Source organism: Xenopus tropicalis, chromosome 10 (assembly GCF_000004195.4).
Source record: "Xenopus tropicalis strain Nigerian chromosome 10, UCB_Xtro_10.0, whole genome shotgun sequence".
In the NCBI taxonomy this organism is placed as follows: domain Eukaryota; kingdom Metazoa; phylum Chordata; class Amphibia; order Anura; family Pipidae; genus Xenopus; species Xenopus tropicalis.
Genome location: NC_030686.2, coordinates 38,918,577 through 39,056,278, shown reverse-complemented (window position 1 = coordinate 39,056,278; position 137,702 = coordinate 38,918,577). Strand labels below are relative to the sequence as shown.

Sequence of the window (137,702 nt, the reverse complement as noted above, 5' to 3'; positions counted from 1 at the left end):
AAACCGTGATTCGATATAATTTGGAGGTCTTCGTTGCCTGAGATCTCCATACCTGACAAACAATGACTCCATTGGAGATCAGGATAACACAGAGTGGGATAAAATATCCAATGACCACAACAGAGATTATAAAACAATATGCCTTAAATATCGTATCATGCCATATTGCAACTGTCTCTTCATTAGCACAGCACTCGTTGTCTATACACTGTTCTCGTAAATGCGGAAACCTGATGAATGTTCCATGATCGTCAGTTGCATTCCTATAAGAAAGTATGACGCTTCTCTCCCCATAGCTAAACAAATTTCTTTTTGCTACACTGCTATTATACTCCTGGTCGTCCTGTCCAAGAATTAGCAAAGAACACACTGTTTGATTACCCCCGGTATGTACAGCACTTACAAACACTGCGGGGAGACTAGCCAGAGCTGTTAGTATCCAAATACACGCGCAGGTCCTGTAACAAACAGAACGAGTTATAAACTTGTGATGCCACAATGGTTTGGCCACCGATATGGCACGGTCAACGTTGAGGGCCGCCATGATGAAAATACTTGTGTACATGTTGAATGTTTAACACATATGATAAAGTTTGCACGCATAGGATCCGAAAGGCCAGTTGCCTGTTATCGTGTTAGTCGCATCAAGTGGCAACCACAAAAGAAAAAGGAAATCGGCTACGGCCATGTTGAGGAACCAGATTTTGGATTTCTGCTTCATTTTGAACCCGGTGATGTAGATGACAATGCCATTGCCTAAAAGTCCTATGACACACGTTATAACAAAGATTCCAAAAGTGACATAACTTACAGCTGCTTGGTCACTGCTTTCTTCTGCGCCATTAGCATACATATAGTCCCAAAGAAAAAAACAGAGGTATTCAGAGGCTTTTTTTATGTCCATAATTGATCTGAAAATGTGAAACAAAGAAAGTTACCTATGCCTATTATAATAAGAGACAAATAAAGAATGTTATCAAATTGTTAATGAAATGGCTATAAAATATATATTTTTTATGCAGACCTGTAAAGTACAGTATATGTTCCCTTTAACTGCATTGGACATGTCACATGTAATTGCTCTTTGGATGTAAGAAATAATTGCCTAAGGTAAATTTGCACCATGTAACTTATCAAAACTATATTACAACAGTGCACTGCTTTATCCCGTGGTGCAACTGTAAGTTACTGGGTCCCACAGTAAGAATCTTTTTACCCCCTTAAACTCTAAGAATAAGTCTGGGACAGTTTATAAATTTGTATTGCATTGTTTATCAATCATTGTCCCCACTGGGCCCCCAGTGGTTGCAAAGTATTCTTCCTTAATAGTTACACCCCTGGTTGTGTCTCTTAGGTAAAGCTGTTTGCAATAGAGAACCTTTCATATCTTTGACACACTATTCATCTCTTTAATGGGTTGGAAAAGGATAAAAATTGAACTTTGTATCTTCAGATAATACCCTCCTTCCTGATATCTCTCTGATATCACATAATAAATCTATGGAATCATATAGAAACAAAGGAGACATGTGTCTATGAAGACCTATGGAGTCAAAGACAAAAGGATCTCCATGATGCAGCACCTAAATTCCCATGGTTTAATTGGTAACCCCACCCTTTGTATATTATATGCTTTCTTCACGGCATCTGTAACAATAAGTTATAACTTTACTGCTTTTATTCAAAGTATTAGATGGTAAGCTTCAGTGACTAGAATCCTCCTATGTTTAATGTTATGAGTTGCATTTTAAAATATAAATATCGCAAGTTGTGACAGGTCCTACCTGAATTATTAGTCCCGCTGCTCCTTCTGGCATTCCAAAGTGTTCTCTAATTACGTGTATTACGTTTCTCCATTTATATACGCAAGGTTTTTTTCCTTGCTTTGCATATTTAATCAGTATGACTACTATTTTTTGTTTATATAGTCTTGGATAGTTCTTAACTGGAAAATGGAACATTTCCTTAATTAAATTATGAAAAACTCAAATTCACGAAAACAAGTATAATATAGTGCTAAGTGTTTTTTTTATCACTTTTTATAATAATTTATTAATGCATTTTATTACGCTAGAGTGCAAAGTGCTCTCCAGTTAAAGAAGAACAGAAACCCAGAGATTTTCAAGAACTGAATATTAACTATTGCAGTGTGGGTTCATTTTTTGATAGGTCCGGACTGGGCTTCAAAATAGGCCCTGGCATTCCAAGTACACAGAGGCCCAAACAGCCCCCCAGCCCAATAAATAGTGAGTGTCTATGGCATCTTACAGCAGTCCCTCTGGCATTTGCCTGAACCCACAGATTGCCAGTCTGGGCCTGGGTCCTGGCATTCCAAGTACCCAGAGGCCCAAACAGCCCCCCCAGCCCAATAAATAGTGAGTGTCTATGGCATCTTACAGCAGTCCCTCTGGCATTTGCCTGAACCCACAGATTGCCAGTCTGGGCCTGGGTCCTGGCATTCCAAGTACCCAGAGGCCCAAACAGCCCCCCCAGCCCAATAAATAGTGACTGTCTATGGCATCTTACAGCAGCCCCTCTGGCATTTGCCTGAACCCACAGATTGCCAGTCTGGGCCTGGGTCCTGGCATTCCAAGAACCCAGAGGCCCAAACAGCCCCCCCCCCAGTCCAATAAATAGTGAGTGTCTATGGCATCTTACAGCAGCCCCTCTGGCATTGCCCGAACCCACACATAGTAACATAATAAATTACGTTGAAAAAAGACACACGTCCACCAAATTCAACCATAATGCCTATATATAACCTGCCTAACTGCTAGTTGATCCAGAGGAAGGCAAAAAACCCATCTGAAGCCTCTCTAATTTGCCGCAGAGGGGAAAAATTACTTCCTGACTCCAAGATAGTAATTGGACCAGTCCCTGGATCAACTTGTATTAAGAGCTATCTCCCATAACCCTGTATTCCCTCACTTACTAAAAAGCCACCCAGCCCCTTCTTGAAGCCCTAATCTAATGTATCAGCCAACACGACTGATTCACAACCTCACAGCTCTCACAGTAAAATATCCTTTCCGAATATTTAGACGGAACCTCCTTTCTTCTTACTGGAATGGGTGCCCTCATGTATTATTATATGATCCCCACACATTTGCCAACTGGGCCTGGTTGGGGAAACCCTTATAGCTCAGGTGATTGACCTGCAGGTGCAAAAATGTTTAAATGTTTGCAGTACAAAATAAGTCAGACTGGCCCACCAGGACACCAGGAAAATTCCTGGTGGTCCCGAGTCCTTGTGGACCCTGGCCCCTGCTCTGCCACTTTTCTAATAGTATCTACCTAGGATCATTGTTACCCAGTAACTAGACCAGGCATCATCATGTACACCCATTAGCGATCTCCGTTTATGACTGGAGCAAAATTCTCCTTCCACTTAAATGTGTAGATATACTTTGTTATCACTGTTCAGAACATCTCTCATTTGCTGTACAATTCATGTTTGTGGCCAAGCAACCGAAATAAAAAAAAAATAACCTATAGATTTGATGGTCGGGTCCACATTTGCTTATATTTGTAAACAAACAGCTATAATTGTAGTAATTGAATTTATCTTGCAGTTTTGATCTGTACATAAAACTGTTTACATTTTCCAAGTACAGGTATGGGACTAGGTATCCAGAATGCTCAGGACCTGGGGTTTTCTGGATAAGGGGTCTTGCCATAATTTGGATCTCCATACCTGAAGTCTACTAAAAAAAATATTTAAACATTAATTTAACCCAATAGGATTGTTTTGCCTCAAATAAGGGGTAATTATATCTTAGTTGGGATCAAGTACAGGTACTGTTTTATTATTACAGAGAAAAGGGAATCATTTAACCATTAAATAAACCCAATAGGATTGTTCTGCCCCCAATAAGGGGTAATTATATCTTAGTTGGGATCAAGTACAGGTACTGTTTTATTATTACAGAGAAAAGGGAATCATTTAACCATTAAATAAACCCAATAGGACTGTTCTGCCCCAATAAGGGGTAATTATATCTTAGTTGGGATCAAGTACAGGTACTGTTTTATTATTACAGAGAAAAGGGAATCATTTAACCATGAAATAAACCCAATAGGACTGTTCTGCCCCAATAAGGGGTAATTATATCTTAGTTGGGATCAAGTACAGGTACTGTTTTATTATTACAGAGAAAAGGGAATCATTTAACCATTAAATAAACCCAATAGGGCTGTTCTGCCCCCAATAAGGGGTAATTATATCTTAGTTGGGATCAAGTACAGGTACTGTTTTATTATTACAGAGAAAAGGGAATCATTTAACCATTAAATAAACCCAATAGGACTGTTCTGCCCCAATAAGGGGTAATTATATCTTAGTTGGGATCAAGTACAGGTACTGTTTTATTATTACAGAGAAAAGGGAATCATTTAACCATTAAATAAACCCAATAGGGCTGTTCTGCCCCCAATAAGGGGTAATTATATCTTAGTTGGGATCAAGTACAGGTACTGTTTTATTATTACAGAGAAAAGGGAATCATTTAACCATGAAATAAACCCAATAGGGCTGTTCTGCCCCCAATAAGGGGTAATTATATCTTAGTTGGGCTCAAGTACAGGTACTGTTTTATTATTACAGAGAAAAGGGAATCATTTTTAAAAATTTTAATTAAATGATTAATATGGAGTCTATGAGAGATGGCCTTCCCATATTTCGGAGCTTTCTCGATTTCTACGGGTTTCTGGATGACGGATCCCATACCTGTTCACACTGCTTTTAAGAATGTGTTTTTTTTTATTCCAGTAACAAGAAAATAAGAACAGCCTGGAATTACTGTAAATAAATATCTCTGTTATAATAATTTATTAATCATACATTAATAATACATTTTTTTAACCAAAGGAATTTACCATTAAAAGCTAAAACACCATTAATGTTTTGTTTTTGTTTTTTTTAAATTAAAAACAGCTTGAACTTTGATGTTTACTTCAAAGTAAAAAAAAGTACTAAGAAACTAAAACCAATTTATCTACAAGAAAGCAATGCTAGTGATTCCTGCATTTGTTATCCCATGGGGATAGGAGATACAGGTATGGGATCCCTTATCCGGAAACCCGATATTCAGAAAGCTCCGAATTACGGAAAGCCTGTCTCCCATAGACCCCATTTTAATCAAATAATTCAGATTTTAAAAATTGATTTCTTATTTCTCTGTAAGAATAAAACAGTGGTTTGTATTTGATCCCAACTAAGATATAATTAATCCTTACTGGATGTAAAATAATCCTATTGGGTTTAATTAATGTTTTATTGATTTCTTAGTAGATTTAAGGTATGAAGATCCAAATTACGGAATGACCCCTTATCCGGAATACCTTTGGCCCCGAGCATTCTGGATAACAGGTCCTATACCTATACTATATATAATGCATACTACCAATTAATAATTTGGCTTGCAGCCTTTTTTTATTTAAGGGCGAAGAAACACGGGACGATTAGTCACTGTGACTTTTTAAAAAGTCTGTCACCGCGACTAATCACAGCGACTTTTCTGCCATAGGCTATAATAGAAATCACAGTGACTAAACGCTTGTGAATTTTCACTGCGCAGATTAGTCGCCACAACTTTTTAAAAAGTCACAGCAACTAATCGCCCCGTGTGTCTTCACCCTAAAATGTCGGCCTTCAGGTTTGGACTGCAAGCAGTGAGGTCACTTGGGGGTGTGCAATGATGTCATGGGTGGCTACCCTATTAATAATTAGCTTTTTTGGGTCACCTTTCCAGATCAGTTTGGATCACCTTTACCGATCAGTTTGGATCACCTTTACCGATCAGTTTGGATCACCTTCACAGATCAGTTTGGGTCACCTTTACAGATCAGTTTGGATCACCTTTACAGATCAGTTTGGATCACCTTTACCGATCAGTTTGGATCCCCTTTCCAGATCAGTTTGGGTCACCTTTACAGATCAGTTTGGGTCACCTTTACAGATCAGTTTGGGTCACCTTTACAGATCAGTTTGGGTCACCTTTACAGATCAGTTTGGATTACCTTTACAGATCAGTTTGGATCACCTTTACAGATCAGTTTGGGTCACCTTTACAGATCAGTTTGGATTACCTTTACAGATCAGTTTGGATCACCTTTACAGACAGTCACAGCCACATAAACGAGGAACAGGAGATACAACTCTCAGTCCCTTTGTTTACTTTGTAGATTGTAAGCTCTTTTGGGCAAGGCTCTCTTCACCTCTTGTATCGGTTATTGATTGCTTTATATGTTACTCTGTATGTCCAACGTATGAAACCCACTTATTGTACAGCGCTGCGGAATATGTTGGCACTTTATAAATAAATAATAATAGTACTCTCCTGCCCCTTGTCACATCTCTCACATTCAGAGCAGCTACACTGGGCTGTGAGCAAATGTTCCTCTGGTAAATTTGGGCAGAAATAAACCTCAAAACATTAAATATTGAAAAGTAAATATCTGTTTTAAAATCTGTAGCACCGGGGGGGCGTGTCCAACCACGCACAGGAGCAGACGCAAGGCTCGGCGCTCCCGGGGTCTGTACCCAAAAAACCCACCTCACAAGCCCCAAGACGCAAGCTGATACCTGCAATACCGAGCAGGAAGGCTCCCCAACAGATCCGCATCGCTCTCCAGCAAAAATCATCTCGCTGGGGGCGATCGCGGTAGAGACCCGACCGCGGCCTAGTAGCGCCGCCGAAGCCGCGGGCTAAATTTTTGCCGCGCCCGCTCGCGACTTCCGGGAGAGCGGAGATCGGCGCAAAAAGACCCGAAATTGGCGCCAAACTTGAGAGACTGCCCTATAACCTTAGGTGAGTGTGCCTGGGACCCCGGGGGCGTCAGGTACTGGCTCCAAACTTCCACACAACCCCATACAGCTCTATACAAGCCACAAACAGCTACACCCTGCCAGCATTGCATACTACTCACACTGGCAGAATCAGTACTGTGTGCTGGAGTTTCAAGCAATCACATAAGCAGCTAGCAACTACAAACAATCCCACGCTTGGCATCTTGTAATTAACCAGAACCTGGACTTACCCCTCAGAATGGAGAATTGAGGGATAATATGTAATACTACCTTCCACAGAGCGCTCTCCTACTGTATATCCTAATATCTAAACCCACAACCAACAACAATATACCTTGTAGAAAACCAGCATCTGAATCATTAAGGCGGGGGTAAAATGGGGAAACATTCACAGAAACAAAAACCAGATGCAGCGGCGAGACTGGAGCGATTTGCACGCACAGAATCGCAGGAATCCCAGCCCACCACAACTGGTGACTCACTTCCACCATCACCCCTTTCGCCAGGACTAGCAGCAGAGACACCACAACCCACGTCAAGTGAGCTCCTGGCAGCTATACTAGAAAGCCGAACAGCCACTACAACACAACTAGAGGAAATCAAGATAGACATTTCTCTCCTGCGCCATGACCTCCAGAACCTTAGAGAGCGCACCACTGAAGCTGAGGCTAGAATTTCCACACTAGAGGACATGGTGACACCACTCCCAAACGATATTGCATCTATCAAACAGCAACTCCAGCAGGCGCTAGATAAATCAGATGACCTGGAAAACAGACTCCGCCGGAACAATGTTCGTATTGTGGGCCTACCAGAAAGGACAGAAGGACAGCACCCTGAGACCTTCATAGAAAGCTGGCTTAAACAAACTCTGGGCAACGAAACCTTCTCTAACGCATTTGTGGTTGAGAGAGCCCATAGGGTCCCCACCAAACCACATCCTCCGGGGGGCCCCCCAAGACCACTCCTCCTGCGCATGCTAAATTACAGAGACCGTGACGCGGCCCTCAAAGCTGCAAGACTCAAAGGCCCTATTAGTCACAACGGCACAATAGTCTCGCTATACCCGGACTTCTCACCAGCTGTGCAAAAACAAAGGGCTACATACACAGCTATCAAGAAACGCCTCAGAGAGGCACAAATCCCCTACAGCATGCTATACCCAGCACGACTTCGGATACAAGACGGAGACAGAATACAGTTTTTTAACACGCCAACCGAAGCCGATCAATGGTTAAACCACAAGAACCACAGAAGGTCACCACCTCGCAACTGAGGGCAGATTCATTGGGCTCCATGACCTACTCCCTCCTCAGCCGGAATATATAAAATACAATATACCAGTCACACCGCAGCAGAGAGGAGGAGGAAAATGGCTAGAAATGGATACCAAAGACCTACCTCTAAAAATACCCTCAACTCCTAACACCCCAGCAGTAACGGATAAATGACTGGCCCATAAAACCAAGCGCAACCACAACCCTGTAATGGCGATTTGGCGCACTAGACACTTTGAACTATTTACTCTACAATTGGAATCTACAAGGGACATGAAACGTTCATCGTACAAGGTTAAAAGAGTGACTATACGTAGCTGCCGGACAAATCCAATATTAACTGGGCCACTAAATCCACACTGAGGATAACGTAACAGTTGAATATACACCTCATGCAAGCCTTCACAACAATATGGGTCTACCCCTAATACAGAGCTCTGAGGCAATGGTAGTTCCTGTTTAGTTTGTTTTAATTTTTATTCACGCTGAAGTTATCTTTATCAACCTGATCTCACTTTAAAATGTTAAGTAAAGTGGTGTAGACACACCCCCTAGAAGCTTCTATAAGCACGACACAGTTCTGGGTAATAGACCCACCTGAGTTGGGAAGGTGGGTAGGGTGGGATAGGGGTTTTTTGTTTGGGATGTTGTATTTTTTGTTTGTTTACAAAATGCTCAGCGGCAACAAGTCACATTGTAATGCATTTACAGTTGGTATGATAAGTAATTTCCAGAATATAGAGACCTACTCACTGGATTGCGACCCCCCAAATTACACCATCCTACGTTTCCTTTACATACCTATAATCAATGACTGACATTACACTTATTTCCTGGAATATCCGGGGTCTAAACGACAAATTTAAGAGAGCCCAAATGTTTAATTACCTTAAGAGGCACCCCCCATCTATACTCATGTTACAAGAAACTCACCTGACAGGACAAAAAATCTTAGCATTAAAGAGACGATGGGTGGGCTATGCCTTTCACTCTACATACTCCACATATTCCAGAGGGGTCTCAATCCTAGTGAAGAGGTCAATTCCGTTTAACCTGATTACACTTAAAACTGACTATTACGGAAGGTTCATCATCGTACATTGCACTATAGCCAATTTTCCTCTAATTATAGTTAACCTATATATACCACCCCCATTTACCACAACCACGCTAGATATTATTAATAAAAAATTAGCTGACCTCCCTACAGTTCCCACCTGTTATATGGGTGATTTTAATGCCTTAATGAACCCGCAAATAGATAAATTAAATCCTCCCTTTCCCACTGGAAACAAACTAATGTTGTGGGCAAAAACACTAGGACTCACAGATGCATGGAGATGGAAAAATCCTAACCAAAAAGTTTACTCCTGCCACTCCACTACCCATCATTCTCTCACAAGAATCGATTTAGCTTTAGTAACACCTGAACTCCTACCCAGGATAACAAAGACACAATACCTCCCTCGAGCCTTGTCCGACCACTCTCCCCTCTCCCTCACTCTAAACATAATAGGTACCCCTCAAACTAATCTCTGGAGACTCAGTCCAATTTGGCTCAAGAACAACACAGTGCTAGAAAATGCAACCACAGCTGTAACTGAATATTGGGAGACAAATGAAGGATCAGCCTCTCCACAGATGGTATGGGATGCATCAAAGGCATATATGAGAGGACAACTCACTAGTGCAATTAAAAAAGCCAGAATAGAATCCAAAGCTCAAGTGGTAGAGGCCGAAAAAGACCAGGAAGAGGCAGAATCAGCATACGCAGCCAATCCAAACCCAACCAACTACAGCAAAATGGTAAACTCCCACCATACCCTAGCTAGGGAACAAACTCTCCTCACACGTAAAGCTCAACTATATACACACCAACACATATTTGAAACTGGGGACAGGAGTGGCAGGACACTAGCCTATCTAGCCAAATTACAAGCTCCCTCAACTGCAATTCCTCTGATAGTAGACTCAGATGGCACCCACCACTCTACACCTCAAGAAATAACAGAAGTTTTTGCAACATACTTTAAAACATTATATACTACCAGAGCCACCTATAACGAGGCAGAAATACAGCAACACCTTAGCAACATTCCCATACCCGCATTAACAGCAACCCAAAGAGGCACTCTAGACTCCCCCATTACCAAACAAGAACTCCAACAGGCTATTAATGGCTTAGCTCCCGGTAAGACTCCTGGTCCTGATGGCCTACCAGCAGACCTATATAAGAGTCTTACTGATGAAATAACCCCTCACTTGCTAAACACACTCACAGTAGCGACTCAAAACTTCTCTCTCCCACCTTCCTTTATGGAAGCCATTATTGTGTTGATACTGAAACCACAAAAAGACCCACACACCTGTAATTCCTATAGGCCAATCTCCCTACTTAATACGGATGCTAAGATACTAGCCAAGATTCTTGCAAATAGACTAGCCCAGGTCATGCCAGACCTCATTCACCCTGACCAAACTGGGTTCATGACTGGCAAGACAACAGATATCAACCTAAGGAGATTATTCTTTAATTTACAAACGATACATGACAATGCAGGCTCACGGGTAGTACTCTCACTAGACTCTGCCAAGGCGTTCGACTCGGTAGAGTGGACCTACCTATGGGCTGTGCTTTCCAAATTTGGCTTTGGGCCCAATTTTATAAAATGGATCCGCATGCTATATCAGAAACCCACAGCTAAGGTCAAGGCAAATGGAATAACATCAAACCCCTTTCCACTCACACGAGGCACTAGACAGGGATGTCCACTCTCCCCCCTATTGTTCGCCCTGGCTATTGAACCCCTGGCCATCCTAATTAGACAAACCACAGCACTGGAGGGTTGGCGATTGGGACCATTAGAAGAAAGAGTCTCCTTATATGCAGACGACCTGCTGGTCTACTTGGCAGACGCAGGCCCCTCATTAAATACACTGGCCAATATCATAACACATTTTGGGAAACTCTCTGGCTTGCAAGTCAATTGGGATAAATCCGCCTTGATGCGTGTAGACCCGACCCCCCTCCCTGCTCTACCACAAGATATCCCCGTAATGACAGTAGATTCATTTAAGTACTTGGGAATCCAAGTCCACCTAGACCTAAACACCTATACGACAAGAAACCTAGACCCAATCATATCCTCCCTAAATAATATCCTACCCATGTGGTCCAAACTTCCCTTAACACTTTGGGGGAAAATTAACATTTTTAAGATGATTTACCTGCCACGCTTTCTATATACCTTCCACAATTCTCCTATTCATATCCCAAAAAGCTTCTTTAAAGCCGTTAACCAGACCTTAATACATTTCATATGGGGAGGAAAAACCCCTAGAATTGCTTGGAAAAAACTAACCCCCCCCACCAAAGAAGGGGGATTGGGATTACCAGATCTGTACCTCTACTACCTAGCTAGTCAGTTGCACTATATTAAATGGTGGTTCGACCCTGACCCATACAACCCAAATATGAATCTGCAAGCAGTAACAGTAGGGTCAGTGGAGGGCCTTAGACATCTCCCATATAGAGCAACCACAGACCACAAAAACCTTCCAGCAGTAATGGCAACTCCGAGGACAGCCTGGAACCTAGCACTCAAGATATATCCACAACACTCCCCAACTTTAACACCCAATATACCCCTATGGGCAAACTCTCGACTCCCCCACTTCTATAAGTTCCCTGATTTCTTGTACTGGCCTCGTAAACAGATCAGGCGTCTGCAAGACACACTTGATGGCTCTACACTGGGAACATATGAGTTCTTTAAAGAGAAGCTTGCAGAACCCACTCTCTCCCAATTCCGATACTTCCAATTTAGGCAGGTATTTCAAGCACAGTTTGGGGGAGTCGACATACAAACCTCCCAACCACAGTTTGAAACTGTACTCTGGTCCCCCACTTTAACCAAACCTACATCGACACTGTATAAAACTCTACTACAAACAACTCCATCCCCATTCAAAACAGCACACCGCAAATGGTTGGTCAACGTTCCAGACCTTACAGAGGAAGACTGGGAAGAAGCAACAGACAGAGGGTATTATTACTTATTTTCAGTAAGAGATAAACTTGTCCAATTTAAATGGCTGCACCAATTTTATCTCACACCTATACGACTGAGGTCCATGGGACGTAACCCCGGTGCACGATGCCATAGATGTGGAATGGAGGAGGCAAATTTCCTACACATGGCCTGGTTGTGCCCACATGTAGCCAAATTTTGGTCTGAAGTTATGTGCATCTTAGCAGACAAACTAGAATTCCCCAAAATTCTGACGCCCCAGGTATGTATACTGGGAATCCTGGACGAATTTATAACGACCAACCATGCTAGAACTAGATACAGAACACTCTTATACTACGCAAGGAAAATTATTGCAATGGCTTGGATGGGACCTGAACCTCCTACAGTTCAAAACTGGATTACCCTGGTAAATCAAGTTTTGCCCCTTATTAAACTCACTTTACTAGCCAGAGGTTCCCAAAAGAAATTTGAGAAAATTTGGAATCCATGGTGGGAGGCAGGCTTAGGTGGACAAGGAACCTTGACGTAAAATGCAATACCCAAATTTGCACATACAGATTACCTTAATTTCCTAGCTAGTCTCTCCAGGTAACAGTCACCTTAAAACGTCCACACTATATGCAAGACCTAGTATAATATGATTGAATGGACCAGCGCTGTACAATTGAGAATTTTGTCATACCTACCAAACCTATTTTATAATATTGCTATTGCCATATCAGAACTGAAACATGTTTAATATGTTACCGCAATACTGTATATAACCTCTCGTCCTATTTTCTTTTTTTTTTTTTTTTTTCTCTCCCCTTCTTGTTTTGTTTTTATGTTTATGTATGTTATATAAAACAATAAAAGGTTAAACTATAAAAAAAAAAAATCTGTAGCACCAAGCAGTTTGTTTTTGTGGTAAAGCAGAGCAGCTGCAGCAAAACCAGTCAGCCCAGAATGATTCCACTTCCTCATTCATGTTTACTTCCTTGTTGGGCTGTCACGCTGCCTTGGCTGCAAGTACATATAGAATGAGCTTTAGGCACACTGAAAACTCTTCTTATTAGCGTGCGCCACAAGTATTACACGCCGCAGGCATGGACTTTGCCTACAGATTAACCTTTTGGTTTTCCATGACTGCCTGGGTGGGGGCAGCAGATGCTGGGAACCCAGGGTTTGTGGTGAGACTCACACAGAAAGGACTGGACTATGGTAGGTTTAATACTCCCCCAAAGAGAAAATCCTATTTTCCTGACTGTATCTATTATCCCTTATTAATACGGTGGCAGCATGTTGAATAAAGCTTTACACACAGACTCCTTGCACATAGTGCCAAGGTTGAGACTGAAGTTATGGTGCTGCTCCTGTTCCTTATAGAAATATGGGATCCCTTATTCAGAAAGCTCTAAATTACACGATGATCATTTCCCATAGAGTCCATCAGTAAAAATAATTTAATTTTTTAATAATGACTTTTGTTTCTGTGTAATAATAAAATAGAAGCTTGTACTATTATACTACAAGAATCCATATTGGAAGCGAGGCAATCCTATTTGGGTTTATTCATGGTTGAACTGTGCCGACAGCTCAGCATTAAAAACATGGTGGGCCCCTTTCCTTGTGGGCTCTGCCGATCCAGGCCTGCTATTGGTTCCCTGCGAGGAACTAGAGAGGAAGTAGAAGCTACACAGCATGCTCAGGGGGTGGAAGAGTTTGTAACTAGGGTTGGGGACCAATGAGGTTGCAGCCCCAGTGGGTCTCGTACACCCCAGTCCTACACTGGTTTTATATCATGTTTAAATGATTTCTAGCAGGCTTAATGTACAGAGTTCCAAATTACAGAAAGATCCCTTATCTGCAAGCCCCCAGGTCCCAATTATTCCACATAATTGATCTTATGCCTGTACTTAGGGCCTTAATTATAACATTGTGTAAATGTAATTTTGTAGGTAAGTAAAATATACGTTCTTACACAGTTTTACTTATGCAGTTTGACTAATTATTCTGCTTCCAAGACTTGTGCCAGTTTAATCCCATGCATTTTGGATGCTATGGTCCACTACACCAGAGCTGTGTTCATCAGCTTTGTGAATGAGCATTTCCAAAATGTATTTCAAACTACTTGCAGTCCTGGGTTTCTATGAACAGAAAGTCAGCTTTAATTTTGACTCCCTTCATTTTTCTTATAGCACTTTTTATTTCCCCTTTACTTTGGTGCTGCCCTTTGACCTGCACGATCCTGGTATTGATTGTTATTGCTTTATAAACAGTTTTTGTGGCTTAATTTGTTGGCTTTTTACCTCTTAGCTTCACAGAACAAGGGGCCTTTTCATGTTTTATAACTAAGAGAATAGAAATCATTGCATGAATACTGCCTAGTGTCTGAGTAGGTTTATATTTCATTTAGAACTTGTCCAAAATGTTTGGCATTGTACCAGTGTAGCAATTAATCAAAATTAAACAGCACTGTATGCTATGATTAAATTCTTGTTTAAAAACAACACTTAGTGCCAACATTTCCAACTGCACAGTAAAGTAAGCAGCAGAATAATGACAAATGGATCACTCATATAATTAATTCATTATCTCCCCTACAGCCCTTCAAGAAGGTATGATTGTACTGCAGCAGCAACTATCCCAGATCCAACTGCCAGATTTCTCAGGTACCTATGATGTTGGGTTCCTGGGAAAAGTGGAATACAAATTTACTAGGTGAGTGCAAGAAGTTTTAGGTTTTCAAATACAGGGGCCTAACTACAGAGGAAGCGGATATTGCTGTTGCGGGTGGGGGGGGGCAGGAGTGTAGGGGACAAATAAGGCTATTTGTAGGGGACAAATAAGGCTCTAATTAAAGTACATTTCAATATATCTTAGTAGAATGTGTCAACTTTAGGGGCCCTAAACTGAATCATCTGTAGAGCCCAGTGTTCAAGTATATGTCAGGACTCCATGCATGACCAAGGTAACAAATCTCTTATTGGTTAACAGTACCGACCTAACCCAACTTAATACACATATTTGTTTATAACAGGGCAGTCTGCCAGGAATTCTATTAACTGATTATTATTATGATAATACCATGGAAGTATTTGTTGATGGTGAAGAAAAGGAAATCCTTAATTTTTGGATCTGTCCATAACGTGCCTTGAATGAGCATTTGCCCCTTTTTTAAAGCATACAGGGCATACAGTATCTTTAATTTAAAGTTATTGACTATTGCTATTTACATTCCAGTTTTTACTAAAAATTGTTTTTCAAAACCTTTTTACTAGTTCTTCTGAAATTGTTTCTTTGCAGCATGGCTATAAGCAGTGTCCAGTTGCCCAGTTTCCAAGTCAGTCCCGTTCCAGATATGGGTCTGAAGCTCTCTATCTCTGGGGCTTTTATTCAAGTTGATGGAAGATGGGATGTTCGCTATCAATTTATGTAAGAACTGTATTTCTATAAAAAAAAGCTGCATAATGCATTTTATTTAAATGTTATTACCCTAGTGGGAGCCTGCTAGAAACCTTGACTTTCAATTCAATGGGACTTCTGAAAAGGCAATACTATGTTATATAGAAGCAGGTTAATGGCTGTAGAGCTCTAGAAATATACTCTCACTATATATAATACAGTATAATCTGTAGAAGTTGTACTATAAATGCAGACAATGTAGAACAGTGATCCCCAACCAGTGGCTCGTGAGTAACATGTTGCTCCCCAACCCCTTGGATGTTGCTCCCAGTGGCCCCATGGATTAAATAAAATTTGATACTTTTTTTATCTATACTTCAAGCTGCTTCTTGATAACATTTTTTGATACTGAAAAGGAGTTCCAGAAGTGCCTGCCTGCTGTTGTTTTGTATATTATGTATGACTCCCCAAGCTGAAGGTCTGGGGCATGAGCACCTGGACCCATCTGTACAGGGGGTAAGATTTCATTTATTACAGCAAGATGTTAGTCTGTGTTATTTTTGAAAGAGTTTATTCCCAGTGGCCTTCTTGACTTGAAGGCAAGTTTTGGTTGCATAAAAATCCAATATAATGCCAAACAGAGCCTTCTGTAGGCTGCCAGTCCATATATAATTATAGCTCTTATTGGCACCACCAGGAACCTTTTTCATACTTGTGTTGCTCTCCAACACTTTTTCCATTTAAATGTGGCTCACGGGTATAAAAGGTTGGGGATCCCTGATGTAGAAATATACTCTCACTATATATAATATAGTATAATCTGTAGAAGTTGTACTATAAATGCAGATATTGAATGTAGGGATGCACCGAACCCGTTTTTTTGGGTTTGGCCGAACCCCCGAATCCATCGTAAGGGATTCAGGCCAATACCGAACCCTAATTAGAATTTGGAAGGGTTAAATCTCGCCGTGCGCTTTGCGTGTGGCAAAAAATATTTCACTTCCGTGTTCACGGGACGACATTAACCCTTCCATATCCTAATTAGTATATGCTAAATCAGATTCGGTTTGGCCAGGACCGTGGATTCGGCCGAATCCAAAAAGGCCGAATCCTGGCTGAATACCGAACCGAATCCTGGATTGAATGATTAAATTAGTTTATAATAAAACAGGTTTTTAGAAGTTTGCTAATACAATAACCATAATTACTGACAGTGTATACCACCCTACACAGATCTTATTTGTTCCCGCTAAGTATAACTTACTGATATATGACATTCTGTGATTTTACATGCCGTTTTAGGCTAGGGATGTCATATATCATAATGGCCTGGGGTGGCATAAAATAAAATGGACTAAAGTCAACAGAACAGGCACCTACTTAAACTTCCATGCATGGTTTATACAGGCTAATTCTGATTGGTATGGCAACTTTGCGACCAAACAGTCATAAAATATATGAGCCTTTGCTCATACTCTCTATAACGTTCTGTATTCTCATGCCTGTTCTACCAACATTTGCTGTTCAGTACTAGAATGTCTTTGAAAAGGATGTGTACCACAGAATGTTTCTTTATTTTTATTGGTAGACATGAAGACGGCAGTTTTAACGTCAAAGTTATGGGGCTCAGCATTTCTGTTGGACTCAAACTGGGCAATGATGAATCTGGTAGACCAACAATTGCCCCAACAGACTGCAGCTGCCATATTTCCAATGTTGAGGTGCACATGTCTGGAACTATAGGGTAAGTCCTATAAGGTATTTGAGAGGTTGCCAGCCACTTTATATATTGATTTGAGTAAAACTAGGGTGTGACTCCATTCAAACTGTGGTGTTAAATATTTAGATCATTTTATGTCACAAAGGGCAGAGATTCCTAACACACTGATCAGCAGTTAACAAAATATGTCATTTACTATATGCTTGACTATTCTGGATAACTGTTTTGGTTTCTGAAGGTTTATATTGAATAGTTGGACAGTAGGAAATAGGGCACAGAACCCAATGTGGATCAGCTGGGATTGTTCACATAAGTCCCTATCCCTGAGGAGCTATTATACTCACACAAATACTATGGCCAGTTTAACCAGGATCCAATTAACCTACCTATTTTTTATGTGGGAGAGCTTTCAGACTCCTTCCACATAGTGCCCTGGTGATGCAAAGCAGCACTGCCAGCCAGAGTCTTTGTGGGAAGCAGTCTTGTTTAGGTTTCATGTATAAAGTAAACTTGTGGTATCTGTAAACAAACAGCTTGTTTTTATTATATTGCAGTTGGTTGGTTGACCTTTTCCATAACAACGTTGAATCAGAATTGAGACAATCTATGGAGGACCAGGTACCTGTAGCTTAGAAACTGCAATATAGCATTTGATCCTTTTTGTCCAAGGGTTAAATCAGGTAGCAAGGCTTTAAACAGCTTTTTTAATCTTTAAAGGTCGTGGTTTACTAAACATTAGGTTGGTTAGGTGTCCAGTGTTACAGTAGTTATTTTATTTCCTTTAGTATAGTGCTTTGCCTTCGAAATCAGATATAAGATATTTTCTAGTCTAGTCAGAATGATTAAAGCACGTGCCTGATTGGTTGCTATGGGTTATTGTAATGGTCCCAGCTTTTACTACATACGGCACAACCATTTTGCTTTCTCCAAAATCTGGCTTCTTAAAGGAATACTGTCATGGGAAAACACATTTTTTTCAAAACCCATCAGTTAATAGAGCTTCTCCAGCAATAGCCTGCATTGTAATCTGTGTTTAAAAACACAAACAGATTTTTTTTATATTTTATTTTGAAATTTCACATGGGGTTAGCCACATTTTACTGCTGCGCTGCAAGTTGGAGTGATATGACCCCCCTCCCAGCAGCCGATCAGCAGAACAATGGGAAGGGAGCAAGATAGCAGCTCCCAGTAGGTATCAGAATAGCACTCAATAGTAAGAAATCCAAGTCCGGCTTGGGACTCCTCCAGTTACATGGGAGTAGGAGAAACAATAGGTTAGCTGAAAGCAGTTCTAATGTGTAGCGCTGGCTCCTTCTGAAAGCTCAGACTCAGGCACAATGCACCTACACACAAATATTATAGCTAAAAATACATTTGTTGGTTCCAGAATAAAATTATAAATGGGAGTGAATTATTTTCTATGTAAACAGTGTAATTTAGAAATAATAATAAAAAGTACCCCATAAAAATCATGACAGTAAACCATCTCTTCTTTTTCCCTTCTAGATCTGCCCAGAGGTTACTCAGTCTATTACTTCAAAACTGTTACCGCTTCTCCAGACTTTACCAGGTAATCAATTACGTATGCACAATGGTGTGACAAAAGACTGTATTTTCTGGAAATATGACCATACTACTAAGAAGTTTTTGTTATGGGCTACAAATGCAGTAGTGAGAAACATTTTGAAGGGGATTTTTTTGTAAAAATATAGCATGTATTATATAAAAAAAAGCAAAACAAAAAAATCAGCATGTGGTGCTCTCTGCTGTTTGATCAAATTGCTTTATTGTTGTTTTAATGTTCCTGTTTTACAGTGACTGCAAAAATTGACCAGATATCTGCTATTGATTACTCTCTGACGGGACCTCCATCTGTGATGGCAAATTGGGTTGATGTGTCGTTAAAGGTATAGTTTCAAATAAGGTTGAATATACTCATATGGTAATAGAACAGTGAGAATATATTGCCATACTTAATTATAACTAATAAATATTACCCAGGTCCCCTGGTTTGATAAAGAGGTATAGGATCTACTATCTGGAAACCTGTTTACCAGAAAGTTCCGAACTAGTAGAAGACCATCCCCCGTAGACCATTTTAATCAAATAGCTGAAATTTTAAAAAAATAATTCCCCTTTTCTCTGTATTAATAAGACAGTACCTGTACTTGGTCCCAACTATGGTATGATTTATCCTTATTGGGAGCGGAACAGCCCTATTGGGTTTATTTAATGGTTAAATGGTTCCCTTTTCTCTGTAATAATAAAACTGTACCTGTACTTGATCCCAACTAAGATATAATTACCCCTTATTGGGGGCAGAACAGTCCTATTGGGTTTATTTAATGGTTACATGATTCCCTTTTCTCTGTAATAATAAAACAGTACCTGTACTTGATCCCAACTAAGATGTAATTACCCCTTATTGGGGGCAGAACAGCCCTATTGGGTTTATTTAATGGTTAAATGATTCCCTTTTCTCTGTAATAATAAAACAGTACCTGTACTTGATCCCAACTAAGATATTATTACCCCTTATTGGAGGCAGAACAGCCCTATTTGGTTTATTTAATGTTTGAAAGATTTTTTAAGTAGACTTAAGGTATAGGGTTCCAAATTATAGAAAGATCTCTCTCTCCAGAAAACCACAGGTCCCGAGCATTCTGGATGACAGGTCCCATACCTGTGTTATTCATTATTCCTGCACTGATATTGACTTTATTCTCATATAGTATAGTCTATAACAACTGTCTCTTTTCACAGGGGGAATTCTTTGATATCTCACACCGTACTGCTCCGCCCTTCGCACCCCCGCTGCTGTCTTTGCCTCCAGAACAGGATCTCATGGTTTACTTTGCTGTCTCGGAATACTTGTTCAACACGGCTGGTTTAGTTTATCAGAGCGCTGGGGCTCTCGTCTTTAATTTGACTGATGATATGGTAAAAAAGTAGACATTCACCTGGCATGTCTGATTTCTGTAAATATATTGTATTAATGTTATCTATTTTCTGTTTATGGGGTATTGCTCTCTGTAAACTGCTTTCAGTCTCTCTGAATGTATTTACCATCAGTGCATATTCTTTTCTCTGCCTTAAATTGTACTTTCTGTATACACTGTATATTGTCAAGAGAAAGTAAGTGCCTTAAAGGAACAATGTAATGGGAAAACATGTTTTTTGCACAACCCATCAGTTAATAGAGCTTCTCCAACAGAATCCTGCATTGAAATTCATTTTTCAAAATCACAAACAGATTTGTTTTCATTTAATTTTGAAATTTGACATGGGGCTAGCCATATTCTTCATTTCCCAGGGTGCCACAGCCATGTGACACATGATAAATGATGATACATTTCAGTTACATGGGAGTAGGAGAAACAATAGGTTACGTGAAAGCAGCTCTAATGTGTAGCGCTGGCTCCTTCTTACATAGCAAAAAGTCACTCTATTGTAAAATTGTATTCTTGAACCAAGAAATGTATTTATAGCTGTAATATTGGTGTGTAGGCGCCATCTCAGTGCATTGTGCCTGAGTCTGAGCTTTCAGAAGGAGCCAGCGTTACACATTAGAACTGCTTTCAGATAACCTATTGTTTCTCCTACTCCCATGTAACTGGGGGAGTCCCAAGCCAGACTTGGATTTCTTACTATTGAGTGCTATTCTGATACCTACTGGGAGCTGCTATCTTGCTCCCTTCCCATTGTTCTGCTGATCGGCTGCTGGGGGCGATATCACTCCAACTGGCAGCTCAGCAGTGCAAGACTCGATGTACCCTAAGGACATGGTTATTATTATTATTAACATGGTCGACATGGTTTTATTTTGCTGTAAGGAAAGAAGGCATGCTATTGCATATGAGATAAGTGATTATTTATTTGTTTATATTTAACAGTCCTGATATTGGCATTTTGTGGTGGGAAGAGCTCCACTCATTTTAATTTGTGTAATATATTATGCAATAGTTTTTTAGATAAATAAAGCAGTTGGATTTTAGTGTGAGTGTCCATGTGTTTAGCCTGATAGGACACAGGGGATGGATTTTTTGCTGTTTGCCAAACTTATTAAATAGTTTAAATAGTGTTCTTCTTTTTTTGCTCTAGATCCCTAAGGAATCCAGCGTACACCTGAACACTTCTTCATTTGGATTACTAATACCCTCGGTACTCTAAGCATCTTCATTGCCATTTGAAATGATATCTATTTCACGACTCTGTTCTAAGTATATGATATATGAATCTATAGGTTTCCAAGATGTACCCCAATATGCTCATGAAGCTGGAGATATCAGCTGCCTCAGCACCGGCTCTGAATATTAACCCAGGGAACCTGACCCTTTCGCCTGTGGGAAACATCCAGGCTTATGCCATTCTGCCCAACTCTTCCCTGGCTCCACTATTTCTCCTTCAGATGGTGGGTCTTCTACTTTTTCCAGAATGTAAAAATGTGTTGTAACCTTTATGTTAAGTTTAAGAATGCTATAGAATGTACTATTCCTAGTAACTTTTCAATAGGTCTTCATTATTTATCTTCAACTAACACTTTCCAACTTTGAAATGGGTATCACTGCCCCCAGTTGAGGTTGAGGCTACAATTTTATAGTTATTGTTACTTTTTATTCCTTATCTCTCTATTCAGGTCCTCTCCTATTCATATACCAGTCTCTCATTCAAACCACACCCTGGTTGCTAAGGTAATTTGGACCCTAGCAACCAGATAGCTGCTGAAACTCAAAACTGGAGAGCTGCTGAACAAAAAGTAAAATAACGAAAAAACTACAAATAATAAAAAATGAAGACCAAAATGCAGATTGTTTTTGAATAGCACTCTGTACATCATACCTAAATGATACCTTTTATAGGGGAAACAGAGGGGAGATACCTTATGAATGACTTGTGAGATGCAAAGCTTACACTTTCACTATTGCAATAATCTATCTTACTTCATTCAGCTGATGTCTGGGAACTATTAACATGACTCACTATGTTCTCACTGTTATCAATCCAAAACAGTTTGCTGAGCAATAACATTTGCAGATTGTTGTAGAGGACTATACAGTGGTGTGAAAAACTATTTGCCCCCTTCCTGATTTCTTATTCTTTTGCATGTTTGTCACACTTAAATGTTTCTGCTCATCAAAAACCATTAACTATTAGTCAAAGATAACATAATTGAACACAAAATGCAGTTTTTAAATGAAGGTTTACGTTATTAAGGGAGAAAAAAAACTCCAAATCTACATGGCCCTGTGTGAAAAAGTGATTGTCCCCCTTGTTAAAAAATAACTTAACTGTGGTTTATGAATTTCAATTTTCAATTTCAATATCAATTTCTGTAGTCACCCCCAGGCCTGATTACTGCTTCACCTGTTTCAATCAAGAAATCACTTAAATAGCAGCTACCTGACACAGAGAAGTAGCCCAAAAGCACCTCAAAAGCTAGACATCATGCCAAGATCCAAAGAAATTGAGGAACAAATGAGAACAAAAGTAATTGAGATCTATCAGTCTGGTAAAGGTTATAAAGCCATTTCTAAAGCTTTGGGACTCCAGCGAACCACAGTGAGAGCCATTATCCACAAATGGCAAAAACATGGAACAGTGGTGAACCTTCCCAGGAGTGGCCGGCCGACCAAAATTACCCCAAGAGCGCAGAGACAACTCATCCGAGAGGCCACAAAAGACCCCAGGACAACATCTAAAGAACTGCAGGCCTCACTTGCCTCAATTAAGGTCAGTGTTCACGACTCCACCATAAGAAAGAGACTGGGCAAAAACGGCCTGCATGGCAGATTTCCAAGGCGCAAACCATTTTTAAGCAAAAAGAACATTAAGGCTCGTCTCAATTTTGCTAAAAAACATCTCAATAATTGCCAAGACTTGTGGACCGACGAGACAAAAGTTGAACTTTTTGGAAGGTGCGTGTCCCATTACATCTGGCGTAAAAGTAACACAGCATTTCAGAAAAAGAACATCATACCAACAGTAAAATATGGTGGTGGTAGTGTGATGGTCTGGGGTTGTTTTGCTGCTTCAGGACCTGGAAGGCTTGCTGTGATAGATGGAACCATGAATTCTACTGTCTACCAAAAAATCCTGAAGGAGAATGTCCGGCCATCTGTTCGTCAACTCAAGCTGAAGCGATCTTGGGTGCTGCAGCAGGACAATGACCCAAAACACACCAGCAAATCCACCTCTGTATGGCTGAAGAAAAACAAAATGAAGACTTTGGAGTGGCCTAGTCAAAGTCCTGACCTGAATCCTATTGAGATGTTGTGGCATGACCTTAAAAAGGCGGTTCATGCTAGAAAACCCTCAAATAAAGCTGAATTACAACAATTCTGCAAAGATGAGTGGGCCAAAATTCCTCCAGAGCGCTGTAAAAGACTCATTGCAAGTTATCGCAAACGCTGATTGCAGTTATTGCTGCTAAGGGTGGCCGAACCAGTTATTAGGTTCAGGGGGCAATTACTTTTTCACACAGGGCCATGTAGGTTTGGATTTTTTTTCTCCCTAAATAATAAAAACCCTCATTTAAAAACTGCATTTTGTGTTTATTTGTGTTATCTTTGACTAATAGTTAAATGTGTTTGATGATCAGAAACATTTTGTGTGACAAACATGCAAAAGAATAAGAAATCAGGAAGGGGGCAAATAGTTTTTCACACCACTGTAGCTATTAGTCTGATTTATTGGTGTTAAAAGTGTGCTTGGAGTGGTTATTCCCATGCACTCATAGATCAGTCAATTATGTCAATTACAGAGAATGGATTACAGTTATAGCTTCTAATGCTAACAGACTACTACTGCACAAATAGGGCAGACATGTCATAGAGGAGCATGGGGATTGGTTGTGTAATGTTAAAGTATTGGGAAAATACTATTAAGGCAAAACTATAAAGAGCAAGCAAAGACAGTGTTATAACTGTTAATTTCTCTTTAAGCTGTAGATAATAATGAGCTCACATTGTTACTAAACCCTGACTAATACAGCCACGTTTCATCTCTAGAAAATGAATGCCTTGGCAAAGGTGGCAGTGAATTCTGGGAAAATAGTAGGCTCTCTCGAGCTCGGCAAGTAAGTACTTAATCTATTAAATCTACTTTCTTACTGCAGAATTCTTTACCCTTTTCATTGAGCTGTCTTAAAATTTAATTTGGAGCCATGGTAAATACAAGCATGGGATCCATTATCCCGAGACCCATTATCCACAAAGTTCCAAATTATGGCAAAGCGATGTCCCTAGACTCCATTTCATAAAGTAATTCATTTTTTTTTTAAATAAATTCCTTTTACTCTGTAATAAGAAAACAGTACCTTTTATTTGACCCCAGCTAAGACACAAGTAATCCTTATTGGAGGCAAAGCAATTCTATTGGGTTTTAATCAATGTTAAGATGATTATAGTAGACATAAGTTATGGAAACCCAAATTACAGAACAATTCTTCTCCAAGGAAGGCATCCTGAACAACAGGACCCATACCCGTAGTACTGTTTTAGCACATAAGTTTTAATACAATGAGTGAAACACCTGCATCCTTCCCTATATTCTGGCCTAACACTAGGGCAATTAGGTTTACTTTAATTGAAATAACACTTATTTCAGACAATAGGGATCATTTACCATACCAGATCGCTAAGGGGCACAAGGGCTGACAATAAAGATGGAAAAATGCAATTAAAATAAGTACTTTTTAAAGTTCCTATTCACAAATTGCACAGATTTGAAGTAAGGTGATTGACACTGGGGGCTGCAGTTAAATGCCAAACCCCCTTTGTTAGCAGTGCAGCATGGGAATGCACTTAACTTACCCTTTAACTCTCTACCTGTTAATACATGTGCTATAAATGCTCAGCTTAAAGTGCCTGGAAAAGTGTAGTATTATTTTGTCTTTTTATATGGCTTCAGTATAATCATTTTCCCAACCGCTCTATATATTCTGTACCTGTATTTAGCTCCAACTGTCAATATATAAAGTGCATACATCTACACAGCAGTGGTAGTAGATTAGACTGTTCAGACCTCTACAGCTCTTTACTTTGTGCTTTCTATGAGTAAAATGTATTATTATTGTTTTGTTCAGATTAACAAAAACAAAGATAGAACACCCCATTTTACTGTAGGTATGCACAGAGACACAAATTGGGGATGTACTACATCTATTCATTGTTCTCTGGCACAAATCAGCAACCTCCACGTATGTAGGTGAAAGTCACAGAGCTACAAATGAAGGAAAGAACAGATACAACTTATTATGCATTAACAATCATTCAGATCTGCAAAGCACCAATGTCTGGGAACAAATAAGTATCTCTCTATTGCACCCATCACAGGGGTTGTAGTATGATGTAGAGAGTAATATTCTGAGACAATTTGCAATTGGTCTTCATTTTTTATTTGTAGTTGTTTTAGTTATTTTCACTTTTTGTTCAGCTGCTCTGCAGTGTGGAGTTTCAGCAGCTATCTGGTTGCTAGGGTCCAAATTACCCTAGCAACGAGGGAGCAGGGTAAATGAGAGGATGGTAAATGAATAGGAGATAACCTGAATACAATAAAACTGCAGCCTCGCTGAGCAATAGTTTTTTGGCTGCCAGGGTCAGTGACCCCCATATGAACGGTGCAAAGAGTTAGAAGAAGATGGCAAATAGATCAAAAACTATAAGAAATAAATAATGAAGACCAATTGAAAAGTTTCTTAGAATAGGCAGTTCATACTAAAAGTTAACTAAAACCCACAGCCCAGAAAGCCATTGTTGTAACAGGTAATGCCCCATATATATACATATAGAAGTTGCTCCTTACCTAACACAGAATGTAGCTTGTTCGTATTGAAACCACACGTGCCAGTGCAAGTAAATAATGATATCTTTTACTTCAGTATTGGGAGTAGCAAGCCAATGGCCTTAGGGCCTGTCAATATAGGCCCTGCCTTTGTGCGCTTTGTTTAGATTTCCCATTCAATTCTATCTGCAGAGAGCACTGTAACCACAGCTTTGAAGTTCTTTAGTTTTTCCTATAAGGACTGATAAAGCATTGTCCTATCAAAATTCTCACGGTGCTGTTACTGAAAAACCCTTCTCACATGTTATTCTGATTTCTTTTGCTTCTAGGGTGGAAATATCTCTTGTTCACTCTGATGTCGGACTTTTTTCAGTGAGTTCCAGTCTGTGGACCATGAACTGCAATTACATTTCAGCATTAACTTGATACAAATATGATAACATTTTATTTACTATTATTTCTATTTTTATTACTGTTAGAAGCAGATTTATTAAAGTACGATCGGTCCGAATCCGACTTTTTCGTACCTTTGCTAAATTGCGCAACTTTTTCGTACTGTGCGTCAAAAATTACACGACAAAATCGTATTGTCGCGCCGAGTACGAAGGTTTCAGATTCATTCCAGCTTCGGTATGGTGACTTTCCTTGGGCCAGGTTGGAGCTGCAGAGTGCCATTGAGCCCTATGGGAGACTTTCCTTGGGCCAGGTTGGAGCTGCAGAGTGCCATTGAGTCCTATGGGAGACTTTCCTTGGGCCGGGTTGGAGCTGCAGAGTGCCATTGAGCCCTATGGGAGACTTTCCTTGGGCCGGGTTGGAGCTGCAGAGTGCCATTGAGCCCTATGGGAGACTTTCCTTGGGCCAGCTTGGAGCTGCAGAGTGCCATTGAGTCCTATGGGAGACTTTCCTTGGGCCGGGTTGGAGCTGCAGAGTGCCATTGAGCCCTATGGGAGACTTTCCTTGGGCCAGGTTGGAGCTGCAGAGTGCCATTGAGCCCTATGGGAGACTTTCCTTGGGCCGGGTTGGAGCTGCAGAGTGCCATTGAGCCCTATGGGAGACTTTCCTTGGGCCGGGTTGGAGCTGCAGAGTGCCATTGAGCCCTATGGGAGACTTTCCTTGGGCCGGGTTGGAGCTGCAGAGTGCCATTGAGCCCTATGGGAGACTTTCCTTGGGCCGGGTTGGAGCTGCAGAGTGCCATTGAGCCCTATGGGAGACTTTCCTTGGGCCGGGTTGGAGCTGCAGAGTGCCATTGAGCCCTATGGGAGACTTTCCTTGGGCCGGGTTGGAGCTGCAGAGTGCCATTGAGCCCTATGGGAGACTTTCCTTGGGCCGGGTTGAAGCTGCAGAGTGCCATTGAGCCCTATGGGAGACTTTCCTTGGGCCGGGTTGGAGCTGCAGAGTGCCATTGAGCCCTATGGGAGACTTTCCTTGGGCCAGGTTGGTGCTGCAGAGTGCCATTGAGTCCTATGGGAGGCTTCCAAAATCATGCGCCATTTACGATCGTTCGGATACGATAATTTTGTGACTTTCGGATCGCCAATACGATATTATCATGACTAATACAATTTTTTCGTAAGCATTTTTGTGATACTTGCGATCATCAAAAATGATTGTATCCAATACGAATTTTAGCCATTTCGGTACTTAGTACTTCGGTACTGCCCCTTCCCTTCCATTTGAAACACCTTTGCCCAAAACTTTAAAATACTTATTTTATTATAATGAATTAAAATAAGCTGTGTATGGCCTCAAGCTCCTTCTACCGGTCACCCCATGGTTAGTAAGACACTAGAAAGAGTTTTCTAGCCATTTCTATCTCTTTGAATAGACCTGCAGGAACCATGTTGCACAATCATATTGTTTCTGTTGCTTTCTAGGTTTCGGTAATAAGTATGGCCGTGAACTATTATGTCTCAGCAACCCTTCTTCCCCGTGTTAATGGTATGTAGCAAGATGACAGGGCTCATAAGGCAGTGCAGTATACAAGCTGTAAAATTCACACGCAAATCAATGTTTTTTTCCCCTAAAGGAGAAGGAATGGTACAATTACTGGGGGTTGTCAATATGTTAAGCTTACCTTATACCCCCGGTTGGTGCTCCTATTAGAAGAAAACTGCACCAGCCCGGGGTAACTGTGAGAGGGCGATCCTCTTCCTTCTTCTGTCTTTTTCCTGTTTATGCCTAACAATTTGGCACCCTCCAGTGATTTTATATGTGAGCTATTACTACTACTACTACTACTACAGTTAGTATTGATGTTCGTATATATGGTTTACACACAGTGTGTGAGTGTATAGATAGGCCAAGATAGTTTATGTGTGCTGGGGTTCACTTGGAGGAGTTGAACTTGATGGACCTTGGTCATTTTTCTACCCTATGTAACAATGTATGTAACTATCTAAGCTTTCTGCATCATGGGTTGAATGTTATGGAAATACATGTACAAGGGGGTTCATTCTGTCTGCCGTTCAGTCACTTATCCTAAATTTAGCAAAGCTGACGTTTTATAATACAAAAAATATATAAAACATTAGTAAAATAATATCTTGTTTATCATTGTTGGTACTCATGTAGCCAAATGTTGTATTCCTCCAGAGATCTTAAAGAACGGATTCCCCCTGCCCTTGATTGATCATATACAGCTCACTGATTTTGTGATTGAAACATATGAGGTCAGTACCTGTTTTCCTCTCTGCCACACACACAGGAAACCTGGGGGGACAGAACTATTGAACAATATATGAATACAACAAACAGGGGTCATTGCAATAATAGATAAATAAATACAGAGTACGATTATAAAAAGGAAAGTACAGTTGCACTAAGAATTCCACAGAGCTAAGTGTCAAGGAGACGTGGATGGGTGTGCCTGTCCTGTGGAGCTTACAATCGAAATCAGTTCTAGTTTTTTCTGTAGACACAAAGGTTTATTGGGTTCATTGAATATTTGTAGGGCAAGTCTTCCATTTCTTTTCCCCGTGCCAGTACCTAAGTTATGTGTCACCACATACAGAAAAGGGAAAAAATTAAAGAATAGCCCTAGGAATATCTAATGAACCCAATAAACCCTGATGGCTACAGAATATTCTATTGTTAAAATATATTGTTAAATAGTCTAATGTTAAAGACAACAAATATTATCAAATATCAAATAACGTATATACTCGAGTATAAGCCAATCCGAATATAAGCCGAGGTACCTAGTTTTACCTAAGAAAACTGGAAAAACGTATTGACTCGAGTATAAGCCTAGGGTGGGAAATGCAGCAGCTACTGCTAAGTTTCAATAATCAAAATAAATACCAACAGAATTATATTAATTGAGGCATCGGTGGGGTATATGTTTTTAAATATATGTTTCAAAGAAAAACAGTTAAACTAGCTCTGTAAGTGGAGAAGAGGGTCAACAAAAACAATATGAAAAACAATACCCCACGCTCATTGTGCATTGGCAAACTGGCAGCAGACCCAGTTCTGGAGGAGATGTAAGGGGAAATAAGTATGGAAGCGGGCCAGGGCACTGGAGGGTCTGGCTACGGGAGGCCTAATTTGCACACAAAGGACAAAGGGTGCTAGTCTGGAGGGATCCAAGGCACCCGACTCGAGTATAAGCCGAGGGTGACTTTTTCAGCACATTTTGGGTGCTGAAAAACTAGGCTTATACTTGAGTATATACAGTATATCAAATATATCTGTATTATTAAAGAATGTAACACACCTGTCCTCTTAAAACCACCAGATTCAAATTGTTGCAAATTAAGTTATTTTTATTTTTAATTTGGTGAATATCTTTAACTACAATACCTATTTTATTGTTGAACTACTACATGATGTGATATTTTATCTCTACAGCACTACCTCCTGTTTGGGGCAAATGCACATTATGAATAGGAAAGAAGGACAGTCAAGTTGCTGAATGGACATGGGGAAATGGAAAATAAAATATGATTTTCACGTACGTGGACTTAATGACTCTCCTTAACTGGTTTATGCATCCTATGTACTTTATTATTTGTGTTTGTTCACTTTGTAAAAATTCTAGGGTTCTACTTTTAATTAATTTGTAGATGAGGATATTGGTAAATCAAGGTTGAAGCTAAATGTAGCATATCCATGGTACCCTGCCATTCTGTACTATGGCTGTGTGAGGGGGTAATATATTTCCCCTAATCAAGAAAAGTTAAAGTTCTGTCATGTGACTGTGTAACAAAGCAGGGAGGTTGCAGCCTATAAAGAATATTAAAGTTAGTAGGCCTGTTGTATTGGCTTTACCCTGACTTGTGCATGGTGACTTGTTATCTATATCACCATGATATTGATATAAATGAGAAAAAGCCACACGATGGAATAGATCATTTTTATTCAATAAACTTTGGCTAACAGAGCAGGTAGATATTATTTGGAGAGAAAAGACAAGGGCACCACAGTCAAACTGCATACATATAGGTCATACTTAGTTGGACGATGCAGGAGGTTTTGCAATATAATATTATAATATAATATTTCTCCCAAACAGTAGTTGAATTAGGATTACGCATGCAGGTATTCTGAAATAAGCATTTTATGCCCCATACAGAACTCCGTCGATATATTAAAACCAATTTTTTCAAGTGCTTATGGATACTTGGCTTGACTTTGGCTGTGCATTTTTGCATTTGAACATTAACTATTACTGGACACCAGCAAATATTTTACACAAGACTTTCTTTACTAACCCAGATATATTTCTAATCAATTATAGAGAATATCTGTACAGGTATGGGATCCGTTATCCAGAAAGTTCCGAATTACGGGAAGGCCATCTCCTATTGACTCCATTATAAGCAAATAATTCTAATATTTAAAAATGATTTACTTTTTCTCTGTAATAATAAAACAGTACCTTGTACTTCATCCCAACAAAGATATAATTACCCCTTATTGGGGGCAGAACAGCCATATTGGGTTTATTTAATGGTTAAATGATTCCCTTTTCTCTGTAATAATAAAACAGTACCTGTACTTGATCCCAACTAAGATATAATTACCCCTTATTGGGGGCAGAACAGCCCTATTGGGTTTATTTAATGGTTAAATGATTCCCTTTTCTCTGTAATAATAAAACAGTACCTGTACTTGATCCCAACTAAGATATAATTACCCCTACTGGAGGCAAAACGTGCCTATTGGGTTTATTTAATGTTTAAAAAATCTTTTAGTAGACTTCAGGTATGGAGATCCAAATTACGGAAAGATCCCTTATCCAGAAAACCCCAGGTCCCGAGCATTCTGAATAATGGTTCCCATACCTGTACACCTATATTGTTGTTACCCCATCTGATCAAACAGGAGAAACCTCTGCATGTTTCCTTACATATCACTTTGAAAACCTGATGCACGGCGTGCTGTTTAGTATTCAGTCATGCAGTGTGCATCTGGGCTAATCAGAACTGTAGTGTATATAACTGTTTGGCATGTGGTTCTAAAGCAGTATTTATTATTTATTGAGTGATAAAGGAAAACATTCCCATATATATTTACATTAGCACCCCAATTTTACATTCCCGGATTTTATATTTTTCTGGAATTGACTGAAAACTGGCATGTTTTTTCAGATGTTACGTTCTGCGTACTCAGATGTTACATTCTCCTGGGATTTATGGCGTTTTGACACAGTCCCCTGGCAAACATAAAATTGGGGTTCTAGTGTATACACCCCAAAAATAACAATAACCACGGTTTTCCTCGTAACAGGCCACACCCATGTAAAAGTCAAGGTAAACATTTCTTCTTATTAGGCTACTAAACATATTGGGAATAGTGGGTTTTCTGAAACCCACAGTAAAACTACACAAAAACATTCTGTTTAATTACTGTGTAAGTCTGAAGTCCTTGAAAATGTCAGACGGGTGTTGCTCATGAAATCTGAGAGTGCCCCCCTAACCCGTGTCCCAGCCAGCACATATATAATAGGGTTTAGGAAGCAGTTAGTATTAGCGATGCTTATCAACACAGGCATTATCATGTAGACCTTATATACCAGTTCAATGTTCCGTTTGCGTAAAGCAGCTAACAGTATAATCTCAGAGCTCACCACTGGAGTCCAAGTTAAGAAGAAGAATAATATTACAGCAGTTATAATCCTGTATAGTGTTGGGGACCTCATTCCCTGAGATTTGCTTCCTTGCAGAGCAATGGTTACATTTGAGAACACAATCACGACCAATGGGATAAAGTAACCCATAACCAGACAAGGAATTAAAATACATTCTGTTATAAACACTATATCATCAAGGTCAATTTTACACCACCCCAATGGCTTTGGAAGAGGAAAAAAAAATAAGGTTATATTAAAAAGCTGCATGCCTATATCCCCAAAGGGGGTATCCTCTTCTACATTGTGACTCAGCTCCTCTTTATTGTCATGGAGTCTCTTCATGGATTGTTCAACACTGATCATTCTGCATTCTGTTTTGTTGTCATACATCTGTTCATCACTTAAAAATAACACAGGAAGGCTTAATAAAGCTGTCAGTGTCCAAATGAAAGCACAAGTCCAGAAACAAGCACGTTGCGAGAAGAACTTCAAGTGCCATATTGGTTTAGCTATGGATAAAACCCGGTCAATATTTAGGGCCACAATTGTAAAAATACTAGCGTATAAGTTACATGTAGAAGAGTAATTATGTAGTTTGCATAAATGAGATCCAAAGGGCCAGTTCCCTGTCCACAGAGCGACAGCATGTAGTGGCAAGCTCAATGTAAAGGCTAGATCTGCTAAAGCCAGGTTCAGAAACCAAATTTTACATTTATGTTTTTTCATGATGGTTCCTGTGACACCAATGACAATGGCATTACCAACTATACCTATGGCACAGGTGAGGACAGTTAACACAAAGCTAGTGTACTGAACAATCCCCGAAGTTTTATTGAAGTCTGTGGGTAAGTTAGTGTTGCAGTTATCGTCGAAGTCCATTGTTTGAACCTGCAAATGTAGAGAATGGGTTGAAAGTAAGCTGTTTTTCTTATGCATTTAAAACCAAAAGACATGAAGGCAGAAGAACACTAAAGGTGGCCATACACTGATCTGCTCGTTTGGTGAGGTCGCTAAGCAAGCGGATCTTCTCCTGATATGCCCACCTATTGGGGCATTCCCGCATCCCCCTAATTCTGCAGGCAAAGACGCCATTGGTTCGGAGACTGCATCAAAGAGCCAATGTGGTCCCTGATCCGCCGGAAAAATCAAACCTGCCCGATTGAGATCTGGCTGATTTCAGGCCACATGTCGGTCGGGGAGCCCTGGCAGTGGTGCCCATACACAGGCAGATAAGCTGCCAAATCAGTCTAAAGAACCAAAATCAGCAGCTGAAACCTTTAACCCTCAGGTTTCCCTAATGAGATTCTCTTCACACTTTGTGAAGGAAAATAATGTGTGTATTCTTCTTGTTTTATAGCCCAGAACTCTATGAGACTCATCAAATTTCTTGTGTTCTTTGCAGAGCCCTGTGAGGTTGCCCAGTGAGGTTAGTTCTTTGTGCTGGTTACCTACCTTATACTTAAATTGATGCTCTGGTGCAGATGAATGATAAGGTTAGACCCAGTAGCTACTTTAATTTCCTACCCAAAGCACTCCTTATATTTACCACCAGTATCCTTGTCGTGCTGCCAACTTCACATGGGCTTAGCAAATCAGAATATGGTATAGGGTGTGTTTTGATGACAGTTGTAGAGCTGACCCATTCTCACTGACCAGTCAGCATAGGTGGATCCGTGCATACAACACTGAATTATATCAGCTGCATGAAGAGGAAGGTGCAGAGAAAAATAAGTTGCAATGGACATAATGAAGAAGTAATAAAAGTTATATATATTGGGAGAAGCATCAGTTTCTTGGCATGCCAACATAATCACTTATTTGCCCCAGAGTGATAATATCCATTTGTATACATTTTTATTTCTTCAACAACCAAACTCGTGTATTGCATTTTGTGCTTATATTTATTTTGTGATAAATGATATTTAATTTTTGTCTGCACAAAAAAAAGTCTAACCACAAAATTATTTTGTCTGTGGATAATGAAAGTGTTTTTGTGTTTTTGTACCAACAAAAATGAATTTGTGACAAGAATAAAGTTTGTTGATATGCACGCTGCTCCCTAATCTTTTCACTTCTAGCTAAAGCTCCATTTTAAACCCCACCCACATCCCAGCTTAAAAGTCATATTATTATTATTTATATAGCGCCATCAATTTACGCAGCGCTTTACAGAATAGAGGGGTACAAAAGACATAACAGTTAACATGTACATATAAACAATACACAAAAATGGTTTGCAGTTACATTGAATGAGGATCATACCAGTCAGTATGCTCGGTGTATCCAGTACAGCAAATAAACATGTACTTACAGTGTCCCCTTATTATGTCTTTTGCTTTGGTCCCTCGTCTACTGTTTTGGGACCTCCCTAGAGAATCCAGCCCTATAGTTTGGGATCCTTTGCACTTTATTCAGAGTTGACACAAATCTGCCCCCTCTCTGTCCTTTCAGTTTACCTTCAAATCTTCCTTCATAAGGACATTCAACTGATCTATCCAGTATTTATTCCAATCCCGCTACCCTTTTGTATATATGTATATTTGTATTTATCTAGTGCTACTTGTATACACATCACTGCACTCACAATCTTCATCTACTCTCTCCTCATCTTCCCCTACCCTGTCTGAATACCCACAGATCTTGACCTATACTTACTCTTATATAGTATTTTTCTTCATTGACCCTTTATATGCACCCCGAGTATTAAGCCATGCATCTTATCTCTGATATTTATCCAATACCATCCACATGTTCCCTAATATCTTTATCTATCTACATCCTCTACATTTGCTCTTAAGATAGATAATTGCTTTGTTACTTAAGAAACTATGTACCAGGCATTGGTCTCCTAAGATGTAATCACTTACCTGGTAGGTAGCCTAGACTTTCCTGTTCCTTTGTCCTCAGCCAGATGTGATCACCCAAAATCCTGATTCCTCCTCAGTATCAGACTGTACCACTATGTACCACTCCTTCTTCTGTCTTACAAGTAAAAGTGTTTCCCCTGAGTTTTTAGCTAATGGAAATACAACAAACTGACTAATGCTGCATAATTAAGCATTTTCTGTAATCTAACAGATATTTCTCATAATGGAATCGGATTTTTTTGTGAGCCTAGTAACATTAATGAGGATTCAACTAGTATATGTGCTCTTCTTCATTCTACTTAGAATCAATTTGTGGTTTAGGCAAAGAGAATAGCATTGGTGGCATCACATTTCATTTTGATCAAACGGTATAGGCACCTATTTGCTTACTAACTGGAACATATGCACTTTCTTCCAGTTACACCATTTCAGCCAAATCTCCCCTTAAAAGAGATGCTAGAAACTTATTTCTCTAATATAACAATAATGTACCCTGATGATTTTTTGCACATGAAAACTGCAACTCACCGAAATTCACAGACACTTAGTGGCACATTTATCAAAGTACGATTGAGTCTTAATACAAAAAAAATTGTATTTTTTCGAATTTATAAAACTGCATAATTTCTGTGATTTTTTTCGTTAATTTGCGCAACTTTTTTGTACTTTGTGACAAAATGTACACGGCAATCGTATTTGTCGCAACAAGTACGAAAGTTTCGGATTCATTCAAGCTTCGGTATTGTGACTTTCCTTGGGCCAGGTGGGAGCTGCAGAGTGCCATTGAGCCCTATGGGAGACTTTCCTTGGGCCGGGTTGGAGCTGCAGAGTGCCATTGAGCCCTATGGGAGACTTTCCTTGGGCCAGGTTGGAGCTGCAGTGTGCCATTGAGCCCTATGGGAGACTTTCCTTGGGCCAGGTTGGAGCTGCAGAGTGCCATTGAGCCCTATGGGAGACTTTCCTTGGGCCAGGTTGGAGCTGCAGAGTGCCATTGAGCCCTATGGGAGACTTTCCTTGGGCCAGGTTGGAGCTGCAGAGTGCCATTGAGCCCTATGGGAGACTTTCCTTGGGCCAGGTTGGAGCTGCAGAGTGCCATTGAGCCCTATGGGAGACTTTCCTTGGGCCAGGTTGGAGCTGCAGAGTGCCATTGAGCCCTATGGGAGACTTTCCTTGGGCCGGGTTGGAGCTGCAGAGTGCCATTGAGCCCTATGGGAGACTTTCCTTGGGCCAGGTTGGAGCTGCAGTGTGCCATTGAGCCCTATGGGAGACTTTCCTTGGGCCAGGTTGGAGCTGCAGAGTGCCATTGAGCCCTATGGGAGACTTTCCTTGGGCCAGGTTGGAGCTGCAGAGTGCCATTGAGCCCTATGGGAGACTTTCCTTGGGCCAGGTTGGAGCTGCAGAGTGCCATTGAGCCCTATGGGAGACTTTCCTTGGGCCAGGTTGGAGCTGCAGAGTGCCATTGAGCCCTATGGGAGACTTTCCTTGGGCCAGGTTGGAGCTGCAGAGTGCCATTGAGCCCTATGGGAGACTTTCCTTGGGCCGGGTTGGAGCTGCAGAGTGCCATTGAGCCCTATGGGAGACTTTCCTTGGGCCAGGTTGGAGCTGCAGAGTGCCATTGAGCCCTATGGGAGACTTTCCTTGGGCCGGGTTGGAGCTGCAGAGTGCCATTGAGTCCAAAATCATGCACTGAAGGTTCAAAGTCAGAAAGGTTTTCCCGCCGTTTACGATCGTTCAGATACGAAAATTGCGTGACTTTCGGATCGCCATTGCGATATTATCGCAATTATTACGTTTTTTTCGTTAGCATTTTCGTGACATTTCCGATCATCAGAAATTATCGTATTTAATCTGAATTTTACCCATTTCGGGATTCAAACTCATACTTTGATGAATGTGTCCTTTAGTATTAGTTTCCCTTTTTTTGTCTCCATAGGCATCAGGGTTGTGCAAGAATGCAAGAAGAAGCAAGAATGCCTAGTGCTGTAGATAGAAGCCCTGCAGAAGGGGTTCTAATACCTTCTAACTTCTGGGATTATATAAATTCAGCACAAGCTGAATAAGTGAAATCTGCTAGAATAAACACTCGGGGGCAGATGTTTGACTTCTTATTCTTAATTTACCGGCATAAGTATAGCAATTTAAATTTACCAATTCATAGTAACATGGAAAATTATTCCTACCAATGTGGCATGACCCTCAGACCCCAATAAAAATGAACACAATAGTCATACTTTTTTGTAGACCTCTCATATCAGCCTGGTGTTATATTGCAGGGCTGATTCTGAATATTAGAAGTCCCTGACCTATAGAAAAGCTCTCAGCCTTAGGCCTGGTGAGCCGATTATGTGAAATTTCTTGCTTTGTTTGTTTATATTTCTAGCACTTCATTATAATGGGTGTTTTCATTTAAAGTAGACCAACTGCATTAAAGGAACAGTAACACCAAAAAATGAAAGTGTATAAAAGTAACTAAAATATAATGTGCTGCTGCCCTGCACTGGTAAAAGTTGTGTGTTTACTTCAGAAGGTCTACTATAATTTAAATAAATAAGCTGCTATGTAGCCATGGGGGCAGCCATTCAAAGGAGAAAAGGCACAGGCACATAGCAGATAACAGATAAAACACCATTGTATTCTACAGAGCTTTTCCGTTATCTGCTATGTAACCTGTGCCTTTTCTCCTTTTTTCCAGCTTGAATGGCTGCCCCAGAGGCTACACAGCGGGGTATTTATATAAACTATAGTAGGGTTTCTGTAGCAAACACCCCAGCTGTACCAGTGCAGGAACGGCTGCCTCCGGGGCTACACAGCGGGGTATTTATATAAACTATAGTAGGGTTTCTGTAGCAAACACCCCAGCTGTACCAGTGCAGGAATGGCTGCCCCCGGGGCTACACAGCAGGGTATTTATATAAACTATAGGGTTTCTGTAGCAAACACCCCAGCTGTACCAGTGCAGGAATGGCTGCCCCGGGGCTACACAGCGGGGTATTTATATAAACTATAGTAGGGTTTCTGTAGCAAACACCCCAGCTGTACCAGTGCAGGAATGGCTGCCCCCGGGGCTACACAGCGGGGTATTTATATAAACTATAGTAGGGTTTCTGTAGCAAACACCCCAGCTGTACCAGTGCAGGAATGGCTGCCCCCGGGGCTACACAGCAGGGTATTTATATAAACTATAGTAGGGTTTCTGTAGCAAACACCCCAGCTGTACCAGTGCAGGAATGGCTGCCCCCGGGGCTACACAGCGGGGTATTTATATAAACTATAGTAGGGTTTCTGTAGCAAACACCCCAGCTGTACCAGTGCAGGAATGGCTGCCCCCGGGGCTACACAGCAGGGTATTTATATAAACTATAGTAGGGTTTCTGTAGCAAACACCCCAGCTGTACCAGTGCAGGAATGGCTGCCCCCGGGGCTACACAGCGGGGTATTTATATAAACTATAGTAGGGTTTCTGTAGCAAACACCCCAGCTGTACCGGTGCAGGAATGGCTGCCCCGGGGCTACACAGCGGGGTATTTATATAAACTATAGTAGGGTTTCTGTAGCAAACACCCCAGCTGTACCAGTGCAGGAATGGCTGCCCCGGGGCTACACAGCGGGGTATTTATATAAACTATAGTAGGGTTTCTGTAGCAAACACCCCAGCTGTACCAGTGCAGGAACGGCTGCCCCCGGGGCTACACAGCGGGGTATTTATATAAACTATAGTAGGGTTTCTGTAGCAAACACCCCAGCTGTACCAGTGCAGGAATGGCTGCCCCCGGGGCTACACAGCAGGGTATTTATATAAACTATAGTAGGGTTTCTGTAGCAAACACCCCAGCTGTACCAGTGCAGGAACGGCTGCCCCCGGGGCTACACAGCAGGGTATCTATATAAACTATAGTAGGGTTTCTGTAGCAAACACCCCAGCTGTACCAGTGCAGGAATGGCTGCCCCCGGGGCTACACAGCGGGGTATTTATATAAACTATAGTAGGGTTTCTGTAGCAAACACCCCAGCTGTACCAGTGCAGGAACGGCTGCCCCCGGGGCTACACAGCGGGGTATTTATATAAACTATAGTAGGGTTTCTGTAGCAAACACCCCAGCTGTACCAGTGCAGGAACGGCTGCCCCCGGGGCTACACAGCGGGGTATTTATATAAACTATAGTAGGGTTTCTGTAGCAAACACCCCAGCTGTACCAGTGCAGGAACGGCTGCCCCCGGGGCTACACAGCGGGGTATTTATATAAACTATAGTAGGGTTTCTGTAGCAAACACCCCAGCTGTACCAGTGCAGGAATGGCTGCCCCCGGGGCTACACAGCGGGGTATTTATATAAACTATAGTAGGGTTTCTGTAGCAAACACCCCAGCTGTACCAGTGCAGGAATGGCTGCCCCCGGGGCTACACAGCGGGGTATTTATATAAACTATAGTAGGGTTTCTGTAGCAAACACCCCAGCTGTACCAGTGCAGGAATGGCTGCCCCCGGGGCTACACAGCAGGGTATTTATATAAACTATAGTAGGGTTTCTGTAGCAAACACCCCAGCTGTACCAGTGCAGGAACGGCTGCCCCCGGGCTACACAGCAGGGTATCTATATAAACTATAGTAGGGTTTCTGTAGCAAACACCCCAGCTGTACCAGTGCAGGAATGGCTGCCCCCGGGGCTACACAGCAGGGTATTTATATAAACTATAGTAGGGTTTCTGTAGCAAACACCCCAGCTGTACCAGTGTAGGAATGGCTGCCCCCGGGGCTACACAGCGGGTTATTTATATAAACTATAGTAGGGTTTCTGTAGCAAACACCCCAGCTGTACCAGTGCAGGAATGGCTGCCCCGGGGCTACACAGCGGGGTATTTATATAAACTATAGTAGGGTTTCTGTAGCAAACACCCCAGCTGTACCAGTGCAGGAATGGCTGCCCCCGGGGCTACACAGCGGGGTATTTATATAAACTATAGTAGGGTTTCTGTAGCAAACACCCCAGCTGTACCAGTGCAGGAATGGCTGCCCCCGGGGCTACACAGCAGGGTATTTATATAAACTATAGTAGGGTTTCTGTAGCAAACACCCCAGCTGTACCAGTGCAGGAATGGCTGCCCCCGGGGCTACACAGCGGGGTATTTATATAAACTATAGTAGGGTTTCTGTAGCAAACACCCCAGCTGTACCAGTGCAGGAATGGCTGCCCCCGGGGCTACACAGCAGCTTATTATATAAATTATAGTAGTGTTACTGTAGCAAACACACCAGTTTTACCAGTGCAGGGCGACAGTGCATTATATATTTATTAATTTAAAGCTCTTTCATTTTTTGGTGTTACTGTTCCTTTAAACAGATCTTTTATAAATACAGTAAGAATATAAGCCAGTTATGAAATAGCTAATATTAGTGGCATCTCAGTATTTTAGTAGGCCAAGTGCAATAAGGCAAAGATTTTAAAGAGTCAATAACAGCCCGATTTCTAAAAGTAAAAAAATATCACGAAACAAGTTTATGAACGGAATAAAACAAAAGGGTGAATTCATACTTCCCTGGGCAAAATGGAAAAATCAAACAAACACAGAAGAGTCATGAAGAACAATTCCAGAGAAACAGATAAATGAATTTCCTTTTTAAATACTTCATTTATTTTTTTAAACCCTTAGGCGCTCAGGTTTGTAAATGCAAAATACAGAAACGCTCTTGTTGCAGTTGTTTTGTCCCAAAGTCAATCCCTTGGTGTCTTTGTACCTCTCTAGAGAAGGCCATCTCGGTAAAACTGGTTTATATTGATGTAAAGTAAGTCATATTTAACCCATAATAACGTAAAAAAGTAATGTAAAAAAGACAGGCAAATTATGTAGGTTAGATGTATATTTTTATTTATATAGCATGACTTATGTATGCAGCACAGCAGAACAATAGAGTAATAGAACAAACAAGGGGTCATTACAACAAAAAATAACCTAAATATAAAGCAGAGTTACATAAAAGATTAAGGGCTAAGTGGGAGACAGCTTACAATATAAGACAATAGATAATAGAGGGTCCGGTTTCAAATGGGGGTCACTGACCCTGATGGGCAAAAATACTGTTGCCCTGGGGGCTACAATTCTATTGTTATTGTTACATTTTATGATTAATTTGGCTATTCTGGTCCTTTTCTGTTTATATTCCAGTCTTTCACTGAAACCACTGCCTGGCTTCTACATTAAATTAGACTACTGAAATTCCAAATTAACTCCATCATACTAAAAGTTTATATAAAGAAACACTAGCCCCTGGAACTACTCAATCTATCTATCTGGCTGTGCCTCCAGTGATGTTATATCTCAACTTACTCCCTGCTGACTGTTTGCAAGAACTACAATATAGGAGGTCATATGAAAGTTTATAGCCAGTCAGTCCTAACAATGGAGGTTTACGCTAGTCTGAAACAGCATGCAAGTCTGTATATGAGAATAATCATAAATGTTTTCTCTTTATTTTTCCCATCCCTATACTTTAGCCAAAAATGTACAGGTATGGGACCTGTTATCCAGAATGCTCAGGACCTGGGGGTCTTTCTGTAATTTGGATCTCCAAGTCTACTAAAGACCATTTAAACATTAAATAAACCCAATAGGGCTGTTCTGCCCCCAATAAGGGGTAATTATATCTTAGTTGGGATCAAGTACAGGTACTGTTTTATTATTACAGAGAAAAGGGAATCATTTAACCATTAAATAAACCCAATAGGGCTGTTCTGCCCCCAATAAGGGGTAATTATATCTTAGTTGGGATCAAGTACAGGTACTGTTTTATTATTACAGAGAAAAGGGAATCATTTAACCATTAAATAAACCCAATAGGGCTGTTCTGCCCCCAATAAGGGGTAATTATATCTTAGTTGGGATCAAGTACAGGTACTGTTTTATTATTACAGAGAAAAGGGAATCATTTAACCATTAAATAAACCCAATAGGGCTGTTCTGCCCCAATAAGGGGTAATTATATCTTAGTTGGGATCAAGTACAATATACAGAGGGAAAGGAAATATGTTTGAAAATGTTGTGTTATTTGATTAAAGTGGAGTCTGTAGGAGAAACACTTTTCTGGATAATGGGTTTCCAGATAATGGATACCATACCTGTTAAATGAATACTTTATCAGCCTGAAGGCAACAGAAATGTCAGAATATACCCCTTTGTTTAGGGAGCATATATGTTCTTCTTGGGAAAAACAGACATTTTATTATGGGGCAAACAGACATATTATTATGAGGAAAACAGACATATTAGGACATTATACACTATATTATCATGTACCGGTAGAGCTATTTGTATTTGAACAAGTGAGCTCATTTCTCACCCTTTGGTCGACCAACACATAGATTGGGGGACTGAGGCAGCAGTGGGAATCAGATATAATTTCCAGCAGTGGCAGGTAACTACCAATCTTAACAAGCATTGGGAAATCCATGCTGAAAATAGCTTTAACAAAAATAATCAGCCCTATGACATTTGGAGTCCAGGTTAGGAAATAAACCAGGACCACAGTAATTACAATTTTATACAGTCGCGGAGGCTTCATGGTTTGGGATTTACTTATCTGTATGGCAATAATGAGGTTGGAAAACACTATAAAACACAGAGGAATAAAGCAGCCAAATAGGATCAATGGGATAATTACAGACTTTGCTAAAAAGATAAGGTAAATCCATAATTCATTCATCTCTGCACTAGAACAGCAATAGCTTTCTTTACAATGCTCACGCATACGTGGCAGCCACTCATATTCATTATTGGGGTTATAAAACGCTGTGCTGTATTCTCCAGAGGCCATGTCATATTCCTCTTGACTAGTATTTTGCTGGGTGCTTCTAAAATCAAACCATCGGCACTCATTCTTTCCATCTTCAGCAGCAGAGATACTGCTAAATAATAACACAGGAAAGCTAAAGATCACTGTTACTAACCAAATGATTGAGCAGATCCAGAAGCAAATGCGTCGAGAGAAGAACCTCAGGTGCCATATTGGTTTAGCCACGGCCAGAACACGCTCAATATTCAGGGCAGTAATGATGAAAATGCTGGAGTATTTATTGCACGTGTAAAGGAAATGATATGTTTTACAAAGAGCCAACCCAAAGATCCAGTTCCCTGTAAAGTCAGCAACAGCGTCAAGTGGCATGCACAGGAGGAAGGCCACATTGGCAAAGGCCAAGTTCAGAAACCAGATTTTGCATTTATGGGTCTTCACAATAAATCCGATAACATAGATGACTAATGTATTCCCAGCCAAACCAATGACGCAGATTAGAACCGATGCCGCAAACAATCCGTATGATTGGTCACTGCGGTCTTCTTTGTCTTGAAGGTTGTTTTGATCATGATATCGGTCCCAGAAGTAGTAACAGAGATATTCAGAGAGCAGCCTTTCGTCCATTGTGAGAGTCTGAAAACATTAAAATAAGGTTCTGTCACGTCCAAATTAAATCGGTTTCATGGTTTTGGGCAACCAAAGAACGATTGCTCTTTGAGATTATGATTTATTTTCTATTACAGGTATCGGACCCCTTATCTGGAAACCCATTATCCAGAAAGTTCCGAATTACGGAAAGGCCATCTCCCATAGACTCCACTGTAATCAAATAATTCACATTTTTTAAAATGGTTTCCCTTTTTTCTGTAATAATAAAACAGTACCTGTACTTGATCCCAACTAAGATATAATTACCCCTTATTGGGGGCAGAACAGTCCTATTGGATTTATTTAATGGTTAAATGATTCCCTTTTCTCTGTAATAATAAAACAGTACCTGTACTTGATCCCAACTAAGATATAATTACCCCTTATTGGGGGCAGAACAGCCCTATTGGGTTTATTTAATGGTTAAATGATTCCCTTTTCTCTGTAATAATAAAACAGTACCTGTACTTGATCCCAACTAAGATATAATTACCCCTTATTGGGGGCAGAACATGCTTATTGGGTTTATTTAATGGTTAAATGATTCCCTTTTCTCTGTAATAATAAAACAGTACCTGTACTTGATCCCAACTAAGATATAATTACCCCTTATTGGGGGCAGAACAGCCCTATTGGGTTTATTTAATGGTTAAATGATTCCCTTTTCTCTGTAATAATAAAACAGTACCTGTACTTGATCCCAACTAAGATATAATTACCCCTTATTGGGGGCAGAACAGCCCTATTGGGTTTATTTAATGGTTAAATGATTCCCTTTTCTCTGTAATAATAAAACAGTACCTGTACTTGATCCCAACTAAGATATAATTACCCCTTATTGGAGGCAGAACAGCCCTATTGGGTTTATTTAATGGTTAAATGATTCCCTTTTCTCTGTAATAATAAAACAGTACCTGTACTTGATCCCAACTAAGATATAATTACCCCTTATTGGGGGCAGAACAGCCCTATTGGGTTTATTTAATGGTTAAATGATTCCCTTTTCTCTGTAATAATAAAACAGTACCTGTACTTGATCCCAACTAAGATATAATTAATCCTTATTGGATGCAAAACAATCCTATTGGGGTTAATTGCTGTTTAAATATTTCTTTTAGTAGACTTAAGGTAGGAGATCCGAATTACGGAAAGATCCCTTATCCGGAAAACCCCAGGTCCCAAGCATTCTGGATAACGGGTCCCATACCTGTATTCCCCTTCTATTCAGGCCCTCATCTGTTCATCTTCTAGTATTTTGTTCAAACCACTGCCTGGTTACTAGGTCAAACTGTACCCTAGCAACCAAACAGCTGCTGGAAAGATGTTGAACAAAAAGCTAAATAATTCAAAAACCATAAACAATAAAAACCAGTTGCAAATTGTTTTAGAATATGAATGCCTACATCACAAGTTATTTTAAAGGTCAACTACCGCTTTAAACAAAGAAATATGAAGACACTGGGACAGCGTCATTCAAATCTAATGAAGAAGAGGTTCACATTACTTTTTGGTTGGTTGTTCTTGGCATTATTATTATTCAGGGATAGAGAGGGGTGCCATACTTATTCTGGCTCAAAGCCATAAGAGGAACCGGCTGGATGTAACCTAGCACTTCTTCCCTTGGCAACGGGCTGTTCTATTTGCTAAAACACTTGCAAAATGTCTAGTTACTAACAAGCTTGTTTATTTGTCCTAATAAAGTTCCTCTATTTTCTTGGACAATAGAAAAAAAAGCTGTTTGGGTGAAACACCCCCCCCCCAAATAATGAAAAAAAAAAAACCTCTAACTTTAAATATTTTCAGTGGTTTTAGAGTTATTTCTAAATGCAATTATTATGTAAACCAGTATCTGTTTGTTCCTTGCTGTTTCAGAATGGGGAAAGAAAGTAGCAGAATCAGCTCTGCAGAGAAACTCCAGTTCCCATAATGCCTTAAATGTTGTGTGATTAACAGACTGGTAATGAAGCATGGAGAGCATTGTGGGAACTGGAATCCTAACTGGAAGGGAGAGACTTGCTATGTGGTTACAGTGTAGAAGAGAACACTATCAAATTTGTAATGAATATGAGTTGGAAAGTGTTGGGGGTGAGAGGGGTTAAACCTACCTGAAGCCTTTGACAAATGAGCTGCTGGGGGAGGCTTTTTAGAGACCTTGCCTCTGTGCTCTTGTTGCCTGAGCAAACGGGTTTTGTGGCTTCTAATGGGGAGTTGTGGGAAGCTTATTTCCATAGTGTTTGATCTTGGCCTGTCCAACTTTGATTCATGTTGATCCCTGGGTACCTATTTAATCCCTGATACTCTTGTGTATGACTTTACTAGCCAGAGGGGCTGCTGTAAGATGCCACAGACAGTCACTATTTATTGGGCTGGGGGGGCTGTTTGTGCCTCTGGGTACTTGGAATGCCAGGACCCAGGCCCAGACTGGCAATCTGTGGGTTCAGGCAAATGCCAGAGGGGCTGCTGTAAGATGCCATAGACAGTCACTATTTATTGGGCTGGGGGGGGGGCTGTTTGTGCCTCTGGGTACTTGGAATGCCAGGACCCAGGCCCAGACTGGCAATCTGTGGGTTCAGGCAAATGCCAGAGGGGCTGCTGTAAGATGCCATAGACAGTCACTATTTATTGGGCTGGGGGGGCTGTTTGTGCCTCTGGGTACTTGGAATGCCAGGACCCAGGCCCAGACTGGCAATCTGTGGGTTCAGGCAAATGCCAGAGGGGCTGCTGTAAGGTGCCATAGACAGTCACTATTTATTGGGCTGGGGGGGCTGTTTGGGCCTCTGGGTACTTGGAATGCCAGGACCCAGGCCCAGACCGGCAATCTGTGGGTTCAGGCAAATGCCAGAGGGGCTGCTGTAAGATGCCATAGACACTCACTATTTATTGGGCTGGGGGGGCTGTTTGGGTCTCTGGGTACTTGGAATGCCAGGACCCAGGCCCAGACTGGCAATCTGTGGGTTCAGGCAAATGCCACAGGAGTTGCTGTAAGATGCCATAGACAGTCACTATTTGGTTCTGCATCCAGCTATACTCACAAGCAAGGAGCTGGGGCTCACTAATACAATTACTGGCATGTTGTGAGTTATAGTTTTACCTTTCCTTCTCCTTTAAGAGAGTTCATTATATTATGATCTTCATTTACTACCACCTACCCCATATGCCCTAATCACTGCCATGCACACTTCTAACAGTGGCACAAGAACATGAAGAAGCCATTCTGATCCAAATTGTCCTCCATTTTATGGATATTAGGGTGAATGAATCTCTGTATCTCAGGTTAGTGATGGCCATATCCATATTTTCTATCTGGCCTAGTGTATTACTAAGTTAGAATAAGGTCTTGAATTTTGAGAAGGCAATCCACTGGTTTTTCTCCCATACTTATATTCAAATTAGGGTTCAAAGACTTGAATGTTTGCTAATTATTAAGTGCAAAAAAATCTGAAAACTCAAATGTAAAACTTCGGCATCTAAAAGCTTGCGAGTTTATGTAGAGGTGAATAGGAGAAGGCAAAATCCAATACAGGTATGGGATCCCTTATCCGGAAACCTATTATCCAGAAAGTTCAGAATTATGGAAAGGCCATCTCCCATAGACTCCATTATAAGCAAATAATTCCAATTTTTAAAAATGATTTCCCTTTTCTCTGTAATAATAAAACAGTACCTGTACTTGATCCCAACTAAGATATAATTACCCCTTATTGGGGCAGAACAGCCCTATTGGGTTTATTTCATGGTTAAATGATTCCCTTTTCTCTGTAATAATAAAACAGTACCTGTACTTGATCCCAACTAAGATATAATTACCCCTTATTGGGGGCAGAACAGCCCTATTGGGTTTATTTAATGGTTAAATGATTCCCTTTTCTCTGTAATAATAAAACAGTACCTGTACTTGATCCCAACTAAGATATAATTACCCCTTATTGGAGGCAGAACAGCCCTATTGGGTTTATTTCATGGTTAAATGATTCCCTTTTCTCTGTAATAATAAAACAGTACCTGTACTTGAAACCAACTAAGATATAATTACCCCTTATTGGAGGCAGAACAGCCCTATTGGGTTTATTTAATGGTTAAATGATTCCCTTTTCTCTGTAATAATAAAACAGTACCTGTACTTGATCCCAACTAAGATATAATTACCCCTTATTGGGGGCAGAACAGCCCTATTGGGTTTATTTAATGGTTAAATGATTCCCTTTTCTCTGTAATAATAAAACAGTACCTGTACTTGATCCCAACTAAGATATAATTACCCCTTATTGGGGGCAGAACAGCCCTATTGGGTTTATTTAATGGTTAAATGATTCCCTTTTCTCTGTAATAATAAAACAGTACCTGTACTTGATCCCAACTAAGATATAATTACCCCTTATTGGGGGCAGAACAGTCCTATTGGGTTTATTTAATGGTTAAATGATTCCCTTTTCTCTGTAATAATAAAACAGTACCTGTACTTGATCCCAACTAAGATATAATTCATTCTTATTGGAGGTAAAACAAGCCTATTGGGTTTATTCAAAATTTAAATTCTTTTTAGCAGACCTAAATTGTGGAGATCCAAATTACGGAAAGATCCCTTATCCGGAAAACCCCCAGGTCTGGATAACAGATCCCATACCTGAGCATTCTGAATAACAGGTCCCATACCTGTACATATTTTCATTTCCCTTCCTCATCATTCTACACACTACTTTCCTACCTTGCAGTCCACAGAACTTTTCACAGTCACGGCCGAAGTGTGTGCTCACGGGGAGAGAGAGGGTAAAAACACTTTTGGGAAGGAAGGGGGGGTTATTATAAACTTGGCACTGAGCTAATTAGCAAGCCCATTGCATATATATCAGTAGAAGAAAGCGGAACCAAAGTGGAGAATTGAGACCCATGATTTCAGATAAAGGGAAGAAAAATAAGTTGGCTTATTTGCAATATTGTCACTTGAAAGTCATAGAAACTCATTGCTGTATTAATAAAATGTCAGAATAATGCTTGAATTTTTTGAGTCGAAAGTATTGTTAGAATTAGATTTTAAACGGACAATCATTTCCATGAATCCTCTATTTCTCCCAAACAGGAATTGCTCCAGCAGCCATTTTAGGAGCATTGGCGCTCATTCTTGGAAAACAATAATGTGTTTAAGTTTCACTTGAAACTGGGTGAAATAGAAAACACTGATGGGATTAGCTTCCCCTTGAAAACATGTGAAATAGAAAACAAGGGGATTCATTTCCCATTGAAGCTGAGTGAAACTGAAAACAATAAGGGGATTGATTTCTCATTGAAGGTTCCAGGACAGGCTGTCACTGACTATTCTATTCCTCTACTATTCTAAGCCTCCATAGGACTCAATGGTACTTGTCAGATCAAACCTGCCCAATTATTTTTTGACAAAAAAAGTTAACTAAACATTAATAAATCAAACGAATTATGGGAGTTATTTTCGAAAAACTCTAATTTTAAGGGGGAAAAAATCAAGTTCTGGTGGAAAGCCATTCGTAAATTTTGAAATGATCTAGAAGTAAGAAAAAATCCAACTTTATCTCAAAATTGCTTAGTAAATGTGCCCTGTAGTGTTGTGTCTTCCCTGTCTTACAGAATGCTCAGGAAGTTTTTCTGGATAAGGGGTCTCTTTAAACATTAATGAAACCTAATAGGATTGGGCTAATTATGTCTTAGTTGGGATCAAGTGCAATTTATAATTTATAAAAATTGGAATTATTTGATTAAAATAGAGTCTATGGGAGATGGATAATGGGTTTCCAGATAACGGATGCCATACCTCTATAGGGTTAAACTACTGTATGTGCTGTTATCTTATATCTTCCCCGTCTTACAGAATGCTCAGGACCTAAGTTTTTCTGGATAAGGGGTCTTTTTAAACATTAATGAAACCTAATAGGATTGGACTAATTATGTCTTAGTTGGGATCAAGTATAATTTATAAAAATTAGAATTATTTGATTAATATAGGGTCTATGGAAGATGGATAATGGATTTCCAGATAACGGATTCCATACCTCTATAGTGTTAAACTACTGTATGTGCTGTATTTTATAACCAGATGCCAGAAATGTACCTTATATGAGACAGATAAATAAGAAGTAGCCGAGTCAATGAGAGGAGGTGTGGCTCCTGTGTGAACTCATCACTTTTACAAGCCAATGACACGCCAAGGTGGGCAAATAATGCAGGATGGTAAAGTTAAAAGAACAATCTGAGCCAGTAACTCATCATATCTGCTAACAGAAATAATAGCATATGTTTCATATGTCTTAAAACGATGTTTGAATACAAAGGACAGGAATTAATACCAAACCTTCATGTTTAGGGCCATTTATAGAAGTACCGTGCCTTATATATATATATATATATACAAAACCAAAAGAGGAGCACACCCTATAAATAAAGCAAATGCCCTTGGTGCTGGTCAAACAATTTAGTAGACAGACAGAGTACCGCACACAAAGGGACTTTGTAGAAAAAACAAAATTATTTATTGAAAAAAATCCGACGTTTCGAGCACCAAACTGTGCTCTTCCTCAGGGACAAACGTCGGATTTTTTTCAATAAATAATTTTGTTTTTTCTACAAAGTCCCTTTGTGTGCGGTACTCTGTCTGTCTATATATATATATATATATATACAGTGGTGTGAAAAACTATTTGCCCCCTTCCTGATTTCTTATTCTTTTGCATGTTTGTCACACAAAATGTTTCTGATCATCAAACACATTTAACTATTAGTCAAAGATAACACAAGTAAACACAAAATGCAGTTTTTAAATGAGGCTTTTTATTATTTAGGGAGAAAAAAAATCCAAACCTACATGGCCCTGTGTGAAAAAGTAATTGCCCCCTGAACCTAATACCTGGTTGGGCCACCCTTAGCAGCAATAACTGCAATCAAGCGTTTGCGATAACTTGCAACGAGTCTTTTACAGCGCTCTGGAGGAAGTTTGGCCCACTCATCTTTGCAGAATTGTTGTAATTCAGCTTTATTTGAGGGTTTTCTAGCATGAACCGCCTTTTTAAGGTCATGCCACAACATCTCAATAGGATTCAGGTCAGGACTTTGACTAGGCCACTCCAAAGTCTTCATTTTGTTTTTCTTCAGCCATTCAGAGGTGGATTTGCTGGTGTGTTTTGGGTCATTGTCCTGCTGCAGCACCCAAGATCGCTTCAGCTTGAGTTGACGAACAGATGGCCGGACATTCTCCTTCAGGATTTTTTGGTAGACAGTAGAATTCATGGTTCCATCTATCACAGCAAGCCTTCCAGGTCCTGAAGCAGCAAAACAACCCCAGACCATCACACTACCACCGCCATATTTTACTGTTGGTATGATGTTCTTTTTCTGAAATGCTGTGTTACTTTTACACCAGATGTAACGGGACACGCACCTTCCAAAAAGTTCAACTTTTGTCTCGTCGGTCCACAAGGTATTTTCCCAAAAGTCTTGGCAATCATTGAGATGTTTTTTAGCAAAATTGAGACGAGCCATAATGTTCTTTTTGCTTAAAAGTGGTTTGCGCCTTGGAAATCTGCCATGCAGGCCGTTTTTGCCCAGTCTCTTTGTTATGGTGGAGTCGTGAACACTGACCTTAATTGAGGCAAGTGAGGCCTGCAGTTCTTTAGATGTTGTCCTGGGGTCTTTTGTGGCCTCTCGGATGAGTTGTCTCTGCGCTCTTGGGGTAATTTTGGTCGGCCGGCCACTCCTGGGAAGGTTCACCACTGTTCCATGTTTTTGCCATTTGTGGATAATGGCTCTCACTGTGGTTCGCCGGAGTCCCAAAGCTTTAGAAATGGCTTTATAACCTTTACCAGACTGATAGATCTCAATTACTTTTGTTCTCATTTGTTCCTGAATTTCTTTGGATCTTGGCATGATGTCTAGCTTTTGAGGTGCTTTTGGTCTACTTCTCTGTGTCAGGTAGCTCCTATTTAAGTGATTTCTTGATTGAAACAGGTGTGGCAGTAATCAGGCCTGGGGGTGACTACAGAAATTGAACATTGAATTGATAAACCACAGTTAAGTTATTTTTTAACAAGGGGGGCAATCACTTTTTCACACAGGGCCATGTAGATTTGGAGTTTTTTTTCTCCCTTAATAACGTAAACCTTCATTTAAAAACTGCATTTTGTGTTCAATTATGTTATCTTTGACTAATAGTTAACGGTTTTTGATGAGCAGAAACATTTCAGTGTGACAAACATGCAAAAGAATAAGAAATCAGGAAGGGGGCAAATAGTTTTTCACACCACTGTATATATATATATATATATTATAATTTTTTTTTTCTCCCATGGCACCTCCACAGCTGCTCCAATGGTCAATGAATCTTTCTCATTTCTGAAGATCCCCTTTTATATTTGTTTCCTGATGTGCAAATTGCTTTCATTTGATTCATTTTATAGTTACATAATGTGTTTATTATCTCCAAATGATTTATTACTTTTTTCATCTACATCAGTGATCCCCAACCAGTGGCTCAGGGCAACATGTTGCTCCCCAACCCCTTGGGTGTTGCTCTCAGTGCCCCCAAACCAGGGAGTTATGTTTGAATTCCTGACTTGGGGGCAAGTTTTGGTTGAATAAAAACAAGATTTACTGCCAAATAAAGCCCCTGTAAGCTGATAGGGTGCATAGAGGCTGCCTAATAGCCAATCACAACTCTTATTTGGCTCTTCCATGAACTTTTATGGTGCTTGTGTTGCTCTCCAAGTCTTTTTACATTATGCCATTAGATGGACCAATAAACCACTAACTCTGTCTAAAAAGACCACACCAGCAGCTAATGTTGGCCTGTGTCGGTGACCTTTACATGAAGCATTCATAAAATCTCACATATATTTTATGAATTGTAAATACACTTTTCAACCATTTATCAATATGACTGAGTATATGGAATGTTTCCAAATTCCAAATGGGAAAATATTTTTTGGAGCTGCTATGTAATAATAATAATCATCTTCATAAAATAAGCTTTTCATTACTCTTCACCCTCGCACAAGTAAGTACTAGTGATGAGCGAATCTGTCCCGTGTTTTCGCTCATCACTATTAAGCACATATAATAGATTCCCTGCAACTACACAAGAGAATAATTAAAGAGCCATGGTGTTAAGACCACACTTAATGTTGAACTCATGCTTTAATATATATATATATTTCATTCCTAGCTATGACATTAAGAGAAAATCAAAGGCGTTGTCAGTGCAAGACCCAATGTAAAAGAAATACGACTGTTACAAAAAATCTGTACAGCAGTGCGACACACAAGGAGCCGGGATTAAATGGAATTATTTGTTTCATGTCTCTGTGCAGCGCTTTGTTAGCCTGAATGCTAATGCCAAAGGCAATAAAGCAGCAAATAAAATAGAAATATAATCCTTGCATGTCTTGTGATATCAGAGGTAATGACAAAAGTACAACCGCAACAAACAGCCCCCAGCCTAGCTTATTAAATGATTGTATACTCTGTTTAAATGTATTACGCGCACAAAACTGTTTATTTGTACCAAAGCAATAGTAACAGGGCCCCTAAAGTTCTTTCATTCACTTCCACCCTACCTATAGGACATTGGTGCTTATATAAAGGACAGATGTTGTATGAACTGCACAATGCTCTGTGCAATCTGCTAGGGAAGCCATGGAGCTTCATTTAGAGCATAGTGGCCTATGACTTGGTGTAGGGCAGAATGGGTATGGATAAGTTAAGATGGTTATTGAGCAGGTAGTTATTTTACAGAGTGGCACGTGAGAAAATGGACAATATTTCGTTATTACAGTTGTATTCAGAGTGGTGATGGCTTATTCTCTAAGAGTTTAATAAGTAGTTTTATATATTGGTGGTGGCCTAGCATTCCCACTGTGCTGGGGATATTAAGCAGCAGGTGGAATTGGCTTTGCTCATTTCACCAGGAGCCAATAACTTTACTTGGGGGCATTAATGAATTGGGATGATATAAATAGAAAAATATCCTGGTGCCTGCTGTCCGGAAGCATTTTTGGCCTTTTGCCAGTTATGAAGCAATGCACAGCCCATGGGTTCCATGCCAGGCGAAAATCTTTAATGTATCCATAAAGTCTGGCCTTTATACCCTGACAAAAAAGGCTGGATCTTGGCCAAATACCGAACTGAATCCTGGATTCGGTGCATCCCTATTAAATATAGTATAACTCTTTATTATTGTTCTACATAAGATCTGCCAGAGGTTGAACTTTTTGAAAGTGACTTTCTTGTGCTACTCATGAAACCTGAAATTTCTTCTCTAAGCTGGGTACCAACCAGTGCGTATATGAAAGGGTTTATACAGGAGTTAGTATACGCTATGCTGGTCATCAGAGGCATAATCCTGTGTATCTGGGACATGAGTATTAAGTTGCGATTGTTCAGAGAGACCAGCAAAATAATCTGTGCTATAACCACCGGTGTCCATGTCAGAAAGAAAAACAGAATCACCATTATTATAATTCTGTACAGTCTGGGAGACTTCACTGACTTGGAGTCCCTCACTTGCCTAGTGATAATTATATTGGAGAATAGTATGACAAGCAACGGGATGAAGTAACCAACCACTAGGAAAGGAATTAGAATGCTTTTTGTTAAAAAGTAATTTTCTGCAATATCCACGTCACATGATGTTTCGGGGACAGATAAAGTTTCTAGAGAGCTTGAAAACCTTGGCACGTCTCTTTTCCTAATGCCGAGTGTAGTTGAGCTCTTTTCAGCATTTACCAATTTGCACTGCACTTTTTCACCATGAATCACTTCTTCACTTAAAAGGAATACCGGAAGGCTGGACAGAGCCGTTATTACCCAAATCACTGCGCAGGTTGAGTAATAAATACGGCGAGAGGCAAACTTATGGTGCCATATTGGTTTAGCCGTTGCCAAAACTCTGTCGATGGTTAGGGTAGTTATGATAAAAATACTTGCATACATATTACACGTAGAGACATAATTATACACTTTACATGAGTATCGTCCGATTGGCCAGTTGTCTGTAAATAAGGCAACACAATAAAGAGGCAAGCAGAGGACAAAGGCAAAATCTGCCACGGCCAAGTTCAGAAACCAAATCTTGGACCTGTGTTTCTTCATGTGGAATCCGGTTACCCAGATAACAAGAGCATTGCCGACTAAGCCCAGGGCACAGGTGAGGACGGATAGCACAAAACTGGCGTAACGGACCGGCTCTGAGATTTGAGTGAAGTTTGCTTGGAGTTTAATGCTGTCACGGCAAGGGTCTGCTGTAAGACTCTCTGTCTTTGGCATCCAGGGTTCCTCCGTAGTTACCACCAGTCCTTCTGTCTGAAAAAGGGATAAACTGACAGTTACCGGTGTAGCCTAAAATGCTGCCCATTATAAAACTCTTATATAGATGGCACTTAACACCAGGTCGACTCCACCACATCTCAGCAACATATCCCACCACGTGCTGGAGAAGATGTGACCACCAAGGGACTTACACATGTGGTGGCACTGCCCAAGAGTAAGCAACATATGGCAACAAGTCTTTACAATAAAATTACCAAAAACACCAGAAGCAGCACTGATAATGCATTTCCCCGAAACTATCCCTAACCCCCAAAGAAAAACTCCTATTCCACATTTTATATGTGACCCCCACACTCATAGCAAAAGGGTGGAAAACAGGAGGCCCCTTCGAAATTAAACAAATACTACAAAACATGGACGTAAGAGCCTCAATGGAACAAATGGCAGCCTGGAATGACATTAACAAAAAGGAGCAATACAATAAAATATGGGCACAATGGAATGTATACCGTGAAACTACAGTACCCACCCCGCAAGATGGCCAACAATAATAACCAACAAAAAGGGGAAAAATCCTCAACCTAAAATAAAGCAATATGGCTTATAGACAATGGACTTACATGGTATTATCTCCTTATCTCAATTTATTCCCTTACTAATCCCTCTCTTCCCTTTTCCTACCTAACTAAAACCTACCGACAATACCATAGCTATACCTCTAACCTATTCCTATATATCTCTCTTTATCAATAATATATGAATCAAAGACAGCAATATTACATGTTTTTTTTGACTGAAACTATGTAAACTGTCATTACTTATTAGACTTTTTTTTTTAATATAAACATAAAGGATTTTTAACCTGCATGGCTCCAATTGTGGTTTGGGAGTACCGTATTTTCCGGCGTACAAGACGACTGGGCGTATAAGACGACCCCCAACTTTTGCAGTTAAAATATCCTCAATCTCTCCCCCTCAGCATCCTAAAGCTCGTCCTCCCCAACATCATCCAGCTCCCCCTAGCGTCCTCCCCAACATCATCCAGCTCCCCCTAGCGTCCTCCCCAACATCATCCAGCTCCCCCTAGCGTCCTCCCCAACATGCTCCAGCTCCCCCCAACATCCTCCCCCACATACTTCAGCTCCCCCCAACATCCTCCCCCACATACCGGGACCTGGGATTTCCTAGATCAAATGAAATCCCTTTTGATATCTATCTGCATCAGCAAGTGTTTTAGTGTTTTGCCAGCGGTTGCTAAATACTACCATATTTTCCGGCGTATAAGACGACTTTTTAACCCAGAAAAATCTGGGTTAAAGTCGGGGGTCGTCTTATACGCCGGGTACTTGCTTGCAGGGCCCCTCAGCGTCCTCCACCACCCCTCCCGCTTGCCTACTGCTTCCTCCGGCTGCTTAGGTTGCGCCCCGTGCGCGCTGACGTGACGCGTATGCACGAGGCGCAACAAATAAAATTAACCGCTGACCACCAATGAGCCTGTAACGCTTTAAAGGGGTCAGCGATTAATTTTATTGGTTGCGCCCCGTGCATACGCGTCACGTCAGCGCGCACGGGGCGCAACCTAAGCAGCCGGAGGAAGCAGCAGGCAAGCAGGAGGGGTGGTGGATAAAGCCGGATGAATCAGCCGGACGCAGCAGGCGAGCGGGAGGGGTGGTGGAGGACACTGGGGGGCCCTGCAAGCAAGTACCCGGCGTATAAGACGACCCCCGACTTTAACCCAGATTTTTCTGGGTTAAAAAGTCGTCTTATACGCCGGAAAATACGGTAGTATTTAGCAACCGCTGGCAAATCACTAAAACACTTGCTGATGCAGATGCAGATAGATATCAAAAGGGATTTCATTTGATCTAGGAAATCCCAGGTCCCAAGTGTATCATAAATCCCATACCTGCATTACTTTTTGGAAGGTTACGGCTTTCAATGTAAGATATCTTGCTCTTCAAAATATTTTTTTTCATGTGTAAATTATCAGAAGCCAAGAGGGGCTATTAATTGCCCTGTGACTTGGATGCACAAAGCTAGAAGGTGCCAAGAGCTTTACAGCTCAAAGGGACAGTTCTTTAGTTGTGAGTGAATTTGTATGCCTTCTGGGTAGCCTCATAATCATTTCTTAGTTTCTAATATAATATATTGTAACAGCTGGCACATATATGCATGTAATCAAACATTTTTTAATGGAAAACATATAAACATGTCACCAAGCACACAGCACTCAAAAAGTATCTTGTGCAATTTGAAGTGGAATAAGTGTACTTACCAAGGTGTTCATTATTCTGTTGGCAAACAAGTTGTATAACTGCTCTTATCCGAGGCTGTGCTTGTTATTTGATCCTTTTCAGGCCTTAGCTAGTGACCAGTGTTGCTCCTTTGCCTCCTCAAGCTTTTCTAGTATCGGGACATCCAGAGAATTTATATGCATCAAGCAGAGCAAACTGAAGATCCGAGCACTGTTTGCATTCAGTAGAAAAAGGAACCGAGAAAGGATTCCTAGGGGGCATAATAAATGGTATAAAAACCACAAACACGGATGATAATTGCTTCGCATAAAATGTGTTTGTTGATGTCCTGTTGTTTATACAAAAGCCCTAAGGAGCTAATATTGTTCCTAGTCATTTTCTATTGCTGCAAACAGCACCATGTTTGGTATTGTTCTATTTGCCAGTTATCTCCTTCCCATGGCAAAATATCAACAGAGAACATCTTGGCTTTAGATCTTTATTAATGCTTCCAGAAGATAATAACTAGTTGCTCACACGTTTCCATGTAAGGTTCCCTGGCAAAATGCATCATCATCACATGATTACGAAATTAAAGAGGAAAACCCTTTTCCTTGGAAAAGGAATATCCTACACTAAATAAACATTCACTCTTTATATAAAACATTAGTTCTGATTGTTGCTTGGGGCATTATACTTGCTTCAGTTGCCAGAGCCATTGCCCTCTAAATAACACTACAGGGTAAATAAGTGGCACTGGGCAGCATTACAGGTTGGTGACAGGTTTCCCCTGGGGTTTTACTAGGACTCAAAGAGGGGCAATGGCTAGCACTTATTATGGCATATTGAAGAAGCCTTATTCAAGTATCCAGTGTGGTTTCCCCCTTTACACCAGCAGCAGAAGAGAAGGTAACAGAGAGGAGTCCCATAAGGGCATTCGCAGTGCACATAGGAGCACTGGTGACTTTTTTGCCTTTCCCCCTTGGTTCTGGGGGCTATTTCCTGCTTCCATTTGCCTCTATACCAAGTCTTGTATACTCCCAATTCATAGAAGCTTTGTTTAAACCAGTGATCCCCAACCAGCGACTTGTGAGCAACATGAGCTGACCATTCCCATCGATGTTGCTCCAAGTGGCCTCAAAGTAGGTGCCATTTTTACATTTCTGGTTTGGAGTCAAGTTTTGAAAGCACAGAGACACAGTTTTACTTCAAGCAGAGCCTCCTTCAGACTAGCAGTCCATATGGGGCTACCAAATAGCCAATCACAGCCTTTATTTTGCATCTTTTAGGAATTTTTTCTATGCTTGTCAATAATTGCTTGTCAATAATTGTACACAGCATGAATAAGCCCCTTAAACTAACTCTACACTGGAAAGGCAACTTGTTTAGTGAGACTTCCAAATTTGCCCCATTTGATTCCTCAGGCGGTGCACCAAAATGTGTTTTTGTCTTTGGACCAATAGTCCAATCAATTTGGTGCCAGTGCAGACCTGTTGGGAGAGGAATGCATCCATGGGCCAGCATGATACTTCCCTGACACTATTCTTCAGCCACCACTAATGAAATCTGGCTAAACCTTGACCAGGTCTTGGTTCGAGAAGACCAATGTTTTGGCCCCATGCCTGGGTCAGCACGTTGCTAACTCAGAAGTGGCAAAGTTGGCTACTTATATTAAGCCATGTAGGGCCAGCCTACGTTCTTTAGGGATGGAATTGAATACCAGCTATAACTCCCACATAACTGGGTTGATCAAGTTTTTCTAGTAATTACCCCTGTAAGCGTTGAAGAAGCATCCAGATTCTTAGACAAAGGGAGTACCGTATATACTCGAGTATAAGCCGAGTTTTTCAGCCCCAAAAATGTGCTGAAAACGTCACCCTCGGCTTATACTCCAGTATATGGATTTGAAGGATTTCAAGATGTACCTTAACTGGCTGACATCCATTATGCACGCACACCCCCAACGGACATATGCATGCGCAGAGCAGAGGTACCTACAGAACACCCAGAAAACCCGCCGACTCACCTTTGTGCTGCTCCAGCAGAGGGGTCAGATCGTACACCCTGCCCAGGTAGGACACCCACAGGTCGCTGACGATGCAGCGCCAAGACACTTCCCGTGGGGTGTAGAACCAGGGCCGTACGGGACTCATGGCTGAAGCGCTTCGGCTGCTCTGTTGTTACGGCAACCAGACGCGCTGCGCCTTGACTTCCGTGTTTCACTGCCTGTGCGTCGGCCTTCTACTACTGAGTGTCATGCCTCACTTTGAAGTTACGGGGCGTGGCTTGTCTGTAGCGTTCTGCCCTATTGCTAAGACAGGCTGGCTGATGTCACCGGCCTCTCGTTTGTCATTGGCCAGCGGGTATTAAAAGTTGTGCAAGGAGCAATGGGAGTTGTAGTTTTAGTTTCTTTCCATGTGTGATCTGGACTACAAGGACCGGAAGACTATGCGGACTGTGCTATGGCAGCTGTGCTGGAGGAGAATGGCTGTAGCAGGCAGAGCAGCCCCTGGGCTGGGGTAAGTGGCCTCCTTCTGCCCTAACTTGTGGCATATTGCTGTGTGGTGTCTGGTCTCCTTCTTCTACTAATATCTACCTATATATGCACGCGCGTGCGCTCACTTGCGTGTATTTTGTGTGCCCACATGGCGAGTGTTTCTGAGCACCCTGGCTTGGATAAGTGCATGAAGGCAGTAATGATGTGAATAACATGGCTCAAAGCTACTGTGGGTGTTGCTCATGTAACATTATGTGGGGCTCCGTGGACTTATTGCTTTTTAGCTGCCTGTGCGATCAGGATGCTCCTTTATTAAACATACCAGACCTTGAGCCAAACACCCATACATAGTGTGAGAGATACAAGAAGTAGGAATACTGTTTGGGGGTATTTTCCACCATTGTTAAAGGTGTTAAAAATGCCGCAGTAGCTGCTGCATTTCCCACCCTAGGCTTATACTCGAGTCAATACGTTTTTCCAGTTTTTTTCTTAGGTAAAATTAGGTACCTCGGCTTATATTCGGATCGGCTTATACTCGAGTATATACGGTAATTATAAAATACAGCAGATAAATTTAAGGTAGCTTAATGAGTCTTTAATACAGAGGAATATATCTATGAAGATTCTAATTCATCCAGGTCATGATATACAGTATCTAGTAGAGCTTAAAGTCTAAAACAACTGGACTGAGGGATATATGTGATTGTAACAAGAAGCCCCTTGCCCTGGGGCCCTATTACAATACCCTATAACCTATCTCTCTATATAATAAAGATGCTCTGAGTTACATGATAAAGTACCAAACGTTAAAAGAAGTATAAGCTTAAATATCCTCAGTAAGAACCATGATAAAATAAAAGTGCAATACCATACCTGAGTCTACAGTGCAGCTGCCCAGGGTCCTGTCTTTCCACAGTCTCAGAGCTAAATATCCACAAATTCACTGTAAGGGGGGCAATTAAGATCCTAATTCGTTGTTGATGTTGTTGTTTTCCTATCAAATGGAAATGGGAATAACCACAGGAGCTATTAACAGAGGAAATTGATGATTACGTAACCCAACTATATCTTCTGCTGAGGGTGAAGCTCACAGAGTAGATTTTTGAGGGGAAAACAGTTTACAGAGCTTTCCATTTGACCCAAACAGTTTCAGTAGTTGTTTTGCTTAAAGATATACAAGCAATGAAAGTGTTTACCTGTGAGAAGCGTTGGGGAGAAAAGCCTCTTGAAAAGCAATATGTTTCTTTTGCAATTAGCACTTTTAGTCTTGATGATGCTCAACCGCATAAGTGTTTCCAATTTCTCTAGATCATAATAAGTCTGTAACTGTACCGATTTCTTGTTAGACCCCAGTTTGTCATAACGTTTTTGTTATGTGCTTTGTAAGTCGCCGGTGTAATGCTAATGATAGTAAAGGCAACCTAGACACCTCACCATTTTACCAGATATGATATCATTTTCAAGGTTGCCATTTAAGTTGTTCTTTATTAATATTGTGAGAATATTTATCATTTGCCATTCTACAAACTACAGAAATTCCTCACCCAAGGAGCTGTTAGCAAACAAGAAATTCATGAAAACTTCAGGAAAACAGCATTGTTGTTGTATGTCTATGAATATTCTCATTCATCCAGGTCATGATATACAGTATCTAGTAGAATTAAGTCTAATACAACTGGACTTCTCATTTACAGATGAAGTAAAATGCCATGTGACATTGCACTTACCCCCATATGTAATAAAAGGCACTTAGTGTGCCCAGAAGCAGTAACCCATAGTAACCAGTAAGATTTGCTTTTTAACTGGTAACCTGTAAATGCTACCTGCTGATTAGAACAGGCAGCAAATAGTAAGAGCAGGGACTTTAATGATGCAGCCATTTAGTTATGGATTGCCCGGGTGTTACTTTTATGTCCAGGGTTGGACTGGGCCTGATGCTTGATGACCTGATGCCTTTTGCCGCTCCCCCAGGCTGCCGGTGTCCTCCCCTGATGCGTTTCACTTATGCTCGCTATGGGGTGGGTGACTGGAGGGGTCCCCTGCGGGGGTTGGGGGAGTGTGGCGGGGCACGTGGCCGGCAGGGGTACCCTGGGGGGTGCGGGGCCCCTGGGGCGGTAGCCCTGGTGGGCCCCCCAGTCCGATCCTGTTTATGTCTAGGAATAAGAAAAGCAACAAGGACACGTTGAGATAAAGTTTGCTTACTTTTGCTTATGCAGACTGCACTAGATAAGCACCATATGTATGTATGTATGTATATCTTTATTTATAAAGCGCTACTTATGTACGCAGCGCTGTACAGTAGAATACATTAATACAAACAGGGGGTTATTAAGATAATAGATAAATACAAAGTATAACAATACATACAGATAAATACAAGATAAATACAGTTGCAATAAGTTAAGAGTCAAAGACACAAGAGGATGGAGGTCCCTGCCCCGTAGAGCTTACAATCTATATGGGATTCCCAGAATCACTTCCCAGTTCATCTTGGTGACACTCGCCTGGTCCCCACAAGAACAAATGGCTGCTCCTCCATGTTTGGTTTTGCATTTTTGAGCAACAACTGTCTGACCTGACTGTTCAGCTCCAAACTATTGCTAATGATATCAAAAGGATGTGGTAAATTGCTGTTAGAGGGAAAATCTGGTCATCTGACTAAATGGACATTATAAGGCACCATAACCAATAATCTGCTGGGATCTAGGAAAACTGCAGCTACAGTATGTGCAGCTTATATGGGAGGATCACTTGTATTTCTATGTATTTCTCTAGTCCTAGACCCTGTGAAAGAAAGGAAATCGAGCGACCAAATCAAGAATAAAAATGTTGTTTTCTGGCCCAAATAGATTACAGTTTGATATTAATTTTATTCACATATACAACAAGATAGAAGTGTATTAAAAGAAAAGACTGTTCCTTTGGGTTTGGGTCTATTTAAAGATACTCATTTATTTTTTCAACAAAAACCTGATCTGTTTGGGCTGTGAATATAGAGGGGTAACTGTATGTTTTCCAAGGTGCCAGGGCTAAAAAACTGAAGGCAACTAAACAATAAACCCATGGACATCTCTGATATAGTTTTGCATTTCCCCAACCAGACCTGATGCTCCTATACTTTTGCTCACCCTAATGGCTCCTCTCTATCATCTGTCCTAGTTCTCTGCTTGAGATGTACTTGATGATCTACTGATTCTCCTCTTTCTGGACACTGTGCCCCTGATACCCTCAAGATGACGTTTGAGCTTTTTACGTATGGTATGGTCTTTGCACCTTTTGTATTATGTGTGTATGAGATTATCATCAGAACTCACATAGTGGCATTTTGGTGTGTAATTTCCTAAATATGCCTTGGAACCCTCCTTTATCCTGTATGGCATCATCCACAGTTTCTTCACAAAGTATCAGAATGAAACCAAATGAAACCATTTGCTGCATACCTGTAATATCTACAAATGGAGCATGAGTAAATGCCAACCAATATGGCACCCCAACTCCATTCACAATATCTGTAACTACAAACAAACAGGGGAAGACGAGTTTGTGCACAGAATGTTATTCTACCCAACATGGCGCAACATTAGGAGCAGATGGAGGAGTATATTAAGACTGTATCTTATCAGCAACCTTAGCAATAGCAATGGGACATCTGTACATTAGTGAGGCTGTTATGAAATAATAAATTCTAAGTGCATTTTGTTTTTCTGTGACTTTGGTTTGGCTATTGCAGGATTCCTCACCATGTGCAGCAAATTGCCCAATTGTTCCTTATACAGTAGTTAATCAGGTTCCCTTTGTATGTATTACCATTCATAATGCTGTTATGTTATTGGGACATGTAAATATGCTGGGAAATACACAGACAAACAGTTATAAATGCACATATACAAAAACACACACATATATATATATATATAAGAACAAACAGGAGCACACCATCCAAAAGATCAGAGGCCCTGGGTGCAGGCAAAAAACAATAATAAAGAAGCACAGAGCCGCACACACAGGGACTTTGCAAAAAGATAAAGCATTTATTGAAAAAGATCCGACGTTTCGAGCACCAACAGTGCTCTTCTTCAGGGACAAACCATATATGATATAATTACCCCTTATTGGGGCAGAACAGCCCTATTGGGTTTATTTAATGGTTAAATGATTCCCTTTTCTCTGTAAAAATAAAACAGTACCTGTACTTGATCCCAACTAAGATATAATTACCCCTTATTGGGGGCAGAACAGCCCTATTGGGTTTATTTAATGGTTAAATGATTCCCTTTTCTCTGTAATAATAAAACAGTACCTGTACTTGATCCCAACTAAGATGTAAATAATCATTATTGGAGGCAAAACCATCGTATTGTGTTTAATTCATGTTTTATTGATTTTTTCTTAGACTTAAGGTATGGAGATCCAAATAACGGAAAGACCCCTTATCCGGAATACCCTTGGTCCCAAGCATTCTGGCTGTATATATATATATATATGTGTGTATATGTATTTGTTTTTCAAAATGCCACAACATATTTAAAGTTCTCTCTTTATTGTCAACTTTATTGTGTATTTTTGAAAAAACATGCATATATACACATATATATAGAGAGAGAGAGAGAGAGAATATACATTTCAAGTTCAAATTACTTGCTAAATCTTTTAAGAAACGTATTGTGTAAAACCATATTAAAGTAGAATAATTACCTGCAGCTATTTCAGAGATCTCCTAAAAGTTCCTGCGCTTCAGGTCTGACCAAATCCGCTGGAGCAGGTGGAGGTCCATTTCGATGCGAAAGCCCCTGCACAACCCAGCTATTAGGTTGCGCAGGATAGCCCTCTTGCGCTCATGGACCCCTATTGGCCCCAGCGGCAGCCTGTCATACCCTGAGCGCAGGAGGAACTCAATTATATATATTATACCTCCATTAGCAGCTCTGAAACCCCAGGCATGGTGCTCTCAGTGTGGTGACAGCATGACACAAAATGGCCACACATGTCACGAGATTCCAAAATCGCCACAAAATGGCCGCAAGTCGCGCGTGATTACAAAGTCGCGACACATCGCCAACATATACCTAGTAATGTATTTTGTGCGACTAAATATTTACCGCTATATTGTACTGTATATTATCGCGACTAAATTTTTACCACTATTGCACTGTATATTTTGGCGACTAAATTTTTACCACTATTGTACTGTATATTTTGGCGACTAAATTTTTACCGCTATAGTACTGTATATTAGTAGCGAAATTCCATACATGCCAAGACTTTAGTAAAATTGAGTAAAAAGACACATACTTGAATAAATAACACTGTAAGGCCATATTTTATTGCCAAAAACCCATTTACTGTACTTTTCTATAATTTTCGCATAGCCGAATACGATATTTAGCGCGCCTAAGTTATAGTGAATCATGCGATCGTATTCTTTTCATCGCGGAAATTAACGCATGCGGTTGCGCGAAAATTTACGCATGCGATATGGCAACTTAATGCATGCGGTAATGCTGTAGTGAATCGCGCGCTAATTGTTGCGCTAAATTTTATCGCACTTTAGTGAATCGGGCCCATAGTGTTTATTATCTCCAAATGTTTTATTACTTTTTTCATCTACAGCAGTGATCCCCAACCAGTGGCTCAGGGCAACATGTTGCTCCCCAACCCCTTGGGTGTTGCTCTCAGTGCCCCCAAACCAGGGAGTTATTTTTGAATTCCTGACTTGGGGGCAAGTTTTGGTTGAATAAAAACAAGATTTCCTACCAAATAAAGCCCCTGTAAGCTGATAGGGTGCATAGAGGCTGCCTAATAGCCAATCACAGCCCTTATTTGGCTCCTCCATGAACTTTTATGGTGCTTGTGTTGCTCTCCGAGTCTTTACATTAGATGGACTAATAAACCACTAACTCTGTCTGAAAAGACCAAACCAGCAGCTAATGTTGGCCTGTGTCGGTGACCTTTACATGAAGCATTCATAAAATCTCACATATATTTTATGAATTGTTAATACACTTTTCAACCATTTATCAATATGACTGAGTATTTGGAATGTTTCCAAATTCCAAATGGGAAAATATTTTTTGGAGCTGCTGAATTTCCCCATACACTTTTATATAATAATAATAATCATCTTCATATAATAAGCTTTTTATTACTCTTCACCCGGGCCACAAGTAAGCACTAGTGATGAGCGAATCTGTCCCGTGTTTTCGCTCATCACTATTAAGCACATATAATAGATTCCCTTCAACCACACAAGAGAATAATTAAAGAGCCGTGGTGTTAAGACCACACTTAATGTTGAACTCATGCTTTAATATATATATATTTCATTCCTAGCTATGACATTAAGAGAATATCAAAGGCGTTGTCAGTGCAAGACCCAATGTAAAAGAAATACGACTGTTACAAAAAAGCTGTACAGCAGTGCGACACACAAGGAGCCGGGATTAAATGGAATTATTTGTTTCATGTCTCTGTGCAGCGCTTTGTTAGCCTGAATGCTAATGCCAAAGGTACAGCGTAAAGCAGCAAATAAAATAGAAATATAATCCTTGCATGTCTTGTGATATCAGAGGTAATGACAAAAGTACAACTGCAACAAACAGCCCCCAGCCTAGCTTACTAAATGATTGTATACTCTGTTTAAATGTATTACACGCACAAAACTGTTTATTTGTACCAAAGCAATAGTAACAGGGCCCCTAAAGTTCTTGCATTCACTTCCACCCTACCTATAGGACATTGGTGCTTATATAAAGGACAGATGTTGTATGAACTACACAATGCTCTGTGCAATCTGCTAGGGAAGCCATGGAGCTTTATTTAGAGCATAGTGGCCTATGACTTGGTGTAGGGCAGATTGGGTATGGATAAGTTAAGATGGTTATTGAGCAGATTTTTCAGAGTGGCACGTGAGAAAATGGACACTGTATAATAGTTATTACAGTTGTATTCAGAGTGGTGATGGCTTATTCTCTAAGAGTTTAATAAGTAGTTTTATATATTGGTGGTGGCCTAGCATTCCCACTGTGCTGGGGATATTAAGCAGCAGTAGGAATTGGCTTTGCTCATTTCACCAGGAGCCAATAACTTTACTTGGGGGCATTAATGAATTGGGATGATATAAATAGAAAAATATCCTGGTGCCTGCTGTCCCGAAGCATTTTTGGCCTTTTGCCAGTTATGAAGCAATGCACAGCCCATGGGTTCCATGCCAGGCGAAAATCTTTAATGTATCCATAAAGTCTGGCCTTTATACAGGAAAATGATTACCACTACTTTTAAATACATAAAGACCTGGACTGGGATTCAAAATAGTTCCTGGCAATTCAAGTACCCAGAGGCCCAAACAGCCCCCCCAGCCCAATAAATAGTGACTGTCTATGGCATCTTACAGCAGCCCCTCTGGCATTTGCCTGAACCCACAGATTGCCAGTCTGGGCCTGGGCCCTGGCATTCCAAGTACCCAGAGGCCCAAACAGCCCCCCCAGCCCAATAAATAGTGACTGTCTATGGCATCTTACAGCAGCCCCTCTGGCATTTGCCTGAACCCACAGATTGCCAGTCTGGGCCTGGGTCCTGGCATTCCAAGTACCCAGAGGCCCAAACAGCCCCCCCCCCAGCCCAATAAATAGTGACTGTCTATGGCACCTTACAGCAGCCCCTCTGGCATTTGCCTGAACCCACAGATTGCCAGTCTGGGCCTGGGCCCTGGCATTCCAAGTACCCAGAGGCCCAAACAGCCCCCCCCCCAGCCCAATAAATAGTGACTGTCTATGGCATCTTACAGCAGCCCCTCTGGCCAAGGTCAGACTGGGGTATGCAAAGCCCACCGGGGCAGCTACCACAGGTTCCCCGACCCGATCGCTAACCCTCAGCCAGCCCCTCCACCTGCATACCTTATACTTCACCACAATCAGGGGAGGGAGGGCAGTGGGGGAGAGAGGGTCTGGGTCAGCGGGCCCACGAGGGCCAGGACCACTGGGTTTTCTCCTGGTGTCCCGCTAGCTCAGTCCAACCTTGCCACTGGCACTTGCTAGGATCCACAAATTGCCAGTCCGGGCCTGAAAATATATGTAATTAAATATTAGGGATCCACCGAACCCAGTTTTTTTGGGTTCGGCCGAACCCCCAAATCCATCCGTGGGATCTTATGTTGAACAATAATAAAGAGTTATACTATATTTAATAGGAATGCACTGAATCCAGGATTCAGCCTTTTTTGGCAGGGTTCGGATTTGGCCGAACCTAATCCTGATTAGCATAAATTAGCTAATTGCTAATTAGGATCTGGAAGGGTTAATCTTTTTTTTTTTTTTTATCTTTTTTCCCCCCTAACATTCAACCCCTATTTAGAATTAGAATTAGGTTCGGCCAAATCCTGCCAAAAAAGGCTGAATCCTGGCCAAATACCGAACTGAATCCTGGATTCGGTGCGTCCCTATTAAATATAGTATAACTCTTTATTATTGTTCTACATAAGATCTGCCAGAGGTTGAACTTTTTGAAAGTGACTTTCTTGTGCTACTTATGAAACCTGAAATTTCTTCTCTAAGCTGGGTACCAGCCAGTGCGTATATGAAAGGGTTTATACAGGAGTTAGTATACGCTATGCTGGTCATCAGAGGCATAATCCTGTGTATCTGGGACATGAGTATTAAGTTGTGATTGTTCAGAGAGACCAGCAAAATAATCTGTGCTATAACCACCGGTGTCCATGTCAGAAAGAAAAACAGAATCACCACTATTATAATTCTGTACAGTCTGGGAGACTTCACTGATTGGGATTTCCCGGCTTGATGAGCAATAATTATATTGGAGAATAGTATGACAAGCAGTGGGATAAAGTAACCAACCACTAGGAAAGGAATTAGAATGCTTTTTGTTAAAAAGTAATTTTCTGCAATATCCACGTCACATGATGTTTCGGGGACAGATAAAGTTTCTAGAGAGCTTCCAGACTGTGGCTCCTGTCTTTTCCTAATGCCGAGTGTAGCTGAGCTCTTTTCAGCATTTACCAACTTGCACTGCACATTTTCACCATGAATAACTGTCTCACTTAAAAGGAATACCGGAAGGCTGGACAGAGCCGTTATTACCCAAATCACTGCGCAGGTTGAGTAACAAATACGGCGAGAGGCAAACTTATGGTGCCATATTGGTTTAGCCGTTGCCAAAACTCTGTCGATGGTTAGGGTAGTTATGATAAAAATACTTGCATACATATTACACGTAGAGACATAATTATACACTTTACATGAGTATCGTCCGATTGGCCAGTTGTCTGTAAATAAGGCAACACAATAAAGAGGCAAGCAGAGGGCAAAGGCAAAATCTGCCACGGCCAAGTTCAGAAACCAAATCTTGGACCTGTGTTTCTTCATGTGGAATCCAGTTACCCAGATAACAAGAGCATTGCCGACTAAGCCCAAGGCACAGGTGAGGACGGATAACACAAAACTGGCGTAACGGACCGGCTCTGAGATTTGAGTGAAGTTTGCTTGGAGTTTAATGCTGTCACGGCAAGGGTCTGCTGTAAGACTCTCTGCTTTTGGCATCGAGGGTTCCTCCGTCTGAAAAAGGGATAAACTGACAGTTACCGGTGTAGCCTAAAATGCTGCCCATTATAAAACTCTTATATAGATGGCACTTAACACCAGGTCGACTCCACCACATCTCAGCAACATATCCCACCACGTGCTGGAGAAGATGTGACCACCAAGGGACTTACACATGTGGTGGCACTGCCCAAGAGTAAGCAACATATGGCAACAAGTTTTTACAATAAAATTACCAAAAACACCAGAAGCAGCACTGATAATGCATTTCCCCGAAACTATCCCTAACCCCCAAAGAAAAACTCCTATTCCACATTTTATATGTGACCCCCACACTCATAGCAAAAGGGTGGAAAACAGGAGGCCCCTTCGAAATTAAACAAATACTACAAAACATGGACGTAAGAGCCTCAGGGGAACAAATGGCAGCCTGGAATGACATTAACAAAAAGGAGCAATACAATAAAATATGGGCACAATGGAATGTATACCGTGAAACTACAGTACCCACCCCGCAAGATGGCCAACAACAATAACCAACAAAAAGGGAAAAAAAAAAGACCTCATCCTAAAATAAAGCAATATGGCTTATAGACAATGGACTTACCTGGTATTATCTCCTTATCTTAATTTATTCCCTTACTAATCCCTCTCTTCCCTTTTCCTACCTAACTAAAACCTACCTACCAATAAAGACAATACCATACCTATACCTCTAACTTATTCCTATATATCTCTCTTTAGCAACCGCTGGCAAAACACTAAAACACTTGCTGATATCAAAAGGGATTTCATTTGATCTAGGAAATCCCAAAGGAAGGAATTTTTTCCCCTCTGCGGCAAATTAGAGAGGCTTCAGATGGGTTTTTTTGCCTTCCTTTGGATCAACTAGTAGTTAGGCAGGTTATATATAGGCATTATGGTTGAACGTGATGGACGTGTGTCTTTTTTCAACCCAACTTACTATGTTACTATGTTACAAAGGGACAGTTATTTAGTGAGTGAATTCTAATAGAATATATTGTAACAGCTGGCACATATATACATGTAATAAAACATTTTTTTAATGGAAATTATATAAACATGTCACCAAGCACTCACCCAGCACCTGATCTGGGAATCAGCACTTATATTGTAGTGTCACCCACTGTGACCTAGAGCACTTATACTCCATTTTCCTATTTGTGTCTGTAAGTTACCCTCCCATATAGATTGTAAGCTCTACGGGGCAGGGACTTCCATCCTCTTGTGTCTTTGACTCTTAACTTATTGCAACTGTATTTATCTTGTATCTATCTGTATTTATTGTTGTACTTTGTATTTATCTATTATTATCTTAATAACCCCCTGTTTCGATTAATGTATTCTACTGTACAGCGCTGCGTACATAAGTAGCGCTTTATAAATAAAGATATACATACATACAAGCACACAGCATTTAAAAAGTATAAGTGTACTTACCGTGTTCATTATTCTGTTGGCAAACAAGTCGTATAACTGCTCTTATCCGAGGCTGTGCTTGTTATTTGATCCTTTTCAGGCCTTAGCTAGTGACCAGTGTTGCTCCTTTGCCTCCTCAAGCTTTTCTAGTATCGGGACATCCAGAGAATTTATATGCATCAAGCAGAGCAACCTGAAGATCCGAGCACTGTTTGCATTCAGTAGAAAAAGGGACCGAGAAAGGATTCCTAGGGGGCATAATAAATGGTATAAAAACCACAAACACGGGTGATAATTGCTTCACATAAAATGTGTTTGTTGATGTCCTGTTGTTTATACAAAAGCCCTAAGGAGCTTATATTGTTCCTAGTAATTTTCTATTGCTGAAAAAAGCACCATGTTTGGAATTGTTCTGTGTGCCAATTATCTCCTTCCCATGGCAAAATATCGACAGAGAACATCTTGACATTTAGATCTTTATTAATGCTTCCAGAAGATAATAACTAGTTGCTCACACGTTTCCATGTAAGGTTCCCTGGCAAAATGCATCATCATCACATGATAAAGAAATTAAAGAGGAAAACCCTTTTCCTTGGAAAAGGAATATATTGCACTAAATAAACATTCACTCTTAATATAAAACATTAGTTCTGATTGTTGCTTGGGGCATTATACTTGCTTCAGTTGCCAGAGCCATTGCCCTATAAATAACACTACAGGGTAAATAAGTGGCACTGGGCAGCATTACAGGTTGGTGACAGGTTTCCCCTGGGGTACTACTAGGACTCAAAGAGGGGCAATGGCTAGCACTTATGGCATATTGAAGAAGCCTTATTCAAGTATCCAGTGTGGTTTCCCCCTTTACACGAGCAGCAGAAGAGAAGGTAACAGAGAGGAGTCCCATAATAGGCATTTGCAGTGCACAAAGGAGCACTGGTGATTATTTTGGCTTTCCCCCTTGGTTCTGGGGGCTATTTCCTGCTTTCATTTGCGTCTAGACCAAGAATGTATACTCCCAATTCATAGAAGCTTTGTTTAAACCAGTGATCCCCAACCAGCGACTTGTGAGCAACATGAGCTGACCACCCCCATCGATGTTGCTCCGAGTGGCCTCAAAGTAGGTGCCATTTTGGAGACAAGTTTTGAAAGCACAGAGACACTTTTTTACTTCAAGCAGAGCCTCCTTCAGGCCAGCAGTCCATATGGGGCTACCAAATAGCCAATCATAGACCTTATTTTGAATCTTTTAGGAACTTTTTCCAGTTTTTACATCTGAGTGTGGCTCATGAGTAATAAAAGGTTGGGGGATCACTAATTTAAAGTCTTAGGGGGGTTATTAAAACAGAGACCAAATATACCACACATCACCATCCACTCACCAGGTACTGGCATGTAAAAAACAAGCCATAAAAGTTTTTCCTCATGAAATTCCAACATAAAGCAACATATCTTAGGCATTTACTTGCTGCCTACATTTTCCCCAGTGACTTCAGTCGGTTATGGCATAAATATAATGGCATTAAATAACTGCATGATATACAGCGATTAGGTTGCTTAAAAAGCGAACACAGCTTTGCAAAGTTTTCCTGGCGTCAATAATTGTACACAGCATGAATAAGCCCCTTAAACTAACACTACACTGGAAATGCAACTTGTTTAGTGAGACTTCCAAATTTGCCCCATTTGATTGCTCAGACGGTGCACCAAAATGTGTTTTTGTCTTTGGACCAATAGTCCAATCAGTTTGGTGCCAGTGCAGACCTGTTGGGAGAGGAATGCATCCATGGGCCAGCATGATACTTCCCTGACACTATTCTTCAGCCACCACTAATGAAATCTGGCTAAACCTTGACCAGGTCTTGGTTCGAGAAGACCAGTGTTTTGGCCCCATGCCTGGGTCAGCAAGTTGCTAACTCAGAAGTGGCAAAGTTGGCTAGTTATATTAAGCCATATAGGGCTAGCCTACGTTCTTTAGGGATGGAATTGAATACCAGCTAGAACTCCCACATAACTGGGTTGATCAAGTTTTGAAGAAGCATCCAGGGAGTAATTATAAAATACAGCAGATAAATTTAAGGTAGCTTAATGAGTCTTTAATACGGAGGAATATATCTATGAAGATTCTAATTCATCCAGGTCATGATATACAGCAGAGATCCCCAACCTTTTATACTTGTGAGCCACGTTTAAATGGAAAAAGTGTTGGGGAGCAACACAGGCATGAAATAGGTTCCTGGGGGTGCCAATAAGAGCAATAATTGGCTACTTAATAGCCCCTATGTGGACTGGCAGCCTACAGAAGGCTCTGTTTGGCATTATACTTGGCTTTTATTCAACCAAAACTTGCCTCCTTACCAGAAATTCAAGAATAAGCACCTGCTTTGAGGCCACTGGGGCAACATCCAAGGGATTGGGGAGCAACATGTTGCTCACGAGCCACTGGTTGGGGATCACTGATAAACAGTATCTAGTAGAGCCTAAAGTCTAAAACAACTGGACTGAGGGATAGATATGATTGTAACAAGAAGCCCCTTGCCCTGGGGCTCTATTAAAATACCCTATAACCTGTCTTTCCATATAATAAAGATGCTCTGAGTTACATGATAAAGTACCAAACGTTAAAAAAAGTATAAGCTTAAATATCCTCAGTAGGAACCATGATAAAATAAAAGTGCAATACCATACCTGAGTCTACAGTGCAGCTGCCCAGGGTCCTGTCTTTCCACAGTCTCAGAGCTAAATATCCACAAATTCACTGTAAGGGGGGCAATTAAGATCCTAATTCGTTGTTGATGTTGTTGTTTTCCTATCAAATGGAAATGGGAATAACCACAGGAGCTATTAACAGAGGAAATTGATGATTACGTAACCCAACTATATCTTCTGCTGAGGGTGAAGCTCACAGAGTAGATTTTTGAGCTTTCCATTTGACCCAAACAGTTTCAGTAGTTGTTTTGGTTAAAGATATACAAGCAATGAAAGTGTTTACCTCTGAGAAGCGTTGGGGAGAAAAGCCTCTTAAAAAGCAATATGTTTCTTTGCAATTAGCACTTTTAGTCTTGATGATGCTCAACCGCATAAGTGTTTCCAATTTCTCTAGATCATAATAAGTCTGTAACTGTACCGATTTCTTGTTAGACCCCAGTTTGTCATAACGTTTTTGTTATGTGCTTTGTAAGTCGCTGGTGTAATGATAGTAAAGGCAACCTAGACACCTCACCATTTTACCAGATATGATATCATTTTCAAGGTTGCCATTTAAGTTGTTCTTTATTAATATTGTGAGAACTAATGGAATATTTAACATTTGCCATTCTGCAAACTACAGAAATTCATCACCCAAGGAGCTGTTAGCAGAATCAATAGCACAATGGTAGTCTAGAAAAGTCTGGGAAATTAGAACCCATATACTGTATGTTCAAATACACAATGCTCTCTGTAATGATACTAACAGGCCAGGGCCGCCATCAGGGGGGTACAGTTGTGCCGGGCCAGGTGGGATCCTCTGCCGTATGGGGGCCCAGCCACGTTGTGAACATAGATATAAATTTACGGCAACACTTACACAATTTACAAGTCAAAAACTGCCTAGAATCTTACGTAACTAACCTATCAAGCTAGAAAAGCTAGAAAAACTAACCGCCAATGAACAAAAAACTGGAGGAAAAAATTCCAATGCCCCCATATTAATTATTCATTTTGACTATTTATATGAACTGCTTATTATAGAGTAACGTCAGCATGAACCCTCCAGTAGAGGAATGGTTATTGGGCCCCACAGCAATATCATTGGGCCCCTACGTTTACGTAACTTACATAACGTATGCAAAAACTTAAATTACTTTCAAAGAAACGTATGTATAAACTCCACCTAGTTAAAATACTGATTTAATAGCACATTCGTTATTCTTATGAGCAACTACTGACTAGTTATTGGGCCCCACAGCAGCATCATTGGGGCCCCTAAACCTATGTAACTTCCATATCAAGCAATGACAGCACAGAGCAGGGGCAGGAAGGGGTGTAGGGTTTAAAAAAAGAGAGGGGCGTGCTTCCATAGTATAAAATTAGTGATAAAAATTAAATAAAAAAGTATTGCGTTTACAAATTTCAGTAGTACAATCAGCTTATAAGTAATACAGTCCAGAGCAAAAGCCCAACGCGTTTCGCCTTGATTCAGACTTCATCAGGGGCATTAATGTTCATATTCCATATTACTGTGCAAATGGATCCTTGCCAATAGAAGAACAAAGGAAATGCCCATAAACCCACTAGGAAACTTCTTAGATGTCACCAACGGGGGGAGATTAATTCATGTCTCTCTGGAACCTACATTGAACTACCCGTTGTCGAGGTACAGAACCTTGGCAACATCAGTTGGCTATATAAAAATAACTAAAATGATATACATGTATTAATATGGGGCAAAGAAACGCTACTAAAAGGCATAATATGAACATTTTTTAAATAGTAGTCAAATCAGACATTTCATTAAGACCGTAAGGGGAGAGTGTCTGTAACTTATAGATCCAATGTCTATGAAGATTTTCATTCATCCAGGTCATGGTATATCTAGTATACATAAATTTAAAGCAACTGGACTTGTTAAGTAATCATTGAAGACGTTTCAGTACTCATCCGAGCAGCTACTCATACCAGTCAGTTGAACTGAAGAAGCTGCTCGGATGAGTAGTGGAACGTCTTCAATGATTACTTAACAAGTCCAGTTGCTTTAGATTTATTTATACTAGATATAGATCCAATAACTTTCTTTCTGTTGTAATAAACCAACATCTGCTCAGAATGGAAATCAACCATTTGCTTAATACCCATTACACTCAGCCCACTAAGTCCCTCTTGGTTTGCCCTACGTACTAAAGCCCACAACTAGGAGGAGGTAGAGCCTCGAGAGGAACAAGTTAATCTCTATTTTAATGGAACTGTTAGACCTGCCATTTTTGATGAAAAAGAATCCGTTTTATGGGCGACAAAAGCGCAGGTTATACATCTTCTTTCCCCACATTTGTACATTCCCACTTGTATTTCAGTTTTGCCTATAGGGTTAGGATTAACAAATCTACCCGGTGCTGATATATTACGTAGACTTTATGCTTTTTTGAATGCTGCTTTAGGTTTAGTGTCTAAAACTAAATGTAAATATAGCGTAAAAGAGTATTATGTACAACATTAGTATTATCATTGCTTGCCTTGTCTATGAGCCAAATAAGGAAAAGTAGATCAGTTTCCTTATAAAGGCCTCGAGGGGAGTATCATTTCTCCTTAATCTTAAAAACTGACTAAAGGGAATATTTGTCAGCCATTTTGGGTGATGATTGCTGGATCTATATAAATAGCTGTTTGCTGAGATCTCCTTAGAATGTTTATGACTGATTGCCAAGCCATTCTCTCCCCTTAGCACTAGATCCAGTACTATTATCTGAACTGGGTTTATAGTAGAGGTAAATGAGACCCCAATATTGTTCAGATTTAATTCAGCAATTAAAGCTTCTCCAGGGCCTTTCCAAATGACTAGAATATCATCGATAAAATGTTTATATAGAACCAGGTTCCCCCCCACCGGCCTGAGCCCCAATCCCAGACTTATTCCCAATGCCCCAGGAAGAGGTTTGCGTAGCTCTGGTTGAACCTGGTCCCCATGGCTGTCCCGCAGGTTTGGAAATAAATATAGTCCCGGGAATAATTATGGTTAATAGTGAGGATAATACTATCTAAAATAAACTGTATCTGGTGTGGAGGCAGGAAAGGATCTCTAGTAAGAATAATTGTTACTGCTTCAACTCCTAAATCGTAGTGTATATTTGTATAAAGAGATTGAGCGGCTACATCCAAAACCATTGACTTTATTAACAGGAGTATAATTAAGCCCTATGCCAAATAATGTGATATGATTTTTATTTCATTTAAAATTAGATCAATTAAATATACCCAAATCCTTTTCTTATTGTCTTCGGCTTTCTGGAAGTGGTAGGAGCTCCTATGCCGGTTTCTCTTAGCCTCACTCTCTTTTAGGTCCCTAATGGAGTAAAGAAGTGTTCTATCCCCCTTGGGCCAGTTGGATCTCTGGATAAAAGAGAAACAGAAACAGCATTGTTGTTGTATGTCTATGAATATTCTCATTCATCCAGGTCATGATATACAGTATCTAGTAGAATTAAGTCTAATACAACTGGACTTCTCATTTACAGATGAAGTAAAATGCCATGTGACATTGCACTTACCCCCATATGTAATAAAAGGCACTAAGTGTGCCCAGGAGCAGTAAACCATAGCAACCTGTAAGATTTGTTTTTTAACTGGTAACCTGTAAATGCTACCTGCTGATTAGAACAGGCAGCAAATAGTAAGAGCAGGGACTTTAATGATGCAGCCATTTAGTTATGGATTGCCCGGGTGTTACTTTTATGTCCAGGGTTGGACTGGGCCTGATGCTTGATGATCTGATGCCTTTTGCCTCTCCCCCAGGCTGCCGGTGTCCTCCCCTGATGCGTTTCACTTATGCTCGCTCAGGGGAGGGTGACTGGAGGGGTCCCCTGCGGGGGTTGGGGGAGTGTGGCGGGGCACGTGGCCGGCAGGGGTACCTTGGGGGGTGCGGGGCCCCTGGTGGGCCCCGGTGGGCCCTCCACCCCCCCAGTCCGATCCTGTTTATGTCTAGGAATAAGAAAAGCAACAAGGACACGTTGAGATAAAGTTTGCTTATGCAGGCTGCACTAGATAAGCACCATATGTATGTATGTATGTATATCTTTATTTATAAAGCGCTACTTATGTACGCAGCGCTGTACTGTAGTTATTAAGATAATAGTAAAATATAAAGTATAACAATACATACAGATAAATACAAGATAAATACAGTTGCAATAAGTTAAGAGTCAAAGACACAAGAGGATGGAGGTCCCTGCCCTGTAGAGCTTACAATCTATATGGGATTCCCAGAATCACTTCCCAGTTCATCTTGGTGACACTCGCCTGGTCCCCACAAGTACAAATGGCTGCTCCTCCATGTTTGGTTTTGCATTTTTGAGCAACAACTGTCTGACCTGACTGTTCAGCTCCAAACTATTGCTAATGATATCAAAAGGATGTGGTAAATTGCTGTTAGAGGGAAAATCTGGTCATCTGACTAAATGGACATTATAAGGCACCATAACCAATAATCTGCTGGGATCTAGGAAAACTGCAGCTACAGTATGTGCAGCTTATATGGATCACTTGTATTTCTCTAGTCCTAGACCCTATGAAAGAAAGGAAATCGAGCGACCAATCAAGAATACAAATGTTGTTTTCTGGCCCAAATAGATTACAGTTTGATATTAATCTATTTTTTGTTTAAGAACGGACGACTCAAGTAAGATTAGATCAAGTTTTCTTCCATTTTATTCACATATACAACAAGATAGAAGTGTATTAAAAGAAAAGACTGTTCCTTTGGGTTTGGGTCTACTCATTTATTTTTGCAACAAAAACCTGATCTGTTTGGGCTGTGAATATAGAGGGGTAACTGTATGTTTTCCAAGGTGCCAGGGCTAAAAAACTGAAGGCAACTAAACAATAAACCCATGGACATCTCTGATATAGTTTTGCATTTCCCCTACCAGACCTGATGCTCCTATACTTTTGCTCACCCTAATGGCTCTTCTCTATCATCTGTCCTAGTTCTCTGCTTGAGATGTTCTTGATGATCTACTGATTCTCCTGTTTCTGGACACTGTGCCCCTGATACCCTCAAGATGACTTTTGAGCTTTTTACGTATGGTATGGTCTTTGCACCTTTTGTATTATATGTGTATGAGATTATCATCAGAACTCACATAGGGGCATTTTGGTGTGTAATTTCCTAAATATGCCTTGGAACCCTCCTTTATCCTGTATGGCATCATATTGCAGAATTCCTCACCATGTGCAACAAATTGCCCAAGTGTTCCTCATACAGTACTTAATCAGGTTCCCTTTGCATGAATTACCATTCGTAATGCTGTTGGGGTAGTTATTGGGACATGTAAATATGCTGGGAAATACACAGACAACATTTATAAATATACATACACAAAAACATATATATATACTTTACTATGGTTCTACAGAAGAAGTTCTCGAGGCTGAGCTTTTTGAAAACAATTGGCTTATACTGCTTATGTATTCTGTAATTTCTCCTCTAACTTGGGTACCAGCCAGTGCGTATATGAAAGGGTTTATACAGGAGTTAGTATACGCTATGCTGGTCATCAGAGGCATAATCCTGTGTATCTGGGAAATGAGTATTAAGTTGTGATTGTTCAGAGAGACCAGCAAAATAATCTGTGCTATAACCACCGGTGTCCATGTCAGAAAGAAAAACAGAATCACCACTATTATAATTCTGTACAGTCTGGGAGACTTCACTGATTGGGATTTCCCGGCTTGATGAGCAATAATTATATTGGAGAATAGTATGACAAGTAAAGGGATAAAGTAACCAACCACTAGGAAAGGAATTAGAATGCATTTTGTTAGAAAGGATGTTTCTGATGTTATATCGGGTGGTGGTATAGTATCCAAAGAGCCCATTGTCATGAATTCATCACTGGAATTTACTGCTTTTTCCCTAATGCTGAGTGTAATTAACTCCTGTTCAACATATACCAATTTGCACTGCACTTTTTCACCATGAATCACTTCTTCACTTAAAAGGAATACCGGAAGGCTGGACAGAGCCGTTATTACCCAAATCACTGCGCAGGTTGAGTAACAAATACGGCGAGAGGCAAACTTATGGTGCCATATTGGTTTAGCCGTTGCCAAACCTCTGTCGATGGTTAGGGTAGTTATGATAAAAATACTTGCATACATATTACACGTAGAGACATAATTATACACTTTACATGAGTATCGTCCGAATGGCCAGTTGTCTGTAAATAAGGCAACACAATAAAGAGGCAAGCAGAGGGCAAAGGCAAAATCTGCCACGGCCAAGTTCAGAAACCAAATCTTGCAAGTGTATTTCTTCATGTGGAATCCAGTAACCCAGATAACAAGGGCATTGCCGACTAAGCCCAAGGCACAGGTGACGACAGATAGCACAAAACTGGCGTAACGGACCGGCTCTGGGATATCAGTGAAGCTTGCATTGAAATCCCAAGGACCTGGTTGAGGAATCTCTTCCATTGTCTCGTAGGAATCATATTCAGAGGTGCCATACTCAGCATATATTGGTCCTTCTGTCTGAAAATGACAGTTACAGATGAAGCCTAAAATACAGTAAAGGGTTGGTTTTAGGGTAAAATCATTTGGAGAGTAGTGCAGGCAGGCACTCTGGATACTCAAATATGTAGAGAGAAGCAGCCGATTGTGTATTAAAAAGTATAAGTTTTATTTAGTCCATATGTAAAAAACAAGGAAAGCCTTTACGCGTTTCGTACCGCAGGGTACTTAATCATAGGCTAAATTCTATTTACAACAGGCACATTATTTAAAGACAAGGTGGCCAATAGAAAGGCTTCTACAGTTGGCTTTTTAATACACAATTGGCTGCTTTTCTCTACATATTTGAGTATCCGGAGTGCCTCCCTGCACTACTCTCCAAATGATTTTTCCCATGAAGGCTCCCTAAGCTGAAAGGTCTGGTTCATGAGCACCCTGACCCATCTTCACTACTGGTAAGATCTACCACCTACTTGCGAAGATAGTGATCACCCCCTTAAGTGTTTCTTGGTTTTAGGGTAGTTTAGAGGCCAAGGGCAGCAGAATTGGTTTGGGCCCCTTCCCATACTGCAGTTAGTGTTCATAATGGCAGAAAAACAAGGTCCATGCTGATTGCATTATGCAAATAGATATCAAAAGGGAATTCATTTTATAAATTGCTCAGTGCCATATTAATCCAACTACAGATATGGGACCTCTTAACTAAAAACCCAACTAAGCTGCATTAATCCTTATTGGTGACAATACAATTTCTTTCTGAGTAAATAATCAAATGCCAAGAGGGGCTATTAATTGTTGTGTGGCTTGGAGGCACAGTGCTTTCCCTTATAGCAGTCAATGATAGGAGTTGTGAAAAGCTTGTTTAGAGCTCCAGGGGATAGTTCTTTGCAATGCCTTCTGGGTAGCAGCATAAACCTTAAAAGCTTATAATATGATATACAGGTATGGGAGCCATTATCTGGGAATCTGATACCCTAAAGCCCATCTCCAATAGACTCAATTCTAAGCAAAAAAAAAAAAAATGTCTATTTATTGATAAAACAGTACCTGTACTTGATCCCAACTAAGATATAATTACCCCTTATTGGGGGCAGAACAGTCCTATTGGGTTTATTTAATGGTTAAATGATTCCCTTTTCTCTGTAATAATAAAACAGTACCTGTACTTGATCCCAACTAAGATATAATTACCCCTTATTGGGGGCAGAACAGCCCTATTGGGTTTATTTAATGGTTAAATGATTCCCTTTTCTCTGTAATAATAAAACAGTACCTGTACTTGATCCCAACTAAGATATAATTACCCCTTATTGGGGGCAGAACAGCCCTATTGGGTTTATTTAATGGTTAAATGATTCCCTTTTCTCTGTAATAATAAAACAGTACCTGTACTTGATCCCAACTAAGATATAATTACCCCTTATTGGGGGCAGAACAGCCCTATTGGGTTTATTTAATGGTTAAATGATTCCCTTTTCTCTGTGATAATAAAACAGTACCTGTACTTGATCCCAACTACTGTATATGAAGAAGTGGCGCACACACAGGGACACAAAGAACAAAAAATCTTTATTAATCCACCGTTTCGAACACTAAATGTGTTCTTCTTCAGGGACAAACCACCCTATGCTATAATATATCATATTATAAGGGAGTGCTCCTTTTGTTTCTTTTATATAAATATATGCACACACACAATAGGATCAATCTTAGCACAATTGGCAATATTACATTGTCAACATTTACCTGTATAAGGGCATAAAAGAGTTTACATCCCCTCCTACCAAAAACCATTGTTAGCAGCAATGAGTTATAGGACTTTCTGTAGCTGAAAAACACAAACTGGGGATTCCCGTGCCTTTACTGGAACGTTTATGTATCTGGCCGCTCCGTTCTGCTGCCTTGCCTGCTGAGACTCTGTACAAAAACCCTATAATTTATAATTTTAAATGCTTGAGTTACATAACTAATAACCAAATATCAGGGGAAGTCTGAGCTAAAATGTCCCCAGCAGGAACTGTGATAAAATTCAATTTATCTAACTAAATATGCTCCTTGCGGAAAGCTTTACCTGGCTCTGTAGCGCCGATGCCCAGGGTCCTGTCATTCCTCTGTCTTATAGGCAAATACCCACAAAATCAGAGTGTGCACTGCATGGGTTTTTATGTACTTGCTTTCCTATCACATGGAAATGGATGTGGCCACAGGAGCTATTAGCAGAGGGAAATTATAATGGCATAAACCCAGCTAAATGTGTGCATATCTTGAGGTTGAGAAAGAAGTCATAAAGAAATATACATGTTAAAGACTATTTTATTTGATTTTGAACATAATTCAAAATTATGGGAAGGCCATATCCCATAGAGTCCTATTGTACAAATCCCTTGTACTTGATCCCAACTAAAATTCAATGAATTTGTATTGCAGGCAAAACTATCCTATTGGGTTTGTTTAATGTTTAAATTGACTTTAAATAGACTTATAGTATAGAGACCCAAATTAGGGAAAGACCCCTTATCTGGAAAACCCCAGGACCCAAGCATTCTGGATAACAGGTCCCATACCTATACAATAAAGTGTTTACCTATATTTTGAGAAGAACCAGGCAGACAGTTGTCTCACAAACTGCAATATGTACCTTTGCCATAAATGTTGGGGAGGCAAATTTATTTTCTCAAATTGGAAAAACCTTGAAAATCTCAAATGTGCACTTATTTATGTTGAAAGAATTCTGATCGCTTGAAACCATGAAAAATCATTTTAAACACAGTAAAATGTCATTCATTGGAATTGAAACTTTGGAATTACAAATCCCTTTGACTTCTATATGAACTTGGTAGCTTTTTGGCATTTTTTAAATTCAAATGCCAAATTCAAGTTTTTTGCACTTTACTTGCCTGATTAGAGATGAGCAAGTCAGATATTTTCAACCCAACTCTTAATCCACACTCAGCCCAATCCAAAGTACCTTCTGATTTTCATCTACACCCAGCCTGACTATGTTATAATGACTGAGGGGATTGCCCCCCCTCCCCCTGAACCTGCCCCTGGATCTCCCTTTCTTGGCTGAACCTGCCCCTGGAACTCCCTTTCTTGGATAAACCTGCCCCTTGAACTCCCTTTCTTGGCTGAACCTGCCCCTGGAACTCCCTCTCTTTGCTGAACCTGCCCCTGGAACTCCCTTTCTTGGATAAACCTGCCCCTTGAACTCCCTTTCTTGGCTGAACCTGCCCCTGGAACTCCCTCTCTTTGCTGGACCTGCCCCTGGAACTCCCTTTCTTGGCTGAACCTGCCCCTGGAACTCACTTTCTTGGCTGAACCTGCCCCTGGAACTACCTTTCCTGGCTGGACCTGCCCCTGGAACTCACTTTCTTGGCTGAACCTGCCCCTGGATCTCCCTTTCTTAGCTGAACCTGCCCCTGGAACTCCCTCTCTTGGTTGAACCTGCCCCTGGAACTCCCTTTCTTGGCTGAACCTGCCCCTGGAACTCCCTCTCTTGGCTGAACCTGCCCCTGGGACTCCCTCTCTTGGCTGAACCTGCCCCTGGATCTCACTTTCTTGGCTGAACCTGCCCCTGGATCTCCCTTTCTTGGCTGAACCTGCCCAACCTTCGCTCTTCACTATGCCTGATGCAATATAATAACAAATACCAATACATCAATCTTTTCAAAAAGAAGAATCCTTTATTGGGACAGTACAGAACAATAACATAATGATAGTCTGGAAATCTTTCAAAGGTTATAACATTTAATAAGCGACTATCAATTTTTTTATTATTAATATACAGATAAAGAACTATCTCGTGGTTAAATAAATCCTATATGCCAATCTTGCACTAATAATGTAAATGAATCAAAAAGCAAGTAAGGCATATTTAATCCATATAAACCAACAGACCATCAACCACTGGAAAATGAAGCCAATAGCCAGGCAACTTCATCTATGCAAGAACAGTACAGAGGGCCCTGCATGGAGGAGCCTTTATTGATGATTATATTAAATGTCCACAGATTTGCTGGTGCCTTGTGCTTAGTACAGAGAAACAAAGTATTCACCACTAAAAAAGACTTATATTTTTCATTAATTTGTAATTACTCTTATCAGGAAGGCCCTAATAAATTATTTATGAAACACATCTTTGGAGGAGAACCCAGAGATCATCTCCTGTCTCAGATAACCACTTATACAAGGAAAGAACTGCTGTGTTCCTATGTCAGGCCCAGCAGGCGATTGGATAGCCACTCATGAAATGGTTATTGGTTGGCATCCTACAGTAGAAAGCACCTAATGGTTCTCTAGAACAGTCATAGGAAAGCTGCCAGCAGATGTAAAATGTCTGGGTTGTGGGGAACTGAAGTTGGCAAAATGCCTCTTTCCACCTGTGATTACCCTGAATTCTGTAGAAATGAACAGAATAACGGACAGAGATGGAGCTCTGTAACATTCAATAGTAATGAGCGATGACAGGTGGAGAGGGACATTTTGTGTTCCACTGTTCTCCACCAGATGTCAGTGATGGACAAAAAACACTCTGTGCTATAGGCCTTTGAGTTGTATAATGCAAAGAAAAGAATATTTTGTTTAGCCATGTATAGTTTTAAGGGAGAAGCAGTACATCTTCCATTTGTCCCTATTTAGACACATAGTGCTTAGTCTTTGATCCTAAAAGGTATGGAGTTAGTTTCGGCACTGTTGCTTATAATTAGGTAGGACCTAAATCTTATATACTGTAGCATTGGTAGAGCTAAATCATCTTCATGAAAATCATCTGTGTAGGTTCAGAATGAGAACTCAACTTAATGTCCTCTCTTGTCTTCTTCCTCTTGAAACACGTGAGCAGGTTTCGTACTCTTTGGCCAACCAACACATAGATTAGAGGGTTGAGGCAGCTACTGATGTCAGCTATCATTCCCAGCAGAGGTAAATACACGCTTATTTTAGCCAGCAGAGAGTAGTCCATGGTAAAAATAGCATTGATAGCCAAATTCAACCCTATGACACCTGGAATCCAGGTTAGGAAATAAACCAGGACAACTGTGATTACAATTTTGTACAGTCGCGGAGGCTTCAGTGTTTGGGATTTGCTAACCTTTATGGCAATAGTGACATTGGAAAGCACAATAATACACAGAGGAATAATGCAGCCAAACAAGAGCATTGGAATCATAACAGTTTTTGCTACAAAGATCATGTGACTCCATATTTCAATCATTTTTGCACTAAGGCAGCAGTCACTGTATTTACATTGCTCACGGATATGTGGGAACCCCCCATTTTCATTGCTGGTGATAGAAATGACTGTTGTGTTCTCTCCGTAGGCCCCATAATCTTCATCTTCACCGATATCCATTTGGCTGCTTCTGAAGCCAAACTGCTTGCAAACTCTCTTCCCATCATCATCGGTAGAAATAGAGCTAAAAAATATTATGGGAAAGCTAAAGATCACTGTTACTGACCAAATGATTGAGCAGATCCAGAAGCAAATGCGTCGCGAGAAGAACCTCAGGTGCCATATTGGTTTAGCCACAGACAGGACCCGCTCAATGTTGAGGGCGGTAATGATGAAAACACTAGCGTATTTGTTGCACGTGGAGAAAAAATAATACGTTTTACAAAGAGCCAACCCAAAGATCCAGTTCCCTGTAAAGTCAGCAGCAATTTGAAGGGGCATGCACAGGAGATATATGAGATCCGCTACGGCCAAGTTCAGAAACCAGATTTTGCACTTATGGCTCTTCATGACAAACCCAGTAACATAGATAACCAGAGCATTTCCAATCAAACCTATTGCACAGATAAGAGTGGACCCCACTAACACTACATGGTGGGCGAGTGGCGGTGGTTCAAAGATGCTTTCTATGTCTTGGACACCACCCTGTTGGCTATGAATTAGGTCCCAGAAGAAGTAGCAGAGATTTTCAGAGAGGAGCCGTTCGTCCATTGGTAGAGCCTGAAAATAAAAGTTTAATGGATCAGTAAGACTTGTGTTGGACCCTCGCTCACATACAGGCTTCCCCAATACACATATTCTATGCTTAATAGAATAATATTTATCTATGAAAGTTCATGGATTCTGTGGACAATGTCAGTGACCACTGAGACCTAGCTTATCCAATTTCTTGCATTAACCCTCTTATTAAAGGGGCGATTCACCTTTAAGTTTTAGTATGTTATAGAATGTCCTATTCCCAGCAACCTTGCAATTGGTTTTATATATATTTCCAGCTTTCCAATGGGGGTCACTGACCCTAGTAAACAAAAGCTATTGCTCTATGATGCTACAATGTTATTGTTACTTTTTATTACTCATCTTTCTATTTAGTTCTCCCCCCCCCATAAGTATTCCAGTCTCTTTGTTAACCACTGCCTGGTTGCTAAGGTAAACAAGACCCTAGCAATCAGATAGCTGCTGAAATTACGAACTGAAGAGATGCTAAACAAAAAGCTAAATATTGGAAAAACCACAAAAAATGAAAACCAATTGCAAATTGTCTCAGAATATCAATGTCTACATCACAATATGGTATTAATGGTATTAAATCCCTGGCTTGCAAGAAGAGCTCAGATGATAAACCAAAGCTTTTATTCAGCAACTGTTATTGGTAGTAAACTAGTGAATGTCATTTTAGATATTAATACACCAGGGCTGTTTGTGGGAACTGTGGGGTTAGGGCAACTACACGCAGGGTACTTTGTACCATAGTCTGTAATACAAACTGCCACAGGTGTGTCATTCAAATTTTATATTTGTACAAACTGCCTGCTGAGGGCCATAATACTGCTGAGGGCCATAAGTGAATTATCCATGGTGATCGCTTGCTATGGCGAGGTATTTTGTTGTCCGTATGAAGTGCGATTACTGTGCGGGAACAACACGCTTTGTGAGCTACTGCCCTTATGCTTATTCTCTATTTCTAAGAGGAGAGTGATAAGTAGGACCCTGTGTGGAACTGTCAGCTTTTAGCAAGGACAGATACCCCTATATGTAATAAAAGGCACTAAGTTTGCCCAGGAGCAGTAACCCATAGGAACCAATAAGAAGTTTGTTGACCACTAAGTGCTACCTGCTGATTGGTTGCTATGGGTTACTGCTCCTGGTGCCTTTTATTACATAACCCCCATGTCTAGTTGAGAGGACAGCAGGACAACAGCTACAAAAATGAAATATTGCCTTATATTAATCCTCTGAGCCCCCCATTGCATTTTGCCAATAAAACCACATGGCACAGATCAAGCCTAAAGTCTGGGAATGTTGAATCTATGGTACTGGCCAATAGACTGACGCCGTCTTTCTGTAATTTAGAGCACCATACCTTAGCTCTACTAATAATAATTTTAAACTGTAGTTCAAGCACAAAGTACTGTTTTATTACAGAGTAAAAGCAAATTAAAAAAAAAAATGTAATTATTTGATTCAAATGGAGTCTAGAAGAGATGGCTTTCCCGTTATTGGGAGCTTTTTGGGGAACGGCTTGTCCCATCATTCGTACAAGTTGATTACAACACGGGCAATGATTAATCAAAAAGATTGTATATGATAAAGAAAGCTATAAAGAAAGCTATAAAGCCTTACCTAGATCCGCACAGGCTGTAATACTCTCACAGTTCAGCAGTCAGATGACACAATGGCTCTGGTAGCAGTTTGGTACTGACCCATTTATCTTAGCATTGCTTATCTACATTTACACTGAGAAGATAATGTTTCAGAGGAAGGAAAGCAGCGTTGTTAGATTCGTTTTCCTGTGTCAAATGTAAAATAAAGTTCTCTGTACTCTGTTTATTAGTAGTTAGTAACTATAGGCCTCATTTCTTATCAGCTGGGAGCAAGTCCTGTTACATTTACTAAAGTGATTATTCACCTTCAAACTAATCTTTACTATGACATAGACATTGATATTCTGAGACAATTAGTAATTGGTTTTCATTTTTTATTTTTCGTGGTTTTTCTGTTCTTTAGCTTTTTGTTCAGCAGCTCTCCAGTTTGGAATTTCAGGTTGCTAGGGACTTGTTTACCTTAGCAACCAGTTAGAGAGTTGAAGGAGACACTGGATTATGAATAGGAGAGGGAGTGAATAGAAAGTTAAGGAAACATAATTAACAAAATTATAAGATCACAGAGCTTTTCCATTTGATGATTAAAACTCGAGAAGATAAATAATGAAGACCAATTGCAAAGTTGCTAGGAATAAGACATTGTATAACATACTAAAAGTTGATTAAAAGTGAAACACCACTTTAGTAATGTATTACAGGGAGAATTTTCCATGGGAAAGAAAACCCTTTCCAGTTACTCAATGGGGTTGGACTCAGCTGGCGGGACACCGAGAAAAAACCCAGTGGGCCCCTCCATCCCAGACCTGATCCCCACCTTCTCTGCTATTGCTGTCCCTACTCTAGTGCCGTTACCCCCCCCCCCCCGCAGCAGTGGGAGGGGAAGGGGCTGGCGGTGGGTAAGCAAACAGGCGGGGCCCCTGAGGGGGTGGGTGTGGGGGCCCCTGGAGTACTTAAGGACATTGTCACATGAGTAAAAATCGTGGGCCACAAAATTCCCCAAAAAAAGGGTCACTTTACCTTAATGCATAGATTTTTGCCATAAACAATGATGTTTAGTAAAGGAATAATTTTTAGTAAATAAATCTCAAACGCAATCATCACATTGGGATATTTTTTGAATGGAAATAGTAGCAGCTCCTAATTCACAAATTTCAAAGCATAAAATAGTGATGGTTACTGTCAAAATGAACTCATCACAACAGAGCTTATACACACAGCGCAACTGGCACCGCTGAAGTCCAGACTTCCAAATAACTGCAGAAAGGGAAGCAAAGGGGCTTATAGCCCCCTGCGGTGGTGCTAGCTAGTTACATTGGTAGTATTTGCTGTGAAGGATATAGGAAGAGCCAATAACTTGATCTACATGACTTTCTGTAAACATAGCAACCAAAGCAGTGAGGGCCCAGACATATAAGACAGTAGTAAATTGTTATTTGAACGTCAGTCATAGCACAGCTCTTCCTCCTGCTAGTTAGGCTTGGGGTGGGTTGTTATTGCTGGTAATGTGTGGCCCCTCAGAACCCCTCATAGCTTTTATTTCATTCTCTGGGTGGATTTCACCTTTAACCTTTTGTTTGTTTCCACAGTGCTCTCTGTTGCCATCAAGTGGCCAGCATCTCCCCTATAAATACCTGCTGAGAAGGCCTGGCCAGCCTTTAGAAAATGGCTGCTCTGAAAGCAACAGGTAAGAACTCAGAACTTGAAATTGTTTATTTTATTAGTTGCATTCCATGTTTGATTCAAATACAGATGTTTGTACAGGTATTTGTACAGCTCACCTGTATTACAGGGCTCTCTGGTGCAATTAATGCACATGTGCAAACAACTGTAGCACAGGCTTCAAGCAGTGAGTAGGCCTCAGTTTGTATTAATACCTCAGGGCAGGAAAGTTCATTCAGCTTTACACTAAGCACATGTTACACATATACACAATCATTGTTGGGTTTGAATCAGGTTTCAAACCCAACAATTTTTTAGTAGGATTTTAAAAAAATGCTGTTCCTGTGGGCTGTGTATAACACATTCTTTTTTCCCCCTGAAGGTTTCTTTTTGGTAAAAGCCCAGAAATACATAGATAAAAAGAGAAGACTGAAATGAAGAGTAAAGGATCGGCGATTATCTCTAAAACAGGTGAGGTTTGTGTATATAAACTGCCTCCTACCTTAACATGCATAAACAAACCCAGACCATAAATATAAATATATCATATTGTCTTTTAAAAATCTTTAAATAGGTAAACTGGTTAAGTTCATGCCTGGCTAATGCAGTTTTTGCATTGATTAAAGTGCTACAAGCAGCACTGTACAGAGAGTTCTAGTGTGTCCTGGGAGCCAGAGGTCCTGGGAGCCAGAGGTCCTGGGAAGGGACACTTCTCAGTAAGGGAATCCATGTTGCGAGCAGTACAGCTGCTAGAGGTGGGGGCTGCTCCCTCTTGGAGTTTAGTCTGGATGCCGGCTACAGACCATCCCCTGGGGTTGTGGCTCTAAGGCTGCGGTTGCCTCTCCGCCTGACCAGTATGGCCACAGCCTAACCTTGATGATCAGCTGTACTAATGCCAGTGAAGGTAACCCCCTATGGAACTTCTGAAAGGTTGTGTCTGTTTCAGAACCCCTGGCTCCCAGGGCACACTAAGAACTCTCTATGCAGCTCTGTCCATATCACTTTAACTTATAAGGCAAATAAACAATATTTTAAAGGTCATAAGATAAAATATTAGCTTTATGCCTGGCACTTGTGTATCCTGCAAACAGGATTTACAGCCTGGCTAATGCAGATATTTGCACTAAAGTGTGGTACAGGCGGGGTGTACATGGAGGTGCTAGTGTGTCCTGGGAGCCAGAGGTCCTGGGGGGGACACTTCTCAGTAAGAGAATCCATGTTGCGAGCGGTACAGCTGCTAGAGGTGGGGGGGCTGCTTCCTCTGTGGTAGTTGCTCTGTAAGGGCCCTGCAGGTCATCTCTCACTGAAGTTGTGGCCCTTACTTTGATGATCCGCTGTGCCAATTCCAGTGAAGGTAACCCCCTGTGGATTTTCTAAATGGCTGTGTCCTTTTTAGAACCACTGGCTCCCAGGGCACACTGGGAACTTTGATCAGTCCTGTTGGTATCACTGTTAAATATCCTTAAGTCTGAAATGTTAGCACATAAGTAAAAGTATATAAAACTGACATACTGTCCTAGGCATATGTGGGCCATATGCCCCCTTAATATTCTTGGCTTCATTCTGGCAAATGCGTATTCCTGCCATCAATTCAAAAGGAATACAGGGCCATATGCCCTCTTCAGGAATACAGGGCCATATGCCCTCTTCAGGAATACAGGGCCATATGCCCTCTTCAGGAATACAGGGCCATATGCCCTCTTCAGGAATACAGGGCCATATGCCCTCTTCAGGAATACAGGGCCATATGCCCTCTTCAGGAATACAGGGCCATATGCCCTCTTCAGGAATACAGGGCCATATGCCCTCTTCAGGAATACAGGGCCATATGCCCTCTTTATATTCTTTGATTTATGCTGGCAAATGTGTATTCCTGCCATCAATTCAAAAGGAATACAAGGCCATATGCCCTCTTTAGGAATACAGTGCCACATTCCCTCTTTATATTCTTGGCTTTCTGCTGGCAAATGCGTATTCCTGCCATTAATTCAAAAGGAATACAGGGCCATATGCCCTCTTTAGGAATACAGGGCCATATGCCCTCTTTAGGAATACAGGGCCATATGCCCTCTTTAGGAATACAGGGCCATATGCCCTCTTTATATTCTTGGCTAAATGCTGGCAAATGTGTATTCCTGCCTTTAATTCACAAGGAACTCAGGGCCATATGCCCTCTTTATATAGCTAGGCACCCCTTTATATGCTTGGGTTCAGTACTTATCTTTAGTTTGCAAATGCATATTTTAGTCTCACTGTTGTCTGCGCTGGCTATTATATAATACATAACTGCCTTTTTAAACCATAATTCATTTGAGAGATTTTCATTCAGAGATATTTAAGCTGAATTATAAATGGTCGGTGTCTGTTTAAACCATATAATTTCAACTTTTTTCTTCTGTTCCTATTGTCATTGTGTTCCTAGGGCCCGGCCAATGAGCAATTACATTTGTATCACTGACCCCAAAGTAGATCTGCGCAATAGGGACGTCCTATGTGCCGTTTCCCTCAAAGGGCAGCTATTAGAGATGGCAGCCGCCTACGCATTTCCCCCTACCTGGTCCCTTGCACCACTTTAGATTTGACATACGCACTAAAGAACTGGTAGGAGGAGTTTTGTACTGTAACATTTAGTCACTGATGCACACAACTTCCCATTCCCTTCTTCCTTTTATCTCTCCCATTCCTTAGATGTTAAACACAGGAAAAATCAGTCACTAAAAGTCTATGGGAGTTGACATGCTGGTACGGCAGAGTGATTTGTTCTATGAAATTTACCATTTGCTTTTGCTGGCTTACTAATGTTTCCATTGCTTTTTCTTGCTGGGCTACTGGGCTGCCTTCCCATCACAATGACGGATTTTCTGTCAATTGTCTAAATTGTATTTCTGGAGAATGCAAGTCAAAATGTAAAAAGCATACTGCCCAATAGTCCTCCTATTGTTTAGTAAAAACGCCACACTTTTGGCTTATCTAAACAAATATTTACTCAGTCACACTTACTTCACATTTTCTAGAACAGGCAGCCATCTCTAAAAAGTTATTCTCCCTTCCTTTCCCTCCTTGCTTCATACTGCACATGTGTTTCATTCCCTCCCCCCCTCCCCTCTGCCAGATCCGCTTCTGATTGGCTGGTGGGCATGTGTAGCTCAGAACAGGAGACAGGATCAAGTTACACACATGCTCAGAGAATAGGCAGGCTGCCGCTGGCACCTACAGGAAGGGGAGAGAGATTTCAGTGGTGTCACTGTAGGCTTCACACCGCTGTAGGCTGCCAGCACCATATCTCAGAGAAGCAAGCAGGGATCTGGGAATTTAGATATGCAGTATGTACTTAAAAAGAATGCCTTTAGACTTTTAATTTATATTAACCTTTCATTGTCCTTTAGGGACTGTATGTTTTGGAAATTGTATTAAACCTTTTTACATTTTTTTTTTTTTTTTGTTCAGTGTTTGGTTCTAAAGGTTCATTTGTTTTGTGATAATAATGAGCTCCAGGGAATGGTATTTTCACTGGTTCCCTGATTTACACAAATAAACACATCCCTGTGTGTAACTGACAATATAAAAGGGATTCGCTTACTGCTGATTTGTTTGAGTTCTCTCAGCTAAAGGCAGAATATAATGGAGATGGGGCAAATTTCTAAATGGAGATGGGTAACTGTTACTTTTACCATAGGCTGCTAATTATAGTTTAGTTATAGCCAAGGTATATATAATATTATGGTCTGTAGTCAGCAGATATTCCCAGTGTAAAGCAGTGTTAGAATGCACTAGAAGCGCAGCTTTCAGACCTGTAATATTTGCCAATTGTACTATATTTAAGATCCTTCCTATGTTGTCTTTTGCCTCCCAGTCTTAACTGTTTATACAACCAGGCAGGATTTATAAGACCAATGTATAAAGCCTATTGGCACATACTTTAGCCCTTAATTAATAGGGCTACTTTGTCTGCAGTTGTTGCATATCTTTGCGCTACAATTTGGTTTAGGGAGAAATTTACCAGAATAATCCTGCTGCCACTTGTCAGCAATGAGTTGAATAACCAACGTGAAAAATGGGACCCAGTTAAAGCGCTATATAGGGTTTTTAGCACATTTACATATGCATACTGAGCATGTAAACATTAATATTGTGTTTTCTATGCATTTGGAACACAACTAAGTTGTTTGTTCAAATTGGAACAAATTTCAGCATTGAATAGTGTTTTGGCCATTTGTCTGCTCAAACCATTCCCAAAACAGATCTACTTTCTGCAAGAAAAACCTGCTATGGGTTTCATATTCTCACCCCTCCCTCAACCGCCATTATTGATTACTCCATTTTTGCCAGTCGGTAAAGGCGGCCATACACGTTCAGATTTTAGTCTTCTTCCAACAAATGTTTGGTTATCGATGGTATGTTTAACTGCAATAATCCTAAATGAACGTTCAGACTGAAATTGTAGCATAAAGCCCCATGAATATGAAATGGTAGGATGTTCTGAACATGAAACATGTAAAACTGTAAATGCATTGTAGCCCCCCCCAAGCAAAGGATATCATCATACACAATACATGCACAGATTTTATAGGTATCCGACCAAAATTTATGATATTTCCATACTGCTTTGAAACCTTCCATACTGTTCCTAATCACGTTAAATCATTAGATAGAGTAATAGACAGAAAAGTATATTATGCTTCCTTGGTTGCTTTATAAAATTTTTTTAGATGTGTTCTGGTTACAGTTCAGCTTTATTTTATAGTAATCAGAATCTATTATGCAGGAGTAAAGTTGTCATTTTTTTTTTTTTTAGCATGGACCCAGATGAATTACTATTATGTTATGAAATGACAAAGGCTTTATTTCTATTAATAAATCTTAAACCCATCATTTGAACCCAACGTCACATCCCAAGGCTGAGAATTCCCCATTCTATATGACCCAGTAGATCAGCCCGAGCAGAGTATTAATATTTATTCTCAATGTTTAGCAGTCACATGGTAGGACAATGGAGTTTTTCAGTTAACAGTCTGGCCCGACTCATTATCTTAGCATTGCTTATCTCTACTCTCTGAGCAGCTGGCAGTTTATAAGGCAGATTCAGCATAGATAATGGCATTTCTTATTTAACTCCGTTGTGTCTGCGACTGATATAAAGCAAGTTTAAAGTTAGACGGAATAAACCTGGGATGATATACTCGAACAAATACCCAAAATTAACATAACCACAATAGACCGCTACATACACGTTAAATTTCTCAGTAGGGTGTATCTAACCCCCCACAGGCTGGTGCAAATGTAACAGGGCTACCCAGGTGTGTGTGTGAAATGCAACCTAGACCAGGGCAATTACTTACATGTTTTCTGGCACTCCCCCAAAATTCAGCTGTTCTGGACTACGATACTTACCTACGTTAACTCCACACTGGGACTTCTAAATATTCAGACACCTGCATTCTGCCTACTGGGGCATACCGAAGGCCTTACCTTAACCTCCGGAGACAGGCCTGCAACAACTCCTGCACTATGCTAGAAAGGCCATCTTACTGACTTGGAAAGTCACAGAGCCACCTACTCTGGGATTCTGGACTAAGCTTGTGGACGACGCACTTCCACGACAGAAACTCATTTACCTGGCCCGAGGATGCCCAGGCAAATTTTAGAAAATCTGGAGCAGATGGCTAGCAGATCCATGACTGAGTAACAGGACAGATTTGCACACCCAGTTGACTTCCTAAAGACTTTAGTAACGGAGCCTTACAGTATGAACCAAGGCTGTATTGGTAAAATTTGGGATGCCCACCACCACCTTCTTACTTTCTATCTTTCCCTTCTAACCTTTCCTACATTTATTTCATATTTTTCTTTTGTGTTAATATAAAATCAATAAACAAAATCTTTCAAAAAAAAAAGTTAGACAGAATAATCTACCATGGCCGATTTCTTTTTCCAGGTGGAAGGTTGGTAATTTTAGTCCTTGGGGTGCCCAACAAATAGACATTTTGATTCTTGTAGCAATGTGCTAATAAGCAGCTTTACTGTTACAACTTGTTATTAGTGAACGTTCCTTGTAACTCTTTGTTAAATAATAAATACACCCGGTGGGCCCCTTCGGATATAAACAGCTATAGTGAAAGGACCAGCTTGCTTGCTATGTGTCTTATTGCTAATAGGACAAGAGGCACATTAGTGATACAGAGGCTGTAGGCTTGAATATAGTCTGAGAAAACGTCAGGGGCCTAAAATTGTGCTAGAAAAATGTTTCCAGATCCAGAACATTTATGATACAGATCTATAATATGATTTGGAAATGTGAGCGATGGACAGGAGAAAAAAAAAATCTGTGGCATATAAACTATATAATCTATATGTTAAACCTGTTCATTGTGGATAGCGGAGAGCTCCCTTTCCCTGTAAGCTCTACATTTTTAAATGGTGAGTTGTATATTGGGCATATGAATTAACTGCTGCCCGGTGGAGAGTTATATACATAAGTTAATTCTGATTAAAACCATTTTCATTGGTGCCCAGCAGAGAGCTCACTCTGCCTACCGGCTCAATGTTTATATAGTAATGGCAGAACTTCTCCGTCTCTGCTAGAGGGGTCAGGATATGTAACCATGCAGCACAAACTATACTACTTAAACTTCATTTTGTATTGATTTTTTGTGGGGGGCGTAGTAACCTAAGACTTGCAAATTTGGGTCTCCTCTAGGGTTGCCACCTGTCTGGTTTTGATCCAGACAGCCCTGTGTTTGTAAGGGATGTCGGGGTCAAAACTACCTGCCCGGTTTTTCAAATTAGAAAAGACGTGCAGGACTTGCTGAGATTGCCATGGTGATTACCCAATTGCCAATTGCCATGTCATAGACCCACCCCCATGATGTCACTGACCCACCACTTCCTTTCCCTCTGTGACGTCACCACCCGAGAAAGAAGCCGGCAGAGGTGGCAACCCTAGTCTCAAACCGGGTTAGAAAACACTGGATTAGAGGATCTGTGACTCCTGCTCTGCAGTCCCTTCAGTACAGATTTGATTGGAAAGAAGTAGGTAGGAAGGAACCAGACCCTGACAAATACATTCCTGGAAAATATTCTTCCATGCAAGAGTGTTTATTATATTTTAATTGTTTCTGTTCCTTTTTTGTAAAGGTATGGGACCTGTTATCCAGAATGCCTGGGGTTTTCCTCTAATCTTTCTGTAATTCAGATCTTAATACCTTAAGTCTACTAAAAACCATTTAAACATTAATAAAACCCAATTTTGCCCCCAATAAGGGGTAATTATATCTTAGTTGGAATCAAGTACAGGTACTGTTTTATTATTACAGAGAAGAGGGAATCATTTAACCATGAAATAAACCCAATAGGGCTGTTCTGCCCCCAATAAGGGGTAATTATATCTTAGTTGGGATCAAGTACAGGTACTGTTTTATTACAGAGAAAAGGGAATCATTTAACCATTAAATAAACCCAATAGGGCTGTTCTGCCCCCAATAAGGGGTAATTATATCTTAGTTGGGATCAAGTACAGGTACTGTTTTATTATTACAGAGAAAAGGGAATCATTTAACCATTAAATAAACCCAATAGGGCTGTTCTGCCCCCAATAAGGGGTAATTATATCTTAGTTGGGATCAAGTACAGGTACTGTTTTATTATTACAGAGAAAAGGGAATCATTTAACCATTAAATAAACCCAATAGGGTTGTTCTGCCCCAATAAGGGGTAATTATATCTTAGTTGGGATCAAGTACAGGTACTGTTTTATTATTACAGAGAAAAGGGAATCATTTAACCATTAAATAAACCCAATAGGACTGTTCTGCCCCCAATAAGGGGTAATTATATCTTAGTTGGGATCAAGTACAGGTACTGTTTTATTATTACAGAGAAAAGGGAATCATTTAACCATTAAATAAACCCAATAGGGCTGTTCTGCCCCAATAAGGGGTAATTATATCTTAGTTGGGATCAAGTACAGGTACTGTTTTATTATTACAGAGAAAAGGGAATCATTTAACCATTAAATAAACCCAATAGGGCTGTTCTGCCCCCAATAAGGGGTAATTATATCTTAGTTGGGATCAAGTACAGGTACTGTTTTATTATTACAGAGAAAAGGGAATCATTTAACCATTAAATAAACCCAATAGGACTGTTCTGCCCCCAATAAGGGGTAATTATATCTTAGTTGGGATCAAGTACAGGTACTGTTTTATTATTACAGAGAAAAGGGAATCATTTAACCATTAAATAAACCCAATAGGACTGTTCTGCCCCCAATAAGGGGTAATTATATCTTAGTTGGGATCAAGTACAGGTACTGTTTTATTATTACAGAGAAAAGGGAATCATTTAACCATTAAATAAACCCAATAGGGCTGTTCTGCCCCCAATAAGGGGTAATTATATCTTAGTTGGGATCAAGTACAGTACAGTTTTATTATTACAGAGAAAAGGGAAATTATTCGAAGAATTATTTTCTTATAATGGAGTCTATGGGAGATGGCCTTCCTGTAATTCGGAACTTTTCCGATAACGGGTTTCCTGATAACAGATCCAATACGTGTACTACTTATTATTCCAATATTACACACTTTTGAGACACAACAAGTGCAAGACAAACCGTTACATACTGTAGATACACACATGGGTTAGGTTATATTGGAAGAAAGAACACAAGGGACTCATGCACTAACCCCCTATGAAATAAATAGGGGCAATGTAACAAACATTTTTAAATGAATAATATTTGCAATGCAGTTATTCCTCTGTGCAAACAATTTTAGATTGGTCAGATTTAATAGAGCATTGGAATTCTGAAAGTATTTAGCAATTCCATCCGCCTGTTATTTGTCGGTTATCGGCAATGATATCGAGCTTTACTTTTTTCCCCCCAAACCGACCCATTCAGTCTCAGGTTTTGCTGTGAATAAAAAGGCCCATAGACGCCAATGGGTAAAAAAAAATGGTGTGCAGTAAAAAGATTGTCGCCACCCATTGACTAATGCATTTTGCGAAAACTGGACAGGTTCCCTTATCCCTAGTTGTGATCCTCAAAAACATTCAGAAAACTCAAATACATAGTTAAAATTTTAACTAGGACGGCTCCCATTCGTCGCCAATAGCAACCAATCAGCAGATAGAATTTACTGGTTACCTGTTTAAAAGCAAACATCTTATTTGTTGCTATAGATTACTGCTCCTGGGCAGACTTAGTGCCTTTTATGACATATGGGGGTTAATATTCATAGCTTGGAACATTAAACCTTAGAGAATAAAGTTATTTTGTTTAAAAGCATATTTATTGGGCCATATAAACATAGGCAACATTCATAGCAGTATAGATGACCTTAAGGAGGTCCTGACAAATAAACAATTTCAGTATCCCGGTACAAAACATTTTTGCAAGGTTTGGGAAAGTTCTAGGCCCTAGAATGCCCTTTATAGGAAGGGAAGGCATAACGGTTCCTTACTATACTGAATAAGGGAATTACTGTGGCCCCTCCTGTTTGACACAATTGGAATCGCTGTGCACAACGAGGGCAGGACTCCAAGAGAAGGACATTACAGTGGGCATGCATTATAAGAGAATAGTGTACGTCTGCAGAAGAAAAGCTAATGAACAGCAAGATATCACCCATTGCTTTGGGTGCCGCTTAAAAAAGACAGTATTGTACTCATAAAATCAGTAAGAGCCTTCCTAGCCTGTGTGCCAACCAATACATATATGATGGGGTTTATGCAGCTGTTGCTAAAGGCTATGCTGGACACGAGTGGCAGCACCCAATACATTTTATACATCAGTATGGCATCTTCACCATAAAGAGCAGCCAGCAGAATAACCTGCACTGTGATCAGCGGTGTCCATGTTAAGAAAAAGAACAGGATCACCATAATTATTATTCTATACAGTCTGGGGCTCTTCACGGACTGAGATTTCCCCCCTCGCTGAGCAATGATTAGATTGGAAACCAGAATGACGGCCAATGGGATCAAGTAACCAAGAACTAAGCACGGGATAACAATGCAGCCTGTTGCAAATGCCGTATCCCTGATCTCCCTCAGGTTAACAGTGCACAGTGTCCTCACTGTAATATTCTGATTATATGTGGAAATATTTGTTACATTAATAATATCTTCAGATTTTAACATAAAAATTGGTAGTGTGTAAACTTTTATCTCAAGCATTGGCTCTGGCATTGGATTTGAAAAACCGAGTATTGGCTCTGTTTCAACATAGGTTAGATTAAGGTTGTCTTTACTGCCATTTACTACTCTTTCAAAATTATCTTTATTTATAGCTCCTGAGCCAGAACCCTCGCTGTCTCTATACAATCCTGTTATGCCGGACTCCAGGCTGTCATTCGCTTCTCTTTTGTGAATATTGTGGGTAGCAGAGGAAGGTTTAACAATGACTATTCTGCATTGCATTTTGTCACCGTACTGAATTTCATCGCTTAACAGTAACACGGGAAGACTGAGCAGAGCTGTGACTATCCAAATAGCCGCACAGGTCCAGCAACAAATCCTCACAGAGAAAAACTTACGGTGCCATATTGGTGCGGCCACTGATAAGACGCGGTCAATAGACAGAGCCGTGATGATGAAAACACTTGCGTACATATTACAAGTGGAAACATAATTCGAGATTTTACATAAATATGATCCGAATTGCCAGTTCTCTGTAAGAACATAATGAGCATAAAGCCCGAGAAGGAGGCAAAAGGTAAAATCAGCCACAGCCAAGTGCAGAAACCAGATTTTACTGTTTTTTCTCTTCATGATGAACCCGGTAACAGCGATGACCACAGCATTGCCCCCTAATCCTAGCACGCAGGAAAGCGCAGTCAACGCGAAAGACGTGTAGCGGGCCGCTTCTAACACTCCCGCTGAGTACGGTCTGTAATTGCAAACCTCTTCTGGGACTTCCATCACTTCCATTATCTGAACCTGAATGATGATAAATGAGTGAGACATCACAACCAGCACTGGGTTAAATGACATTTACAACACAAGTATTCCATGGGGTAAGCCAACAGAACAAGGATATCAATATTAACCATATGAAGCAATACATTCATTTTAGAAATATTCAGCATTCATTAAGCCAAAAGTAGAATTCATACACTAATATAACACAACAGATAAATATATAAATGATTAAAGTAACATGATTTTTTAAATTATATAAATGAACTGATTATAAAAAGATAATGTTTGGGATATCAAGATAAAGGAACAGTGGACACTTTACATTTTAGATATAAGTAAAGAAAGGAATAGGAAGATATTTCAAGGTAGGGGTGGTACAGAAGATTGGCTGAATACTGAACCAAACCCCTATTCAACGTATCCAAGTTTGAGCAAAGGCATCGGATGACGGACACAGGACAAAGGGTTTGGCTGAATGAGCACAAACAGGCTGCCTTTTGACTGAAGCCACCATAGATGCCAAATAGGAAGGTGTTCCACAAGAGAAGGGAATTCAGAGGAAGGTTGGATTTCCCATGGCATGGGGGATAAAACCTGGTCATTTCAACAATAGGATAGCCTAATACTCAGTTTTTGTAGAACTTTTTGGTTCCGACCTCACAAGAAATGAATGTTGGTTAGGGCCACCCTTATATTAAATAAGTGTTTGCCCAAACTCCCAACCTTTAAAATGGGAGTATCAAGGAGGAAGAATTGGTATCCACCCCGATTCTCACCATAATTGCCCTTATTGTATCACTCTCATAAATACAAACAGCAACAAAACTTCCACACCTTTATAATGTCATAAACTCTACATATGTACATGGCAAACATCCACACTCACATTCCCTGGTATACTGTGTGCTCTCCCCTGTCTTTATCTCTTCTGATTTCCTAATTATTCCACCTGTCCTCTGTCTTTTGTCATTTTTCTCTGCTCTTTCTATAGCAACATTACGAGTGGTATGACTTATTAGCAGTACAGTTCCTCCCCCCACATTGACTTCAGTATTTATCACCTAGTAATATTCTTTTTATGGAATAGCACTTCTTTGGGTTTAACATGCACACAGCAAGGCTCACCTTCCCCAAAAACATAAACCATCCTTTGGTGTTTGTGTATTACTGGTACAGTGACTCCCAGCAGTGACACAGTGACTCCCAACCCGCTGACTGGGCTGCACATCCTACAGGGGTACCGGTGCCCAATGGCTGCAAATGAGAGCAGTGCAGCCAAACATGAAATCAATTAGCTGAGCCTGATGAGAGATGGGGCATCTGCTGTGGAACGTGGTGCCTGTCTCCTAGATTTTCATAGCTAACAATTCCCCTAATTAACTCTTATTTCCCTAAGGTAACTATGAGAGACCGGTTTATATATATTTATAATACAAATTAAATTTTCCTTTAGTCACCTTTTTCCCTAATTACTTCTTTAAAATGATCTTTACACCACTAAAAAACCCAAGTATTAAGTAGCCCTTGCTGGTATCCCATATACCCAACACTTTACTGATCTATCCATCTAGTATCACAAACACAGAGGTAACATGAAATTGTACGAAAATTCATACTGTGTTCTGACTTCATTAATTAAGATTTTCTTGGCCAATTTTGGCAGTACTCACAGACTGTATAGGAACCTCCATATAAGATCTTGTTGAATAAGATGCTCTTACCTGGGAGGGAGGTTATAGTCGATTCCGATGTTTCTCTGTCCCACAGCCAGATGACATTGTACATATTATTTTCCAGTATGTGCTTTAATGTCTAATGACCTCCCCATCTATCAGCTTTGCTATTGCTTCTAACTGCTAAATCAGCCCATTGCTAATGAAGTAAATAATCAGTGCTACTTAGCTCAATATTTTATTCATGCTTGTTAATGATCATTTATTACGGAACTGAATATATGGCAGATTCTTCTAATAGAAGAATTCATCATAATGAGCAGAAACAATATTTGATGGCATTATTTATCGAATGATGTTTTATAAAGCTGAACATACAGTATAAGGCTTCCATTGTTTGGCATAAAATGGATATGTCACCTATGTCAAGACCACATCATTGGGTTAATACACTCCTTGCCCATTTCACAGCATTTCTTAAGCTGCCTGGGGTTCATTCGGCTCGATGGACTTTTTTCAACCCAACTTAATTATGTAACTGTGATATCTGGATGTTGGTTTCAGAGGCTGTTGGTTTAGCTCCATACACATGCCAATAAGCTTGGTAGGGATCAATTGGGGCAGTACTACTAATGTTATTAATACTACACATGTTATATGTTAATAAAGTTTGTTGAGGTTTGTGGGAAAAGGAAGTGAGGGGAGGAGTCAGTTGTGTGAGAGATAGGGAAAGAAGCAGAGGGATAGTTTAGGAAATAAATTGAAGGTGTAAAGTGTGAAGTTGTGGGAATCAAAAGAAAGATCTAAGATGTACAGCCTTCCATACATCTTATTGAATTTTACAAGCTATTTCTTTAGACTGCACCAGAACGTGCTTAAAAATAGACATCAGGTCCTTTAATAAGGGCTTCTTGTTAACATGGAGAAAGAGCTCAGTATTAAATGCATGAGGCTGATTACTTGTAGGCAGTGATTTCGTGTTAATGAATGTTTTCCCCCCAAACATGTCATGTGGTTACCCATAGGTTCGGCACATTTTCAAGAGCAATATCATTACCTTTCGGAACCAAATATAAGTCTGTATATATAACTTTTTTAGCTATAGTTCAGAGTCTCTCTTTTTAAGGCCCAACAGGGGGGGTTTAAATTTCCCCAGTGAATATATATGTGGGTTTGGGCTAGTGTGGCCATTTGGTCTTTGGGAGTATAGAAGACCTAAACTAAGGGTAAATATTTGGGTAATAACAGGGCCTGAAAATGATTTTGCTGAACGCAATTAACTCTATCAACCCCCCCCTCATGAAACCTACAAAACCTTTCCTAACTCAGCCAACCACCACGTACAGTATATAATCGGGTTGGTACAGCTGTTGGTATAGGCTATAATAGACAGCAGTGTTTTTATCCCATACATTTTATACATCAGTACAACGTTCTCACAATGAAGAGTAAAATAATTTGCGCTGTGATCTGCGGTGTCCATGTTAAGAAAAAGAAAGGAACCACCATAGTTCTAATACTGTACAGAGGACTTTGCAGATTGAGATCTCCTCCCTTGCTGAGCAATGATCAGATTGGACACCAGGATAACTCCCAATGGGATAAAGTAACCAACAATAAGACAAGGAATTACAATACAGGCTACTAAAAAGGCTGTATCCCTGATAGCCCTGGTATTACCAGTACAGTCATCACATGTTGTTTGCCGTTGTGTTATTACTATGGATTTTTGTTTGATCGCTATCATTTATATTGGTCGATTTCATCTCTGTTGTTAAGTTTTCATTCACATCCCTTTTATTAATATTGTGAATGTTCCAGGAAGGTTTAACTGACCCTTCTGCATTGTGTTGTCTCACTGTACTGAATTATATCACTGAGCACTAACACGGGAAGACTGACCAGCACCCAAATAACTGCACATGTACACCAGCAAGAAGAACATATGGTGCCATATACAGTTTAGCCACCAACAAGACTTGATCAGTAGTCAGGGCTGTAATGATGAAAACACTTACATACATGTTACACGTGGAAATGTAATTAGAGAGTTTACAGGAATATGATCCAAATGGCCAATTGCCTGTATGTACATCAACAGCATAAAATGGAAGAAGGAGGGAAAATGTGAAATCAGCCAAGTTCAGGAACCAGACTTTACTTTTATGTTTCTTCATGATGAACCCAGTGACAGCGATGACGATGGCATTGCCAAATATCCCTAGGGCACAGGTGAGCACAGTCATCACTAAAGTTGTATAGCGGGCTGCTTCAGTGAATCCAAACGAATAAGGGCTGAAGTGACAAAGTTCTATCACCTCCTCCATCGCCTATATCTGAATGATTAGAAATTGGCTATTACTGGTTATTACTGAGAAAATACAGGTATTAGTGCTAAGAGTTCTATGCACCTTTTTGGTCAAGGGTAAGGGGTAGCATCTGTGATTTGTTTTTAGGCTCTACCACTATACCGTGGGTGCCCATACAGAGTGTGTAAGGAGGTGATGTTAATTTTATTTTGAAATAATGTAGTGCTAGATAGCCAGGTCAGTCAGCAAGGATAGTCTGTTGTACCGAAGAGGAGTGAGTACTTTGGGGTAGAGCCCCGGGTGTCTGTGTGCCAGTTAGGGCACGGGAGCATTCAGGAGTAGGTCTGGGCCGCCATCAGGGGGGCACAGGGGGTACAGTTGTCCCAGGCCCGGACGATTTTAACTTTAAAAGGGGGCCCGGCGATGCTACAGTTTTCTTAGTAGCTCGGCGGGCCCCCTTAAATCAATTCCGGGCCCTGTCATTGGTGGTCAGCGGGTGATCCTATTGGTCGCGCCCCGTGCGTACATGCACGTCAGTACGCACGGGGTGCAACCTTATAAAAGGACCTGGCGTCTTTCGGCACTCAGAAGTGCAGTGCTATCGTGAACAGAGGAGCCGCACAAGACAAGGGGGGCTGTGCTGGCTACCAATGTACTAGGGTTGGGGCACAGCTGGCTACCAATGTACTAGGGTTGGGGCACTGCTGGCTACCAATGTACTAGGGTTGGGGCACTGCTGGCTACCAATGTACTAGGGTTGGGGCACTGCTGGCTACCAATGTACTAGGGTTGGGGCACTGCTGGCTACCAATGTACTAGGGGGGCCCTGCTGGCTACCAATGTCTCATGTCTGTGAGTCCTTTGTACTGGTGGGAGGGGGGCCCAGAAAATTTTGTTGTGAGGGGCCCCGTGATTTCTGATGGCGGCCCTGGGAGTAGGTTAGAGGGAACCTACAGAAGGTGAAGTGAAATGGCTCAGAAGAAGCCTGAGCACTGTATGCCAGACACCGCAGAAAATTAGGGGGAAGGTTTTATTAACAGCCCCCACTGAGTCCCCCTCAGTGGTTAATGGCAGTGATTTCCACATTACAGGAGCTCTGGAGTCTTCATAAGCAGAACACTGTGTATGTGAGGATTGGAAAGCATCCTCTGAATTAGTGTTTTATGTGTAACTGATCTACTTGGGGTCCGTTCCTATACCTTTCCCTGTAATGGGTGTCTGCCAGCCACGGGTAGCCTCATTACAAATATATCCAGTAGGAGTTCACACGCGTCCTGCATATTACTCATAAGGCACAGGAGAAACAGACAAAACAATAATATACAATACACACAATACTAAGTTTTAAATCCTCAGGAAAAGAATATACACAATCGCTCCATCAAGTATCCAATTAACCACTTATAAATAAAGTTATACATACATACATACATACAGTGCGGCTCTGCGCTGAAGGTGCTTTGATGGGTGCCCTTTTTTACGTCCACGCTAGCGCTTTCTGGTGGTGCCTTGAAGTGCAGAACACTCTGAAAAGCTTTACTTCTTTTCAAATGCCTTTATTGCACATTTCTTAGGGCATTACAGCAACATTTCAGGCCTTTTATGGTCTTTTATCAAGCTTACATTCCTTTTTATGCCCTTGTACACCACCTAGTGGATGCAACTATATATACAGTGTATCAAAGAACAATGTTTCCATGTATTATTTAATCCCAAAGGGTTAATGTTTCTAGCTTCGAATCCAGAAAGCTTCCCTATATACCAATTCTTTGTTATTCCCCTCTTATCAATAATGTCTTGGTTAATACTCATATCTGCCTCCCCATGATTCCACTCTTATTCCTTTTATTTATCTCTATTTAATGTTTCAGTTTCTCTAGGGCTCCTCCATTTAGACAATAACATACAATACTTGTAGGCCCATATCCCTGTACTGTGTTGCATGTTGAATAAAAACATTGTAACATTATAATAAATATTGTAGAAATAGCCAGTGACCCTGTGGCTTTCACTAAAATAAAAAATCTGTATTGTTTATATAAAAGATTATTGGATTATTGGATCTGTATTGTTTATATAAAAGATTATTGGATATCACATGAATGGATGGGAGTTCCCCCTTTGGTAGACTCCTTATCTAAAACCCTATACTGGGTGCTTATTCTTGTGCTCCTGTTATCCTTATCTAGTTCCGCTTCCAGTCCTGTCTGGTTTGCTGCTTCCCATTGGTTGTCCCTGCTATGTAGCTGGCCGTGCAAATTAAGATCTTCTCAACTTCTAAGGTTGCTAAATAAGTTGATCTTGGTATTAAGAAAGAAAGAAAATTAATCACCCCGGCGGTGAGCCCTAGCGGCTGATCCAGTAATTTAGCTCTATAGTCAACAGCTGAATCCAAACTTGAATTCCAAACTCTCTGGACCCACTCCAATTTGTGTATCGCCCAAATAGATCTACAGAAGATGCAGTTGCCTTAGGCTAATGCCAGACGAGGTGTAGGGTGGATATTTTCGGCAAGCGGAAAAGCACTTGCTGAAAATTCCGCCCTACGCCTCCTACATGTGCCTACACCCGAATTAATGGGATATATCCACCCTACGCCTCGTCTGGCATTAGCCTTAGCACTGCACTGCTTTATTACTACACCTGGAGAAACCTAACACATACTTACACATGCTGTTCCTAGACTACAGTTCTGCTGTCACTTTAAATCCATGCACACTCATTAACAAACTTGCTACACTCACTCTGCCCCAGCACCTCTGTAGCTGGATTCATGACTTTCTCACTAACAGACCACAGTTTGTCGAGGTTGGGAACTGGAAGTCTACCACAATCTTCACCAGTACAGGCACAAGGATGCTGTCTTAAGGTGGCCATACACGCTAAGATATGCTCGCTTGCCAACCTCCCAATATCCCCACCGACGGGTGGGTGATATTGGGCTAATTCAAATCAAAATGACGGGTATAGGTGTCTGTTGGTTCGGGGATCAACAAGCTAATGCGGTCCCTGATCTGACTAATTTTCAAACATGCCCGATCGAGATCTGGCCAATTTCAGGCCAGATGTCGGACGGGCAGGCCTGTTGTTAGTGCCCATACACAGGCCGATAAGCTCTAAGGGACCAATATGGGCAGCTAGAATCGGCCCATGTATGGCCACCTTTAGTCCTATTTTGTTCCCTTCCCATTGTTCTGCTGATGGGCTGATGGGGGGGATATCACTCCAACTTGCAGCGCAGCAGTAAAGTGTGACTGAAGTTTATCAGAGCACAAGTCACGTGGCACCCTGGGAAACTAAGAATATGGCTAGCCCCATGTCAAATTTCAAAATTAAATATTAAAAAACTCTGTTTGCTCTTTTGAAAAACCAATTTCAATGCAGGATTCTGCTGGAGGAGCACTGATAACTGCATTTTGTAAAAAACATGTTCTTAAAGAATCCCTTTAAATGAAAAGCCTTCCTTAGGTCTGTGCAGAGCAAGATGGGACCATGCCTATATTTGCATGCCGTCCAAGAGCTGCACCAATAGAAATCTGCATCGCAGCCACAGAAGGGAAATAATAGGGGCCTCCGTGGCTTTCATGACCCCCTGCAACTCCCCTTCTCCCTTATTAAAGTATATATTAAGGGATTGTAAAGGCAAATAATAAAATCCTATTTTTACTTTCTCTACTCAAAAACAAACCTACCTCCAGTATACTTTCACATCAAAAATCTGTACCATTTCTATTAACTGATTGTATTCTAACGCCCCCTTTGCTTTACTTGCTCCGACTGCTGCAGACACTATACAGATAAACAAACTCTAATGAATAAACCAAGCTAGCTGTAAACAGAATTGCAACAGATTGGAAATATACAGTGGTGTGAAAAACTATTTGCCCCCTTCCTGATTTCTTATTCTTTTGCATGTTTGTCACACAAAATGTTTCTGCTCATCAAACACATTTAACTATTAGTCAAAGATAACACAAGTAAACACAAAATGCAGTTTTTAAATGAGGGTTTTTATTATTTAGGGAGAAAAAAAATCCAAACCTACATGGCCCTGTGTGAAAAAGTAATTGCCCCCTGAACCCAATAACTGGTTGGGCCACCCTTAAGGTGGCCATACACGCACCGATATTATCGTACGAAACCTCGCAGGAAGCTGCCGATATCGGACGACTCGCCGATCGGACAAGTTTGAAAATTTTGATCGGGCGCCATAGAAGGCGCCTGACCAAAATTCTCCCTTCAGAGCTGAATCGGCAGAAGGAGGTAGAAATCCTATTGTTTCTACCTCCTTACCTGCCGATTCAGCCCTGAATGGTGTGTGGCGGATCTTACGATGTTTCGTGCGACCGATGGTCGTACGAAACATCGTCGGATCGCCACGTGTATGGCCACCTTTAGCAGCAATAACTGCAATCAAGCGTTTGCGATAACTTGCAACGAGTCTTTTACAGCGCTCTGGAGGAATTTTGGCCCACTCATCTTTGCAGAATTGTTGTAATTCAGCTTTATTTGAGGGTTTTCTAGCATGAACTGCCTTTTTAAGGTCATGCCACAACATCTCAATAGGATTCAGGTCAGGACTTTGACTAGGCCACTCCAAAGTCTTCATTTTGTTTTTCTTCAGCCATTCAGAGGTGGATTTGCTGGTGTGTTTTGGGTCATTGTCCTGCTGCAGCACCCAAGATCGCTTCAGCTTGAGTTGACGAACAGATGGCCGGACATTCTCCTTCAGGATTTTTTGGTAGACAGTAGAATTCATGGTTCCATCTATCACAGCAAGCCTTCCAGGTCCTGAAGCAGCAAAACAACCCCAGACCATCACACTACCGCCACCATATTTTACTGTTGGTATGATGTTCTTTTTCTGAAATGCTGTGTTACTTTTATGCCAGATGTAACGGGACACGCACCTTCCAAAAAGTTCAACTTTTGTCTCGTCGGTCCACAAGATATTTTCCCAAAAGTCTTGTCAATCATTGAGATGTTTTTTAGCAAAATTGAGACGAGCCTTAATGTTCTTTTTGCTTAAAAGGGGTTTGCGCCTTGGAAATCTGCCATGCAGGCCGTTTTTGCCCAGTCTCTTTCTTATGGTGGAGTCGTGAACACTGACCTTAATTGAGGCAAGTGAGGCCTGCAGTTCTTTAGATGTTGTCCTGGGGTCTTTTGTGGCCTCTCGGATGAGTTGTCTCTGCGCTCTTGGGGTAATTTTGGTCGGCCGGCCACTCCTGGGAAGGTTCACCACTGTTCCATGTTTTTGCCATTTGTGGATAATGGCTCTCACTGTGGTTCGCTGGAGTCCCAAAGCTTTAGAAATGGCTTTATAACCTTTACCAGACTGATAGATCTCAATTACTTTTGTTCTCATTTGTTCCTGAATTTCTTTGGATCTTGGCATGATGTCTAGCTTTTGAGGTGCTTTTGGGCTACTTCTCTGTGTCAGGTAGCTCCTATTTAAGTGATTTCTTGATTGAAACAGGTGTGGCAGTAATCAGGCCTGGGGGTGACTACAGAAATTGATATTGAAATTGAAAATTGAAATTGATAAACCACAGTTAAGTTATTTTTTAACAAGGGGGGCAATCACTTTTTCACACAGGGCCATGTAGATTTGGAGTTTTTTTTCTCCCTTAATAACGTAAACCTTCATTTAAAAACTGCATTTTGTGTTCAATTATGTTATCTTTGACTAATAGTTAACGGTTTTTGATGAGCAGAAACATTTAAGTGTGACAAACATGCAAAAGAATAAGAAATCAGGAAGGGGGCAAATAGTTTTTCACACCACTGTATGTCTATAATCATTGCAACATGCTCTTCAGTGCAATATGTAATATTTATATGGTAAACACTGAGCTTATTGATAATTGGACTCCATCAAGTGGACCAGTCATCTGTACGTATTTGACCTCATCATTCTCTGGTTCATCCAATCTCTTCTAGAGAGAACAATTATAATCCATAACATACTGAGTTAGTCACAAGGAAGTTCCTTGAGCAAGAGCATATGGGGCAATCTTTCAGGTTCATCACCTTTTCAAGTCGTGGGGTGGTACAGGTATGGGACCTGTTATCCAGAATGCTCGGGACCTGGGGTTTTCCAGATAAGGGGTCTTTCCGTAATTCAGATCTCCTACCTTTAGTCTGCTAGTAAAATTATTTAAACAGTAAACCCAATAGGAATATTTTGGCTCCAATTAAGATTAATTATATCTTAGTTGGGATCAAGTACAGGTACTGTTTTATTATTACAGAGAAAAGGGAATCATTTAACCATTAAATAAACCCAATAGGTCTGTTCTGCCCCAATAAGGGGTAATTATATCTTAGTTGGGATCAAGTACATGTACTGTTTTATTATTACAGAGAAAAGGGAATCATTTAACCATTAAATAAACCCAATAGGGCTGTTCTGCCCCCAATAAGGGGTAATTATATCTTAGTTGGGATCAAGTACAGGTACTGTTTTATTATTACAGAGAAAAGGGAATCATTTAACCATTAAATAAACCCAATAGGGCTGTTCTGCCCCAATAAGGGGTAATTATATCTTAGTTGGGATCAAGTACAGGTACTGTTTTATTATTACAGAGAAAAGGGAATCATTTAACCATTAAATAAACCCAATAGGGCTGTTCTGCCCCAATAAGGGGTAATTATATCTTAGTTGGGATCAAGTACAGGTACTGTTTTATTATTACAGAGAAAAGGGAATCATTTAACCATTAAATAAACCCAATAGGGCTGTTCTGCCCCCAATAAGGGGTAATTATATCTTAGTTGGGATCAAGTACAGGTACAGTTTTATTATTACAGAGAAAAGGGAATCATTTAACCATTAAATAAACCCAATAGGGCTGTTCTGCCCCCAATAAGGGGTAATTATATCTTAGTTGGGATCAAGTACAGGTACTGTTTTATTATTGCAGAAAAAAAGGAAATTATTATAAGAATTATTTTCCTGTAATGGAGTCTATGGGAGATGGCCTTCCTGTAATTCGGAACTTTCCAGATAATGAATCCAATACATGTACTACTCGTTTTTTCAGTATTACACACCAAACGCAAGACAAACCGTTACATACTGTAGATACACACATGGGTTAGGTTATATTGGAAGAAAGAACACAAGGGACTCATGCACTAACCCCCCCTATGGAATAAATAGGGGCAATGTAATAAACATTATTAAATTAACAATATTTGCAATGCAGTTATTCCTCTGTGCAAACAATTTTAGATCGGTCAGATTTAATAGAGCATTGGAATTCTGAAAGTATTTAGCGATTCCATCCGCCTGTTATTTGTCAGTTATCAGCAATGATATCGAGCTTTTCTTTTTTTTCCCCCAAACCGACCCATTTAATCAAATAAAAAGGCCCATAGACGCCAATGGGTAAAAAAAAAAAAGGTGTGCAGTAAAAAGATTGTCGCCACCCATTGACTAATGCATTTTGCGAAAACTGGACAGGTTCGCTTATCACTAGTTGCGATCCTCAAAAACATTCAGAAAACTCAAGTACATAGTTAAAATTTCAACTAGGACGGCTCCCATTCGTGGCCAATAGCAACCAATCAGCAGATAGTATTTACTGGTCACCTGTTTAAAAGCAAACTTCTTATTGGTTACTATAGATTACTGCTCCTGGGCAGACTTAGGGCCTTTTATGACATATGGGGGTTAACATTCATAGCTTGGAACAATAAACCCTAGAGAATAAAGTTATTTTGTTTAAATGCATATTTATTGGGCCATATAAACATAGGCAACATTCATAGCAGTATAGATGACCTTAAGGAGGTCCTGACAAATTCACAATTTCAATATCCTGGTACAAAACATTTTTGCAAGGTTTGGGAAAGTTCTAGGCCCTAGAATGCCCTTTATAGGAAGGGAAGGCATAACGGTTCCTTACCATACTGAATAAGGGAATTACTGTGGCCCCTCCGAACAGCAAGATATCACCCATTGCTTTGGGTGCCACTTAAAAAAGACAGTCTTGTGCTCATAAAATCAGTAAGAGCCTTCCTAGCCTGTGTGCCAACCAATACATATATGATGGGGTTTATGCAGCTGTTGCTAAAGGCTATGCTGGACACGAGTGGCAGCACCCAATACATTTTATACATCAGTATGACGTCTTCACCATAAAGAGCAGCCAGCAGAATAACCTGCACTGTGATCAGCGGTGTCCATGCTAAGAAAAAGAACAGGATCACCATAATTATTATTCTATACAGTCTGGGGCTCTTCACGGACTGAGATTTCCCCCCTCGCTGAGCAATGATTACATTGGAAACCAGAATGACGGCCAATGGGATCAAGTAACCAAGAACTAAGCACGGGATAACAATGCAGCCTGTTGCAAATGCCGTATCCCTGATCTCCCTCAGGTTAACGGTGCACAGTGTCCTCACTGTAATATTCTGAGTATATGTGGAAATATTTGTAACATTGATAATATCTTCATATAGTGGGTAATCTATTATGTCAAGCATTGGCACTGGCATTGGATTTGAAAAACCGAGTATTGGCTGTATTTTAACATTTGTTAGGTTAAGTTTGTCTTTAGTGCCAGTTACTACTCCCTTGAAATTATCTTTATTTATATCTCCTGAGCCAGAACCCTCGTTGTCTCTATACAATCCTGTTATGCCGTACTCCAGGCTGTCATTCGCTTCTCTTTTGTGAATATTGTGGGTAGCAGAGGAAGGTTTAACAATGACTATTCTGCATTGCATTTTGTCACCATACTGAATCTCATCGCTTAACAGTAACATGGGAAGACTGACCAGAGCTGTGACTATCCAAATAGCCGCACAGTTCCAGCAACAAATCCTCACAGAGAAAAACTTATGGTGCCATATTGGTGCGGCCACTGATAAGACGCGGTCAATAGACAGAGCCGTGATGATGAAAACACTTGCGTACATATTACAAGTGGAAACATAATTTGAGATTTTACATAAATATGATCCGAATTGCCAGTTCTCTGTAAGAACATAATGAGCATAAAGCCCGAGAAGGAGGCAAAAGGTAAAATCAGCCACAGCCAAGTGCAGAAACCAGATTTTACTGTTTTTTCTCTTCATGATGAACCCGGTAACAGCGATGACCACAGCATTGCCCCCTAATCCTAGCACGCAGGAAAGCGCAGTCAGCGCGAAAGACGTGTAGCGGGCCGCTTCTAACACTCCCGCTGAGTACGGTCTGTAATTGCAAACCTCTTCTGGGACTTCCATCACTTCCATTATCTGAACCTGAATGATGATAAATGAGTGAGACATCACAACCAGCACTGGGTTAAATGACATTTATTCCATGGGGTAAGCCAACAGAACTAGGATATCAATATTAACCATATGAAGCAATACATTCATTTTAGAAATATTCAGCATTCATTAAGCCAAAATTCAAATTCATACACTAATATAACACAACAGATAAATATATAAATAATTAAAGTAAGATGATTTTTTAATTACATAAATGAACTGATTATAAAAAGATAATGTTTGGGAGTTCAAGATAAAGGAACAGCGGACACTATACATTTTAGATATACTGTACTGTAAGTAAAGAAAGGAATTGGAAGATGAGAGATGGGGCATCTGCTGTGGAACTTGGTGCCTGTCTCGTAGATTTTCATAGCTAACAATGCCCCTAATTAACTCTTATTTCCCTAAGGTAACTATGAGAGACCTGTTTATATAAACTTAGAAGGTAAATTAAATTTTCCTTTAGTCACCTTTATTCCCAATTACTTCTTTAAAATGATCTTTACACCACTAAAAAACCAAGTACTGAGTAGCCTTTGCTGGTACCTTGGGGTGATTGCCAAATGTTCTTCTGTCTTATATATCCCATATACCCAACACTTTACTGCTCTATCCATCTATCCATCTAGTATCACAAACACAGAGGTAACATGAAATGCTATGAAAATTCCTACTGTGTTCTGACTTCACTAATTTAGACTTTCTTGACCAATTTCTTGGCAGTACTCACAGACTGTATAGGAACCTCCATATAAGATTTTGTTGCTTGTTGAATAAGATGCTCTTACCTGGGAGGGAGGTTATAGTCGATTCCGATGTTTCTCTGTCCCACAGCCAGATGACATTGTACATATTATTTTCCAGTATGTGCTTTAATGTCTAATGACCTCCCCATCTATCAGCTTTGCTTTTGCTTCTAACGGATAATTATTCCACTAAGATTCTAACACAGCCCATTGCTAATGAAGTAAATAATCAGTGCTACTTAGCTCAATATTTTATTCATGCTTGTTAATGATAATTCATTCATTACGGAACTGAATATATGGCAGATTTTTCTAATAGAGGAATTAATCATAATGAGCAGAAACAATATTGGATGACATTTTTGGTTTTTTATCGACTGATGTTTTATAAAGCTGGACATACATATAAGGCTTCCATTGTTTGGCATAAAATGAGTGGATATGTCACCTGGGCCAGTGATTGGATGAAAATGAGGGCCTATGCCGACCCACTGGGAGAAGAACACATCATTGGGTTGATACACTACTCACCCTTTTCACAGCATTTCTTAAGCTGCCTGGGGTTCATTCAAAGGGGTTAAACTCGATGGACTTTTTTCAACCCAACTCAGTTATGTAACTGTGATATCTGGATGTTGGTTTCAGAGGCTGTTGGTTTAGCTCCATACACATGCCAATAAGCTTGTGAGGGACCAGTTAGGGGAGTATTACTAATGTTATTAATACTAAAAATGTTAATAAAGTTTGTTGAGGTTTGTGGGAAAAGAAAGTGAGGGGAGGAGTCAGTTGTGTGAGAGATAGGGAAAGAAGCAGAGGGATAGTTTAGGAAATAAATTGAAGGTGTAAAGTGTGAAGTTGTGTGAATAAAAAGAAAGATCTAAGATGTACAGCCTTCCATACATCTTATTGAATTTTACAAGCTATTTCTTTAGACTGCACCGGAACGTGCTTAAAAATAGACAGCGGGTCCTTTAATAAGAGCTTCTTGTTAACATGGAGAAAGAGCTCAGTAATAAATGCATGAGGCTGATTACTTGTAGGCGGTGATTTCGTTTTAATGAATGTTTTTCCCCCAAACATGTCATGTGGTTACCCATAGGGTCGGCACATTTTCAAGAGCAATATCATTACCTTTTGGAACCAAATATAAGTCTGTATATATAACATTTATAGCTATAGTTCAGAGTCTCTCTTTTTAAGGCCCAACAGGCACTTTAAAATTTGGGGGTTTAAATTTCCCCAGTGAATATATATGTGGGTTTGGGCTAGTGTGGCCATTTGGTCTTGGGAGTATAGGAAACCTAAACTAAGGGTAAATATTTCGGTGATAACAGGGCCTAAAAATGATTTTGCTGAACGCAAGTAACTCTATCAACCCCCCCCTCATGAAACCTACAAGAGCTTTCCTAACTCAGCCAACCAGCACGTCAATAATAGGGTTGGTACAGCTGTTAGTATAGGCTATAATAGACAGCAGTGTTATTATCCCATACATTTTATATATCAGTACAACGTTCTCACAATGAAGAGTAAAATAATCTGTGCTGTTATCTGCGGTGTCCATGTTAAGAAAAGGAAAGGAACCACCATAGTTCTAATACTGTACAGAGGACTTTGCAGATTGAGATCTCCTCCCTTGCTGAGCAATGATCAGATTGGACACCAGGATAACTCCCAATGGGATAAAGTAACCAACAATAAGACAAGGAATTACAATACAGGCTACTAAAAAGGCTGTATCCCTGGTATTAACAGTACAGTCATCACATGTTGTTGGTCGTTTTGTTATTACTATGGATTTTTGTTTGATCGCTATCATTTATATTGGTCGATTTCATCTCTGTTGTTAAGTTTTCATTCACATCTCTTTTATTAATATTGTGAATGTTCCGGGAAGGTTTAACTGACCATTCTGCATTGTGTTGTCTCACTGTACTGAATTATATCACTGAGCACTAACATGGGAAGACTGACCAGCACCCAAATAACTGCACATGTCCAGCAGCAAACATAAACCAAGAAGAACATATGGTGCCATATACAGTTTAGCCACCAACAAGGCTTAATCAGTAGTCAGGGCTGTAAAGATGAAAACACTTACATACATGTTACATGTGGAAATGTAATTAGAGAGTTTACAGAAATATGATCCAAATGGCCAATTGCCTGTATGTACATCAACAGCATAAAATGGAGGGAGGAGGGAAAATGTGAAATCCGCCAAGTTCAGGAACCAGACTTTACTTTATGTTTCTTCATGATGAACCCAGTGACAGCGATGACAATGGCATTGCCAAATATCCCTAGGGCACAGGTGAGCACAGTCATCACTAAAGTTGTATAGCGGGCTGCTTCAGTGAATCCAAGCGAATAAGGGCTGGAGTCACAAAGTTCTATTGCCTCCTCCATCACCTACATCTGAATGATTAGAAATTGGTTATTACTGGTTATTACTGAGAAAATACAGGTATTAGTGCTAAGAGCTCTATGCACCTTTTTGGTCAAGGGTAAGTAAGTCTGTAAGGAGGTGATATTAATTTTATTTTGAAATAATATAGTGCCAGATAGCCAGCAAGGATAGTCTGTTGTCCCAAAGAGGAGTGAGTACTTTGGGGTAGAGCCCTGGGTGTCTGTGTGCCAGTTAGGGCACGGGGGCGTTCAGGAGTTGGTTTGAGGGAACCTACAGAAGGTAAAGTGAAATGGCTCGTAAGAAGCCTGAGAACTATATGGCAGACACCGCAGAAAATTAGGGGGAAGGTCCTCCTCAGTGGTTAATGGCAGTGCATTTCCACGTGACAGGAGCTCTGGAGTCTTCATAAGCAGAACACTGTGTATGTGAGGATTGGAAAGCATCCTCTGAATTAGTGTTTTATGTGTAACTGATCTACTTGGGGTCCGTTCCTATACCTTTCCCTGTAATGGGTGTCTGCCAGCCACGGGTAGCCTCATTACAAATATATCCAGTAGGAGTTCACATGCATCCTGCATATTACTCATAAGGCACAGAACGAACAAAATAATAATATACACAGAATACTAAAGTTTTAAATCCTCAGGAAAAGAATATACACAATCGCTCCACCAAGTATCCAATTAACCACTTACAGTGCGGCTCTGCGCTGAAGGTGCTTTGATGGGTGCCCTTTTTTACGTCCACCCTAGCGCTTTCTGGTGGTGCCTTGAAGTGCAGAACAGTCTGAAAAGCTTTACTTCTTTTCAAATGCCTTTACTGCACATTTCTTAGGGCATTACAGCAACGTTTCAGGCCTTTTATGGTCTTTTATCAAGCTTACATTCCTTTTTATGCCCTTGTACACCACCTAGTGGATGCATGCAACCATATATACAGTGTATCAAAGAACAATGTATCCATGTATTATTTAATCCCAAAGGGTTAATGTTTCTAGCTTCGAATCCAGAAAGCTTCCCTGTGTACCAATTCTTTGTTACTAGACATATATGAGTATTAAACAAGACATATTAATGATAAGAGTATCATTAATATGTCTTGTTTAATACTCATATCTGCCTCCCCATGATTCCACCCTTATTCCTTTTTTTTATCTCTATTTAATGTTTCAGTTTCTCTAGGGCTCCTCCATTTAGACAATAACATACATTACTTGTAGGCGCATATCCCTGTACTGTGTTGCATGTTGAATAAAAACATTGTAACATTATAATAAATATTGTAGAAATAGCCAGTGACCCTTTGTCTTTCACTAAAATAAAAATAATCTGTATTGTTTATATAAAAGATTATTGGATCTGTATTGTTTATATAAAAGATTATTGGATATCACATGAATGGACGGGAGTTCCCCCTATACTGGGTGCTTATTCTTGTGCTCCTGTTATCCTTATCTAGTTCCGCTTCCAGTCCTGTCTGCTTTGCTGCTTCCCATTGGTTGTTCCTGCTATGTAGCTGGCCGTGCAAATTAAGATCTTCTCAATTTCTAAGGTTGCTAAATAAGTTGATCTTGGTATTAAAAAAGAAAGAAAATTGATCACCCCGGCGGTGAGCCCTAGCGGCTGATCCAGTAATTTAGCTCTATAGTCAACAGCTGAATCCAAACTTGAATTCCAAACTCTCTGGACCCACTCCAATTTGTGTATTACCTAAATAGATCTACAGAAGATGCAGTTGCCTTAGGCTAATGCCACACGAGGCGTAGGGCGGATATTTTCAGCAAGCGGAAAAGCACCCTACGCCTCCTACCTGTGCCTGCACCCGAATGAATGGAATCTGTAACTGGATTCATGACTTTCTCGCTAACAGACCACAGTTTGTCGAGGTTGGGAACTGGAAGTCTACCACAATCTTTACCAGTACAGGCACGCCACAAGGATGCTGTCTTAAGGTGGCCATACACGCTAAGATATGCTCGCTTGCCGACCTCCCAATATCCCCACCTACGGGTGGGTGATATTGGGCTAATTCGAATTAGAATGACGGGTATAGGCGTCTCTTGGTTCGGCATCACATCAACAAGCCAATGAGGTCCCCGATCCGACTAATTTTTCCCGATCGAGATCTGGACGATTTCAGGCCAGATGTTGGACAGGCAAGCTTGTCTTTAGTGCCCATACACGGGCCGATAAGCTGCCGAATCGGTCTAAGGGACCAATATCGGCAGCTAGAATGGGCCCGTGTATGGCCACCTTTAGTCCCAAGCTTTCCTCCCTCTACACTTTGGATTGTTCATCTCCTTTGGATAACTGCAAAGTCTTTAAGTTTGCAGATGATACGACAATCCTTGGCCTCATTCAGAACAACGATATAACAGCTTGTTTATGACATTATCAAGTACAGTAGGAAACATGACCTGGTTCTCAAGCAGCAAAAACAAGAGTTTATCATAGATTTCATAGATTTTCAACATGAGCCGCTACAAATTGAAGATTGAGCAGGTTGAGAAGGCATAACCCAAAAAGCTCACCAACGTCTTCATTACCAACGTCTTCATTTCCTTAGAAGACTGAAGCGAAGACTTGGAGTCAACAAGTCGGCACAAATTACTTTTTATAGAGCAACCATAGAAGGCATTCTAACTGGCAGTATTTTAGTGTGGTATGGCAGCATCACTCAACAGGAAAAAGTATCTCTCCAAACTCCAACTGCTGAATGGATCATCTCCACCACACTTCCATCATTATCTGACCTAGATACTGGCAGATGCAAGAACAAAATCAAAGCCATTATTAGCGACCCAAGTCATCCAGGGCATAGACTGTTCATATGTAATAAGCCCAACTATTCTCTTAGGCACAAAAGGCCTGAAATGATAAAAGCTAGGAGTAAAAGTCTATTTAACAGCTTCTTTCCAAGAGCAGTCAGGCAAATTGCAAGCGAGCCCAGGCAACAGGAAATATATAACCACTAACCTCATTTTCTCTCATAAACTCTCTGTACTGTTTACATATTCTAATACATATCTACTCACTGTACTCAAGTATTATTAATATATCAATGTACTGTGTATCTTTGTAGCACACTCAGCACTTTACCATTGTTTTTGTAATTAGAGTGTAATTGTGTAATACATTGCATAATGTAATTGCGTCTTACTGCCCTATGCTGCACAATAATTCCCATGTACTTTTAGTACAAATGGCAATAAATCCCTACTTGACATGACTTGAATGAGATGGCAGTTCAGTGCCAGACCCTATCTGTAGGCTAGTGCTGTGCTTAACCAGACATGATTTTCCAGACAGCTAGATCAACATTTGGCTGAGCTCCAGTCACATATAGTTAGCAAGCTGTTGTTTTGCCCCCAATACAGAAAGCTGGAGACTGGACCATGGGTAGCTGAGCCAGTATTGGTCTGTTCATAGCTTTTATTACTAAATTACAATGTTAACACCTCAAATAATTCACTCTGCCTTTTTAAATTGTATTATTGAACCAACAAATGTATTTTAGCTATAATATTGGTGTGTAGGTGCCATCTCAGTGCATTGTGCCTGAGTCTGAGCTTTCAGAAGGAGCCGGCACTACACATTAGAACTGCTTTCAGCTAACCTATTGTTTCTCCTACTCCCATGTAACTGGAGGAGTCCCAAGCCGGACTTGGATTTCTTACTACTGAGTGCTATTCTGATACCTACTGGGAGCTGCTATCTTGCTCCCTTCCCATTGTTCTGCTGATCGGCTGCTGGGGGTGAGGGGGGGGATATCACTCCAACTTGCAGCTCAGCAGTAATGTGTTCCTGAGTCTGAGCTTTCAGAAGGAGCCGGCACTACACATTAGAACTGCTTTCAGCTAACCTATTGTTTCTCCTACTCCCATGTAACTGGAGGAGTCCCAAGCCGGACTTGGATTTCTTACTACTGAGTGCTATTCTGATACCTACTGGGAGCTGCTATCTTGCTCCCTTCCCATTGTTCTGCTGATCGGCTGCTGGGGGTGAGGGGGGGGATATCACTCCAACTTGCAGCTCAGCAGTAATGTGTTCCTGAGTATGAGCTTTCAGAAGGAGCCAGCGCTACACATTAGAACTGCTTTCAGGTAACCCAGCTGCTATATGCTCCCTTCCCATTGTTTTGCTGATCAGCTGCTGGGGGTGAGGGGGGGGATATCACTCCAACTTGCAGATCAGCAGTAAAGTGTTCCTGATTCTGAGCTTTCTTACTATTGAGTGCTATTCTGATACCTACTGGGAGCTGCTATCTTGCTCCCTTACCATTGTTCTGCTGATTGGCTGCTGGGAGGGGGGTGATATTTTGCACAGCAGCAAAATGTGTGACTGAAGTTTATCAGAGCACATGTCACATGGCTGTGGCACCCTGGGAAACTAAGAATATGTCTATTCCCATGTCATATTTCAAAATTAAATCTAAAAAAAAATTCTGCTGGAGGAGCACTGATAACTGCATTTTGTAAAAACCATGTTCTGCGACAGAATCCCTGTTGAGATGGGACCATGTCTGATATTAAGGGATTGTAAAGGCAAAAAATAAAATCCTATTTTTACTTTCTCTACTCAAAAACAAACCTACCTCCAGTATACTTTCATATCAAAAATCTCTACCATTTCTATTAACTGATTGTATTCTAACGCCCCCTTTGCTTTACTTGCTCCGACTGCTGCAGACACTATACAGATAAACAAACTCTAATGAATAAATAGTAAACCAAGCTAGCTGTAAACAGAATTGCAACAGATTGGAAATACTGTATAGGTCTATAATCATTACAACATGCTCTTCTATGCAATAGGTATTTATATTTATATGTTAAACCCTGAGCTTATTGATAATTGGAGTTCTCTAAGTGGACCAGTCATCTTTACGTATTTGACCTCATCATTCTCTGGTTCATCCAATCTCTTCAAGAGACAACAACTATAATCCATAACATACTTACTGAGTTAGTCACAAGGAAGTTCCTTGGACAAGAGCATATGGGGTAATCTTTCAGGTTCATCACCTTTTCAAGTCGTGGGGTGGTACAGCAGATCAACTGAATGGAAGACATGGTTACCAACTTGCCAATTTTAAACCAGACATGCACAGAATTCATATGCTGTGTATGACCAATTCATTTAGAAGCATTCTGCAAGGCTGCAGAGAGCAATGTAGTACAGGTTTAGGATCCGTTATCCGGAATGCTCGGGACCAAGGGTATTCCGGATAAGGGGTCTTTCCGTAATTTGGATCTCCATACCTTAAGTCTACTAAAAAATCAATAAACCATTAATTAAACCCAATAGGATTGTTTTGCATCCAATAAGGATTAATTATATCTTAGTTGGGATCAGTTACAAAGTTCTGTTTTATTACTACAGTCAAAAAGGAAATCCGTTTTAAAATTATGAATTATTTGATTAAAATGGAGTCTATAGGAGACAGGCTTTCCGTAATTCGGAGCTTTCTGGATAATGGGTTTCCGGATAAGGGATCCCATACCTGTACAGTGAATTATTTTATAATCAGCTATGCACAACGTGGTTCTTATTAAAGGGGATCTAAAGGCAAAAAATTAAATTGTAAAAATAATGATTTTTTTATATTAAACAGTATGCAGTCTCTGGGGTTTGATTCTATAAAGGGAAAACATACCCTCTTTTTTACATGCACTCTTTGGGCTTCCATAGCAGTGTCGGACTGGCCCCCCCAGGATACCAGGAAAACTCCCAGTGGGCCCAGGGGTCAGTGGGCCCTCCTGCTCCTGATCATTTGGCCTAACTCATGGTCATTTCCTATTTCTGAATGGGAAGAAAGAGGAGAAATAGATGGAAGAATAGATTTTAGCATGTAAATAAAAGACTAGGAGAAAAATTCTTTGGAAAGCGGGCCTAGGGTCTAAGGTTTTCTGGTGGGCCCCTGGGTTCCCAGTCCAACACTGTTCCATAGAAAACTTGTATAAAGAATTTTAGGCCTTCCAAAAAAAACAATATAATTGCATTTTTTACACAGACATACCTGATTTCACAGACGTAAATGTAACAACAATTTTACTGTGATGAACCATTTCCATAACCCCCCTTAGGCTCACAGTGTAAAACAGCTCCTCCCTCACCTTGTTTCATTGTCAAGTGATATATTCTGGGGCTTGAAGTCTCACTGCTTTCCAGAACATCTGTGCACCACCCACTATGGAGAACTGAGAAAGTCCCAGAATCCATCACTTCGCAATGGAACAAGAGGAGTTTGGGGACCGCATTACACTGTAGCATTAGGTCTGTATGTTGTCCCCATTGGTCCCCAGTATTGGCTCCCATATCTGAGATCATCCAGTTAACCCCCCTTTATATTGCATGGCTTTTCTCTACATTTTTTCACCTTTATCTTCACTTCTTAAATCCATTGGTGGAATGCAGAAAAGAAGGGCTCCTGTGCAAAGAAAACCATAGATCGGTGCTGTTGTGGAACGGAGGAGCGTCTGTGCATCTGACCCTGGTGATGAGAAATGCTGCCCATCTGGATGTTCCAGAGGTATGTTACTCGGATGGAAAAGGGGGAAAAGCTGAGTGCATCGTATGTGAATAAAGATCACTAGGAAACATGGGGGAGTCATTTATGAAGTGGTGCAACATGCCAAGATGGCACGTAGGTGCATACATTTTGCCTTCTCTGGCCCAAACTGAAACTTATTGCTTTTAGATAATATGCAGGTCATAGCTTGTATTTATCATGGCCACCTGTCCCAATACAGAAATGAGTGTGCCACACTACTTGCCTATACACTAGCACCACTGCCTGGCGTCTAAGGGAAAAATGAAGCACAGTGCCAGAAATAATTCGGATCTCCATGCCTTATGTCTACTAAAAAATCGTTTAAACATCATTTAAACTCAATAGGATTGTTTTGCCTCCAATATGGATAAATTATATCTTAGTTGGGATCAAGTACAGGTACTGTTTTATTATTACAGAGAAAAGGGAATCATTTAACCATTAAATAAACCCAATAGGGCTGTTCTGCCCCCAATAAGGGGTAATTATATCTTAGTTGGGATCAAGTACAGGTACTGTTTTATTGTTACAGAGAAAAGGGAATCATTTAACCATTAAATAAACCCAATAGGACTGTTCTGCCCCCAATAAGGGGTAATTATATCTTAGTTGGGATCAAGTACAGATACTGTTTTATTATTACAGGGAAAAGGGAATCATTTAACCATTAAATAAACCCAATAGGGCTGTTCTGCCCCAATAAGGGGTAATTATATCTTAGTTGGGATCAAGTACAGGTACTGTTTTATTATTACAGAGAAAAGGGAATCATTTAACCATGAAATAAACCCAATAGGGCTGTTCTGCCCCCAATAAGGGGTAATTATATCTTAGTTGGGATCAGGTACAGGTACTGTTTTATTATTACAGAGAAAAGGGAATCATTTAACCATTAAATAAACCCAATAGGGCTGTTCTGCCCCCAATAAGGGGTAATTATATCTTAGTTGGGATCAAGTACAGATACTGTTTTATTATTACAGAGAAAAGGGAATCATTTAACCATTAAATAAACCCAATAGGGCTGTTCTGCCCCCAATAAGGGGTAATTATATCTTAGTTGGGATCAAGTACAGGTACTGTTTTATTATTACAGAGAAAAGGGAATCATTTAACCATGAAATAAACTCAATAGGACTGTTCTGCCCCCAATAAGGGGTAATTATATCTTAGTTGGGATCAATTACAGGTACTGTTTTATTTTTACAGAGAAAAAGGAAATCAATTTAAAAAATCTGAATTATTTGATTTTAATGGAGTTTACGGGAGAAAGGCTTTCTGTAATTTGGATCTTTCTGGATAACAGGTTTCCGGATAACAGATCCCATACCTGTACACAGGGAGAACAAGTGAAGGCGGCAAATAATTTAAGTACAAAAAACGAGTAATGAAGGCCAATTGAAAAGGTTCTCTCCGATGCAAAGGAACAAAGCTGTGCTAACTCATGTGCCCTCATGCGGTGGATCATGGGAAAATAACAATGCACCCCATAGAAACACATGTAAACATGCTATGTCTAAGGGAGAAAATGTGCATTCTACCCAAATATCTCCTACCTGGCATTTAGCCACCCAGACAAGGCTCAGGCCCAGTTTGGGAACCACTCGAGCTAAGGGATGAAAGGGCACACACTTTAAGACTTTAGTTGACCTTTAACATAAGCAGCCCTTTTAATGTCAGCCGTCGGGAACAGCAATTAACACAATTAAATATATGACTGCCAGAATATTATAAAACACAAAAGGTTGTAATTAGATGCCTACACATAAAACTGGATGAGCTTGTCTTTTCTATGCAGTCATCAGGTGACTACAAAATAAATAAAGGTGCAATGTGGGAATTTTTGTTCAAGCTTTTTGATTTACGTATTGTGAAAGTCACTGCTCTTACCCAATGTACTGTTTGGAACCAGGATATAAATTGAGATGAACATCCTACAGCAGCACAGACTGATCTCATGATGAATACAGGACAGATCTGTGTAATTGGGCTGCTGCTCTGCGCTGTTGGACTATGCACATCAGGTAAGTACCACCAGCCTGGGCCGGGAGCTGGTACTGGTAAGATAACTAGCAATAGAGATAGTCTAACATGGCTACTGATAAATAGGTGTTAAAAGTGAAGAACTTCCCCAGGGATTATTATTGTTTACATGATACCCCAGGTTGGCCTTTCTGCCTGCTGATAATGGCACCAGTTCGGGGCCGGTGCCCATGCTAAATAGAGAAGCCAGCTTTTGGCCTTCTATGGCACATAGGCGCCTGGACTGGAGCAGTAGAAGAAGATCCAGGAGATGGTGGCATGGAGCTCCTGTAGTGGTTCCCTGGCCAGGGCACATTTCACTGAACTACAGCACTAACCTGGGGTATCAGTTAAGCAATTATAATCACCATAGGGTGCCTAACATTTTGTCTACCCCCCCCCATCCACTTCAGTGATTTTACCTTTCCTACTTCTTCAAACCCCAAGACACATGGATCTCCTATCCCTTCATCTTTAATAATAATGATGAAGTGAATAGAATTGTAATGATGCCTGTCTGACTTATATTGATTAATCCATTCAAAAAATATGTCTGAAACACCAATTATCGTAATGGAGGTTACTTTCTCTTCAAATGTTTAAAATGTAACAATTTGGTGGTGATGGTATAGACTTGGAAGTGATGTGACCTGGGTCGCCTTACTAAACACAGTTTACAACCCAAGACAACTATTTTGTTGGATATTTCTGGTGCTTTTATGATAATATATTATACATGTATTTGTAACAGCGGCCAAACCAGGAAGATGCCCACCTGAGGCGTTCTTGGCAGAAAAATATTTGTCCCACACTAACAGATGCAGATCTGACGGTGACTGTGGGGGAAACAAGAAATGTTGCATGGACAATGGTGAAAATTTCTGCAAACCTCCAGCGCATGGTGAGTGTGGGGCAAATAGAAAGTCTTGGGGGGTCTGTTCCGCCGTGCATCTCTTCTTCACCTGCTGGACCTGGGAAGGTGCCCTTGGCCCTATGTGTCTCCCTCTCAGAGGCACATTATTTGCCAGCACTGAGAACAGTAGCAGTAATGTGTGGCAGCACTTTACTGCATTACTGTTAAATACAGTACCTGGTCTGCCTTTTGTTTTCCTCTGCACTGCTGTTCCTGACTATATGTACCAATGGAAAAATGTACCAAGGTAACTAGTCAGCTTCTCTCTAGAGAAGAATCCCTTTCCCACATTACCGTGCTTGTTTTGGGAATACAAGACATCTGACTTCTGAATCGTTTTTTTTCAGTATAGGTACTCAGAACCAGCAGTTATATTTAAAAATCATTACAAAATCAATAACATATGTATTTAATGCCCATTGGAAATTTGCACAGTTTGCATTAATTCTGCGTAAAAGAGACAGCCGGTGTAGCTTCCCTGAAGTCACTAACTTGTCTATTTGTAACTAATAGAGAGGCCTGGCGCCTGTCCCTTTGGCACACGAGTACCACGCAAAACCGATTATTGCACCTCAGACAGTATGTGCCCTGTTGGATCCAAGTGCTGCTTCCGTGAAGGTGGAAGGACCTGCCTGCCTTCTGTGGGAGGTAAGAAATCGAATTGTACTTAAATGCTCTAACCTCTGTGTTACACAGCTCTGCTCAGGCAGCCCCACTCTATTCCCTAACTAATTTACTTTACCATAATCCCTTCTGACCACAGCCACTGAACAGCAGTGCCTTATTGCTTTGTGACCGCTTTTCCTAGTTGTGGAAAGTTCCTGGAGGAAAGGTGTTGTAACTTTTTTAGCTGTAATATTGGTGTGTAGGCACAATCTCCTGAGTGTGCCTGTGTCTGAGCTTTCAGAAGGAGCCAACGCTACACATTAGAACTGCTTTCAGCTAACCTATTGTTTCTCCTACTCCCATGTAACTAAAGGAGTCCCACGCTGGACTTTGATCTCATAACAAAAAAAAAACATTTCAGCAAGTGCATATGCTACAGGCCCACGGTGAGGCCGTAGCAACAGTTATTCTGATAAAGAAAATAAATTGAGACACAGAGCCACAGTTACTGGTTTGACACATACAATTCCTTTCTTCTATTCTTCCTTGTGTTCTCTGGACAGGGCTATTTGTAAGCCATGATCCAGGGAGGTCATGGACCCCTTTAAAAGGGACACCATTACGAAATGTATTCAGTTCCATCCCTCCTGAGAATTACCCCATTTTGTGCAAATTTCTACACACTGTTGCTCAGGCTTAGTCACTATGAAGCACTTAAGTAGCACTTTCTTCCTTATGGGACATGAAGCGTTCTGTTTGATGCCCGACTGTGGGTAGCACTTCTGCCTGGCAGCACTGGGGTCCTGAGTTCAATCCCAGTATCTACAAGGAGCTGTATGTTCTCCCCATCTCTATGTGAGATTCCTCCAGGTTACCCTGGTTTTCCTTCCAGGAAGGTTAATTGGCTTATGACCAAATTGAGCATAGTGTGTGTAAATGTGATAGGATTGTAAGCTCCTCTGGAGCAGAGACTGATGTGAATGATGTATCACCTATGTGGAAATATGTGCTATAAAAATACCAGGAAAATATAAAAAAAAAAAGAATTTGGGCTGCATTAGTTCTGCATGTTGTCTGCATTTATTTAAGTCTGAGATCATCCAGTTACCCCCCCCCCCCCCCACCTTTATATTCCATGCCTTCTTCTCTGAATAAATTCACCTTTATCTTGACTGCTCTTTTTAAATCCATCCAGTAAAAAAGGGTTCCTGTCCTCCTGGCATAATGATAAACTGCTTTGTTCCGATGAGGAGTGGGTGTCAGTCGGACTCTACATGTCCTGGTAATGAGAAATGCTGCCGATCTGGATGTTATAGTGAATGCAAGGTATGTAACTGGGAACTAGGTGTCTCCCTTCCCTCTTGAAGGGAGTGCTTGTACATGTCCTTTTTGTTCTATATGTACAGTAGAACGAAAAAAAATATACTCAATGCTAAAGATTTTCTAGACTACATTGAAATCTGTTGTATGTACAGTAAATGTGTATAAATACATATACAGGTATGGGATCCCTTATCTGGAAACCCGTTATCCAGAAAGCTCTGAATTACAGGAAGCCTGTCTCCCATAGACTCCATATTAATCAAATAATTCAGAATTTAAAACTGATTCCCTTTTCTGTGTAATAATAAAACAGTATCTGTACTTGATCCCAACTAAGATATAATTACCCCTTATTGGGGGCAGAACAGCCCTATTGGGTTTATTTAATGGTTAAATGATTCCCTTTTCTCTGTAATAATAAAACAGTACCTGTACTTGATCCCAACTAAGATATAATTACCCCTTATTGGGGCAGAACAGCCCTATTGGGTTTATTTAATGGTTAAATGATTCCCTTTTCTCTGTAATAATAAAACAGTACCTGTACTTGATCCCAACTAAGATATAATTAATCCTTATTGGGGCAGAACAGTCCTATTGGGTTTATTTAATGGTTAAATGATTCCCTTTTCTCTGTAATAATAAAACAGTACCTGTACTTGATCCCAACTAAGATATAATTACCCCTTATTGGGGCAGAACAGCCCTATTGGGTTTATTTAATGGTTAAATGATTCCCTTTTCTCTGTAATAATAAAACAGTACCTGTACTTGATCCCAACTAAGATATAATTACCCCAGGGGCAGAACAGTCTTTTGGGTTTAATTACTGTTTAAATAGTTTTATTAGCACACTTAAGGTAGGAGATCCGAATTATGGAAAGACCCCTTATACGGAATACCCTTGGTCCCGAGCATTCTGGATAACGGGTCCTATACCTATATTATATATATATATATTATATATATATATATATATATATTATATTATATATATATATATTATATATTGTATATATATATTATATATTATATTATATATATTATATATATATATAGGTATAGGACCCGTTATCCAGAATGCTGGATAGATATAGATATATATATATATGTGTAACGCTTTTCTGACCCTTTAGGAACAAACCGAGACTAGTAGTGATATAGAGAGCATGGGTTACATTGCGACACTTAATACAAAGGGGTGAGCCTCCGCTATATGGGAGAATCAGGATGGAGCGAGGGTGTAGTAGAACTACAACTAGCTGAGGTGTGTTGTGCAGATAGTAAATGATGGACGCCAGAGGATTCTTGCTGATCAACTATAGTACAAGTTTATTGGACAAGGCACAACTTAATAGTGCAGCAGGGTTATACTCACAGACACAGCAGATGTAATGGTCACAGAGGATAACAGCAGATGTGACACTTTAGGAACAGTATAACCCACTTGAAGGATTATGCAGAGTATTAGCTGTGAGCCCAGGAATGGATGCCCTTTACTGGAACGGATCCCCTCCAGCCAACTATGGTTCAGGGTAAGGAACTGCCTGAATCCTGCGTCTTAACTGTGGTCCCTACAGCAAGGCATACAGAGCCTGGGTTAGACTAAACCCTTACAGTCTCCTTTGATGGGGCCAGTGCTGCCCTTACTAAATAAGCTATCTATGCTCACCACTCCTAGAGGGTGCTATTACATATAACTGACTGTGCTGGCTTTATCTCATTCATGGGGCCCTGTCCCCGACTTACAAATGGCAGGTTCTCCTTACTGGGGCCTAATTGCCTCAGGCTCGATGACGTGCAGCCTTAGGACAACAGCAGCCAGAGAGGAAGACACTTCCTTGTGCCAGACACTATATAGTCTGCCAAGGGGAGTGGTCAACCTGGGCTAAACCTATAGGGGGTAGCCTAATAACTGAAACAGGAGTGCAGAGGGCTCTGCCCTATTACAGCACAGATAAGGAAAAGATAGGGGATAACGCCATAGGGAGCTTAACCCTATGGGTCCCTACATATACATATATATATATATATACAGGGTTGGAATGACAGCACACGCAGGATGTTTTTCAAGAAGAATCACACTCTGTGATTCTTCTTGAAAAACATCCTGCGTGTGCTGTCATTCCAACCCTGTGTATCTACGCTTTCAGCACTGGCACCCAGGTATTATCTTGCTCTTATGGTGTGCAGCTTTCCAGCAACTCGTTTCTATATATATATATATATATATATATATATGTGTGTGTGTGTGTGAGTTTTATATACATATTGCACAGAGATGTTTATTATATTGTCCTTTTCTTTTTTTTCTAGCCACCAAACTTCTAGAGACCAGATCTTAACACCAGAAAATCCACCATTGTGACTTTATGCCTCTAAAACATTATCTAGTTCATGTAATAAGAAGCACATTAATGATCACTATTGTCTATGTGGGTGCATTTATATACTAAAGAGAACGTACCTTAAATTCTCTGTATGCGTTTTTCTGTGTTTGGGGGAAAGGCAATAAAATATAAAGTGATGAAAAGGTGTAAGAAAAAGGAGGAGACTCTGGCTCATTTAGTGAAAAATAAATATATTGTTTACTCTGTAAAGTAGATAGAACTTCAATGGGGAAACAACATTTTTCTAACAAACAATGGAAACTTTAAAGGGGAAGAATTCCTCAGCCGATTACAGTGGGTTAATTTTATAACATCCTTGTGAGTGTAATATTTACATTTTTAAAAGTCTTAAAACCCCAGGTCCCAAGCATTCCAGATAATGGATTTACAGATAATAGATCCCACTACTTATAATAAAGAGTCTAAATCAATGGTGGGTACCTCAAAGGACATGTAAACCCCACACACCAAAATGTAATCAGTGAACAGCCTCTTTGAAATCTTTCAATACCTGCCACACTGGTTGTCCAGAGCAGTGTTTTTCAACCTTTTTTGGGCAAAGGCACACTTGTTTCATGAAAAAAATCACGAGGCACACCACCATTAGAAAATGTTAAAAAATTTAACTCTGTGCCCAGCAGCAGTGCCCCCCTAGTACACTGGTGCCCAGCAGCAGTGCCCCCCTAGTACATTGGTGCCAAGAGCAGTGCCCCCCTAGTACATTGGTGCCCAGCAGCAGTGCCCCCCTAGTACATTGGTGCCAAGAGCAGTGCCCCCCTAGTACATTGGTGCCCAGCAGCAGTGCCCCCCTAGTACATTGGTGCCCAGCAGCAGTGCCCCCCTAGTACACTGGTGCCCAGCAGCAGTGCCCCCCTAGTACACTGGTGCCAAGAGCAGTGCCCCCTAGTACATTGGTGCCCAGCAGCAGTGCCCCCCTAGTACATTGGTGCCAAGCGCAGTGCCCCCCTAGTACACTGGTGCCCAGCAGCAGTGCCCCCCTAGTACATTGGTGCCAAGAGCAGTGCCCCCCTAGTACATTGGTGCCCAGCAGCAGTGCCCCCCAGTACATTGGTGCCAAGAGCCAGCCCCCCTAGTACATTGGTGCCCAGCAGCAGTGCCCCCATAAGTCAGTGTGCCCCGTGGCCCCCCCTAATACATTGGTGCCCAGCAGCATTTTACTCTTCGGCGGCTTCAGCAGCATCTTCCCCTCACGCGCGCCGCCTCTGCACTTCTGCCTACACGCGACCGCACACAGGCCCTTTTATAACGTTGCGCCCCGTGCGTACTGACGTCACCCGTACACACGGGGCGCAACCAATGACAGGGCCCGGATTTTTTTTTAAAGTAAAAATTGCGGCCCTGCCTACGGCACACCTGGCCACTAGTGTGCCGCGGAACAGTGGTTGAAAAACGCTGGTCCAGAGGTTAATAGTAACCCTTTAGTAACCCCTTAGGGTGAAGACACACAGAGCTACTAGTATCTGCTACTTGTTGTGGCTACTAAAATAGTCATTTACTGATAATTGTCTCTATGTGTGTTTTAGCAGAGGCAATTCTCAGTATTGTCTATGGCAGGGGATTTTCTGGCTTCTAGTAGCTGTGAAAAAGTAGCTGCTACTAGTAGCTCTGTGTGTCTTCACCCTTAATCACCCTTCTCCTCCTGTAACCCACTCGGCAGCCAGTGAAAAAGATGGCACTGCTGGTTCCCATAGAAACTCAGCTCCAGCTGTCTGCTTCAATTTTTTTCTCCTAACCTCCTCTCCTGAGCTCAGTTCCAACAAAGCAGAACTTTTATCAGAGACAGTTGTGCCTGTGTAAGCCTGTATTCTTGATGAAATGTATGCTGAATAAGGGTTTGTGTGTGTGTATGCTGTTTGCAGATTTAAATGTATCTGATTAAGTATTACTGATTAAGTAACACTGTCAGGACAAATTGTCCAGGAGAGTTATGTATAACTGATGCCAACAAGTAGGTAACCGCCGCCAACATGGGATGGGAGGGTATACGTGAAAAATGAATTGGCTGGAAAAGCTCTTTTGCCTGCTGGAAGGATCTACTGATGAATAAAGAATCAGAGACTATAATGTATGGTCCCAGTGTAAGCAATAACAACTTGGCCACCCTTTCTTCATAACTGAGACCTTCCATTCCCTTTACCAGCTTAGTTGACTTTCAATAATATCCCATTTGAGCACTGAAGACCAGAATTGCTGTGTATATTCTAGATGGGGTCTTTCTAGTGCTTTGTTAGTGGATGACACACGAGGAGGTTAGTTACCCTGTGATTAACCTCACGTGGCAGTGGTGACTAGTGTCCTGGAATGCTTTCCTATCGGCAAGAATGTAAATCACCAGTGTCACAGCAAGAGGAAACTTCAGAAAGCTTTCCTACTGGCGATTTACCTTCTTGCCAGTTGGAAAGCATTCAAGGAGATTAGTTGCCACCACTAGAGGACCTTCCTGCTAATGAGGAGGAATAACCCCAGCAGGAAGTAGGGGGGTGTTGGCCTTTCTGGCAGTGATAGAGATAGGGAAAGAAGCCTGTTTGTTAGGGGGGGTTAGGCCTTGCAGAAATAAGGATTGAGAAAACACCCAGCCGGGGAGCCAGATTAGGAATCTTGTTGTATAGGACATGCTGTGAATAAAAAGACAATTCTGGTTTGAATGAAACTGAGTGTTCAAATCCAACTTTACAGACTGGCATTGATTGCTACAACTCTATCTATTATCCCACTCCCTGGTCCTTCTTCATCATAGATTTGCCTAACTTTATTGTTGAGCTATGTAGCAGACATTCCTAAGGTTGAACACCTAACCAGATCTAGAATAAATAAATCTATTCAGTCCAGTGTAGCCAGGAGTGCACATACCTTTACATTGGGGAGACAAAGCAACTGCTCTCCAAGCGAATGGCTCAGCATACGAGGGCGAACTCTACAGGCCAGGACTCTGCAGTATTTTTACACCTTAAAGACAAGGGACACTCCTTTGAAAACAGCAACGTCCAAATTTAAGACAAAGAAGTCCGCTTGTTTGAAAGAGGCCATTCATGTTAAAGTGGAGAAACCATCCCTAAACAGAGGCGGGGGCCTTCGACACCATCTGTCTGCTACATACAATGCTGTTCTAACATCTGTACCCCGGCAGTTTCAGGACTCACACATCCATTCATGCCACTCAAACAAGTAACACCTGTTTCTATGAGTTGCATGATACTTGTAACTCCATAACATTCACACCTCTCTGATGAGTTACAAGGTGCCATTGTGATTGGGTTAGTTCAGTTGAACTGAAGAAGCTGCTCGGATGAGTAGTGAAACGTCTTCAATGATTACTTAACAAGTCCAGTTGCTTTAGATTTATTTATATTAGATATACCATGACCTGGATGAATGAAAATCTTCATAGTCACTCCTAACCAGACTTATAAAAGTCAATGTATAATTTTATAGTGTAAGCATAAAGCTGAGCCTTCCATGTTTCAGGTTGTACTCAGCACTTAATCACAACCCTGCCTTCTTTACTGGCTTGTGAGATGAGAGGAAACCATATCTTCTGCCATAGAAAAATCAAACAAGTCAGAGATATTCTGTGAAATCAGACAACAGAAGGTAAAGGTTCCTGGTTCTTTTCTTACCTTAGACCAAAGCTCTGGGCTCCACTTGTGGACAAGGCACAGAGGCTGACTATTGAGATAGACCCAAACTGGAGCAATTGCCCCCCTGGCACTTCAGCTCAATTCCATGAGTAAGAAGTTCTGCCAGAATCTGATGATCCTGGCATTCTCCCTTTATAGAAAGCAATGTCATTGGACTTATCAGAGGGTAGCCACGGAGCAATGCAGCTGTCATGGTAACAACATGCAATAGAAATGGCATGTAAACCTTAAATCAGAAGAGATCAAAAATGAGGCTTCCAATACACAAATTAAACCACATTGTGCATAGCTGCTTGGAAAATAGTGAAATGTACAATGCATGTAGGTGTGACAATGGAAGTGCATGTAATTCATAAAGAAAAATAAAGAACAAAAAACATATAGTGCAATACATTTATAAAATAAACAGGGCAACCACTGTGCAGAGTGTAAACTGTGAATCCACTCCCACTTATGCTGTAATTCTATATGCTCACCAGATAACAATGGATAAAAGCCGAATATACGTGAAGTGAAACTTTGCTTGAAGAAGATGCCAAGGTCCTCAATATGGTGCAAGCAGAGAGGAGAAACAATGGATAGTGTGATATCATTTATTAAAACAAATACTGCATAAAACAGGCTACTCACAATTTGAAGCAGTCAACAAGGCAAAAAACGATGTAGCTCGACGCGTTGCGCGTGCTGAACGGCACGCTTCCTCAGGAGCAATAAGTAGTACACTGTCCCCCAACAATCATAAATAGTGAAATGTACAATGCAGGCTACCATCTTGCAGAATGAATTGGTCATACACAGCATATGTATGAATTTGGTATGTGACTGGTTTTTAAGGGGCAAGTATGTAACCACGTCCTCCCTTCCGTATCAGTGGATCTGCAATACCACCCCACTACTTAATAACAAGGTGATGAAAGATTACTAAAGGTACCCCTGTCATTATATCTTTCTTGTGACTCAGTATGTTATGGATTATAAATGTTTTCTCCTGAAGAGATTGGATGAACCAACCCAGAGAATGATGAGGTCAAATACATATTTGGACAGATGACTGGTCCACTTGATGGACTCCAACGTATACATAGTACATATTGCAGTGTGTTGTAATAATCATATGTCTCTAATCTGTTGCAATTCTGTTTACAACAAGCTTAATGGAAATATTATTCATTAGAACCTCGTTACACACGTCAGTGCTGAGCCACCCAGAATCTTTTACTGAAGTTAGAACACAGTGTTTATTCAGTTTTCATATTTACTGCATGTTTTCTAACATTGTAACCCCCATTTGTAAAAGCACTACCCTTTCCCCAGTAGCAGTAACTCATAGCAACCAACCAGTAGGTAGCATTTGCTGGTCACCTGTTTAAAAGCTAATATCTTATTGGTTGCTATGAGTTACTGCTTCTGGATAAACTTAGTGCCTTTTGTTACATAACTCCAAAAGGCTTAAAAGCAGTGATTTCTGAAATTTTTCGGGTCAAGGCACCACTTTTGCTCGAATCACTGCTTAGTAGACAACATATCAGCTGTTCATAGTTCCAGCAAAGCTCCAAGCCTTACTCAACATTCAAACTTGGTTTCCAGGAGGATCTAAGGGTTCTTACCAGTGTTGGACTGGCCCACAGGGATACCAGGAAAACTCCCGGTGGGCCCAGGTGTCTATTTAGTCTATATCATGGGCATTCCCTAGAAGAGGGACTAGGATAATAAAGAGTATGAGGGAGGAGAGGAGGAATTAAAGTTTTGAGAGTGTGCCCATGGTCCAGGGTTGTCTAGAGGGCCCTCTTGCTTCTAACTATTTAGCCTATATCATGGTCATTCCCTATTTCTTGATAGATGGAATAGAGTATAGTATGTACAGAAAAGAGACTAGGATAATAAAGAGTATGAGGGAGGAGGAATTAAAGTTTTGAGAGCCGGCCCATTGTCCAGGGTTGTCTGGAGGGCCCCTGGCATCTCAGTCCGACACTGGCTCTTACACACAGGCATTTGTTCATGCTTTTCCCGTGTGGTGGTATTTTTCTATGTTCTACCACAAAGGAACACAGGCATTATAACACAAACCATTCTTGTCTATTGTCCCTGTACCCACATGGTATGTTGTGGCTTCTCAGCCCTTATTGGTTCAGTGCAGTGCCGTGGGTGCACAAAAGAATGGGCTGCATCAACTAATGTTTTGAATTTCTTTCCCATGCAGTGAAACACAGACAAACCACCCCATGGGATTGCATGGAAAATATCCATTTACAGGAGCCCAAAGGACAAAATATTGTTTCTTTCCAAAAATCTCCAGACTGACGTTTAGTCTAGGTTCACCCAAGTAAGGCCCACACAGGGTCAGACTGGGGGGGTGCAGGGCCCACCGGGGCAGCCTTATCACTCACACCCCCCCCGCAGGGGCCATGCCCCCCTAACCCCCTACAGGGACCCCCGCCAACCACCCGACGTCCTTCCCTGAATGCGCATAAGTGAAACATGTCAGGGTAGGACATTGGGGCAGGGGAAGCGGCAACAGGGATCGGGTCTGGGCCACCAGTGCCCAACGGTTTTTTTCCCGGTGTCCCGGCGGCCCAGTCTGACCCTGGGCCCACAGTCAGGGCCACTTTAAGGTACCAGTAGGCCCAGGGCAAAGATCCCATTTATGGCCCTCCACAACTGCTCCAAAACTTAGGACTACCTTTTTTAGGGTGAACACACACAAAACTATTAGTAGCAGCTACTACATGACTACTAAAACAGACAATGTTGATCATTTACTGATAATTGTCTCTATGTGTGTTTTAGCAGAGACAATTGTCAGTAGTGTCTATGGCAGGGTATTTTTGGGAGTTTAGTAGCCATGAAAAAGTAGCTGCTACTAAGTAGCTCTGTGTGTCTTCACCCTTAAGCAGAGGAATATGAATACAATAAGGCAGGAAAAACAGAAAAAATAATCTGTGCTTACTGAAATAGACATCAGGTCCAAGCTTGCCAGCCTGTATAGCAGTGTTGGGAAAAGATAAACTGTGATTACAGATAACAGCTTTCTATTAAAAAATATATCTTTCAGGAATATTTGTTCTAACAGACAGTAAAAAAAATATGTTGAACTTAAACCAGCTGGTTAAAACGAGGGGGTCGGCCATTTCTGGGGAATCCTTCAGTCAAAAGTTATGGCAGATGGAAGGTCTGATGATGGGTCTTGTGCATTTGCCCATTTTGCACATTTGTTAAAAGGCCCTGCAGCAGCTTTAGTTGACCTTTAAAGTCTACTGCTACCATAAGCAGCCCCTATTAATGTCATCTGTTGGGAACAGTAAGGCTTCGACAATTAAATATATGACTGTGACAGTATTGTATCACACAGTGGGTGGGTCCCATTAGGGAGTAGTTAGATTTCTAAACCAGAACTGGATGTGCCGGTCTGTTTAGTGCACCAGGTAACTCCATAGCAATATCTGACGCTAAGATTTCATCCGTGGCTCAGACGCATCACCCTTTAGTATGAACATTAAAAGCAGAAAATAAAGGCGGTAACTGAGATTTTTTTATTTTGTTACAAGCTTTATGGGAAAATCCCTTAGGCATATTGTGAAATTCACAGGTCTTACCCAACGTACTGTTTGGAACAGGATATAAATGAAGATGAAGCTTCCCAGAGACGCACAGACTGATCTCATGATGAAAACAGGACAAATCGGCGTTTTGGGGCTGCTGCTCTGCGCGGCTGTATTTAGTGCATCAGGTAAGTACCACCAACCTCCAATCATGGTTAAGTATATTACTGATAAATGGGCATTGGCAAATCCAATTAGACTACTGTGAACATGGTGGAGGTGCTAGAAAATAGATTCTAATGTCTTCACTAAACACCGTTTAGAACTCAAAACGACCAAGAAAATATTTTACAAGGGCATTCCCGGTTCTTTTATAGAAATTATATATATTATATACATTTGTAACAGCGGATAAACCAGGAGAATGCCCACCTGAGGGGTACTTGGCAGAAAAATATCTCTCCACCTATACTGCATGCCAATCGGATGATGATTGTGGGGATAGCTGGAAATGTTGCACGGACAACGGCTACAAATACTGCAAACCTCCAGCGCAAGGTGAGTGCGGGGT

General features: G+C 40.7%; 8 protein-coding genes and 1 long non-coding RNA gene across 13 annotated transcripts in view; 4 read left to right on the top strand and 5 right to left on the bottom strand.

The window, feature by feature from the left end:
- Positions 1 to 13,079: 13,079 nt before the first annotated feature.
- On the top strand, positions 13,080 to 30,259 carry bpi.4 (bactericidal permeability increasing protein, gene 4). 2 transcript variants are annotated; one of them, XM_031893968.1, is made up of 15 exons: positions 13,080 to 13,319; positions 14,705 to 14,770; positions 15,405 to 15,533; positions 17,092 to 17,247; positions 17,778 to 17,841; positions 18,730 to 18,793; positions 19,039 to 19,130; positions 19,987 to 20,163; positions 21,325 to 21,384; positions 21,467 to 21,634; positions 24,231 to 24,298; positions 26,334 to 26,376; positions 27,879 to 27,942; positions 28,597 to 28,673; positions 29,854 to 30,259. In XM_031893968.1, exons 3-15 carry the CDS (start codon positions 15,406 to 15,408, stop codon positions 29,890 to 29,892), a joined length of 1,200 nt encoding a protein of 399 aa, XP_031749828.1. In that variant the 5' UTR covers positions 13,080 to 13,319; positions 14,705 to 14,770; position 15,405; the 3' UTR covers positions 29,893 to 30,259.
- A 22,121-nt stretch (positions 30,260 to 52,380) lies between these two features.
- LOC116408072 (C3a anaphylatoxin chemotactic receptor-like) lies at positions 52,381 to 57,247 on the bottom strand. The gene is made up of 2 exons (XM_031894847.1): positions 56,936 to 57,247; positions 52,381 to 54,693 (listed from the first exon to the last, which is right to left on the bottom strand). Exons 1-2 carry the CDS (start codon positions 56,945 to 56,947, stop codon positions 53,566 to 53,568), a joined length of 1,140 nt encoding a protein of 379 aa, XP_031750707.1. The 5' UTR covers positions 56,948 to 57,247; the 3' UTR covers positions 52,381 to 53,565.
- Positions 57,248 to 67,763: 10,516 nt separating this feature from the next.
- Positions 67,764 to 70,760, bottom strand: LOC116407993 (C3a anaphylatoxin chemotactic receptor-like). The gene is made up of 2 exons (XM_031894601.1): positions 70,404 to 70,760; positions 67,764 to 68,957 (listed from the first exon to the last, which is right to left on the bottom strand). Exons 1-2 carry the CDS (start codon positions 70,410 to 70,412, stop codon positions 67,851 to 67,853), a joined length of 1,116 nt encoding a protein of 371 aa, XP_031750461.1. The 5' UTR covers positions 70,413 to 70,760; the 3' UTR covers positions 67,764 to 67,850.
- Positions 70,761 to 83,253: 12,493 nt separating this feature from the next.
- LOC100493378 (chemokine-like receptor 1) lies at positions 83,254 to 87,311 on the bottom strand. The gene is made up of 2 exons (XM_018097820.2): positions 87,154 to 87,311; positions 83,254 to 85,530 (listed from the first exon to the last, which is right to left on the bottom strand). The coding sequence occupies exon 2, from the start codon at positions 85,519 to 85,521 to the stop codon at positions 84,325 to 84,327; it is 1,197 nt and encodes a 398-aa protein (XP_017953309.2). The 5' UTR covers positions 85,522 to 85,530; positions 87,154 to 87,311; the 3' UTR covers positions 83,254 to 84,324.
- A 1,425-nt stretch (positions 87,312 to 88,736) lies between these two features.
- Positions 88,737 to 95,903, top strand: LOC116406458. The gene is made up of 3 exons (XR_097209.5): positions 88,737 to 88,818; positions 89,176 to 89,264; positions 94,162 to 95,903. It is a non-coding gene; the product is annotated as an uncharacterized LOC116406458 (long non-coding RNA).
- A 2,079-nt stretch (positions 95,904 to 97,982) lies between these two features.
- LOC101732960 (chemokine-like receptor 1) lies at positions 97,983 to 105,336 on the bottom strand. 4 transcript variants are annotated; one of them, XM_031894804.1, is made up of 2 exons: positions 105,119 to 105,336; positions 97,983 to 99,731 (listed from the first exon to the last, which is right to left on the bottom strand). In XM_031894804.1, the coding sequence occupies exons 1-2, from the start codon at positions 105,122 to 105,124 to the stop codon at positions 98,415 to 98,417; spliced, it is 1,323 nt and encodes a 440-aa protein (XP_031750664.1). In that variant the 5' UTR covers positions 105,125 to 105,336; the 3' UTR covers positions 97,983 to 98,414. The 4 variants fall into 4 exon arrangements, with proteins under 4 accessions (XP_031750664.1, XP_031750665.1, XP_031750666.1 ...); XM_031894805.1 differs by having other exon boundaries at positions 105,123 to 105,336; XM_031894806.1 differs by having other exon boundaries at positions 105,127 to 105,336.
- A 6,084-nt stretch (positions 105,337 to 111,420) lies between these two features.
- On the bottom strand, positions 111,421 to 116,908 carry LOC101731906 (C3a anaphylatoxin chemotactic receptor). The gene is made up of 2 exons (XM_018097818.2): positions 116,823 to 116,908; positions 111,421 to 112,953 (listed from the first exon to the last, which is right to left on the bottom strand). Exon 2 carries the CDS (start codon positions 112,942 to 112,944, stop codon positions 111,655 to 111,657), a length of 1,290 nt encoding a protein of 429 aa, XP_017953307.2. The 5' UTR covers positions 112,945 to 112,953; positions 116,823 to 116,908; the 3' UTR covers positions 111,421 to 111,654.
- A 5,660-nt stretch (positions 116,909 to 122,568) lies between these two features.
- LOC100489901 (WAP four-disulfide core domain protein 5) lies at positions 122,569 to 130,090 on the top strand. The gene is made up of 6 exons (XM_031894839.1): positions 122,569 to 122,658; positions 124,592 to 124,703; positions 125,453 to 125,602; positions 126,128 to 126,262; positions 127,416 to 127,546; positions 129,860 to 130,090. Exons 2-6 carry the CDS (start codon positions 124,637 to 124,639, stop codon positions 129,872 to 129,874), a joined length of 498 nt encoding a protein of 165 aa, XP_031750699.1. The 5' UTR covers positions 122,569 to 122,658; positions 124,592 to 124,636; the 3' UTR covers positions 129,875 to 130,090.
- A 7,064-nt stretch (positions 130,091 to 137,154) lies between these two features.
- The window catches only part of LOC116408062 (WAP four-disulfide core domain protein 5-like), a 5,448-nt gene continuing 4,900 nt past the window's right edge, over positions 137,155 to 137,702 (top strand). Inside the window, exons 1-2 of the mRNA XM_031894834.1 lie at positions 137,155 to 137,319; positions 137,540 to 137,689. Coding sequence (XP_031750694.1) covers positions 137,214 to 137,319; positions 137,540 to 137,689 — 256 coding nt within the window. The 5' untranslated portion in view covers positions 137,155 to 137,213. The remainder of the gene's footprint in view (positions 137,320 to 137,539; positions 137,690 to 137,702) is intronic.

Coding starts and splice junctions, on each gene's coding strand:
- bpi.4 (XM_031893968.1), top strand. CDS start 15,406: ATGGCTATAAGCAGTGTCCAGTTGCCCAGTTTCCAAGTCAGTCCCGTT. Junction 21,385..21,466: donor TTGGATTACTAATACCCTCG/GTACTCTAAGCA, acceptor ATGAATCTATAG/GTTTCCAAGATGTACCCCAA. Junction 21,635..24,230: donor CACTATTTCTCCTTCAGATG/GTGGGTCTTCTA, acceptor TTTCATCTCTAG/AAAATGAATGCCTTGGCAAA.
- LOC100493378 (XM_018097820.2), bottom strand. CDS start 85,521: ATGGACGAACGGCTCCTCTCTGAAAATCTCTGCTACTTCTTCTGGGAC.
- LOC101731906 (XM_018097818.2), bottom strand. CDS start 112,944: ATGGAAGTGATGGAAGTCCCAGAAGAGGTTTGCAATTACAGACCGTAC.
- LOC100489901 (XM_031894839.1), top strand. CDS start 124,637: ATGATGAATACAGGACAGATCTGTGTAATTGGGCTGCTGCTCTGCGCT. Junction 124,704..125,452: donor TGTTGGACTATGCACATCAG/GTAAGTACCACC, acceptor TATTTGTAACAG/CGGCCAAACCAGGAAGATGC. Junction 126,263..127,415: donor CTGCCTGCCTTCTGTGGGAG/GTAAGAAATCGA, acceptor AAATCCATCCAG/TAAAAAAGGGTTCCTGTCCT.